Source organism: Podarcis filfolensis, assembly GCF_964270895.1.
Source record: "Podarcis filfolensis genome assembly, chromosome: 5".
NCBI lineage: Eukaryota > Metazoa > Chordata > Lepidosauria > Squamata > Lacertidae > Podarcis > Podarcis filfolensis.
In genome coordinates, this window is record NC_139608.1 from 7,861,960 (window position 1) to 8,006,138 (window position 144,179).

Below are 144,179 nucleotides of genomic sequence, written 5' to 3' on the forward strand. Positions count from 1 at the left end.
ACCTGTGTTGATAGAAGGAGTCCAGGCAGGATGGGAGGGTCTCTTTCCACTGGCTGCTTTCTCTATCATCCCTTGAAAATGGCCAAGGTCTCTATCCAACGCCAAAGGGAAATGGTCTTTCCAAACCATTTGCAAGGAAGGACATCACACAGCCTCCAATTTTGTGCTCCGTCTTGAGGGCAACAAAAGCGGAGCATCGGATCATCTATGGCTCATACCCTCCTAGTGTCCTGATTTCCCATCCTGGAATTAAGGAAGGCACCCTAGCTTCTGATTTGATCCCGGAATGTCCCTGTTTCCCCCACCAGTGCTGCTGCCACCAAGCTCAGGGAGGAGAATGAGCTGACATTTGTCCTGAGTGGCTGTAGTGTTGCAGGAGGATCCCATTGCCACTGCCAACCTTCTCCCTTGGGCAGCTCATAGCAGCTGCTGTAGAGCAGAGGAAGAGGAGGAGGAGGAGGAGGAGGAGGAGGAGGAGGAGAGGCTGCTGCCACAGAGGCCCAGCCCTGTGTGATGTGCCATCTCTGTGATGCACGCAAAGAGCGGGACCACCCTGGGCAAGAAGAAAGGGGGAAGGGAGGGGAACGCAAGGAGTTATTATTATTATTAGTAGTAGTAGTATTTTAAACTGCTTTGTGTGTCTGCATCTAATCTGTCCCTTTTCTAAAATTTATTTATTGGCATATATTTTCATTTCATTCAGCTAATTCTCCCCTGGCCTCCTCGCTGGCCCAAGTAGGACCAATTCAGCCAGCTAGCCCTGGGCATTATCTAATTGATTTTTGACTTTTATTGTTATTCATGTTTTTATACTGTATTTTCTGCTGCTTTTATAATTAAGTGTTTTAAATTTGTTGTTAGCCTCCCTGAGCCCGGTTTTTGAACCGGGAAGGGCCGGGCATAAATAAAAAAATATTATTTATTACTTATTATTATTATTATTATTATTATTATTATTTTAAAAAAAATCTACCAAAGCAGGATTAAGGGTTTTTCTCAGGAGGGTGGAGGCTACATCCCATTGGTGTAGTAGTGGGGCTACTTGCCCTTCTTCTGATAGGTAATAAGAGATAATAGTAGGTAATGCTCTGCGGGGGGGGGGGTGAAACATTAAATGGAGGGTCAAGGAGGGTCAATTGGGGGGGGATGAGAAATGCCCCTATTTTCATCTGAGGAATGTTGGAGGGTATGACAGCAAAGGTGTTCGCTGGGTACAGATCCTTGGGTAGCCCAAATAGCCGCATGTGTACAGAAGAAGGAGGTGTCATCAGGGGTAAAAGAACTCCAAAGTTTGCAGATGTACAAAAATGAAAAGAAACTATGAAAACACACACACCCAGCAGCTGAATGGGAATGGAAAATGAAGCAATGGAATGGAGTATCTGGGAAGAAGACAGGGCTAATAAAGCAGATTGATGTGCGGACATCCCAGTATAAACCCGCAAGACAATGCACTATTATTGCATCAATGACACCTTGCAGAACAGCCCTGTAAACAAGCACCATTCTAGAGGGGCCCAGAGGCATCTGGGTGGCCATTAAAGGGTTTGTCCAAACTGCTTGTTCATCTGTGCTCTGTGGCTTTCGTGCGCGGCACCGACTCATCTCAGCGCGCATGGAATCGGCCCGAGCCGAACTGCCGGCGATGGGACTGTTAACAGCTGCGCTGGTCTTTCTGCTTGCTAATCACTTGGCGCAGCCTTTTTGGGATGCAACGCGCTTGAGAACCTTATCTCTGGCATGGAGCCTGAGCCAGCCAGCCGTGCGAAGGTGGTTTGGGGAGGAAGGACCAGCTGAACCGGTTGCCAGTGACCCAGTTCCAGGCTGTCTGCTCCCACAGCAGCAGAAGTCAGGGCGCAGGAGATCTGGGGCTGAGCCAAATTGCCAGCAGGTGGGTTGGGTGGCTAAAGCTCACTTATTCTGAGCCGTGGCGCAGAAGGTCTCATTATGGATGAAAGCAAGCCAGGTGGAGTGACCCACGAGATGCCTTGGGGGCCAGCGTTGGCCTCAGGCAGTTCCCATGCTCCTCATGGCAGAGGGTGGAAAAGTATGTCAGTGGAGAGCTGCTCTCTGGAAGAAGACAACAACCCGAGCGGCAAAACAAACAAACAACCCCTCGCTGGATTAGAGAAAACAGCACCCAAGTAGCTTAGAGGCCTTGAGGAACATGTTCAAACAGCCCCAGCTGTTGCCGCTGCCCTTGCCAGCTCCTGGAGGCCCATTTAACCATGTGGTGTCCAAATGATGAGAGGCAGAAGTCTGATCTTTGGAGGCACGTTGGATATTGTAGATGTGATTCCCAGCAACTGGGAGCACAGCCGTCATGGCCACTGGCCATTGATGGTCCTCTTTGCCATTCAAGTTGGTGGCCATCACTGCCTCATGTGGGAGTGAGTTCCATAGTCTAACTGTGTGCTTCATGAAGAAGTCCTTCCTTTTGATTATCCTGAATCTTCCAACATTGGGTGTCCCCATGTTCTGGTTTTATGAGAGAGACTTTCTTCAGGACAGATAAAAAGACAGGATGCTAGACTAGATGGGCCACTGGCCAGATCCAGCAGACAATTCTGATTTTCCTATTTTATTGTGCCTGCGGGATAGCACAGTCGGTAGAGCAAGAGGCTCTTAATCTCAAGGTCGTGGGTTTGAGACCCACCTTGGGCAAAAAGCTACAGTGGTACCTCGGGTTAAGAACTTAATTTGTTCTGGAGGCCTGTTCTTAACCTGAAACTGTTCTTAACCCGAGGTACTATTTCTGGGTTAGTGGAGTCTGTAACCTGAAGTGTCTGTAACCTGAAGCATCTGTAACCTGAGGTACCACTGTACCTGGATTGCAGGTAGGGGCTGGACTAGATGACTCTTGTGGTCCCTTCCAACTATGATTCTACTCTCCACACTGTGCCCTCTTTGATAGACTGGTTGACTTATCTGCATTCAATCCCTGGGCTATTTTAAGCGGAACAAGTTCCCAGTCCTCATAGATGGGGGGTAGTCACTGGCAAAGGGGGCAGTTTCTGTGTTTTAAAAGCTGTAAGCTACAGCTGAAACGAATGTGCGGCCAGGTTTTGGACAGGGCAGCGTGAAGCAGAAGAAGAGGGAATCGCTCCATGACAAATCCTCCTACGTCAAACCTACAGGCACAAACGTATACTACAAATCTAGAGGGTTCCAGTTCAAATGTTGAGGTGAGGGAGTAGCATTCACAACGGCAGATGTTTCTTCAATGTGTAAACGAATGACAATAATTCAGGGTGACTGTCAAGCCGCTAATTACTGAATGTCAGCATGTTAAGACATCCTTGCAAGCCTGCCAACTCTGCTGCTGACAGTTGTTCTCCTACTGCGCCACAAGGCAGGGGGAATGGAAAAACGGGAGCCTGCCTGCTCTGCCGCTGAAAGCTGAGGTCTTATGGAAGCCGCAGGGATGAGAAATATGCAGAATTGTAGAGAGGGGGGGACCCCAGGGGTCATCTAGTCCCTCCCCCTGCAGGGCAGGAATCTCAATGTTTACTATCTCAGATTCAATCCCTGGCATCTCCAGGCTAGGGCTGGGAGAAAAAACTTTCTCAAACTCTGGAGAGTCACTGCTAGTAACTGAAGAGAACATGGGGTTAGACAGACCAATGGTCTGACTCAGGAGCAGGCAGATTCCTGTGTTAAGAACATAAGAAGAGCCAGTGCTGGTTTTGACCTATAAAACATTTTTTTAAAAAAAATATTTTTATTGGGCAAATTTAACAAATCAAATTATAAATCAATATAACCAATTACCGTATTTTTTGCACCATAACACTCACTTTTTTCCTCCTAAAAAGTAAGGGGAAATGTCTGTGCGTGTTATGGAGGGAATGCCTACGGGTGGCATGCCTACGGATTTTCCTCCTCTAAAAACTATGTGCGTGTTATGGTCGGGTGCGTGTTATAGAGCGAAAAATACGGTACATCACCCCCCTTCCCTCCCTCTCCCACCCTCCAAAGACTTACCTCAGCTCCCCTCTCTGATTTGTTTATACATATTATTCTCTGCATGTTGTAAAGTTGTACATATCACTGCCTTATCTGTCATATGTTTTACCAATAAATTTGTGGGTGTTTATTCAAAACCTGCTAAGGAGTCCAAATCCTTTTCTTGTCTTTTTAAATAGTTTCTAAATAATTCCTGAAATATACTCAGAGTCGCAGAGTGATTTCATGCTCTTTATTCAGCTCATAGTGGTGAGGAGGAATGAATGAATGTCCCCTCAAAGTATCTGCTTTATATACATTATTTACACAATGGGCTGCACATGATTGGCTAATTCCGGAATTCTACTGTAAGCCAATCAGGTTGTGGATTCACTTTTATCTGGAGCATGATTGGGTGGTTCCTGCCAACCAATCATACTGCTGCATTGTTTTTGGACCAATCAGACTGCTGCATTCTGAATCCTATTGTTCTAGGACCAATCAGACTGCTGCAGTTTGGATCCTATTCAACTGAGTACATAACAATTCCCATTCTTCCTTAAAGTCACGGTTGTCCTTCTCACTCACGCAATTTCTGTGTTAACTTTGCCAACTCCACATAACTCAGGTTTTGACCTATAAAACCTTAAATATTTCAGGACCGCAATACCTTAAGGACCACCTCGGACTTTACCCAGAGAGCCCTTCTTCGTGTGCCTCCTCTGTGAGAGGTCCAGAGTGCAGAAACATGTGGCATGCTCTCCCCAGGGAGGTTTGCTTGGCACCATCATTACATACCTTTAGGCGCCAGGCAAAAACATTTCTCTATAACTAGGCCTTTGGCGTTTAAGTATCTGTGGCCTTTTAGAGGTCCAACTTTCTGTCTCCTGGCCTGCGCATAGTTCCCATAACTGTTTTTGAAAGACTCTGTGCTGCGAGGAGGGACAGGGGCTATCAATGTCTTTGGAGCCCCACCTTTTGAGATTCTCTCTTTCTGTTTCCAGCAGCTCCCGAGAGCTTTGCAGAAACTCAAACAATCCCATCCTTTGTTTTCCCCTCCTTAAGCCCTAAACAGGAGATTAAGGGGGAAACCAGCAGCACTAATAACTCCTTTGCTGGGGGGTGAAGAAAAGGGGAGAGCAAGCAGAGAAAGTGAGTGAACATGGATCCCTTGGAGACGGGGGCCTAGAGGGAAACAAACACATCCCAATCTCTTCTCTCACATCACCTCTCTGTCTCCTCTTCTCCAGGTTAAACGTACCCAACTCCCTTAACCGTTTCTCGGTAGGCTTGCGTTTCCAAACACAGTTCTGTGCTGCACACACACACATAACTTCTGTTGAATCCAGGCTACTGTTGTCAGTTCCGGTGCTTAGCTATGGAGCAAAATAATACAGAAACAAGTGCCTCTGATCACGTGAAAAGGATCTAGGGGTCTTAGTAGACCACAAGCTTAACATGAGTCAACAGTGTGAGGCGCAGCAAAAAAGAGTCAACGCTGTTCTAGGCTGCATCAACAGAAGTCTAGTGTCCAGGTCAAGGGAAGTCATGGTACCACTCTATTCTGCCTTGGTCGGACCACACCTGGAATACTGTGTCCAATTCTGGGCACCAAGATTTAAAGAAGGATATTGACGAGCTCGAAAATGCGCAGAGGAGGGCAACCAAGATGATCAAGGGTCAGGAAACCAAGCCTTATGAGGAATGGTTGAAGGAGCTGGGTATATTTAGCCTGGAAAAGAGGAGGCTGAGAGGAAGTATGATGACCATCTTCAATATCTGACCATCTTCAAATATTTCAAGGGCTGTCATGTGGAAGAGGGAGCAAGATTGTTTTCTCCTGCTCTGGAGGGTAGGACTCAAGAAAGGAGATTCATTGGGAAGAACTTTGTGACAGTCAGAGATGTTTGATAGTAGAAAGGACTGCAGGGGGTTAGACTAGATGACCCTCAGGGTCCCTTCCATCTCTATAATTCTACGATTCTATGTTTCCTTAGCCACCAAGCACCCATGCTCCAATCAGCCAACTGCCAGGACAACTGACATTTTGACACGTCAGAGGCACGAACCTCCAGGATGCAGTTCACCTCACCCCAAGTTTCCCTGGAGAAATCTTTCCCCTGTACATCTATCAGATTCAAGTCCTCTCCCACCCCTCTGTTTCAATAAACACACACTTGCTCCAGAGCTCCGCAAATTTCTTAAATAATTTAATTGAAAAAAGCATTTCTTTAAAAAATATTTCTACAAATGCAACTGCACCTTTTCTTTTGTCCCCCCCCTTCTTCAACATTAAATACATCTCAATATATATACTTAGATATATATATATATGTATATGTACCTATATATAAAAGTTGCAGATACAGTACACGAGAATCAGCAAGGGTGCGACACCTCTGCACAGACAACTTCCAATAGTCACTGAAGCCAAACTCGGTGCAAGCCAAGCTATTGCAGGTGGTGGGGGCAGTGAGGTGGGCAGAACCATCTTGGGAGGGGGAGAGGGGAGGAGGGGAGGGCAGTGAGCAGGTGGCCTGCAAAAAGCGTGTGAGAGCCCTCATAATGCAACAGGAGCAGGGCACGAGTAGACGGCACAGGCCAGCTCACCTGCTGACCTCCATCCCTGTCCACTGCACCTTGGAGGGCTGCAGGTGAGCCTCTGATAGTATCAGTCAGGGATCCACGGGTACTACAAGTATCCTGGTTGGATGCCTATCCTGAGAAGTAACAGGAAGTGGAAATAGGTGCTGGTGAGACAAATGGAAGGATCAGGTGTTCACAAGGCACACCCCTTGCCCGCTGTAATAAAAACCTGATTTTAGCACCAATCTGCAAAATGGATAGCGACCTTGTGCTGCATTGCCTCTATGTTTTTTTTTGCTATTAAGAAATAATGTACACAAGAGCGAAAGGAAAAATTTGGCCTTGGAGAATTACCAAAGATGGAAACGAGGCACGATAAAATGATAGTGGCAAAACGTTGCGGGAGGTGCATGGAGCTGCTGGAAAGTTGTGACTCCCGGCCGCTAAGTATTAAAGTAGCTCCTTTTGCTCCCATCCCTCCCCCCAAGTTTCCGAGACTCTTAGCAAAAAATTAAAAATGAAGCCCTTGCATGTCTCTGCAGTCCAGGAGGGTCTGACACTTGCTTTCCTTTTCTTTTTAAAGCAAAGCAACCAAACCACTTTCCGTGACTCACAGCGTTGTTGCTTGATTGTCACAATGTGGAGTTTCCCCATCTTTTCCTCCTGTGTCTCAGGTTACCAAAAACGAAAGCCAGGCTGCCCCCAGAGAGCCATGCCACATAGATTCCTGCCTTGGATGTTCTCAGAAGCCCTTAGAGAGAGAACTACTTAAGGGAGAACCAGCACAAGAGTAGCTGCCTGGGAAGAGGCGTCTGAAAGACAGACAAGAGGAGATGGAGGAGGGAAAGCCGGCAGGCAACTTGGGATGCCTCAGAGGCAGCGGAAGAAGGGACACCAGAACATATATACTGAGTCACGACTGGTCCATCAAACTCAGTATTGTCAACACTGGCTGGCAGCAGCTTTCTCCAGGGTTTCAGGAAGGGGTTCTCTCCCAGTCCAATCCAGAGGTGTTGCCAGGACTTGAACCCTGGACATTCTGCATGCAAGGCAGCTGCTCTAGCTTTGAGCTGCAGTGGCGTAGCGTGGGGGGTGCAGGGGGGGCCGGCCGCACCGGGCGCAACATCTGGGGTTAGGGCAAATCCACGGGTTAGGGGGCGCAAATCCATGGGTTAGGGGGCGCAAATCCATGGGTTAGGGGGCGCAAATTACTTGCCTTGCCCCGGGTGCTGACAACCCACGCTACGCCACTGTTGAGCTACGGCCCTTTCCCAAGGCCAAAGGGGAAACTCAGTTTACCCTGCCATGTAGCAGTTGCCAGAGACAGGATGAGGCTACTTCCGAGGTTTATTATCACTTTTATATATTATTTATACCCCACCTTTTCCCCAACAGGGACTCAAGGCGGCTTACAGATAAAATAAGAACAGCTAAGCAGATTTGGGACTGAAGATCTGGGATCAGTCAACGTGGAAGGAAACACCAGCAGGCTCACGCAAGCAGCCCTTTGACTCAGGAGCAATTGATGGGCAAGCTTAGACAGCAGTGCTTCCTCAAGGGAGGAAATGAGGTTATTGGCACTCTGTCTCACCCTGACACCAAACCAAGGCTGTGCTCCAGCACTGGAGCGGGAAACCCATTTTTGTCAGGGTGGGGTGGGTGGCCTACAGCAGAATCAGAACAGGCAGGAACTGTCCCCCTTGCTCCTTCATTTTCTGCCAGCTTCTCTCTCTCTGCCACCCGCTTCTCTGCCTTCCTTGCTGCTCGCATGAAATTAGACTGAGGGCTGACCATCCCTGCTCCAGGAGCTGAGGCACACCACAAACTGAGATGCCCAGCGGCTCGGCAAAGCACCAAATAAAGGCACCATGTGGAGGAAAGAGGTGGGGACAGGAAGCCCAGAAGAACCTGCAGAAGTTCAGATGTTTAATATCCATGGGGAAAACTCCCACTTAGCCAGGACCTTTAAAGCCCTATGATTGAAATCAGCTTAGCACATGGATGGAGACCCTGTTGTCCTCCAGACTTAACCAAATGACAACCCCCAGCATCCCTGACCATTGGCTCTTCTGGCTGGCGTGGATGGGAACCAGAGTCCAACAACATCTTAAGGACTACAAGTTCCCCATCCCTGGCCTAGAACTTGCTGAACTCCCACTCTGGGGCCTGCAAGTTATATTTGGTTTATGCAACCAGAATATCCCTGGAGAACTGCCCAAGCGAAGCCCTCCCCTTCCTGCGTTGAGACAAAGCCACGTTCTCAGGGGGCTTCAGTGTTTCCCCATCACACTCTCTTCTTCTCTGCCCTTTCTCAAACTTTCCTTTGCAAGCACAAGGACTAGGGGGTATTATTCCTGAGCTGTGGTTTGTTCAAGGGATACGCGAAGGAATATGATGCATGCAAGCTTCTGTATTAATGGAAGATGCTGTCGATGGGTCTTTGCAAGATGGGCAGGCATGAGGGAGAACGGAAGGGGTAAAATGTGTGTCGCACGCTTGCCTCTTCTATCTCAGGTAGAGCTGAAAGTTGTCTGCTTCCGGTAGTCAAGTTTGCAAATTCCTGACCTCAGAAACGGGGGTGGAGGGCTGGCTCAGGAAGTGTTGATGCCTGAGGTGGAATGGTGGAATTGCTGGTGCACAAAAATCTGTTTGTTGTGACAGAGTTCAAGCCAAAGGTTCAGGTTGCAATCCCCATACATCATCTTAACACACAAGAAACCAGCATTATAACCTAAAATCGGCACACTTTATGGAACAGAGAGTGAAGGCACAGCTACAAGACCATTTCAAGAACTTTGTGCTTCAGTGTTAAGATAGGCTCCCCACCTTTTTCATGCAAGCAGAAGACAGGGTCCCATATTCTGGGAAGAGGAAATCATTAGTTGTTTAAAAAGATCATATTCTACACCCAGGTAACCCACATTCCTACACGGTTCTGTGACCTGATGCACACATTTGCTTTTATTCTATAGCACAGATAATGCTTCTCCTAATCATTCGTAGACAAGGCCTGCCCTAAAAAAATTGAAGAGTAGAAGCCCTTGCCCGACTTCTGAAGTTTTTGAATGGCACAAACCTTCTGCTAGCAAGTCCACCTCCACAGCCTTGAGGATTAGAAACTAAACAACAACAAATGCAAAACAAAACAAACAGAAATCCAGGCTGATGAATTCAACACGATTCCAAATTACAATGTTTGTGCAAAAGCAGAAAATAAGAGTCTGGTCTATAGCTCCCTCTCCTTCTCTCTCCCTGGGAGCAAGAGAAAGAAGGTATCTTTAATAAAGAAAACATGTTCACTAAACCATACAATGAAAAACAGGTATGCAAGTTGTATGCGAGTTTCACTCTTCTTGGTAACTATGTATGCCTGCATGCCAAGAGTGTAGACCTCCAGATGTTGTTGGACTCCAACTCCCATCAGCCCATCCTGCATAGCACATGGTCAGGGATAATGGGAGTTGTAGTCCAACACCAATTGGAGGACCACAGGCTTCTCCATCCCGGTTGTATGTGGAGGTCTTAGTTTCATTTTAAGGTCCCTGCCCTATATAGCAAACTATACTGTTAAGAATAGGGTAGAGAACATCTTTGCGATTCTTGAACCTTTCCTTGAAGGGGGACTCATTGTTGTGGCAGCAGGTCTTTGTCCAGTGGGCCATTTTGCAAGACTGATGGGACTGATGGGGAAACCATGTCACAGACCTAGGCAATGGCAGGACTTGCCGGGCAGTTGCCACTGGCTTCTCCACACCTCTCCTTGTCGTGCTTGCCACCCGTGACCCTTCTGAATATGGCTGCATTTACACACGAAGAATCCTATGTGCGTATGCCAAAAGGGAACAACCGCTTCTCAGATAAGCTCTGAGAACCGATCACACATTTCTGAACTATGTACATAGGACTAACTTCCTGCATGTAAGACATAATGTACAGTAATTTGGACAGGCTGTTCCCACACAGAGGCATGAAGAAGCATGATAGACCAGATTGGCATTGTCTACGCTGACCCTTGAAGGCAGAGGCCGATGTCTTGCGGTTGCCTAGCAACAGCAAAGTGCTTCCTTCTAGGCCTTATGACTCACCAAGCTGAACAGGGCCTACCTACTATATATAGTTGCCAGGAATTTGATAACTCTTGCCTTCCATCTTTTTGCCTTATCGAGGGTCTAGTAGGTTGGTTGCAATATATGGCTGCTCAGCATTTAGTTGGGGGGGGGTGTCTCAAACTAATAGGGGCCTGCTTCCTTTTGTCCCTAGCAAAGTAAGAGGCTGGACCTGAGGTGGAGACAAAGGAGTCCACGTGGCAAGGTGGCAAAGATATTGTAGGAGAAAACCAAGACAAGCTTTTCCCAAACAAACCTCAAGGAAGTTTTGCCTCCATGTTGGATTTAAGGAAATGAGGAACCAGGCCCAAAGTGGAAGAAATTGTGGGCAAGGAAGACCTGTTGTAGCCCTGAGCTCCCCAAGGATGGGCCATGATGTTCCTCAAGCTATCTTCAAGCCACTTAATCCTTCTTCAGGCGAGTTTCTCAAACTTAAGTCTCCAGCTGCTTTTGGACTACACCTCCCATCATCCCTAGCTAGCAGGACCAGTGGCCAGGGATGAGAGTCCAAAAACAGCTGGAGATCCGTTTGGGAAAGCCTGTTCTTCAGGGAGGCCGTACCCAGAAAGGAGGTTGTAAAGGGTGGGGGGAAGATATTGTTTCAAAGCTGGGCTGGGTCCCGGAAAACTGTGTGGTGATGGAAGGAATCCTAGAGACTCCAGCGAGGAGACAAGATTATGAGCAGGCTTAATTGGCTAATTAGTGGAAAATTAAAAACAGGGCTGCATCTGGAAACCACACAAAGCATACTCAAGCTCCACTGAAGCATGTTTAGGTCGGCAAGTATGTGCACTCGTGGTGCCAGAGGCACCTCAACTTTCATTTTTCAAAAGGGCCACTAGTCCTCCTGGCTGCAGAAAAGCGTTTGCAAATGGGCATCGTCTGCTGATGAAGGCTCAGATGGCAGCAAGAAGCCTTTCAGAGACCAGGAGATGGCACTTTGATGATCTTTAGCTGGACCCCATGAATCTTCCTCCTAATCACCTAAGTGCTTCTGCTATCCCTGCAGGACTCTGCATCATTATATCAGAGCACAGCAAAGGGTATTTGCATACGAAGAAGGGCGGGGAGATGCAAACCTGTAACTTCTGCCTTCTGATTTTGGTGGGGACATGGCCAGCTTTAAAGTGGAGGTTGCCTTCCTTCCCCACAGGGGGAAAAAATGGGTGGGGAGGGCTTGAGTGGAAAGTCCAGCAGCCCCTACAGGACCGTCTCTTTCTGCCGAATGGGTAGTCTAAGACAGGTTGAGCAGAATGAACCAAAACACAGCCAAGCAATGTGAACTAAACGCAGATTATTAGGGTAATGTTAGGGTTGCCATACGTCTGGAATTTCCCGGATACAGCCTGAAAACTGCAGTCGGAAGCAGTTTCTGGCTGAAAATCACTAAAATATCCAGGAAAATCTGGATGTATGGCAAGCCGTGTTGGCAGTGCTGTTTTGGGTGGTTTTCCTTAAAAAATAGCTCAATAACTTCTGGGTGGGGTTTTTTTTTTGGCAACCCTAGGTAATGTGTGTGGTAAAAATGCATCTTGGTGGATATAGCAGACAAAAATACATATTAGGGAAAGATGGTTGGCAAAAATGTGCCTGTTAAGGCAACATTGCATGGGGGGGGGGGGAATGTGCTTATTGGGAGAAATTTGCACTGAAATCCTGCTAATGAATTCTCATGAGGATTTTCGTTTTTAAGAGAATGCAAAACCAATGCAAACCAATGAAGAAATGTGGAGATCTGCGAAACTGAAATGACCATCCCTGCTGCAGAGGCTGTGGATTGTTCTGGATGTGCTCTAGCTGTAAACTTCAGCCCTCTCTCACTGACACGCTCAAGTAGCGAGCTCCCTAGTCACACTGGCTGCCTTTTCCAGGAAAGAGAATAGCCACTCAGAGAACAGCTCTGGGCGACTGATGAGCCTGCTCTCTTTCCAGAAGGCCTGACGAAAAGGTTTTATTGTCTGCTCTGAGTTACTTGGGAGACAAACCAAAGGTTCCATCCTTCTTCCGAGTTACTTGTTGCGGGGGGGGGGGGAGGAAGGGGGAGGCAGAGCAAATTTCCTTGCTATAAATTTGCAATTGTGCCTGTTTCCCAAGGAAAAGAGAGCGGGAATTAAGCTGCCTCGTCCAAAGCAAAATGCTGCAGTAATGGCCAAATTTGGCCCTCCAGCAGTTTTGGGACTACAGTTCCCATCATCCTTGATCACTGGTCCTGTTAGCTAGGGATGATGGGAGTTGTAGTCCCAAAACAGTTGGAGGGCCAAGTTTGGCCATCACTGGGTTACAGCTTTGGAGAGAGAGTGGAGTGGGGGGAAAGGAATTAGACTCATCACCTTTGCAAAACAAACAAGCTCTGGAAGCACACTTTGGGTGAGCTCTGGTGAATCTCTGCTTCCTACAGGATTAGCTGGGCAAACCGAAAGGAGTCGCTCTCTTCATAGAATCATGTATTTGGAAGGGATTCTGGAGGACATCTGGTCAGTGACGGAGCTTCACGCTCCAGCACTGGGGGGCGGAGAGCAGGCAGGGGCATGGCGCGCCACCCGCAGGGGCATGGCGCCCAGCGCGGCCAGTGGGGCAGCCATGATGGCACCCTGGGGATTGCGCTGCTGGCGGCGGTGTGCTCCCCCCGCACTCCTCTTCCTTCACCAGTGTATCTAGTCCAATGCCCTGCAATGAAGGTACGGGAGAAGAAGGAAAAGCCATTGGCAAGCCACCTGCCACTGGTCTCCTCTCAAGGCTATGTTTTGGTGGGAGAATGTTCAGAAACTGCAAGAGTGAAGTGTGTGCCTCTGTGTATGGGTGTGAGTGCGCATTTACCTGACAATGCATCTATGGGATGGCCTCCTCCAACTCACAGGGGTATGGGAATTGGGAGCATGGGCTTGTATCTGAAGGGCAGCCTCCCTCGCTCCTCAACTGTCGGGCCCCCTTCTCCACAGAAAGCCATGGGGGGAATTGCAAAGGGACCCCCCCCATCAGTTTTTTTCCCCAAGCCAAGAAGGATGTTGCTGCACTGGAGGCCTCTGATGGAGGCGGGATATTAGATTCTGCTAAGCTGTGCTGTCAACCATCAGGCTCAAGGTCCTTGCTGTATCTTAAGGTTTTCATAGAATCATAGAGTTGGAAGAGACCACAAGGGCCATCGAGTCCAACCCCCTTTGCAGCTAAGAGCCAGGAAATGAAGCAGTGAAGAAGGATTTGGGGCAGGGATTGGGGGGAGGGGGACACACACCCTATGAGAACTCATGAGGATGCTGCACTATGACTCCCATCATCCACTGGTGGGGCCAACTGTGGGATTCCAAAAACACGTGGGGGGCCACTCCAACAAGTTCAGGTCTGTTTTTAGCTTTCAGTTTCTACCCAAGTTTGTCCTTGTACAAGGACTAAAAAAAGGAGAATGGGGCAGTGACAAGAGAGATTTGGGCCTCGCCTTGCAGGCACAACTTTCCCATTCCTACCCAGAGCGCCCTCCTCTGTGTTTGCTCCTTGCAGTCCAGAGCAGATGAGGTTCATCCCTTTCCCCTGCCCACCCTCTGCCCTCGCTTCCTCCAGGTCCAAAACCAGGGACCACTGTGGCTGGGCAAAGCTGCGCAGGAAGAAGAGAGGCATTGTGGGTAAGGGAGACAGTGGTTAGCTGGACACAGACGCACAAAGCAACTCTGTGATACCAGCAGGGCGGGAGGAGGTGGGGCCGCACTCTGCAGTTGCCTCTGCCACCCCACTTGCAAGGTCCTCCCAATGTCTCGTTGCTTGTAGCCTGCGGCTGGAAGGAAAGCGTTGCCTGCTTCCTTCTGGAGGCAAAGGGAGGAAGAAAAACTCTGTAATAGAGGAAGGTAGGAAGGGCATGTGCCTGGCATTTTGTGTGTGTTGCGGGTTCTGTACAGTGGAGAAAGGGAGAGGGGAGACAGGGAGGGATCGATCGAAGGAAACTCAAGTAAAATTGTTATTGCCTTTATTCGGCCCATGCCTTCTTGCACGGTCCAGACGGCCAGTACACGCACTCGTACACATGCAAGCTCGCCACCTCCGCGAGGGAGCCTCCTGCCCCCTCGGCTCAGGGCTGCAGAGGCTTTCGGAAGAAAGCAAAACAAAACGGGGGGCGATGGGTGGGTGGGAAATAGAGGGAAGTGTTCCAGTCTTTTTGGCAGCGATCATAGCGTGTGTCAAGAAAAGGATCCGCAGAGATGGGCGTGCGGCTGACAGGGCCTGCTCCTTCCTGCATAAAACATGAGGTGGGGAGGAAGTCGTGGCGGGGGGTGTGGAGTGGGGGGGGTCTGAGATTGCAAGGCTCCTCTGCTCCGCTTAGCCTCCCCTTTCTCTCGAATCCTGCTGCCTTTCAACGTCCGCCTGTCCGTGTGATCTCTGTGCAAACTCGCGCTGACGGGTCTCTGGAAACACCCAAGGCTGCGATTGCAAGACGCGGAGCCGGGTCGCCCAACTCCTTTGCGTAGAAAACTCGCCGGCGCCGCCACCGGCTTTGTAGTTCCAGCGTTCAGGGTCCCAAATGGACCGGCTGCCATCTCTCCCTGCAGACGCCCCCTGCCGGCCCCGGAGAGCAGAGCTGGCCCTGGCGCAATCGTCTCTGGGCGTGCGGGGAAAACGCCCGGCTGGATGCCCCTTTCCTGGGGAGGAGAGCGGCTCTGGCAGGTGCCTTTTCCATTTGTTTGTTGGCTGGGGATTCCTTTTCCTCTTGGGCAGCGTGGAGTCGGAGGAATCTTCCGCAGCGAGGGCTGAGATGCCCAAAGGACAACGATGGCACCATTGGAGGGCAGTGGGGGAGAGCCTCAGTGAGAGGGGAGAGCTGGCGCCTCCATCCCCGCCCCATCCATAATGCGCCTTCAATATGAAGACTCCGCGTTGCTGGCACGCCATTGCGAGCACGCAACAGCGAAATAAAAAAAGGGGGAAAGGGGGGAAAGAAGAAAAGGCAGGGTTTCCTTCAGGCCTCTCCCCCCGCGTGCCGTTAATCTAGCTAGGACCACCCTAGTCCGTCCCGCCAGAGGTCTGTTGACAAGCCAATAGGCTCCACGCAAAAAGATGGGGGTGGAGGGTTGTGGGGTGGAGAGAGAACGACACCTCTTCCCGCCCCACACTCAGGAAGCTGGGCAGCACCACAAACTAGAATCCCAGGGAGGTTCCCCCGTCGGGTCCATTCCAAGCCAGAGTCCTCAGCCGTCAAACCTGAACTGGCAACGTCTGGTTCATTTGTAACCTCATGTCCTGTATGCTGCTCAGAATCTTCTTCTGGTGTCCTGCCAGCGTCACTCCTATCCTGAGCAAGTCCCTGGAAAGACACAGGGAGCAAAGGAGTTAGCAAGGCACAGAAAGGGGAACTCAGCTTTTGGGGGGGTGTGTCAGTAAGCGCAGGAAAGGGAGTAAGTGCAGCTGACCCATGGAACTCCCTGCCACCAGATGCATCAATGGGAGGGCTGGTGGAGAGCAGTGTGTTTTTGCTCAGAGGCGTGAGTTGCGTTCAGATCTCTCCCTGGCCATGAACTCACTAGGTGCCCTCCAAAATGATGCAACATGGAGGGTAATAATAATGACCTATATTAAAACACTGTGGTCAGAATCACTAACACACAAGGTGATCAGTGTTCTCAAATGCAATACAATTTTTAAGGCAGAAGTTCCACTCTGCAATCGTAAATCTTTGTCCTGATGGATCCACTGCGCTGGATGGAAACGACTCTATTTTTAGTGGTGTGAACTGACTTCCATTTTATGAATTGACTTTTTCAGCAACAGTCCTGCCCATCCCCTTCAGATGACCTTCCTCCTCTCCACTTGACACTTGGGGAGTACTGTGGTTAGTGTCCCTGGACCTTAAGAATACAGAGTCCATGTTTAAGCAGCCAGCTGGGGATTTTTTATTTATTTTTTTGCTGGGTGGGGAGGTTCTGTGAACAGTCCACACACAGAGGACACCTCCCTGCCCCGGACAGGACCATTCTTGAGCAGCGGTGCCATCAAAGAAGGTCTCTGGGGCAGGCGTCCAGAGGCCCCCATCTAGCAGAACAGAAAGGAGAGCCCTCGATGCAGCGGGGCTGGCTTGGCACATTCCGGAGAGAGTGACTCAATGTACATGGCCCTCTGCAGAACCCACCCCCACCCCTGCAATAAGACATTTAAATCCAGAGCACCACTGTTCTCAAGCGAAGGCACGGAGGGATTCTGAGTCCCTGGCCTAACAAAGGGCCAATTCAAAGTCTTTCTTTGCTTTTTTTTGGCAGTGCTGAAGTCAGTACAAGAGGATTGACTTGATGGAATGCATGTCCCATGAAGGTCTCAGCAAATACTCAAGTGCCGGCTCGCCACATTTGGCAGCAGCAAGGATCTTTCGACTAGGGGCTGGCACCAGGAGATGGCGAGTTCTGACCCCGGACGATGAATCGTCTACAAAAGACCGTCAGCTCCCCACCCCCACCCCTGCCCGGTGGGCTGTTGAGAATTTCATTCCACAGTCCAAATGCAAGGAATGAAGAGAAGCTCTCTGGACAAGGAAGACAGCATGATGGAGGTCAGGTGTGGATGATCAAAACCCAAAAATGTTGAAGTGAAATGTAGGGTTAGGCAAAGGCTCCACCTGGGACAACACTCACATTTAAAGGAGTCGTGACTTCCCTGAAAGAATCCTGGGAAGTATAGTTTGTTAAGGTCATTGAGGGTTGCTAGGAGGCTACAATTCCCAGAGTTCCTTGCGCAGAAGGACTGCCTGTTAAACCACTCTGGGAATTGTGGTTCTGGGAAGTGAACGGGGTTTTTCTAACTGTTCTCAGAACCCTTTAAAAACTCCTGGAATTCTTTTAGGGGAAGCCCTGGCTGTTTAAAGGGGTCTTACGGTGCTTTAAATATATGGTGTGAATGTGGCCATAGTCCAGCGTCGGACAGTGGCCAGGCAGTTACTGGTGCTTAAAAGCTGCAAACACAGGGTACAAAATAAATTGGACAATTCCGGGAGTCTAATGTCAAAAGTGGAGCCAGATTTTCAGAGCGCAAGGGAGCCCCACACTGTCTCCGCCCTTCCATAGGACTGGAAGAGCAATGTGTAATAAACAGACATATTAAAATGGGCATGATTTTGAGAGGTCACAGAATCAAGGAGCTGGGAGGGGTCTTAGAGACCACATAGTCCCTGGCAGGAGGCTATCATGCTTCTGCTTCTGCAGGCCCAGCAAAGGAGAGATCACGACCGCTTCCCAAGGTTGTCAGTCCCCTTCTTAAGGTGCCATAACCATTGGGGTGTTTCTCCTAAAGTTTCACCCAAATCCACTTTCTTGCCATTTCCCACCCCTGGAAAGATGTCTGTTTCCCATGATGCAGAGCTTTTAAAGAGGAGAAGAATACTCAACCTACTGCAAGAACTTTAGTCGGGTGCAGTCCGCTTTTGAATTAATTATTATTATTATTATTATATACAGTGCTACCTCTGGATGTGAATGGGATCTGTTCCAGAGCCCTGTACGCATCCTGAAGCGAACGCAACCCGTGTCTGTGTGAGTCGCGATTCACCGCATCTGTGCATGCGCGTGACGTCATTTTGAGCACCTGTGCATGTGCGAGCAGCGAAACCTGGAAGTAACACGTTCCGTTACTTCCGGGTCACCGCAGAGCGCAACCCGAAAATGCTCAACCCAGAGCTACTTTAACCCGAGGTATGACTGTACTTGACTCCTTGCTGTCCACCAATGTGTCTCACACAAACCACGGCTGCATATTCAGGGACGTTTAACAGCTCCGTCCTCTGTGTTCAGGGGCCCTGGGTAGGCACTTTCTTGCTTAACAGCATCAAGAAGTCTCAACTGTATACCGTGTCCAGCACACTCTGAGCACATCCTAGCCAGAAGCAGGCGTTAGGTTGCTACAAGCCCATCCCTGTTCCCCTGTGGCTTGTAGCATCCCTGGTGAGGATGCTCCAGTCATCACCTGGCCCCTGAGATCGTACCCAGGTGACATAATGTGCCAATCTCGGCCTTCCCCTGCTACGTTGTCTGGCTTAACCAGAAACTGCCCCGTCTCCTGGGGCCGCTGCGTGCTTTGCCCCGCCGCCCCGCCCCCTCGTACTTACTCGGCTGTCATTTGGGCGACCAGGTCGAAGGAGGCGAATCCGGCGTTGACGAAGTTCTCTTTGTACCGCCCCATTTTGATGGCATCGAGCCAGTCGCCCACAGTCGTGAAGGTGGTGTAATCCGGAACGGTGCGGTCCAGGAGGGGCTGGGAAACGCTGCGAAGGATGAGAGAGCCCAGAGGTCAGGCAAGGCTCAGGAGGGGGAGAGCGGGCTGCGTGTGGGGCTGAGCCGCAGGGGGGCAATCCTGGCAGTCCTGTGTCGCGCAAGGAGGCTAAAGGCGGCTGTGCGCTTCCCTGTCCACCCTCTTTGCTCGTCGCTCCAGCCCCGGTTGCTGCCCGACTCCAGCCCCCAAGGCTGGAGATCCGAGGTTTGCTTATTTATTTTTCCTCCATGAGAGCTAGAAACTTGGCACAGTTAGTCCAGACACAGCAGGTTGCCTGTGCTTGGAGAGGGTGAGGGGGCGAACGGCACTGACCCAGATTGCACGCTGGCGATGACCTTCAGGCTGGCTGCGTTGCGGATCAGCTTGTCAAGCGTGTTCACGATCTGCGAGAACTTGGGCCGGAGGTTGCGGTCGCGCACCCAGCAGTCCAGCATGAGCTGGTGCAGCGCCGTGGGGCAGTCCATGGGTGGTGGAAGGCGGTAGTCTTGCTCCACAGCGTTGATCACCTAGTGAGAAACAGGCAAGGGGTCACGTAGGGGCGCTTTTGCTCCTGCACCTCTCCTTCTCCTACACGGGAGGAGGCCGTACTTACATCCTGGTTGGACATATCCCAGTAAGGTCTTTCGCCGTAGGACATCACCTCCCACATGACGATCCCGTAGCTCCACACGTCGCTGGCAGACGTGAACTTGCGGTAGGCGATGGCTTCCGGGGCTGTCCACCGGATCGGGATCTTGCCGCCCTGCGGGAAGAGACACTTGACACCGTTAATTAGCGCCAACCCCCCCAGGAGGGAGATGGGGTCAGCCTGATTATGCTGGTTACGCTGGGCTAATGAGAGTTGCATTCCAACTTATTTATTTTTAAACTGTAATGCATCAGGCTCTCCCAAGTTTTCAGACAAAGGGTCTCTACCGGGAGACACTATTGGGGATTGAACCTGGAAGCCAAGCAGCGGCTCTAACCACTGGGCTATGGTCTCTCCCCAAAGCTGTGGACCTCCCACTGGTTCTTCCCTCGGCATATTTTTTCGCGCTCTTCTTAATTCTAGTTCTGGCCTCATCGGGGTAACTCTTCTTTCCCCGCAGGGTTTCCTTGTAGCGTGCATGTGACCCTAGATATCTCTGGGTGGAGAGACCAGTCCTTGGACAGGGCTTCTGCAACCTTCTCTGCCAGGCCTCTGAGAGGGGAGGGACAGGGCATGGCGGCGAGGGTGTCACATACCAGCGAGCTGGTGTAGGTGGGGTCCGCGGGGTCATCCTCCAAGAAGCGCGAGAGCCCAAAGTCGGACACTTTGCACACCAGGTTGCTGTTGACCAAGATGTTGCGGGCCGCCAGGTCCCGGTGCACGTAGTTCATCTCCGACAGGTACTTCATGCCAGCGGCGATGCCGCGAAGCATGCCAACCAGCTGGATCACCGTGAACTGTCCGTCATTCAGCTGTTGGTGGAACAAGCAGAGAGGGGTCAGAAAGAATTGCTCCCTTCGACTCAGGTTTGGAAAGATCAGCTCTCCATGTACTGCTTCCCTGCCTATCCTTGGGAATCTTGCTGTGATGACCTGGGACTTGGGCTCAGACTCGGAACCAGAGGAGACTCAGTCTGCACCGGATCCTTTGCCTCAGGCATCATCTGAACCAAGTCTGGGGCCTGATCCTGAAGAGTCCCAGTCTGCACAGGTTCCCCTGCAACAAACACCAGCTGGGTCGAGTCAGGGGCCTGAGCCTGCCCTGGCTCCAGATGTGGGGATTACCTTGTTGCCTTCAGCTGGGCCATCACTTACAGCTGCTCCACTACTGGTTGGGTCAGGGGAGGCTGAGGCGGCCCCTGGGTCTAGTAACCCACCGACGTCTCCCAAGCTGCAGAAACTGAGGTCTGAGAGACGGAGAGACCCGAGTACTCGCAGGAGGAGTGCTCGCCCTCCGGTGAAACAGGGAGGTGAGTCGCTGGGGGATCTGGACTGGCTGCTACACCGACAAAGATAAAAGGCTGTTGGACCCTGCCCCAGGTTGCGGGAGCAACATTGCTGTGTGCTAGATCCTGCCTGAGATCCTGTACCTGTCCTTGTCTGGTTTCCTGCCTCGGCCCTGTCGGACTGACTCCTAGCGGAACCTTTGGATTCTGGTCCGGTCCTGGACCGCGTTTCACGGGTTACCCCTGGGCCCAGCACACTTGCCATGGTGCGTGCATGTACACACACACAGGCACACACGGCTTGTGCAATATGTAAGATGACAAGCAACCCCTGCCAAACATTGGAGCAACCCATCCACATTTGATGGGTTGAATACGTCTCAAATCATAGAATTGGAAGAGACTACGAGGATGATTATATTTATAAAGCCCAAAGTGTTTGATAGGGGCTGAAATCTCCTCCCCCCCAAAAAATGTTAAAGTTGCTTATGTATGCACCAACAGCAGCTTGGATTCTATATGTGCAGAAATGGAAGGAAGAAGAAGCTCCAGCCAAAGAAGAATGGATAAGAAAGATAATGGAGTCTGCTGCTGGCAGTTCCCACACTGCAAGAAGCCAAGTTACAGGGAACCAGGCAGAGGGCCTTCTGGGTAGTGGCACCCACCTGCCCTGTGCAACGCCTCCCACCAGATGTCAAAGAGAACAACAACTACCAGACTTTAGAAGACATCTGAAGGCAGCCCTATTTAGGGAAGCTTTTAATGTTTGATGCATTACTGTATTTTTGTTGAAAGCCGCCCAGAGTGGCTGGGGAAGCCCAGCCAGATGGGCGGGGTATAAATAATAAATAATAAATTATTATTGTTGTTGTTGTTGTTGTTGTTGTTATTAACGTCTGCTGGAAAAGAGCCCAGGAAGCTCTTGGCTAGACCAGGGAGTCCTGCTCACCCGCAGGAAGGAGTCAAGGGCGCAGTTCTCCATGAACTCCGTGACGATCATGACAGGTCGGCTCTTGGTGACCACCCCCTCCAGGTGAATGATGTTGGGGTGGTCAAACTGCCCCATGATGCTGGCCTCGCTCAGGAAGTCTCTCCTCTGCCGGTCCGTATAGCCCACTTTCAGTGTTTTGATGGCCACAAAGATCTCCCTCCTGCCTGGAAGCTTGAGGCGACCCCGGCAGACTTCTCCGAATTCACCTGCAGGAGGGCAAGATGGTCACATGACGGAAGTGAGTGGCCACACCCACCGAGAGAACAGCCGGACCCCGCCTCCTCCTCTTCCCTTGGTGGAAGGGAGGAGCTGGGCTGCCATCAGGTGACTTGCCTGCTCCAATCACCTCCTCGATTTTCACGCACGAAATGTCGATTTCCTTGGCAAACTCCCGGACGGCTTCATTGGGGTCCTCATAAGTGAAAGGGTCGATATAAACCTTCATCCCTGGAGTGACTGCAAGGACAGAGAAGCGATGGATAAGGACACATGCTTTTATCACAATAGATAGACATATCTGGGGCTCATTTAAGTTTGACTCGCCTAGGTTCTTGATTATCCCTGAGATTAAAGGTAAAGGTAAAGGTACCCCTGCCCGTACGGGCCAGTCTTGCCAGACTCTAGGGTTGTGCGCTCATCTCACTCTATAGGCCGGGAGCCAGCGTTGTCCGCAGACATTTCCGGGTCACGTGGCCAGCGTGACAAGCTGCATCTGGCGAGCCAGCGCAGCACACGGAATGCCGTTTACCTTCCCGCTGATAAGCGGTCCCTATTTATCTACTTGCACCCGGGGGTGCTTTCGAACTGCTAGGTGGGCAGGAGCTGGGACCGAACGACGGGAGCGCACCCCGCCGCGGGGATTCGAACCGCCGACCATGCGATCAGCAAGTCCTAGGCGCTGAGGTTTTACCCACAGCGCCACCTGCGTCCCATCCCTGAGATTAGAATCATATAATTATAGAATTGTGGAGTTGGAAGGGACCACGAGGGTCATCTAGTCCAACCCCCTGCAAGGCGGGATTCTTTTTGCCCAATGTAGGTCTAGTGGCAAATTATGCAATTATTTTTCTTTTTAAACTAAAAAGGCGGTTTTTACATGCCTTCAATTCAGTGACACCCGTAAAGGAAAATCCTGTTCTGAATACTATGGACAGTTTTTCCTTATTACAATGAGGGCTGGAAACTTGTAATCTCTTTTGTCAAAACGGAAAGCAAAGGTCCTTGGGGTTGGAAGAATGCCGCCAGGAATTGCCATAAGGAAGCACAGTTGTGAGGATACATGATCCTCACCGCTATGTACCACCTTTCCATGGGAGAAAGAGGATGAAGAGGTTTACATGCAGCTGCAACAAGGGTGACTGCCTCCTTTGGGGCTGCTGAGCAGACACAGGCATGCAGGCATCTCTGGGAAATAAATGCAAGCTTGAGAAAGCAGAACCCACAAAAACAATGTTCACATGCCTGTGTGACTCAGGTGCTCATGCCACCCCTGGCTTGATACTCACTGTATTGCTGCAGCTTCTCCGTATACTCCGAGTCTGTGTTGTTTTGTTGCTTCCTGCCCAAAGAGAAAAGAAGGCATCAAACAGCCTGCAACATTACCCGCCTCCTGGTCATCTTTCCACCAAAACCTGAGCACTGGAACACTGAACACCATTGCACACAGAGAGCCGAAATCTACTCCACCCATCCTCTTGGTCTGTTATCCATGCACAGGTAATAGCTGGATCCCCAATCAGCCCTGGGGATACCATGAAGGCAGGGTGCTATAAAGGGCTTTTGTGCTTAAGTTGCATTGCACCTCTAACTGAAGGGCCACAGTCTGCACTTTCCGCATTCTGTTTCCCTCTGACCTCGCAACTTATAATTCCCCTTCGCCTCCGTGGATATACAGATATCTATACAGACATGGATAACTGAGAATTGCACACCATGCATCTGATGAAGTGGAATCAAGTCCACGAAAGTTGGTGAGATGGGGGCACCTGCGGTTCTTCTAGAAGCTGTCAAACTGCAACGACTATCGACCCTAACCAGCATGACCCCTGCAGTGTTAGAAACTCATATACAGTGGAACCTCGACTTACATACACCTCGTCTCGCAGACGTTCCAAGTTGCATTCATGGCGAACCCAGAAGTAAACACTGGGTTTGCCACGATTCGCACATGCGGCTTCTGCCACCTGCGCGTGTGCAGAAGCGCACTACCACCGAATGCGCACATGCACAAGATGCCTCTTCTAGCATCCCGTTTTGACCAGCGGATGGACCTCCGGAATGGATGATGTCCGTAAGTAGAGGTTTCACTGTATATATATAAGGTGATCACCAAATAGCACCTTAAGCCATGGTTGAGGTCGCTACAATGGAATGTCTAGGCACCTCCCCCCACCCCTGATGAGATCTTTATTGTTGTTGGTTTCATTTCTATACCACTTTATATTTTAAAGAACAAATCTCAAAGCAGTTTACAATACATCAAAGCATCAAATAAAACAATCCAGAATAAAGCAAATGCAAGCTTCGGGGAAAATACTTCAAATCTTTCCATAAGTGACGTTTTGCTTTGCCCATCTGCCAACCTGGCATTCAGAGATCTCCCTGCAGTCGCAATGGGACTCGCACCAGTCACAAAATGTGCCTTGCAACTGGCTAATTTCCAGCACTGGATCCATGCTCAGGGACAATGCGAAATGGGAGTCCAACAACTTCTAGAAAGGCGAAGTCTCCCTGTCCCCAACTTAAGTCATAATCAATCAGTCTTGGAGGTGCCGCAAGACTTTTGCTTGTTCATGCAAGCCAGGGATAGCCAACGTGGTGCCCTCCGGACCCTGTGGATTACCACCCCTGACCACTGGCCATGCTGGGAGTTGAGTGTCTAGCAACATCTGGAGGAATGGGGGCCATAGTCCAAAACATCTGGACAGCACCACAAATTGGCTACCACCAATATAGGCAGATCCAATCCTTGACAGAATGAATAGTCACGCCCCTCCCTGGAGCTCAGGCTCTCCCTCGTCCCCGCCAGTACCTGAAGCAGACAATGGCTATCACCACGACCGCGATCACGAAGACGAGGCCTGCGGTAGCCGAGCCCACGATAAGAGGCAGTTCCTGGAAGCTCTTGCTACTGGAGCCTGTTAGGAGAGGAAGAAGAGGGAGGAAGAGTGTTGGAAGGTGGGAGTGGAGAAGGAAGGGATGCTTGGATGGCAGAAGCCTGTGGGGAAGGGAGGGGAAGGTGCAGAGCTCATACCATCCTCCACTGGTGTCCGAAACTCCATGGGGAGGCTGTACATCCCATAGCCAGCCACCGTGCGAGCCCGGACCTGCACCATGTAGGCAGAGTTGGACTTCAGCCCTTCCAAGCGCACGTTGTTCTTCTGGCTGGTGACGGTGTTGGCGATGCCGTCGCTCTGCTCCTGCTGCAGGGGAAAAGAAAAGGGGCATCTCAGGGTCACATCCAACCCTTCCTCAACTTGGATGGTTTTAAAAGAGGAGTAGACTAATTCATGGAGGAACGCCAGTCAAAGACTACTAGCCCTGATGGCTGTCTTCTGCTTCCACAGTTGGAGGCAACCATGCTTCTGAAGACCAGTCACTGGAAACAGCAGGAGGGGAGAGTTGCTCTTGCGCTCGAATCCTGCTTGCTGGTTTCCCACAGACATCTGGTTGGCCACTGTGAGAACAGGATGCTGGACTAGATGGGCCATTGGGCTGATCCAACAAGCTCTTCTTATGTTCCTGACGCCTAGAGGGCCAAAGGTTCCCCACACCTGCTTTAGGCATCTCTACAAGAAGGGACAGGGCGTGGGTGGCACTGTGGGTTAAACCACAGAGCCTAGGACTTGCCAATCAGAAGGTTGGCAGTTCGAATCCCCGCGACGGGGTGAGCTCCTGTTGCTCGGTCCCAGCCCCTGCCAACCTAGCAGTTCGAAAGCACGTCAAAGTGCAAGTAGATAAATAGGTACTGCTCGGGCGGGAAGGTAAATGGCGTTTCCGTGCGCTGCTCTGGTTCGCCAGAAGCAGCTTAGTCATGCTGGCCACAAGACCTGGAAGCTGTATGCCGGCTCCCTCGGCCAATAAAGCGAGATGAGCGCCGCAACCCCAGAGCCGGCCACAACTGGACCTAATGGTCAGGGGTCCCTTTACCTTTACAAGAAAGGGACATGCAGAGCGAAGGCATTCAAGGTCCCCCCAGAATTCTCCTTTGCACAACTTTCTAGTGGTTTTCTCTAAAGAAAGGCAGCCTGGGAAGGCTGTGCATTGATAAGATACTTCCCCCCATTAAATAACCTGCATTCTTTCCTCCTTATCACCGCTAACCGTCATTATTTGTTGCTGCTGTTATTAACCGTTGCTCTGTACTGCACCTCTCGTTGCTAAAGTGTTTCGTTAGATATGGAATATAATCTAGCACCCTCCAGATGATGCTGTTCCCCAACTCCCACCGTCCATATTGGCTGGGGCTGGTGAGAGTGGAGAGTCCCACAACGCCTGAAAGATTCCCCCATCTCTGCAGCAATCATCACAACCACCCCTGTAAAGTATGCCAGCATCACCCCAGCCCGCTACCTTGCAGACAGGGCGGCGGCACAAACAGCAAGATTTGAACGGAGGTCTTCCTGTTTGGCTGGCTCACCTGCTTGGCTACCGCAGTAGAATTCAGCACACTAATTCCCCTCTCAGCGGGAAAAGAAGTGCGCCGAGTGTTTGTCAAGCTGAAGTGTGCCCGCCACGTCCCTGCCAGAGGATTAGCTTTACCTTCTCAAAGTACTTTATCTCGTAGTCCAGGATGATCCCATTGGGCTGTTTTGGAGGCTCCCAGGAAAGAGTCATGCTGCTTCCCGTGCTGCCGTGCAGATGCATTGTGGGAACTGCTGAAGGAGCTGTGGGGGGGGGGGGTGAGAAGAAGCGTCAGCCTCCCTCCTTATCAGCAGAAATAACACTGATTTGGTTCCCTTGACAGACAACTCGGGGCATGAACATGTGAGTCACTGAGGTCCTCAATGCAGCACCCGAAGGCACCATGGTGCCTCTGCCCTCCCCCCATATTTCCCTTGGGGTCCATCAGGGCTCCCCATCACTCCTGATTTTCAAAATGCTTTTCACAAAGATTGTTATTCTCTCTCTCTCTCTCTCTCTCTCTCTCTCTCTCTCTCTCTCTAAGAAGCCGGCTTCCAGCTTCCTTTCCTTTCTCTAGGACAGCGGTTCTCAACCTGTGGGTCCCCAGATGTTGTTGGACTACAACTCCCATCATCCCTGAGCTCTGGCCTTGCTAGCTAGGGGTGATGGGAGTTGTAGTCCAACAACATCTGGGGACCCACAGGTTGAGAAAGGCTGCTCTAGCATCTTCTGGGCCTGATTTGGGTGCTCAAAGGAAAGAAAGCAGCCTGGTCTTCCAGCTCCCATCCAAAACATTCAAGTAAGGGGGGGGAAAGGCAAACCTGCAGGTGCTTTGTAAGTTTGAGGAATAGCCATTTCCTTGGATGCATTATTGTTTCTGAAGATGGGGGCCACCCTGGTGCTTTTGGGGTGCTTTCCCTGTATTTTGGGCAGTTGGGTTTTTTTGGAAGCCAGGGGTTCACCTGCAATTTTCTTATTAGGTTGCGTGTGTTTGCGCTGCCTGTTTTGGGGGTGAATTTTGCCTGTCTAGTTCACCTGTGTTTTGCTTGTTTTGTGGGGTTACATGTCGGTGTTTTGCAAGTCTGAGAATCACCAGTATTTCTTATGTGAATTGTTTTCTCCAGCATGAATGTTAGATTTTCCAAATGTGTTCCTTGGCCCCAAAAAGGGTGGGGCTCCTTGGCCAGATTTCTACTGCCATTTTCTAAGATTTCCAGGACTCAAATAAAGCTGGAGGCACAACGAAGCATTCGCAAGGCCACTAAAAATGGCTCAATTCCACTGGAGAGCCAACTGGCGTTCCATTCGCTGTGTCAAACAGGTCACTGTGAAAGGCATGATAGGCGCCAACGTGTCTGCTAAGTCACTGGAATGCAGGACCTGAGCTGGAAGATCCAGTCCATCATCCAGAACGGAAACCCTTTTCGCTTCCTCTATTGCATATCCCAACAGTAGCAGCCTTCTGGAAAGGTCGGTAGCCCTTCATCAAGCTCCACCAGCAATTTCCCACTGGTCACATCGGAACAGCTGTCTTTGGGGCAACATGGAATGATGCCCACTATCAGGGCCAGCTCAAGACATTTTGGCACCTGAGGCAAACCACAAAATGGTGCCGCCTTGCCAGGGAAGAAGAGGGGAGTGAATATCTATGCCATGAGCAAGCGGGGGTGGGATGAAGATCAACATTGGTAACAGAGGGTGGGAGGAGAGCAGCAGTGCCTCCTATTCACCGAGACGCCGCTGTGGAGAGGGTTGCTGAGGAGACAGCAGGTCTAGCAGAAGCAGTGAGCAATGTGTTCTTGGATACCAGATCTGCCATCCCTGGGGATCTTGCTGCCTGTGGCACTTGCTTCACCTTGTCTCATGGGCGAGCTGGCCCTGGCCATCCTGACTCCACAACAGGAGCCCCCAATCTCTGGAGGTCAGTGGACCCACATTTGTATTTCTGAATGAGTGTTGGAGCCACTCATCTGGACACTTCCCTTCTGCATATCACTCTCCCCTTGTCCCAAGAGACAGGAGAGAATGAGTGTGTGCACATACTTTGCTCTCCCATGAGATCTGGGTAAAATCCAGCTCCAGGAGAATCAGTCTGAGCCTGGAAAAGGGCATAGAGATGGAAGAAGTTGGAAAGAACATCTCTCTTCCAAACTTCCTCCTTCAGCTCTAGAAAGGTGTCTGGAAGTCTGGAAGACCATCGCACTGGCTCATTTCATCGGAGGGGAAATGTGTACAAACTCCTTAAAAATAAACAAACCTCGGGCAAGATTTTAGAAATAAAGGACGGAGTTACCATAAGGCTCCCTCCTGATTCTTTAAGCAAGAATCACCAACACCCTTTACGTTCTCTAGAACAGCAACCTTAAATCCTTGGCTAGATGCACAATCAGACACACTTACAGGAATTCATGGCAGCTCCAGGACTCCAAGTTCAAGGCCTGTTTGGCATGAAAGGGCCTCAATCCCAGAGGTTCCTGCTTCACCGCTGGCTCGGCAGAGATTGCCAGGGAGAGCCTAGGCAGCTGCCCTCCCTTTCCCATGAAGCACTCACCTGCCTGGTTGGTGGTGATGTTGACAGAGGCAAACTGGGGGTTCTGGAGGCTCTTGCTGGAGACCCCATTGACGGCCTGGATCTCGAAGGTGTACTGCGTGTGAGCCATGAGGTTGCTGATGTAAATGTGCCTCTCGGTAAGGCCGAGTTGGCGGGGGACAAACTCCACGTTGTCATCGCAGCGCATGCACAGCCGGCGCTCCACGCTGCACTTCTTGCAGATGACGTTGTAGAGCAGGTCGTCCCGGCCCCCAGAGTCGCGGGGCTCACTCCACTCCAGCACCAGGGATGTTTCGTTCACATTGGATATGACGTTGCGCGGGGCCGACGGGACACCTGCCACGGGATCAAAAGAGGCTCAAGTCCCCGAAAGACTTACCCTCAAAGCTGGGCTTTCCCCAGAGCCTTTTGCCACCCCTCTCCAAAAATAAAATAAAACGTTGCTCAGCATTTACACAAAGGCACGTGAGTCTTTGACGAGTTTTGCATACAAGTTTCTCTAGTCATCTTTACAACCACCTTGTATTGGAGGAAGCAGAGGTAACGCTTTTAGGCGTGGCGTTTTGAGTGGGTACAATGCAAATGTACCCTTTTCTCTCCCGAACTAAGCTCTGAAAAAAAGAAGACTGGTTCTGCAAGTCTGCAGCATGGTTTAGTCCGAGCCAGGGTAAAGCTGGCTGCAGAGGGCACCGATTGGCTAGTACCTGTGACATCAGAAACCGCTGGCTGGGTAGAGCGGAGGTTCCTGGCAGGAAGGTTGCCATTGCTCATGAGGAGGGAGATGGGGAAGGAAATTGGTGTGGGGCATAAACATCGGCAGAAGCACAGGATTGGTTCTGCCAGTGCGTTTACACCACGCCAACCTCCCGGCTACCTTTCCTTCCAGTAAGCAACAGCATCCCAAAGCTAGCGTAGAGGCTCCACCCCACCCCAAAAGCCATTTCTGTGTGGCGTTACCAGCATACCTCTTCTCCCATCTTCCCAATTCCCGAAGCAGCTTTGCAAATCTTTTGTAAATTGTTAGTTTCGTCAACAAAGCAATGGGCGGAAGTATAAACGCACTCATGTGCTACCTTAGAGGATCATCTCACTGGCCTTGGTACCCTCAAGCTAGAGTGGAAAAATAAGCCCAAAATAAACACATTTTGAAGTGAAAACGAAACGCCAAGCGGCAGAAGGGCAGACTTACTGGTGCAGGCACTGTCGGGTGGGTCGGTGTCTGACCGGAAATAGTTGTTCTGGCACATGCAGAGAGTAGCTGCCCCAGAGCTTGTCCGACTGTTGGGAGGGCAAGGGGTGCACCGACTTTCCCCCTGCTTTGACTTGAAGGTGCCCGGTCCACAGGCTAGAAAGGGGGTGGGGAGGAGAGAGAGGAGGTCTCAGTTACTGGCACACAACAAGAGATCCAATTTAGCCCCATTACACGCAAACGCAGAGCTGGTACACATATGCAAAAAACCAAAATGCTTCATATTTCAGCCTACTTTTTTGTTGCAACACCTCACCCAAACGAATGCCCTCGCCCGGCCGGGCAATAACAAGCAAATCCTAAAATTAACAATCACTGTGGCATGTTGGCCACAGCATGGAGCGATGGCTTGCATATTATTAATCATTATTATTGTCATCCCAGGACAGGCTGCAACAACATGAAAACACAAGGCTGGGATCAGTTAAAGCAATTTATATGCAGAAGAATATGGTGTTGTGAGACACAGACAAGCACACCCTGATCTTTATCTAGATAAATGAACCATCACAGAGCAAACACTGGTGGCGCAAATTCTGGGTTGCCTGCAGCACCTGAAGTCAGGTTCCTAATGGTGGCTGGAAAAGGGCCTTGGTGGTGATGGTGGCGGCCTGTATCTTCCTCTTACCTTTTTAGCTGCGATCTGAATCACAGTCCTAATGGTGGCAACAATTGAAACTCTACTGCTAAGTACCATCCTCTCCCCCCCCCCCCCCCCGTGAGAACATGAAGACCTTGCCCTCGTTCTGAACTAGCTTTGGCCACAGCCAAATCTAACTGGCTACGTAGCGTCATAATAAAGCCAAATCAGAGCGAGGGCAGTGCTTTCTGTCCACAGCATCACCCCAGCTAGGAGAACCAATGGTGAACGATATTGGGAGTTGCGGTCCAACAACATCTAGAGAGCCACAGGCTCTCCTGCCTGACATTCAAGGCTGCTCCATTCCTCTCACCCACAGTTCTCCCAGAGTCCCCTTCCTTCTTCCTTTTATTTCCAATCACTTCCAATGTCCATGAATGCAGAGAGGATGGCACTGACGTGGATGTGGATGAAGACGCCAGATCCGAGAGAGGTTCAACGAGGGAGGGCTGTGGCCCTGGGCAAAGTTTACCTCTCTCTCTCTCTCTCTCTCTCTCTCTCTCATTCACTCAGATCCAAGTCTCCTGCCCCTTAAATGGGAGTTGGATACAGCCATGTATCACATGTATACATGTACATGTACACATGTACACACACACACGTGTGTGTGTATATGTATACATATACATGTATATATGTATACATATGTATACATGTATGTATACATGTACTATGTATTCACAGGCATGTGTGAACCCAAAACGGGGGAGAAATTGCAAAGAACTTTCCAAATTTAAATTGTCAGCATGTCAACCTAACCAAGCTCTTTCTCTTCCACAATGATTTGAACAGTATTGCATATTTTTTTTATAAACCACCAACTCGGAGGGAGAAATCCATGGCAGTGTACAGTAAAAACATTAAAACGTCACAAAATAATAATTTTAAAGCCCATAAATGTACACCCCACCGTCCAGCCATGGTCAGCTTCAATTTGGTGGGCGGCTTATGGTGGAATCTGCACCCTGAGGGCTTTGGAACTGCCCCCAGGCCGTGTGGGAACATTTCCCCCCAGCTTTTCTTCCCAGAGCCCTAGAGGCAGTGCTGCCAGGAGGCTCCTGCCTGCTGAGTTTTCCCCCACGTCTTCTCAAACTACTGCAGGAATCCCGGGAGAAGAGCGAGAAGCATCTCGCTCTGGGATTCCTGCTGACCTCGGAGCTGCCTCCGTGGACCAGACTGACAGTTGTTGAGCTGTCAGGCTGCGAGAGCCAAGACATTTTTTCCTTTCCACCCTCCAATCCCCGGGGGCCTGGAACAACCGACCACGTCCCAGGCCGTCTTTGCCTGGAGGGCTGACTGAGCCGTTTTCCACACAGCTCCTTTCTTTCCTCTCTCCTGCTCCTGGATTTGGTATTTATTATTGATTATGGTTATTATTACTACTTCAAATAAATATAGGGAAGAAAGAAAAATATGCAAGAGTGGGAGAGAACGGGGAAAAAAGGAGAGGGACAGGCCGAAAACACGAACCTTTTGATCTAATAACTTCATGGCTGCCAGCTTTGATTGATTCCCAACCATACACACCAGCTTCTAGCAACTGAAGCAGTTTCAGGCCCCCCCCCATTTTTTAATATATATACACATATTTTTAGGGAGCCAGGCCCCCTCAATGTTCAGATGGTGTTCAGTTCTGTCCCCTGGCTCCTCACAACGTCACATGTGACATCAGGAAATCACACCGGGGCCCCTCAATCAACTTGATTGGGGAAACCCACCCAGATGGGCGGGGTATGAATTAATAATAATAATAATAATAATAATAATAATAATAATATCATAGAACTGTAGAGTTGGAAGGGACCCTGAGCACTATGTAGTCCTGCAATGAAGGAATACGCAGCTGCCCCGTGCAGGAATCGAACCTGTGACCTTGGCATTATCAGCATTGCGCTCTAACCAACCAAGCTATCCACATGGCTCCTCTGTTCTCAACAAAAAACATTGAATGCAAGTTAAAAAATTGGCCCAACGAATCAATGGGACTGAGACTGGAGAACAAATGGTCATTGCATAAAGAGGATGCCCGTGATATACGCACACACACACACACACAGAGTGACCCAGATTTGAAATGCACAGAGCTGATCAGAAAATGAGATGCCAGAATCCTGGACTGCACATCCAAGGGGAGGGGTCAGGGCTGGAGTCTTTATTTCATGCTTTCCAACCCACCCCACGCCACATCTAAAATAATTCCATTGATGGAGTGAACTAGCACACCCGGCTAGCTCTGAGATAAAAACAGCCGAGTTTGGGATTTTGGAAATGTTCCTGAGTGCATGGGAGTGAATTCACTGCCTTGTTTTACCTTTGGTAGTGAAGGTTGGTGGACACACGATCCTGCCTTGAACTGAACCAGACCACCAGTCCAACACACTCAGAATTGCCTTTTTATTAGTAATAGTAGTATACCGCCCTTTACCCATAGATCTCAGGGCAGCTCGCAACATAACATTTCAATATAAAAAACACAAAATACATAACAAAAAATATGCCTTCCCTAACTGGCACCAGCTCCTAGTTTGGTTCATATCAAAATAGGAAGTACCTGGGTACTTTATTAAATACTGGGGACAGGGAAAGGAAAGTTATTGTTGACGGAAAGAGGTGCAGGGTGGGAAGATAAGAGCTGCAAGGACTAAGCCTTCCCTCTCCCCAAGATGGGCTCATTCTCCCCTTGAGTCTATTTGTAGGCTCTCCCTCTCTGCCGCCCTGAGGACGAGATGCTTTCCCCTTGTTTTCCTAAACGTTTAAGCTTCTGCAAAGATGCAGCAGATCCTGCGCTGCAAGTTCCGATTTCAAAACCTGTCGTGCTTTTAAGTGCAGGCTTCCCAGACTCCCATCCTGTGGCCAGAGCAAAAAATCCAACCCACCCAGGGCAGGACATGAGTACACAGCAGTAAACAGGAGGGGTGGAGGAATTCTCCCCACGCGTGGTCAGGCTCAGGGGCCCAGCCCTAGTGCGCCGACCCCGGCAATGACTGCCGAGGCAAAGCCCTCTTCATCCTGCCTAACCACAGAGAAGTGCCACAGGAATTTGGAGTGTGACAGGAAACTGCCAGGACTGCACCGAAACCGGAGTGGGTGGAATCCAGAGGCAGCAAACGCCGTCCTTGCCCTCTTGCCAAGCGCAAATCAGATGAATAATTTCCATATCCCCCTACCCTGCCAGATTTCTGGCAAATATTTAACAGAGCCTTTTGACTTTTCCATGTTCCCTTTCCAGTTGTTTGGTGAGGAAGGAAGGAAAGTGATTAGACCCGTAATCCATCATCTCTTCCCAGGCTCCCCTAGATCTCAGCCCTGCTCTAGCTTCGAGGTGCATGAATCCTGTTTCATGAATAACATTGTAAGACCTCCGGCTCTATGTGCAACCTCCTCGCTTAGGAAATTTATGCCTGCAGCATCTCACCATCCTGTAGTGGCCTGTTCTGCCTTCATGTATCTTGCATTTTCATGCCTGGATAGCTCAGTTGGTTAGAGCGTGGTGCTGATAATGCCAAGGTTGCAGGTTCAATCCCTGAATGGGACACCTGCATAGTCCTGCATCGCGGGGGGTTGGACTAGATGTTCCTCAGGGTCCCTTCCAACTTTACAATTCTGTCATTTCATGATTCTGTAGATCTGAGATCTACAGATGAAGGGTGATATACAAACAACAACAACAACAACAACCATCTTGGCTAGTCTGTGCTAGAGAGGTATCCCTTTCTAGAGTTGTACCTTATTTACCCTGGGCTGGGCCCGAATCCCGGAAACGTCTTAATGTGTCAACTTGTATTTGTTTATTTCTTCTTGCTTCCTGGGCACATGATGTTTGCTGAATGTGAGGAAAAGCATTCATGGCATTGACTCACCCTGGATGTGCAAATCGTGGCTTTTCGCCGCATGGTTATTACCCCATTGCAGCTACTACATCTCCCAAAGTGGGTTAGCCAATTACGGCGCAGTAAATGTGGGACAACCTTCAATCCGGAGGAAACAGGGAATTCTTTGTCACAGTGGTGTGGCTGTCAAGGTGCCTTCTTTCCAGATCTTAGCTCCACTGCCCCGAGGAGCCATGGACTGAGAGGGTCCCCAGAATAAATGATGGCCTCTGGCATCCGGGGGACTTCAGCACCCAAACACCCCTTTCCGGAAGCCCATTGGTTTCTCTTGACCTTGGAAAGATGCTGGCCCAGACCTTCTGGATCAGGTCTGGGATCTGCTTGGGCAACAACCAACGCTGACCTTGTCTCCTCTGACTGTCTGCCCAACTTCCCTCAGGCTCTGTTCCCAGCCATTCGTGTTTCCTTCTTCCCACCTTGCTGGCATTCCAGACTATTTACAGCCCAGGCTGTCATCAATAATTAACTTCTGGAATCCATTGCCACAAGATGCAGTCAAGGCCCTGGTGGCTCAGCCGGCTTTTTTTTTAATTTAAAGGATTAGGCAAATTGATGGAGGGCCGTTATGAGTCACAACAATGGAAGAGCCAGCTGCGAGCCAATGGCCAACCGGAGTAGCCAACCAGAGGCTTGTGGGAAACCTGTGGGCAGGCTCGGAGCACGAGAGAACTCTCCCACCTGTGGTTTCCACCAACTGGTATTCTGCTTCCAACCGTGGAGGCAGGACATAGTAATCATGGCTTGTAACCATCCATAGCCTTGCCCTTCGTGTTATCTCTGCCTCCCGTAGGATAAGTTTACCAGACATCCCTGTTTCCTGGGGCCATTCCCTGGATTGACAAATCAGTTCCCTGACAAAATCCATCTATTTAGTAGGAAGTTGAAAAGTGCCCCCAGATTCATTGAAAAAAATCTCGTAACTTTACTGTAGGAGCGAGATCCATAGTTTAAACTATGCGCTGAGTGAAGATGGACTTTCTAGCTGGGAATGGAACTTTGATGCTCAAAGGCCTTTTGATCACCACACCAGAAGCCAGAGGGTGGGGAAGGCTCTCTCTCCCCACCAGGTCCCAACTGGCCACTACTGGAGACTGTGTGCACTGGGAGACAATGGGTCTTTGACATAAAACAGGAAGGCAATGCTTATGTTTTTAATGCCAGGGTGATTCAGCATTAAAAGTCTAACTGAATTGGGCTTAAGAGTGCTGCCAATGTGTTCCTGAGGACAGTATATAATAGAATAATAGAAGTTGGGAGGGTCATCTAGCCCAATCCCTTGCAATGCAGGAATATCAACTAAGGCATCTATGACAGATGGCCATCTAACCTCTGCTTAAAAAAACTCCAATGAAGGAGACTCCACAGATCTTATTGTCAGACAGTACTTCCTGATGCTTAGTCAGAATCTCTTTTATTGTAACTTGAAGCAATTGGCTTGGGTCCTACCCTCTGGATCAGGAAAAAAACCCCAAGCTTGTTGCATCTTCCATGTGACAGCTCTTGAGATATCTGAAGATCATACCTCCTCTCAGTCTCCTCTTTTCCAGGCTAAACATACGCAGCCCCTTAAACCATTCATCATAAGGCTTGGTTTCCAGACCCTTGATCATCTTGGCTGCCATCCTCTGCACACCTTCCAGCTTGTCAACACCCTTCTTTAACTCATGCTGCCCAGAACTGGACACAGTATTCCAGGTGTGGTCTGACCAAGGCAGAATAGAGTGCTACTCTTACTTCCCTTGATCTGGACACTAGACTTCTGTTGATGCAGCCTAGAATAGCATTGGCTTTCTTTGCTGCTGCTGCGTCACATTGTGGACTCATGTTTAACTTTTGGTCTACTAGGACTCCTAGATCTTTTTCACATGTGCTACTGGTAAGCCAGGTGTCCCCCATCGTATATCTGTGTAGTTTTTCCCTACTGAAATTCATTTTGTTAATTTGGGCCCAGTTTTCAAGTCTGTTGAAGTCATTCTGAATCCAGATTCCGCCTTCTGAAGCATTAGCCACCTCTCCCAGTTTGGTGTCATCTGCAAGTTGGATGGACACCCCCTCAATTCCTCCGCCCAAGTCATTTATAAAGACGTTGAACAACAATGGGCCCAGGCAGAACCCCACAGCACCCCACTTGTCACTTTTTCCCATAAGACTTGGCGAGCCAAGTAAATCCTTGCCAGAGCCTTAATACCCAACACAATGTTCTCCAGATGCTGTAGGAATCCAACTTCCATTGGCTCCAGCCAGCATAGCCAATGATGAAGGATTATGGGAGTTGTAGTACAACTCCATCTGCAGGGCACCACACTGGCCACCCTGGAGCTAAAGGGCAATGAAAATAACTTGATGACAGCACATAAACTAACAAACCACACCCTTTCCTCATTTTCAGTTCATCTGCTTAATGGCTTTGGCCCGGTTTCAGCTAAACACTTGCCCACGGGTAAAATGGATCCATCCTGGGGACCCAGAAGGTCCACGGATAATTATATTCTGCCCTCTCAGTTCCCAAATCATCACCAAGTACTTAAAATTTTGGTACAGTTTGCACATTTTCTAATGAACCTGCGAGGGGGTGGGTTCTCCGGAATTCAGAATATTTTGATAAGCAGTGCTGGGTTTACTGGGAATTCAAAAGAAGAAGATGTGCCACAGGAGTCATCTGTGAGGAGCTGACGTTGCTCCATGAAACCAATGGCTGTTGTAAACAGAGTGGGGCACAATCAGTCACGGGACAGTGGTGGTAGATGAGACCCTTTTGTTTCCACAATAAAACCAAGAGAAGGAAACGATATTACATTCCTGGGAGCACCAGTGTTTCCACAGATTTTATATGACAGACTCTACACATGAACCTGTGCTTTCCAATTTTTAATGTTAGAAATTTCAATAAATATGTTTTGAAGGGGAACATTGACAGAAACCAGCTTCACTATCACCAGCCAAGGCTACAGGTGTCCTGCCTGATTCGTTTTGCTGAGCTGTTGTTTTTTGCTACAAATCTCTCCCTCTCTTTTTGTGTGTGTGTGTGTGTTCCTCAGTACCTTCTCTAAGCAAAACAATTTGCACATGCATTTTATTAAACTGCTTGCAGTTTTGGCAGAAACTGCCTCTGTGTTCTCTTCATATAAGGAGCTGCCTTAATCTTGAGCCTGACCCACCTAGCGGACCTGCAGCTTCCTCCTCCAAATGGCCACGATTCGCCCCAGCTGGGGTCTTGGCCTCCCCAAATCCTAGCACACTGGAAACACTGAGAAATGAATGTGGAACATCACGCCTGCTCAGTTGGCGGAGAATGAGAACTTTAATCTCAGGGTTGTGGGTTCGCATTTATGCAAGGCAAGAGAGGCATTTCACACACAGGCTCAGTTATCAGTACAACACCCCTGCAAAGTAGGCTAGCATTTCCACTCCCTTACGAGAGACTAATGGCTTACTAGCAGCCCCCTGCCTTCGCCTCCCATTCCCCGAGAGACTAGGCACGCCCCCCCCAGCCATCCCTCCTTGCTCCGCTCACCGGCAGATGACACCAAGTGCCCCTTCTGACTGCAGCCTGTCAGCCCTGTGGGCGACACCCAGCAGAAGCCCCCCCCCCCCGCTGTGCGGGCAGCCCCCTAGCCCCCAACCCCTCAAAGCCGCTGCCTGCTCCGTTGGTTGGAACAAGGCGTCTTGTGTGACCCTCTTTTCTGGGGGGTTGATAAATGCCAGGAGGCCACAGCTGTGAGTAGCTGGATCCAAACCCTCAAACAGACTTCCATTCACATCATAATCAACCCCTTTGTTGCAGGCATGGCTGCAAGGATGGGGAGGGGGGGAAAGGCTCTATATCTCCCCCCCCCCAAAAAAAGAGATTCAAAGTAGATGAATTAATCACAGGCTTCGGGGGCATACGGCTGATTCCATCACTTTTTTTTTGTAAGAAGGATTCACAACAGCCGTTCCAAGCTGAGGTAGAATTGTTTTTCAGGCTCAATCGGTACAGCACGAGACTCTTGATCCCAGGGTTTTGGGTTCAAGCCCCATGTTGGTCAAAAGGTTCCTGTATTGTAGGGGGTTGGACTAAATGACCCTCAGGGTCCCATCCAACTCTACAAGTCTGTGATTCTAGGTGTGATATTATCTTGCAGCCCTGCTCACGGTGAAGAGGTCAGGAGTGCTTTGGCTCCCCAGGTAAGCCTTATAGCAGTGCAGCAGTTCACGACAGCTAATGACAACCAGAGTTGCCTCAGGATCATTTCAAAGCCATGCTTAGAGCAGGAATGGGGGACCTTATACAGCTCGGGGGCCACATGGAAATGGCGGGTGGGGCAAGAGGAAAAAGCAGGCAGAGCAACAAGCCGGTTGGAGGATGGATGGCGGCTAATGGATTGAGGTTGAATCCTGACAAAACAGAAGTACTGTTCTCGGGGGACAGGGGGTGGGTGGGTGTGGGGGACTCCCTGGTCCTGAATGGGGTAACTGTGCCCCCTGAAGGACCAGGTGCGCAGCCTGGGAGTCATTTTGGACTCACAGCTGTCCATGGAGGCACAGGTCAATTCTGTGTCCAGGGCAGCTGTTTACCAGCTCCACCTGGTATGCAGGATGAGACCCTACCTGCCCACAGACTGTCTCGCCAGAGTGGTGCATGCTCTGGTTATCTCCCGCTTGGACTACTGCAATGTGCTCTGTGTGGGGCTACCTTTGAAGGTGACCCAGAAACTACAACTAATCCAGAATGCGGCAGCTAGACTGGTGACTGGGAGTGGCTGCCGAGACCACATAACACTGGTCCTGAAAGACCTACATTGGCTCCCAGTACATTTCCAAGCACAATTCCAAGTGTTGGTGTTGACCTTTAAAGCCCTAAATGGCCTCGGCCCAGTATACCTGAAAGAGCGTCTCCACCCCCATCATTCTGCCAGGACGCTGAGGTCCAGCACCGAGGGCCTTCTGGCGGTTCCTTCACTGCGAGAAGCCAAATTACAGGGAACCAGGCAGAGGGCCTTCTCGGTAGTGGCGCCCGCCCTGTGGAACGCCCTCCCACCAGATGTCAAAGAGATAAATAACTACCTGACATTCAAAAGACATCTGAAGGCAGCCCTGTTCAGGGAAGTTTTTAATGTGTGACATTTTAGTGTATTTTTGGTTTTTGTTGGAAGCTGCCTAGAGTGGCTGGGGAAACCCAGCCAGATGGGCAGGGTACAAATAAATAATAATAATAATAATAATAATAATAATAATAATAATTATTATTATTATTATTATTATTATTATTATTATTAGAGTTTCATCTCTGTGCAGTATGCTAGTTTCTATGCCTCCCTCTCTCCCCCAGGTATTCTTCAGCCAAGCAAGCAAGAGGCATTATCAGAGTTCAAGGAGCCAGACAAAAAACATTCAAGGAGGGTGCAAAGCAGGGCTGGTAGTTTATTATTATTATTAGTAGTAGTTGATTTTATTTATATTTTGATTTTTTCTAAAAAGCTTATTTTAAATTCTACTTTTGTTATCTATCTATCTAATCTATATATCATCTATCTATCTATCAAATTTTAAACCACTTAGAGCTTTTATTTACAATTAAGCAGTATACAACAACTTTTCTTAACAGAAATTAAAATTAACGAGGCAAAAAGGAAGAGTCCCGGGGGGTGGGGGGCAAAAAAGAGAGGTCTGTAGGGGCTGCCTTTGCTCCCTGGATAGAAGGTTCCCCAACCCTCCTGAGGAGGGAAGGCTGGCCAGCCATAATTCAAGCTCGCCACTCAGCCATAAGCTCACCTTGGGCCAGTCACCAACCCTTAGCCTAACCTACCTTGCATGGTTGTTGTGAGGATGAAATGAGGAGGAGGAGAACCATATACACCACCCTGAGCTCCCGGGAAGATAAAGCTGGTGTATAAATGTAATAAATAATAGCAAGAGTCTGTAACCGGCAGGGAGAGTCAGCTGTATTAACAAGCATGGCCAACCTTGCACCTGCACCATCCCTGGAGAGCGCTGTCCAAAGGAAGCCAAACCAAACCAAGCACATTACAGTGCCTTAGACATCCACGTAGTGCACAGACAGGGAACTGGTGGTCCTGCAGATGTTCCTGGGACGCCGTCTCCCAACAGCTCCAGCCAGCACATCTGGGAGGGCCACCATCCCTGATACAGCAGACACAGAGACAATATTCCGCGCATGGAGCGGCAGCGCCAGGAAAGAGGGAGCCAATCCATTAGGATGCTTTGCTAATGCTGCAATTCTCTGGAAAAATCCCACCGGATGACCTAAGCGTTTTATTAGCAAATGTTCCTCGCTGATACGAACCCCTTTCCGCCCATCTCCCAAGTCCCCTGCTGAGTAAGAAATCTGGAACATGAAGCATCCAATGTGCGCTCAGCCGCGAACCGAAGGGACCTGGCCTCTGCAAAGGAAGAGGTCCATCTAAGCAGCGCGTGAGCCAAGCGCTGGGAGATGAAACCCACAGCTCAGGATATTTCACTCATTGCTGCAATCCTCATAGGGCTGTCTCAGCACAGAGGCAGCTCTCTTAAGGCTGCCTTGCCCAACCAGTTACCCTGAGAAAGCCACTCCCTGGATTGCTTCAGCCTTCAGCTCGTTTTGATCAAAGAGCGATGGGATGAGCTGGCCTGATCTCAAGGCAGGGCCCTCGGAGGTTGGCTTCTGAGGCCCAGGCCTGGTTCTCTCTTAGGCGGAAAGTCTCCCTGCAGCTTCAGGCAGCCCATAGATGCTAAAAGGATGGAGAACTCCTCATCCGCATGCAACACACACACAAATCCCAGAACGGAGAAAATGAATGTGCTGGGGACTCCCATTCCTCCTTGCTTCTTAAGGCACTTGGGTAAGAAGCAACGATCAACTTAGAGCTGAGGATGAAGAACCCGAGGACTACAGTTGGCCATGCTGCTAGATGGGAACTGAAGTCCCAACAACACCTGACTAGTAGGGCTGGGCGATAGCAGCTTTTCAACCTCGTGATGTATCACCAGCTGAACATCATGATATAATAAGGTAAAGGTAAAGGCACCCCTGACCCTTAGGTCCAGTCGTGGCCGACTCTGGGGTTGCGGCGCTCATCTCGCTTTATTGGCCGAGGGCGCCGGCGTACAGCTTCCGGGTCATGTGGCCAGCATGACTAAGCCACTTCTGGCAAACCAGAGCAGGGCACGGAAACACCGTTTACCTTCCCGCCAGAGCGGTACCTATTTATCTATTTGTACTTTGACGCGCTTTTGAACTGCTAGGTTGGCAGGAGCAGGGACAGAGCAACGGGAGCTCACCCCGTCGCGGGGATTCGAACCGCCGACTACACTATGATATAGTAGGGTTGCCTTATTTGAACCATTTTTGGGCCAAAGTTGTTGAGCTATTTTAAAGGAAATTTGACATCCAAGGATTTGCCAAAAAACATTTCTGACGTGGGTTGCCATAAACCTGGGAGCAACCAATTGCATCAGCCCTGCCCCCGTGAGACGCCACAGCACTCTAGCCCTCAAACCAGTCCAGGGTGACATATCAGTAAATCAGCCAGGCCTACTGACAAGCTACAGGTTCCCACATCCCTTGTTCACCGCATCAATGTGTATATATTGCCTGAGAAGTGGCACTGCAACCCACAATGGTAGTAACTGCTAATGGAGTGTTCTCAGTTGACTCTTCCCATAGGTCCATGCTGAGCTTTTGTTGATAAATCTGTTTGTTTACCAGAGGCCCAAAGATGGTGTTTGACTTCCTGGGGTTATAAATTAACCCTTGCCCAGCTGTCAAGTACATTCATGGAAGTGCAGGTTCTCGTTGGTCCAGTTTTGACAAAGAGTGGTAAATCTGTGCGTGGGCTCTAGTCAGCAGGTTCAGGGTCACCTGGCAGAATGCTCCACCTCCCCCCCCCCAAAAAAAGAGATGTCAAGGAGATGACTGGCATCTTTGCCTTCTCGCTCTTCTCCCTGACTGATTGGTTTTCTGCATGCAGGGGATTTGTGTGCACAGAGGAGCAGTCAACTGTATGTAATCTCTATCTGCCCTACTGCTGGCTGCTCAGCTGAACAGGGAGAATATTACTATGCATCAAAGGTCCCCCCCACCCCTAAGTAGAGCTGAGCTTGGACATGACTGCTGTTTGGGAAAAGCAAGTTCTGCATGTAACTGTAAGTTCAGGGTTGCAAACACCCACCTAGTCACTTGCGTTAAGTCTTTCTCCAGGCAATGAGAGGTGCTTTGATAAAAGCTGGGTTCCTTCCCTTTATCCCAAAACAGATATATAATTATTATTATTATTATTATTATTATTATTATTATTATTATTATTATTTATTTGTACCCCGCCCATCTGGCTGGGTTTCCCCAGCCACTCTGGGCGGCTTCCAACAAGGCTTAAAAATATATCAAAATGTCACACATTAAAAACTTCCCTGAACAGGCAGATATACAGGCAGGCAGGGAATGTTTGCTGCAGATTTGCTTGCAGGCTCTGGTTCCTATGTGCCTTGCAGCAGACAACCCTACTAGGAGCCATGGAGAGCTGGACACCTTAGGAGGGGTGATGTTGGGTGGAGATAAGGGGCAGCAGAGTTGGAGATAGAGAGGTCCGATCTAAGGCACACACTCCAGCGGGAAGTTCTGGTGCGCAAACTTCATTGAAACGAATGAGAGCTGCACTTTCTCTCTCGCACAGCTTCTGTTATTTCCCCCGTGAGGTAGGAACAGGAGAATTTTACTAGTGGGTTGCGCAGTGTATTTATCCACAGGGAAGTACCATTTGGGTCGAGTGCCAAAGTGTTTGGGACTAGCTCTGCCTTGCAGAGGAGGGGGGGGTGTAGAATCAAAGCCTCAACCCAGAGAGAAAAGATTGCTATCTTCCAGGGAGCTGGAAACTGATGTGAAACAGCCTTATTTTCTTGGGCAGCCTCCCTGCCCCTGAAGCAGAGGCCAGGAAAACAAGATAAGTCTCACGCAGCTGAACGCGGCTTGGGCTTCCCAAACGGCACTAACCAAGGATCTACTGGGGGAAAGGAATGTCTCCAGCTTCAGCACGTATTTTCCCAAACAGTTGTGTCAACGCTTTCCACCCGGAGAGGCGGGCTGGAGAGCATGGCCCGTCCATCTGGTGGCTAGAATGGGCTCCAAAACTTTTTGGCAGTCAAGACTTCCCTGCTGGGGTATGACACCTGCCCTGCATCGCTTTGAACCGAAATAGACTGACCTTTGGGGCCTCCCCTCGAAACCCGCAAAACAGCCTTATACATATTTATGGGCTGAGCCCCGTCCAAGAAGCAGACACCCTTTCGCCACGAATGTTCCAAGTTGCACAGCCTGGTTTGTTTTCAGGCTGCAAAGCACACATGCCAAAGTTTCGCCCATAAACTGAACAGCACAGTGTGACCCACTAGGTTGAAGGTGACTAGATCTCTGCTGTGAGTGATTTTTTAAAATTTACTTATAATCGGTGTTTGAGGCCTTGTACTTGGCTATTCATCTCCTGGGCACTTTCTCAAGTGAACAATGCAGGTGTGATTTTCCTGATTCTGCTAACCACCCATTTGTAGATTTCCATGTTCTGGGATCAATCAACTATTAAGAAAGAGGATCTCAGCTGCAGCAGAGCTAGGGAAGGCCAAGTTACGAACAAGGAGAGCTGTTCTCATCCTGGGGGGAAACTGGGCAATTAGATGGACCAAGGATTGGTGGGTGGGGAACCTGTGCTCCTGCAGATGTTTATATTTATTGCACAATATTTATAGACTGTTCCTCATATGAAATCCCAGAGATAAAATGCCACTAAAAATACTACGGAATGATCATAAGACGAGCCTGTTGGCCAATTGCCCATCTAGTCTAGCATCCTGTTCTCACAGTGGCTAACCATATGCTGGTGGAAAACAGGTCCTTAACATGACTGGCTCATCTTAAAAGCTGAAACCGTGGAAAGGGGCCTGTCGACACAAAGTGGAATTCCCCATCAGCCCCAACCAATATGGCCAGTGGTGAGGGATGATGGGAGATGTAGTCCAGTAACATGTGGAGGGCCACAGGTGCCACCATTCCTGATTTACAGAATCTTTAGCTCAGCTGGTAGATCTCAGGGCCGTGGGTTCAGGCCCCGCGGTGGGCAAAAGATTTTGTCATGGTCCGTTCCAACTCTACAATTATCTATGATTCTATGTTAAGTGCCCGTCGCCAGCTGTTATAACGACGCTGGGCTCTAACAGCAGAGGAAGAGACCTCCTTGCCAACACCAACACAGTGCCAGCCAGCTTGCCTGTGATTCCGCTAACTCGGCTGCGTTTGTTTTATTGTGACAGAATGTGTGGGTGAGCCAGGGCTGTCCCAGTTTGTGCTCAGCAGCGCCCAATTCCATCTGGATGACCTGCCCACGCAGTGATGCAACGTTGCCAGGCAGGCCTATTGGCAAGAGTGGACCTGGGCTGTGCGCAGCTGACGGAGGCCCCGCAACATCTGGCAGCATGGCCTGCCCCGAGGTGCAGGTGTTCAAAAGTAAAAATACAACAACTTAATGTCGTACCTGCAGGCCGACAGCTACCTGTCTGCGTCTGGCTTTTCTCAGGATGTTTCCATGCAGACATGATTGACAATGTACAGCCCTAGAAGGCTGCCTTAGATGTTGCCTAACTTTGACACATAAGAACACAAGAGAATCCTGCTGGATCAGGCCTGTGACCTATCTTGTCCAGCCTCCTGCTCTCGCAGGTGCCAACTCGATGCCCGTGGAAAACCTGCAATCAGGATTTGAGCAGAAAAACACACTCCTCTCCTGTGACTTCCAGAAACGGGTCTTCAGAAGGTCTACTGTCTCCAGCTGTGGAGGCAGACCATAGCCCTGATGGCTAGTACCCATCGACAGTCCTCTCCTAGCTCAGCATTGCCCACACTGAGTGGCCATAGCTCTCCAAGAGTCTCTCTCAGCTCTGCTTGGACTGAAGCTGGGGCATTCTGAATGCAAAGCAGCTGTTCTACCACTGAGCTACTGCCCTTGAGACACCCATCCTCTGCCATCGTTATTGTACTGGGATCCAGTATGCTGAGATTTCAAAGAAAGTGGGAAGAGAAGGGAATACCTTGAGAAAAAAGCACTTCCTCCATCTCTAGTTGTCTGCAAATTGCGGGTCCCTTGATTAAAGGCAAATATTTGTTCTCTGACCTTTTTGCATTGTGCAAGAGTTCTGTAACATACTATGTGCAAGGAGATAAAGAACTACACAACTTTTAAAAGACATCTGAAGGCTGCATCAGGAAGTTTATAATGCTTGATATTTTATTATGTATTTATATTTTGCTGGAAGCTGTCCAGAGTTGTCCTTGTTGTTGTTGCTATTTTTTATTATTAATTATCATCATCATTATTATTAACCAGAAATGAAAAAACAGCTGTGTACAACTGCAAGAACTTCAGGAACAAGGCTCCTATTGAGTCCAGAACACCCACCGGCAGATGCAATTGCCACAGCTCCTCTGTACAACCCACTGCAGAATATATTAGCCTTACTTGCTCTGAACACCATCTCATGCAGAAAGCAGCAATCAGCTCGCACTCTTGCACATGTTCTAGAAGTCAGCTGCAAGAGTGAAGCGGGTCCCTCAACTATCAGAAAGCAACACAGGTTGGGTTTTTTATTTATTGGATTTCTATCTTGCCCTTGCTCCCAAAGGAGCCCCCGAGACCAGATCATTCCAGTCTATTTAACGAGGTTGCAGCAGGCCAAGAGACAGCCGCTTTAACACCTCTGAATCAGAGCACCTACCGCGTGAAAGCCCACGGAAATGGTTATTCTTCGAGTGTCATCTCAGAAAGGGAGCACTGAAAACAAAAGAAATTGCCACATCTTGCGGTGAACTGAGCTCTCCTTGATCCCCACGTTGCATGCCTAGTGTTGACCCAACCCAACTTGCTCAGGCAACCTGACGGGACCCACATCGCACGGTGGTCTGGCTTGGGGAAGAAACCTCTCTTGCAAAATCTAGACCTCGCCCATGTGACTAAGGGCCAACAAGGGTGGGAGCTTGGCTTCTTTAAAAACACACACACACAACCACCCTGAAATCGCACACAAAAGTGACTCACATATGGCTCGTCGTTACCGCACAGAACACTTGGCAGGGAGAGGCAGGAGTTATCCAAAGCCCTGAGCAATCCCTGAAGTGCAAGCTCGGCCAAAATGTCGGGGTCCCCTCCTTCCAGCTGGGAGGAGCATCCCCCAAGAGTTCAGGCTGTTTCATCTGCCACATCATTAGCAAAGCTCTTTGCCCTAGCCAGCTCAAACCTCTCTCCTGCACCCCCATCCAGAAGAAGAAGAAGAAGAAGAAGAAGAAGAAGAAGAAGAAGAAACCCACCCCCGTTTTAATTTTTTTTTGGTTCCAGTTACCAATAAGACAAGAATAATATCTGGGATGCCATCCCGTTTTATGGGCCTGGCCAGCTTTCCAGCCAATGCACCATCGTTTTGTATGCCTCAGCAGTGCCTTTTCCAAATCCTCCAGGACTTCTCTCCCAGCACGGAGGGGAGAGAGAGAGAGAGCGAGTCCTGGAGATAAATTGAAGCCATCACATCCCTTTGTCCAGAAACCATGCAATTTCGTTAAAGGCAGCAATCAGGTTCGACTGGCAAAAAGCTGTGCTTTATGAACCCTCCAATCCTTCTCCCCTTAAGTACTTGCAGATGGTGTGGAGATGTGTGGCTGAGGTGGCACCTCTCCTTCTAAGCTGCTGTTCTGGGTCCCCCCCCCTTCGAAGGTGCTTTTGATTTGTGGAGGCATTATCCCGTAGGTTGAAGAGTCTAATTCAGTTCCATAGTGGATTCCCCCTCCCCCCTTTTTTTCCCTCGAGAGAGCGAGAGAGATAGGAAGGACTTGAGGAGCGGAGCTGAGTGTTTGGAGGAACTGGAGAACTGAATTGAGGTCGAGAAGGCAGTCAATTGACACCGTCGTTTTGCCAGAACCAAATCCAAAGGAACCCCTCTCGAAAAATTCACTTAAAAGACAAGCCAGGCCCAAATTGCCCTCATTTTAAGCCCCACACGGGGTTTTCACTGCTGATGGTTATTTGCCTCTCGCTGCCTCAGAAACCCAAATACATTGCAAAGGGCTTAATTAGAAACGGGCTTTCGGCGGGGCCCAGCCCCAGAGCCTGGGTTCAACGCCAGGAGGCTCAGCCCAGGCTGAGGCAGAACTGACAACAGCACATCTTCTGAGCATGTAATTTCTAAACCTTGTGAAATCCCAGGAGGCCCTTGCTAGTGTTTTGTTTAGGGTAGGGCTGTTCCTACAATATCCACCGATCTCCAAGCGCACAGCCCTGAATGCCAAAGACCCATGGGTGTGTAATAAACACGAGAAAGCCACACATAATAAATAATTATCTGGAGCAAGGATGAGGAGAATAACGTGAAACAGGGGTATATGGGGGTGAGTAGGGAGGGAGCTGAGTCACCGGAGATCAAACCCCTTCATCCAGGCAGAGGTCAGCTTAAAAGGTTTTGCACAGTTTCCGAAAAAGTCAACAAAGCAGGATTCAGATAGATGAGTGTAGATAAGGCAGTCCAAAAGACCATCAATCTTTCTCTCACACATGCATGCAAGGAATACAATTGGTTACGGGGTCTTTGCGCCTTGACCTGCGTCCAGTCAATATGGCCTTTGTTTTCTGAAATAACATTTTTACTCCAACCTTCCTCCAAGGAGCTGGGGGGGGGGCAATTGGCCTATTCCTCCCCCACCTTTTATCCTCCTGAAAAGGCTGTGAGGTAGGTTAGGTGGAGGGAAACAGCAGAGGTTAATGGAGTTAAGGTTGGAACTAAGGAACACAAAATTAAAGCTTTTGCAGATGACATTGTATTAACATTAGAAAATCCAAAGCATAGTGTAAAAGAAGCCCTACAAAAATTTGAAGAGTTTGGTGCTGTGTCAGGCCTTAAGGTTAATAAGAATAAGACTAAAATGCTGACTAAAAACTTAACTAAAGAAGATATCGCAGATCTAGAACAAAAGACAGGAATCATGACAGCAAAGAAGGTGAAGTACCTCGGAGTGTGGATTACGGCTAAAAATATTAAATTATATAAGAATAACTATGAGAACATCAAGAAAGATCTAGAAATTTGGGAGAGAATGAGATTATCTTTCTTGGGGAGGATTGCGGTTATTAAATTGAATGTTCTGCCTAGGATGCTATTTTTATTTCAAACCATCCCGGTACTTAAAGGTCTAAAGCAGTGTAAAGAATGGCAAAGAGCCTTGGCGAGATACATCTGGCAGGGAAAAAGACCACAAATAAAAATGAAAATATTGGTAGATAGAAAAGAAAGAGGGGGCTTCTCCCTACCGGACTTAAGTCTATATTATGAGGCGGCGTGTCTATTGTGGTTGAAAGATTGGATAAGGCTAGAAAATAGAGACATCTTGGATTTGGAAGGCTTCGACAACAGATACGGGTGGCACTCGTACCTGTGGTATGAAAAGGTGAAAGTGCATAGAGGCTTTCTAAATCATATTTTTAGAGGACCATTATTGGCAAAGAAATAAAAATTTACTGGAAAGGAAGACACCCTGGTGGATTTCACCAATAGAGGTGTTAACGGTTAAAAAAATTAATATGGAAGGGAAGAATGCCACTTATGAAGAACTTACAAGAAAAACGGATCAAGGTATAAAACTTAGACCATATGAAGAGATTAAAAGCTTACTTATCGGGTGGTTGCAATACCACCAGGTAAATGATCTGTTGAAAGAAGATAAAAAGAAATCAGGATTTGAAGATAAAAAATCTAAATTCAATGTGGAAGTTGTGGAAGGTAAGAACAAAACACTGTCTAGAATCTATGATATTTTATTGGAGTGGTACACAAAAGATGAGGAGGTGAAGGAGGTCATGACTAAATGGGCAATAGATATTGGTTATAACATCGAATTTGAGAGGTGGCAGGAATTATGGAATATTAATATGAAGTTCACGGCGTGTACGGCATTAAGGGAAAATATCTGGAAGATGATATATAGGTGGTACCACACGCCAGTGAAACTGGCTAAGATCTACAGGTTAAAGAATAAAAGATGTTGGAAATGTGGAGAGGTAGATGGTGATTTCTACCATATGTGGTGGTTATGCAGCAAAGTGAAAGGATTCTGGGAATCGATTTACAACGAACTTAAAAAAAATTTTAAATACACGTTTCCCAAAAAACCTGAAGCTTTTCTGCTAGGAATGATGGGTAAAGAAATTAAAAAAGAAGATAAGGTACTATTCCTATATGCCACAACAGCCGCAAGAATCATGTTAGCACAAAATTGGAAAACGGAGGCTATACCTAATATAAGTGACTGGCAGGTTAAACTGACAAATTATGCCGAGCTCACTAGAATAACGGGAAGAATAAGAGATCAAGATGAACAGAAATTTCACGACAATTGGGTTAAGTATTGGATGTATATTGGAACCAAATTATAAAAGACACTGGCGGGACTGGAATAACTCTAACAGTAACGGGTTATTATCTAGAAGAGATAAAATACGTGCCTACAGAGTTTATCTGATACTTACCAAAGGAGTGGAGGGAAGTCCAAGGCTCGGCAGAGCCTAAAACTGTACTTATGATTTATGGAGTGGATATATTATGTGTAATCTATATATTGGATTTTGTATACATCTATATGTATATATGTATAATATCAATAAAAATTTAACATGCAAAAAAAAAAAGAAAAGGCTGTGAGGTAGGTCAGGTGGAGGGGGAGAGAGAGAGAGAGAGAGAGGGAGAAAGAAAGAAAGAAAGAAAGAAAGAAAGAAAGAAAGAAAGAAGAGAGAGAGACCCCAATTCGAATCCATGGGGCTTTGGCCAAGCCCCATCACTTGTGGGTGTTAAACTGCCTTTAGCAGCTAATTTGATCTGAGTTGCACCGCTCCCCCAGTTTTCACCCGATTTTGATTATTTTGCATTATTTCGGATTTGGGTTGGTCCTCTTGGCTTTCAGTAAATGTTTTGAGGCTTTTTTGGGTGGGTGTGATTAAACCATTTGCGTAGTCTGCCCTACTCACTGCCCCCATCATGCACTCTTGGCTGCCCAATTTCCCCCCCCCCCCTTCCACTTTGTTGGGCCCACCTGCCCCCATTAATAAACTGCCCCACTTTCCCCCACCAGCACTTCCTTCCCAGGCCTAGTAGAGAACACCAAAGTCTGGGCCAGGCACCATTTGTATGTGGAGAGCTCCCCTATGTTGCTCTCACGAGAACTCTCATAGAGGTCAGGTCCAAAATACAGAGACTGGCACACAGTCAGCCACTGAGCTGCCAATAATTACAATTATTAAAAGGCTGCACATGGGAACCTGCGGATTACAGCCAGAGCAAAATCTCACCAAAATTCCTCCTCTCGGTTACAGACAGCTGCAGTGCCAAGTTTTGCTTGCCCCGGGATTTTTTCCCTAGCTGGAAACATTGATACCTGCTGCTCTTTTTCTCCACCCACATCTCATCTCTTTCTCGGAGGGCGGCGGAGGCTGCAACGCAGAACCTTAGCGAATGTCGGGAGTGAGGCTCCACCTGCCTCTGAATCTTCCTCCACCTTGCTCCAGGTGTCCCACATCATTCCTCCCAACCCAGGCCAGCATCCCAGGCTGACAGCTTAAGTCTCAAATGGCTAGTTTTGATTACAGATTCTTTTGCAGCTCTGCCATCTTTGCTTGTACTCCCCCCGGTTTTATTTTTATTTTTAATAGCATCTTAAAATATATGTTCTCGGTCCTGCTCTCACCAGTTAATTTTTGCATGCATCCTTGAACACTGATTAGTATTTTCCTTCTATCCTAATCCCTTCTGGCTCCTTCGTCTCTTCTAGTTCTTAAGGACAAAACAAAAACCATCAAAACTTTTAAATCCTCCACTCTGAGTTCTGTAGTTTTGCATTCATTAAACTTAGGTTTTTAGGTGGCAGGCCAGCAAATCGGGAGCAGCCATTGTCTCCTGCCTATTTTACAACTCCTACACCTTTAAGGGGCGCTGTCGGAGGGCTGCAACCTGCCATTTTTTCTGATCACCTGTGCTGAGCCAGAATTATCTCCCAAGCGAGCAAGTTCTTATAAATTAACCCAATTGTATATAACCAATTTCTGTCTGCTAAGGCAAACAGTAATCTCAGACCCATTTGGAATAAATCACCAACACTGGTGTGTTTGGTAAAGCATGGTAGTAAACCAAAATTTTCAGCGCTAGTGAGTTCTGAATGCTTACTTGCAAGGTTGCATTATTTTAGGCGCTGCTCCCCCACCACACCTAATATCAAGCACATGCCTCATTAGGCGTATTTTACTTTTGCATTCCAAAGTCATATTTGCATGAATTAGTCACGTTTGATACACAGCATGCAATGCGCGTCAACCCGTCAACTAAATAAAACTTGGAGAGCACTTAGCTTAGTAATTTCCAAGCTGTGAGCCAAGCCACACCAACAGGCCACAAGGGAGAACTGCTTGCAGTCGGTGACAATTTTTGTAAAAAAATAAATGCTCCAGTGAGCGCAAGCACGTTCACCCAGCCAGCCACAAAGAAGAAGGAGCCTAATGTGTCTCTGCATGGGTCAATTCTTCAGCTTTAGTTCGTTCTCAATTACCCACCAGGAGGAGGGTAATTCTGGCCCATCTCTGCTCCTGGTGTGTTTGGTGCATCTGATCTATCCAGTAGGTAATTTTGCCCCATTTCTGCACCTGGTGAGTTTGGAGCAAACACAGAATTACCTGCTCAAGGAAGAGGCTACTTGTGGTCTTTCTGCATGCTGCAGGCCTGCTTCTTTTCAACCAGGCAAAAAGACTCATACAGAAACACAGAACGATTAATTCCTCCAAGGAACACATTTCAGTAGACTTTAGAAGCAAATCCTTTCGCTTGTAGGATTAAATGGCAATGCAACGAGCAGACGTTTTGGAATCTGGCTACTGCAGGTACTTGCCTTGCTACCTGACAACCCTGCTTCCCCAATCGTCCCATAGTTGCCCACACCACTAAAAAAAAAGGGGGGGGGAGAATTATACATCTTCAGCCATCATCTGTCATGATACTGTGTTCACCCGGTGATTAAAAAGGTTTGCACAAATGAACTCAGTGGAGAGAGCCTTACGTGGAGGTGAAGGGGAGCCTGGAAAAACCACTTCTGCTTGCTTTCTACCTCGATAAAAGCCCCATTGACGGCCACGGGCAGGAAGCACAAACATAAACCGTCCACATTCGGTGCATTATCTTCCTTGGCACCGGTATGATTTATTTAACATTTATATGGCATCAAGGCATGCACACAACACAGGCCCACACACTATGGAAACATCAACACTGAAGCCTTATCGCGGCGGTAATGAGACGGCAATGATTTCGGAAGGCACAGAGGCCAGGAAAGCTCTCTGGAAGTGCACATCCAGTTTAAAGAGCTCTGTCTTGTACCAAGCTCACGCGGAACAAAGGCAAACGAGGGTTGGGGAAGGGTGGAAAACTTCTGTAAATGCACACACAGGCCACTTAGCAATTAGCTTACATACCTGAGTTCCTAACATGGGCTGGGGGTGAGGGGAATTGTATAATCTAACACATATCCGAGAGGGCGCCAGGTTTTATGGATTGATGGATTCGAGCAAGGCTAGGGAACTTCAGGCTGAGAGACTGAGTGCGGCCCTCCAAGGCTTTAATTGTCCCTTGGGACTCTGCACCCAGGGCAGGAGGGTAGAGAGGACCATGGAAGTGTGCACAGAAGCTAGCCTACGTAAAATTCATGTCACTGCACCCATTTATGCCTCAGATTCCACACATTTCTGGCATGTGGCCCCCTGAAACCTGTCCAGAAAGCAATGTGGCCCCTGGTCTCAAAAGGGGTTCCCCAACCCTGCAGGACACGTCAAACCACAGTTATCTGCAGGCGCTGAGAGCCGCCTCCATCTCCCATCTGAGGGTCTGTCTCTCCGGTTCCCTCACCTGAAGAACCAAGCCGGGTCCCAGAGGGAAAGCTGTGTGCTAATTAAATAAATGCAAACGAGGCTTGAATGGTGCCAGCACCAGCTCTCCATGCCTAGGTGGCTCCATTGGGCACCAGAGAGCAAAATCCTCCGTCCTCTTGGGAGTGGGATTTCCAGTTACATATTCTTAACAGCTCAGAATGCAGGATCAGGGAAGATGAAGAGACGTGGGAGATCTTCAAAAGACCAGGAAGTTTAGAAAGGAGTGGAGAAGACCTTGCTGTAAATCCATCTGAGCTGCAATTCAGTTTTATTGTTGTTTACTGTGAGGCAGGAGCAAGTCCTCTCAGAACTGCCGGCTGAGAGAGAGGAGGGGAGAAGGGAGAATGGCCAAAACCATAAACCTCCCCTCAAGGACTGGGAACAAAGCCTGGGCCAGTCCATAGCCTTCATAATCCCTGCAAATCACAGGGGTCTAGGATGCAAATGCCATCTTCTTCCACAGCACACCTGGCTAGGCCGCAGCCTCAGCCTAAAGTTACTGGTCCAAGCATAAAAGTCTCTGATGCAGCAGATTGGTTGCTGTTCGGTGTGGAGAGTACACTGGGTGGCAAACCTGGGTTTTTGAGTGTCTGTGTAACGTGTAAAATAATAACAGGCAATTCATTTCAACGCAGAAATGGAAGTTTGAAACTAGTATGTGTATGAGGCATGGGGGACCTCAGGCCGTCCAGATTTGCTGAATTGCAACTCCTCTCAGCCCTGGCCACGTTTGCTGGGGATGATGCCAGCTGTGCGTCAGCAACATTTAGGCGGCCATGGATTTCCCAAGTCTCACACTTTGGAAGCTGCAGCAGATCAAACCCTCACAACCAGCTTAACTGCCGCAGATTAACTATAAGTGAAGTAAAAGTCGTCAGAATTCTCTATGGGAAGCAGCCAGGATCATGCCTCTTCCATGCAGAACATTGTGGGGCACAGTACCTTTCTTGCAAAGACACAGCCTTCTGAACAAGGCCAGAGAGGCGTTCCATGGGTGGGGAGGAAAGGGGGTTGGAATAGATGGCGCTCGTGATCCCTTCCAACTCTACAATCTATGATTTTAACTCATAAGAATTCTGCCTCCAACAGTGGTGGCAGAATATAGACACTATGGATTGTAGCCACCGATCGCCTGATCTGTCCCATGAGAATTTGTCTGATCCTCTTTCGAAGCCACCCAAAAGGGTTTGAACCCAGGACTCGACAGTTCCGGGTGCTAAGCACACACATTACTCCCCCAGAGACTCCTCAGCAAGCTCATGGGACTCAGGATCAGCAACTGTCTGAAGAACCGGAAGCAAAGAATGGGAACAAATGCGCAGGACACTCCAACTCCCATTTCACCCACTTTCTGCTTCCCGAGCCTCTCCGTCTCCCGTCCCCCAGGCTCAGCACCCGGTTTTAAAGACAGCCTGCCATTCTCCCTTCAGCCCCTCTGCTTCTGGGTGCCTTGCCCCTCAAGCCCCCTCTCCCTTCCAATGTGCTTCCCTGCCCACCCTGCTTTCTGCTAACAGCGCAACAACCCCTCTTTTCCGAGAACCAGTTGGAAGGCTTTCCAAGCCAAGCTGGCGTTTTAACTTACTTGACAGAAGCTGCGGTGTTTATTAACGTTCTATCGCTGATAGCTTTTCTGTGGGCAGAAAAAACCCAAAGCTGCTGACTCCAGGAAGCATGCTATGCACACACCGTTTGCTCAGATGTGGCAACTGAAACCTGCGACTCCACAGTATCATAGCCTGGGGTATTTCATTCTTAACCGCACAACACTTCTGCATCTTCTCCTGTCCCCTGACTTCAGTGCTATTTAAGAAGAGGCTTGTCAGCGGCCAAGTACCTGGCTGCATCTGGCTAGAGAGAACTGCCTCCCGATTGCCACGCAAGACAGATTTTGCACACAGAAATACCTCGGGTTACAGCTGCTTCAGGTTGCGTTTTTTTTTTGTGTGTTATGGACTGCCGAAACCCGGAAGTACCAGAACGGGTTACTTCCGGGTTTCGGCGGTCACACATGGGCAGAAGCACTAAATCGCACTTTGCACATGCGCAGAAGCGCCGAAGCACAACCCCCGCGTGCGCAATTGCAAACGTGTGAACGCTGCAGGTTGTAAAAGTGCATCCCACACGGATCACGTTCGCAACCCGAGCGTCCACTGTAATTTGCTCTCCCTGCGTACTTGAAGAGGCAAGCGAAGGGGTGGGGTTGGTGGCCCTCCCCATGCTACTGACCTCCAACTCACACCATCCCCAGCCAGACTGCAAGGGTCAGGGCTAATGGAAGTTGCAAGTCCACCACCTGGAGGACCACAAGGGCGGTCTATTTGGAGGTAAGGGTACTACACTGGACAATACTTTCTCTCAGCCTACCTTGCAGGGCTGTTGTAAAGGGGACGGGATTGCAATGTACAGTGAACTGATCCTGTTGGAGGAATCTCTTTTATAATAATGAATTGCAAAGTTAACTATCTGGGGTAGTACTCCTCCCCACCCCCACTCACGGTAGGGCTGTGCGATTTATTCTTCGCAGCGCTGAATTAAAAACCACTGATATTTTACGGTGTGCGGCTAAGAAGACCGCTGGTATCCTCTCCCCCAGGATTGAACGTTAGGCTTGCGAATTATGATTTCACACGCAAGCCTTTTATGGGAGGATTTTTCGGGACTGCATATAAGCAGAAGATTCACGAATCCCTCTCTTAAAAGAGAGTGGGAAGGAGTGGAGAGTCAGGTCTATTTCAGATTTGCCCAAGGAATATGTGAACATTTTCAAAGTCCCATCACAACTTACAGGAAATCTGGCAAACTTCAAGGCGCTGCAAATCCTTAAAATCTGTTTCCATTTACGGACATGAAACCTTCATATGGAAGATCTCCAGCTTTAAAGGCACAAGAAGACACACACATGTACACGCATCTCTTTTTCTTTTCTTTTTCTGTTAAATTACCCAGCGCACAAAGTAGCAAATGAAGATTTGTACTGGATCTGCGCCAAGAACCTGCCTAGATGATGAACTGGATATCGTAGCAAAGTCTACACCTGTCAAAACTTTAGCAGGCGTCCAAAAGGGGCTGAGAGCCTGCTGCGGAATCGTTTCTTGCCTTGTCCGACAAAATGGCTGAACACAGCAAGGCAAGATGGCAGAACGCATGGACCCGAACTTACAAATACTGGTATGGTTGGTAATATCTGCCTGGGGCAGGGCCAGGAGAGCCCTGAGATACAGGGAGGTAGAAAACAGGAGGAAAGGTCAGACAAACCGTAGGGAAGATAGCCTGGCCTATTTTGATCAATGAGACAAAAACGTTAAGACCCAGAGCTGTGGGTGGTGCCACCAAACCAGCCAGATTTTTACTCACCAGTAAAAAATAACATCACAGCAACTAGTATTATGGTGCTTTTACCCATCTCATGACCAGCAACTTGCTTTGTAGTTTCAAATATTCACACATTTTACACCAACGGTGGGTAACCCTTTCCCTGCCAAAGGTCCACGTTGCCTTTGGATTAATAATATATGTTAGGGGTCTCATACCAGCAGCAAGCAGGGATGGAGTCTGAAGTGGGTGAGGCCACCCTCACCCCACCATCTCCTTGCCTCGCACCCCATTTCGCACCTTACTTGCCACCTGCATGACATTATGGCTGTAAGATACATGGGCCACAGATTGCTCATCTGTGTTTTGTACGAACAGCATCAAATCTAACGGGGGGTGGGGGTGGAATCACTTAGGAGGATGAACACATGGTCCGCTTATGGAATTCATTCCCAAAAGTTGGAGAAGAAACAACAACATCTGCATGGGGAATTCGTCTATCGGCCATGACAGCTAAACTGAACCTCCATACACAGATGCAGTAAACCTATGCATACCAGATTCTGGAGGGCAAACAGAAAAGAAAGCCATTACCTTCAAGTGGGCTGGTTTCCACACACACAAATCACACGCCCAACACACCAATCAGGCAAATGAGTCACTATTAGAGTCCAAAGACACATTCCAGCCAGGCAAGAACACTCAAGGAGGTTGTGAATCTTAGAATCAAAGAATTGTAGAGTTGGAAGGGACTGCAAAGATCATCTAGTCCAACCCCCTGAAATGCGGGTCTCTTTCAGCCAACATGGGGCTCAAACCCACAACCCTGAGATTAAGCTACGGAGCAAAGGATGGTAAGGAGAGTGGCCTGGAGAAAGAGGATGTGGCTGGGGCAGGTATGTGGCCTAAGCAGAGTTCCAAGGGCCTAACAGAGAGGACTAGAGGGCCACATCTGGCCCCTGAGCCTGAGGTTCTCCACCTCCCCTACACGTGACATGACACCCCACTAAGCTCAGGTTTTGCAGAAGCTCTCTCCCTGAGAATAACCCTCCAGAGGTAAATCTTGGCAGCCACCAGTGCCAAATATTCAACAGTTCTTGTTGTCACTGCAGTCTCCCCTGCAGGCACCCTGAATCTCCTCCCCTTGCCTACGCAGGTTCTCTTGACTGATTGATTTAGGAGTCCCAGTTTGCTCACTCCTGAAGGCTTGGAGAAGTCAGAGCAAGTTAAGAACAGACATAAAATACCTGGTTGGGTTTTCTTGTTTTGTTTTGTTTTTGCAGGGGGGAAGGAGCACAATGAAGAGCGCAATCTGATGCCTGTCTACTCAGAAGAAAGTCCAATTGACTTGAATGGAGCTTACTCCCTGGCACGTGGGTGTGGGATCGCGGCCTAAACTCTACTGCTCTTTCAGGGGCCTTTCAGGATCAATTTCTTCATTTATTGCATTTTTTATCCCACCTTTTTCTCCGAATAGCTCAAGGCAGCAGACACGGTTCTCCCTGCTCAGCTCCTCATTTGATCTCCAACAACAACCCTCTGAGGTTGTGAGTGGCTTAAGCCTAATTCTCGCGTCAACAACAAGTCCCCTTGGCTGCCTTGGACACTACACATAACCAGCCTCCGTTTCCCATTCGCGGAAGCAAAATAGTAATCATCTACCGTTCCAAAAATTACCCTAAAGGTGATTAAGTGGGAGTGGAGAGTTAATGAACTGAAACAAAACACAGTGCACAGGAGAATTAGTTCTCCTTCCCAACCACCAAAAGAATCAGAAAGAGACTTCCACCTGAGACTGGCTGTGGCTTAAAAGTTTGATACTGCCAAAGGGCAGGATATGCTCTACAAATCCAGGGGCTCCTGGCCCATAGCTGACCTTTCCTGGCCATGGCAGCCCTCTCCCTCCCTTTGAGAAGGGCTGTAGGTCAGGGAGTTCTTGGTCTGTCTGCAGGAGGTCCCAGGATCACTTCCCAGCATCTCTGAGTACCTGCTGGGAAAGTCATACGCCTGAAATCCTGAACAGCTGCTGCCAGTCAGTGTCCGCAATCAGGAGCTAGGCAGTATAAGGCAGATTCCTACCGATCTTCCCTTTTGCGGTGGTCACTTGTACCGCCCTGAGCTCTGGAGCAGGTAGATGCAGCTCAGGTGGCTTCTCCTTGTTCAAAAATTCAGAGCAATGTGATGTAAAAGCTCGGACACACTAAGGGACTTCTCAAAGATAGGTGTCTTGCATTGTTGGCTGGGATCCGGAGCAGGCAGAATTCACACTCTGGCAGCCTGAGCCAAGAAACAGCACAATAGGAGAGACCTCTCTCTCTCTCTCTCTCTCTCTCTCTCTCTCTCTCTCTCTCTCTCTCTTTTCCCCATTTTCCCTGCCCTCCAAGTACCCAGATCTTTTGCAGCTGTGATTAAGTGTTAACGTGATGATATACTTCGCATTCCCTACAAAAGCACTAAAACACACACACACACACACACACACACACACACACACACACCCCAGAGCATGAGTCAATGTCCTAGTGCAGGTGCCATGTTTTACAGACATGTTTTTCAAAAGAACAGGTTTTACAAGAAAGGAGATTCCGACTAAACACAAGGAAGAACTTCCTGAGAGCGAGACAACCTGAGAAACTGGTGGGCTCTCCTTCCTTGGAGGTTTCTAAACAGAGATTGGGTGGCCATCTGTCAGGGATTCTTTAGCTGAGACTCCTTCATTGCAGCGGGCTGGACTAGATGACCCCTGGGGTCCCTTTTCAAACTCTACGGTTCTACGATTCCAGGTTCTCAGCCTCAAAGCTGGCAGCAGGCAGTGCTCACTCTTTTGCTTCTCTGGCTACCCCTCCAAGCCACGGACGGCTGCTCCTCAGTATCCCAGCGCCGCCTTGCCGTGACAATACCACAAGGCTTTGTTTGATTCAGAGTCAATTGGATTTACACTTCGGGAGATAACCTCCAGACACTGAAATAAGCACTCTATGACCAGAGGAATTGGGGGAAAGAGTGCTAAGGAAGAAAGCAGAGATAAGCTGCTTCCTATAGCATCTCTGGCTACCTGCTAGACTTTCAAACGCCCACCAGACATTCGCCATGGCAGAAGGTATTAGCGAGACGAGGCCAGTACAAACCTCAGAGGCTTTAATGTGCCCAGGCTCTGACCCAGAAACAGAGACCTTTTAATTTTAAAGCTAAGATGTCAGGAGGTCAGGCTCAAAGGAGAGTGGTGTGTGTGCACACTTCTGGCATTTGTGAGCTGTCAGTTGCATAAAGAGAGAGCAGGAACCTGGGATGGTGGCATCGTTCCAGAGCGGAGGACAAGGTGCTGCTTTTGATCATATAAAGCCCTGAAAAACAGTGCGGACTCTAGAGACCTTAAAAGGCTCTTGCCTCTCCTGCCTTCCAACCAGTCCATGACATGCTGCCTTTGCCCCACTCTTGACCACTGTTGGCGGCTGCCAGTGCTGCAGCCTCAAGATTCTTGCACAGTTTTGTGTACGAAGACAAAAGCTAAGACTGCCATGATGGTGTACACCATTAACAATGAGCCGGCTCTACTATGAGTCAGGTGAGACATCTGGTTTAGCTGGCGGAAATCGTAATCTAATTAATTTTTTGACCCTTGGGGATGGAGGCGGCGGGAAAGAGAGAGTTAAGATTTTCTCCCCCGAGTATCAAAATGTCTACACCAGCAGCATACATTGGGCAAACCAGCCAGGAACTAAAACAACAGTCTCAACACATGCAACCAAGGAATGCCAGGAGGGAGCCCACCACTTACCTAGGCACTGAGTCTCCTTCATAGCCGGTTCATACCCAGCAGCACAGGTGCAAGCTCCCACGGGTACCATCCACTCCCCGTCGCCATTACAGTAGAGTTTCAAGGGCACGGACACTTCCACCGCATTGGGGATGCAGGTGCCCGGAGCAATGACCAAGGAGGTCGGCTCCGCTCCAGTCAAGGTCTCGGGGAAAACGGCAAAGCCAGCAATGGTACTGGAGCACTTTTTGTAGAAGGCACGGACGGAGATGAGCGACATGCAAGCTCCCAGGTCCTGGAAAGCCAAGTAGAAGCCATTCTTGGAAAGGGGCCCGAAGCTGCGGACTTTGGTGTTCATCCGGCCGGATTCCAGCTTCGAGAAACTCTCGTCGGGGGCAATTGTATCCACTTTGACGTAAGGGTTTTCCATCCAGAAGGGGCTGGAGGCAGAGGCAGAGTCCGTGTCCGACTCGTAGTAGAAAAGGTTGAAGGTCTCTTTGCAAGAGCCGGGGATGTTGGGGATGCTGTTGCAGTCGCGCACTGTGAATTTCAGCTCCACGTAGACGCGCTGGACGTCGTGGCGCTCGATGAACTGGGTGCGCAGCCAGTTGTTCTGGTTCATTTCTTGCACGTTGCACACCTGATACGTCCGGATGGGGTTCATGGCCTCGTCGTAGCCGCTGACTTCTTCCCACTGCACAAAATTAAATGACACCGGTCCATTATTATTTCTTTATTTTTAATGAGAGAAAGGGGAGGCATGGCTAAGTAGGGCGTGTCGTTTTAAGGGTGGGGAGGAGAAACTTACTTTTTTGCAAATTTTTTCTCCTAGAAAAAATGTTTTTGGGTGCAAGGAATTCAAATCTGCTGTTATTTTTGTGACTGGATAACTTTTGGCTTAGCAAGTCTACATCTGATTAAGAAGTTTAACAGCTTTTGGAAAACCAGAGCATTTTAATTCGACCTTATGAAACTGTCAGGTAATGCTGAATAATAGTAATTATAAATACTAATAATAGTAATATGTAATATAACTGCAAGTATTGGCAGTTTTAACGACTTCTGTGCAATTTCACACACATTCCACCTATCAAGCAAAGCAAAATCATAATAATTTAACCAAAAACGCTATTTGATTTCCTGAGTCATGCTTCAACTTTTTAGTACCCCTCATTTTTGAAAATCGAAAAATTCAAGCCACTCTAAGAAGGGCAAAGCAAACCAGGCATATCACTGAGATTCTTCCAAACGTAAGCTATTTGCTACTGAAAAGTTTGGATGCAAGGACATAAAGGTTGCCGCCATAAATCATGGGGAAGGACTGTAGCTCAGTGGTACAGTATTTGCTTTGAATGAGGTCCCATGCTCAGTCCCTGGGATCTCCAGGTATGGCAGGGAAAGACCTCTACCCAAGATCTCTGGAGAGCCACTGCCGATCAGGATCGACTGAGCTAGACCAATGACAGATCAGTGCAAGGCAGCCCCCCTGGGTTCCTAAATCCCACTGTGGCCAACCAGTTGCCTCTGGGAAGCCCACAAGCCCACTTGACATCAGGGCACAGAGCCCTTTGACCCCACTGGCAGCTGGTTTCAGTCCTGGGTTGCCTTCTTTGGCAGAGAAACACCCCAAGGTTTCCCAAGCTTAAGCCTTTTCCCAGCCCGTCAAGTGCAACATCCTCTGAGTGCAGGTGCCAGGACTGAACCTGGGATGTGCTACTTGCAAAATTCTGCTCCCCACTGCAGAGCTAAGGCCCCTCTCTCCTGTTAAATCGGCACTAATACCCGTTGCACGTGGGATTAGCTGCAGAGGCAGGAGCACACAAGCCTTGGGTGAAATTAAAAAACCAAATCTGCATGGGCATCATCCGTTAGCAATCTTGGCTCCATCTCAAAGCCCAAACTGGAAGCTACGTGAAGGCAGGTAACTCTAGGCAGTAGATCTGTGCCGTTTTCATACTAGAATATAAAAATCTGGTTTTGCACGGCTGGAATGTAGCTGACCGTAGAGAGTCCCAATTCACTGATTCACCCAGTTTTGCCTCTGGCCACACCCAACACTGACATGCAGCCCACGGAAAATGTTCCAGGAGGAAATGCAAACCTTGGCCAGGAACAGAGCTCTCATCCCTGGCTCCCAAACCCTGGACCCATAATGCAATTGGCGGGGAAGCTGGAGGGTGAGGAAGATTTGCTGAAAACTTGCCTGGAGAGAAGAACATTCCTCACCCCCTCACCCCCAAATGCACAGCTTTCATTGCTTGGGGGAGATGATATATTGGGGGGAGGGATCAAGTTTCTAGTTCTCATGGGTGGTAGCGAAAACCCCACGAAAGCACAGAAACAAAAGGGAAAGCCGTGGGAAGAGATGAAGTCACGCAGCGTCTGCCTGCAACAACTTGCAACAGGCTTTTGTTGTGGTCATGAAGTCAATGATGCTATTAATGAGCAGCACCATTCAGCAATATTGGTTGGTGAACAAACAGGAGGTCAGCGGCCCCAGGACACGTTTGGATGTTATGAGGAAAGGTGCAAACCAAGATCACCCATTTTTGTTGCCGTTTTATTATTTGCTAGCAAATTTCCGGTTATGGCAAGTGTTCTGTGTGTGCTCGTATCTGCATATACTACAGATGTATATACCCTGATGGTGACGCAGTGCATCTCTGCATATGTTGCATTGCACACAGGCATGCATGTACACTTATGTGCAAATACATGAGAGGGGAATCCCCGGAAGAGCGGACTAGGCCAGCCTGTGCAACGGGGGAGGCTGCAGTTTAATTTGCCCCATAGAACTGAATGGAGAGACCATCCAACTACAGTGATACCTCGGTTTATGAACAGTCCTGTTAATGAACAATTCGGTTTATGAACTCCGCAAAACCAGAAGTAGTGTTCCAGTTTGCGAACTTTACCTCCGTCTACGAATGGAAGCTGAATGGTGGAAAGGCACCGGAGGCGGAAGGCCTCATTAGGGAAAGCGCGCCTCGGTTTAAGAATGGATTTGGTATAAGAACGGACTTCAGGAATGGATTAAGTTCATAAACCAAGGTACCACTGTATATAGGATAAAATAAAAGAGTGTACCGAGGTGGCTAAACTCTCTCTTTGGCCCTGGTGACCCCAGTCATTAAATCTGCTCCTTATGAACATTCCTATTCTGGGTCCTGCTCTTTGGTCATGCTAGAGTTTGACAGAATGATGACAGCTGACATATATCAGTCTCTGAAACTCCCCCAAGGCTTCTTATAATTCTACACACCCAATATTTTCTGCAGAAGCAGGACAAGGCTAATGGCACAAAACCATCTCCCTTTAAAAATCAAATCATTAGAGGGCTTTTTTTTTTTTACTGCTTGCAGAAATATCTGCATGGTTCACACATTAAACTATGGTTTAATGTAACTGTAGTTTAATCTGAACCAACAGCATGCCGGAGAACGCTGTTCACTCTTACCACACTCCTGGCTGCATCAAGAACAACAAACCTCATGAATCGACTTGCTGTGCTAGTTTGAACCTGGGCTAATGGTTTGTTTCTTTCCAAACAAACCACGAGCTGTAGCCAAGGTTTGTTCTTCGGCTTGTTGCTTGTGGGATCTCTGGAGAAAACAAACCATGAGCTCAGGTTCAGACGACACAACGAGTGAAGACCTGTGGTTTGTTGTGATTTGCTGTTCCAGAAATAAGCAGGGGAAGAGCAAAGCAGAGCTTTTTTAAGCAGAATGCACTATGGCGCAGCTCATTTTAATTAGTGTTTAATTAGTGTTTTTATGGAGCAGTCAAGTAATTTCGTTGTCCCTGAGAGGGGGCAATGACAATAAAGATATTATTATTATTATTATTCACGCTACACCATAGTTAAACAATAACTATGGTTTTTAACATGACACGGGAGCACAAACTTTAAGAAATCACCTATGATTATTCTGCACGTGACTACAGTTCCCCAAAGAATCAATCTTTTGGTTCCCTGTTATGGTGACCTCTGTCTTTTCCCTTCACAGGCTCTAGACACAGCTCATCCCTACACACAACCTACTGCCCCTTACTTATCCCACTTCCTCCTTTACCAGCCACTGCTACACAAATCTATGAAATGTTTTTTTAAGAACTCTGCTTTTTAAAAAATCATTTGGGTTACAGTAAGACTGAAGCAGACGTTCTTATAACATTTTATGATATTTTTTTTAAGTCTGCGCTGACATGTCACGTTAAACCATAGTTATTGTTTAACTATGGTTTGATGTGAATAAGCACTGCCCTGGTGCATACTGCTCAAAAGGCAAATTCTGCAAATGATTGATTTCCAGGGTTTTATAGGTCTAAGTGGCCTTTTTGGGCTACCCTCATTGCAATTGCTAGGAATTCACATGGGTGGCTGAAACAATATTTAGGAATAGCAGGTGAATCCACGAACTGCAGAACTATAGGGTAGGAAGGGACTACGAGGGTCATTTAGTCCAATCCCCTGCAATGCTGGGATATTTTGCCCAGTACGGGATTCGAACCCACGACCATGAGATCAAGAGTCTCATGCTCTATTGATTAAGCTAAACCTAAGTTTAGCACAGGAGAGCAAAGGCAGACAAAAGCAGTGTGGCTCATAATTCTGCCCACGTCTGGTTCCAACCTGGGCCCCTTTGGAGAATGGAACATCTTACCCCAGTCTCGGGATGAGCCGTCCACGCCAGCTCAGATGTCACCCACTTCGTATCCATCAGAGTTTCTAGAGGGTGGGAGAGAGAAACACACAACTTGGAAGTCACTGTTGCACAAAGTTCTTTATTTTATTTCTACACTGCTTAATTGTAAAGGTAAAAAATAAAAACCACAAGCAGGTTTTACCCAAGGAGTTACACAATTAAATTATGGGCAAAAAAAAAACAGTTTAAAAGAACCATTTAAAAGATTAAGATCAGCAATAGACTGAAAACTCTCATTAACATCATTGGGTTATTGGTTTGTTTTCGTTCTTGCACTTATTATGTATTTTGTGTTTTTATGCTGTGAACAGCCCCAAGATCTACGGAGGAAGGGCGGTATACAAATTTAATACAAATAAAATAAAACGCGTTACAGCAACACGTGTGTCAAATTACACCAAAAGAGACCATTCCGCTTCTGGAAAACAGCAAAGGGGACCTTCAGCTTGGCACAACCCCTGGCATGGAAAAACGAGGCAGCAGATAGATTACAGCCAACTGGGCATCCCACAGAATGCATTTTCACCTGCAGCCAGTTACGGGGACGCTGCCTGTGTTGGCCCAGCGGATGGCACTTTGTACATGTTCTGTGACATGCCATTGCTGCCTTCGACAGGTTCCAGAGCTAAGCCCTGGCACTTGAAGGAGGAGAGGAAGAAACAAGAGCATCAGAAACCTACACATAACACAAGCCCCTAGAGATCATTTCTTATTTTTTTAAAAATAGAAAACTTAACCCTGGGATGGAATGGGATGTGGGAAGATTGCAGGACAACAAGGGTCCTTGTTACGGCTGAACTTTAGGGCTGTTTTGCCTTCAGGAAGGAGATTTCCCTGGAGTTACACGCTTGGTCTACCCTAATGACTGCCCTCCCTCCACCCTTTTGACCTCTCCCATTCCTCACTTCTGCGCAGACCTGGCAGAAGAGGCAGGGAAAGCTCCCCTCCAACTTCTCCCAGACTTTGGCAGTGCTGGCATGTATTAACCACAGCGCTGGTAGAAGGAGTGCTTTTCCCGTGACTAGGGCGGCGAAGGCTGAAGCAGGTTTATCCAGCAAGAGAAGAGCAGGGAGGCAGCTTCGCATGCGCCGCTCACTCGTGCCGTTTCAAAAAATAGGGGGGGGGGGGAGAGAATTTGACTGTCTGGCCAACATTCCAGCAGCAGATTAACAGCCAAAACCTCCCTGTCAGCATTCCCCAAAGAGCCTCCCAAGTCCCAGCCTCAGCCTTGGGGGTGAACAGAGAGAGAGAGAGAGAGAGAGAGAATGAACAACAGCGCATTTGGGATTTTTGTCGGGGCCGTAACCAAAGACGGTTGACCCCGAGTAGTGCTAGGCCATTCTGCAGCTTGCCAGCATCCGCGACAAGAGAAAGATGGACATTTGACAAGGAGGACCAAACACTAGCAGGTTGATAACATCAGCTGAGAGAGAGGGGGGGAGGGAGGGAAGATCTGGGGCAAAATAAGATGCGTGGCAAAAACAGTTGTGCGGCTGCAAGAGTTTATAACACAGCTGCGTTCCAGCAGCATAGCAAGCACACATCACAAAACTAGACCCCAGTTCATGACTGGTTGTCTTATTAAAAAGGCTTTGAGTACCTGTCCTTGCAAAGAGGTATCATGAGAGACCGGGCAGTATGGGGAAATGACTCGAGGAAGCCAGCCACAAGGGATTACCCTGTAGGGCACAGTTAGTTCGGTTCGGTTCACATTTTGACGCAAATCTCCCTAGTTTGGACTTCCTGAAACAATGTGCAAACTGAGACACAGCTGCCCTTCAAAACCTGCCATTTCTCTTAATTTTGCAAGGCAGTTCTTCAACCCTGAAAATGTATACAAAATGCGTACACGCATTAGGGGAACATGCACGTATAAAAGCACACATGGTAGTGGTTGTTTTTTTGTCAACGTACAGAAAAGTGTTATAGTAGGGGAAATTGCTTGCTAAGAAATGTGTGTACGAGGCAAAACTGCCTTGGAAATGTGTAGATGAGCAGTAAAATGTGCTAAACTGCTGTTGCGTTTTCTCAAGGCCTTTTCCCTTAAAAAATGAAATCACAAACTGATGCAGAAATGTGGCAGACTTGAGGCTGGGAATAATGAGAATTGGATGGGAAGTGGAATGGACAAATTTGTTTGTCGCTGTACCCTTGGCACCCTTCGGTGGAACAAAACTTCTCCATCACAGTCACCCAAAGTGACTGGGACCTTCCTGCTCACAATGCAAGAGTCAAAGCTAGACATTATGACTTTATGCAGCTCCTATCCTAATTACCTTGTCTCCAAGGCCCACAGAGTAGCAGTTAGCATAATTTTATTACTTTTGCACATTTGAGAAAGAGAGAGAGAGAGATACAGCCAGAAAACACCATCTAACTGGTGGCTGTTTTCGGGAATACTCATAGTACTACCAGCCCAGTTTTATTCTGAATCACACCCAAAACACAGAATCACATCTCCCATCATCCCTGACCCCTGTGACTAGCTGCAGATGATGGGAATTGTAGTCCAACAACATCTGGAGAATTGCCGGTTTCCCGCCCTTGCTACAAGCAAAGGCTTGCACAAATTTTTCACTTGTCGAGATTTAAAGTAACTCCTGCTTTACAAAACAAACAAGCCACGATAAACAAAGGAGGACATGGTGGCGGGTGTTTTTCCCCTGGTCCTTACAGAACTGGTTGGACACGTGCAGTCCCAATGAAGAGTGGGCAGGAGCAAACCCCAAAAAGCACCTCGCACATGTGCTCCGCCACTGAGATACCATCTCTGCTTTGTGGAGGGGAGGCCAGATATGCACTGTGCCAGGAAACCGTCATGCCGCTCTCAAAAGTGAGGAATTTATGGCCTGTCAACCGAGTGATCTATCTCCCATCAAAAGGCATGATTGATGGGCTTCCGCGTTTATTGAAAGGAAACTTGCGCGTGCTGGAAGTGGTTTGCATACCACCCATGCTTTGCCCTGAAAACAAGTGCCGCGGAATGCAGCACATGGACGTCCAAAACACTCCCCACAGTGCGCCAGAATGCTGAATCTTGTCTTAAATCTAGAAATGGTTCCTGTCTCTCCCTCCCTCTCTCTTGCCTGGGACTCCCTTCCAGATCACCTAAGCCAGGGGTAGGAAACTAAAAGTTCTTGAACACCCAACAGCACCAGCAAACATGGTCAGGGACAATGGGAGTTGCAGTCTGCAAAGACAGAGGTTCCTCACCACCACCACCACCACCCCACTTAAGGGATGTCAACTTTCTTCAGAGTCCTCCTCAAAGCCCACCTCTTCCACAGTCTTGGTTTTAGCCTCCATCCCAATCCCTCGCCCCAAACTAAGGCACACTTTGGATTACATTCGAGTGTCTTAGCCTACATCTGCCACACGTCACTGTCCGCTGCTGGGCAGCAGTGCGCTTCCGCTAAAGACCCCTTGCTGGAAACGGCAGGAGGGGAGAGGGCTGTTGTGCCTCCAAGGTCCTCCTCGCACGCTCCCCACAAACATCTGGTTGGCCAATGCGAAAACAGGATGCTGGACCAGATAGACCGCTGGCCTGATCCAGCACGGCTCTTTTATGCCATCAGCTGGATAGCTCAGCTGGTTAGAGTATTCTGATTATAACGCCAAAGTTGCAGGTTTGGTCCCCGTAAGAGAATATTTCTGCATCGTAGAGGGTTGGACGAGATGATTATTGGGGTCCCTTCCAAATATGATTCTATGTTGTCCTTCCTTTCCTCCATTGCCTGTTCTCGGGCAAAAGTCTTGTTTGCAGGCTTTTCTTTCTTTGTTTTTAGCTGGTGATTATTGACCATGTTTCCAAGTAAACCATAAACCTCTTCCAGAGGCTCGGATCTGAATCAATGAATTCAAGAAAGGAGATTCTGACTCAACATCAGGAAGAACTTTCTGACAGTAAGAGCTGTTTGACAGTGGGAAAGACTCCCACTGGACTCTCCTTCCTTGGAGGTTTTTAAGCAGAGGTTGTGATGGCCATCTGTCATGGATGCTGTAGCTGACGTTCCTGCATTGCAGGGGGTTGGACTAGATGACCCTTGGGGTCCCATAGAATTGTATTCTATGATTCTATGAAAAACCAAAGGGAAAACATTTTGGGAACCTTAATGAACAAAAAGGAAAGGTGCTGGTTATGTGCAGTTTCACATTTTAAACTCACTTCTCGTAGTTTTTGCTTACTTCTCAGCCTGACCTCCCTCACATTGTGTTGTGAAGATATAGAAGGTGACATAAAACAGATGGAAAGCAGGACTTGTTGACTATATCAGAGGCATCATATCTGGGTTCTGTCAGGGATGCTTTAGCTGAGATTCCTGCATCGCAGGGGGTTGGACTAGATGGCTCTACAATTCTTTAGTTCTATGGGCATTCTCTAGGACGCAGGTGGTGCTGTTGGTTAAACCACAGAGCCTAGGGCTTGCCGATCAGAAGGTCAGCGGTTTGAATCCCCGCGATGGAGTGAGGTCCTGTTGTTCAGTCCCTGCTCCTGCCAACCTAGCAGTTCAAAACCACGTCAAAGTGCAAGTAGATAAATAGGTACCACTCCGGCGGGAAGGTAAACGGTGTTTCCGTGCACTGCTCTGGTTTGCCAGAAGCGGCTTAGTCATGCTGGCCACAGGACCCGGAAGCTGTATGCCGGCTCCCTCGGCCAATAAAGCGAGATGAGTGCCGAAACCCCAGAGTCGGTCATGAATGGACCTTACGGTCAGGGGTCCCTTTACCTTTTATGGGCATTCTCTAAACTAAAAAGTCCTGTGTACACTGATGGTGCTGCGTAAACAAAATGAGAATAATGGATTAGCCGAAACTGTTTTTGTACAGGTCCATGGCAATATGGAACTATCAAATCTAAGTAAGGATACCAAAGTAGAAGTGGAATTTTGGAGCAAAAAAAAAGAAAATTAAAACCATGTGCCGCCATCGTAGGTGGCAAAGCTATATGGGCCGCCTTTTTGCAGTCTCCCACTCCCACCCCATCGCCCTTCAGCACCCTCTTGGTGAGATAGAAATTACCGTAGTTTTCCAGTTTGGTTTTGCAAGGAGTTTACACCGCATCCTGGGATTTTAGGAATCCAAGTGCTACCCCTCCGGAACAGAGATGGGGCTGTGATGGAACAGCTGCTCCAAAAGGGGGGGAAGCAGACTGGAGCCTGATCAAAGCTCAAGGATCGCACTGGAAGATGGATGGTTTCCATCTCATGCCAAGGCACCACTCAGACCTGGTCTGTGCAGAAAGCAGATCTTGCCGTAAAACTGTTCCTGGACTATATCAGTTCAGACTGCAAAGTGGGGGACTGCAAGGCTAAATGTTCCCCCAGATGAGGGGGGAAATCCCCCAAGAAAACCAAATGTAAGGAACAAAGTGTCTCCTAGCTTAGGCTAACTTGTCTTTTGGCGGGTATTATTTTTGCAGGGAAGCATTCGAACACACAATGCTCAGAAACGACACGGTCCCCAAGAACAGTTTTGCAAATCAGCTGTTCGCACAGTCCGCGATTCAGAGCCAATTCAGGCCCTCACAAAGCGCCCGAGCACCAATGACAAACTGCACATGTGACATGGTAAATGGTGGGCTTTTAAAGGACTGGCTTCTCTGTGTTAAAACAAAGAAGGAGTATCACAAAATGACCAGGCTCCCAATTCTGTATTTATGCAAAGAACCCTGGGCACCCAGAAATCCATGTAACACCCTTTGCTATGGAGGAACTTGCACGTGTATTTTAAAAATCAATTTAAACAAGGAAGATTTTACACCTTGGTTCAAACTGTAAGGCCTAAATTACAGGTGTGTTAGAAGCATATCAGTTCCTGGTGTGTTCCTGAAGCCAGCACCCCCAAAAAGGTACTGAGACCGATGCTGGGGACGCACCTTCACCTTTGAAAAAGCTCAGCAGCAGCAACAACCCACGGAGGACAAAAGAATTGGGAGAACTCCTGGGGAACCAATTTAGCCAAGGCAAACAAAAAGCTGGACATTTGTAATGGAGGCTTGTAAATAGCTAATCATCTGGTCTCCTATGGCGAATCAGAACCGTTTCCAGGCAACCACACAGGGTAGCTTCTATTAAGTGGGAAATATCCCCCCCCCTCCTTGCAGTGTCAGAAACCGCTAGCACAGAGGCAGGGAAGGCTAGCGAAAGTTTTCCTGGGCTAATAACGCCGGTGAACTTATTTGCAAAGCTGAAGTAACGCGAGCACCGCCGCAAAACGGTGGTATTTGCAGGCCTGTGCCTGCCCATCTTCATCTTGCTTGAAGTGGAAAGCGACTACGGCTAGATTTGTGGCTGCAGTTTTGGGGGTTATTTGCTTCATCTGCTCTCGGGGGACCGGAGCAAGGAGACCCATGCGCTGGGATAAAGAGCCGGAAGAAAGCAGCGGAAACTTCTAGACCTGCTGTCAACCTTGCCTCCCTGTTCAGCGCATGTCCAAAAGGTAAAGCCAACACACGCACACACACACACGGCCCACACCCCCTCACGAAATGCCCTTCTCGGAGGTATGTTCCGCCAGAGTGTGCTGATCCATGACAGATGCTGCGTTCTGACAGGAGACGTGCCATTTGCATCCTGATTTTGTCAGGATCTACGAGCTCACTTGAAAGACGGGCGCCGAACAAGGAGGCGCAAGAAGAGGCTAAAAATTAAAAAAAGAACTATCACTGCACTAATTAGAAATCTCGGTAAGCCGTCAACCACAAAAAAGCGAAGAAAGGCGGGGAAGAGGCTCGAGAAGACAAAGAAGGAAAAGCCAGAAAGCATCTTTTCAGCAGCTGAAAGAAAAGGGAAGGGGCTGTGAGAGACATCAAGGCAAATGGACATAAGGCTGCCCCTTTGCCCCTTCCCAGAATTCCTCTGTTTATAACACTGCAGGCTAAAATTCAACAGATGCAGACTTTTTCTAACGCAGAGATACCTGAGCGAAACAAGGTGCTACTTACAGTTTTAATGAATCTTGCTTAAAGGTGCCTACTTTTACTTTGAAGGAGGTGCAGTCACATGGAGCGCCCGCCCCCCCCCAATTCAGTACATTTGGTTTCCTGCCCCAAATTGTACAAAGGTGCCACCAGTAAACAGCACTCCATTCAAAGCAGCAACAATATTCCCCCCCCCCGTTACACCTTGCAGAGGCAAACACTTTTGACCCTGTTCTCAGCGCCCACCCCAAAACAGTGCGGAAAGGAGGGGTGCTTTTTTTCGGAGGGCAACTTCATTTCCCAAATTCTCCTCTGATTCACTGTCAGCTTAGGCCTACTGAAACTAATATACTGTCGAGCCCCGAGGGCAGAGTACAACTTGCTTCTCCCAACAGTGATTTAACTGCTTTGCAGAGCAGTATATGCTTGTTATATGTGAACGATGGCACAAGTGTCTGTTTTGCTGTGACTAATTATTACATTAGACAGTTTACTTTGTATACACACACACCTCAGCCAGGAAGCCTACGTAATTTGCACCCCCTAGCAGACTCCGGCTAAGTTTTAGGCAGACACTGATGAATTTTTCGAGTTTCACGTTCCCGTTGCATCTTTTGTGCGCCACGTGAAGCATTTTTTAATTGGGAGGCAGTTGCATTTTACAAAGCAATTAGCAAAACGCATCCTCCGCAATGGTCTCAAAAAACAGTGGAGAAAACACACATGCACAAAGGAAGCAGACGTCGGTGTGTGTGTGTGTGTGTGTGTACACATATGCATTTGGACCAATATATTGGGGGGGAAACGGATGCAGGAATTCCTAGACCTTTTGAGCCTGTGGGCACATTTCAGAATTTGAGAAACTGCCATGGCTATACCACAAAATGTCTGCCGTGGCAAGAGGTGGCAAGTCATAAAACGGCTGCCGCAAGACGCCTAGCTTCCCAAAGAAAATGAGTGCAAGGGAAAGGTTGCGTCTGAGATCCAAACGTCAAATGACGTTATCTGATCCCTCCCCAGAACAAAATACCTGTTTCACAGGAGGAAAACGGGTGGTGCTTAAAGACACCCCCTCCCTCGACACCAAGGAAAAGCAACACCACACAGACAAAACAGACTGTACCCTCAACATTAAGAGGGTTTTTTGGCCTTCCAGTCAGAACAATATTATAGAAACGATACAACTTTATCTGTATCATAAACTCTGCCATCTCTAGCCTGTCTAATAACACAATACGAGGACATGAGGCCACCATCTTGCTGCAACTAAGCAGGTCTGGGTCTGGTCAATCAATGCCTGGGTGGAACCACGTTGGCTGGAAGGAAGGCAGGATATAAATGAAAGATTTTGATATAGCACAATGTCTGAAACAAGGACGGAGCTATTTGGGGCATTGGCTGGCTTCATGGTTTTTCCTGCCTTGTGATTTTTGCATAGCACATCATTATCATTTGCTATATATTGCCAGGTCAACGATTACGGTGTCAAAACGGTTTTGGGCGATATATCGCTATATCACCCAGCTCTACTGAAGACACCATTGGGAAGGGTCATAGGTCAATGGTAGAGGATTTGCTTTCCATGCAGAAGGTCCAGGCTCAATCCTGAACATCTCAAGGTGGGGCTGGAAGAAGAACCTGCCTGAAATCCTGGAGATTCACAATAGTGAGTTGGATGGGCCAGTGGAGCTTCCAAGGTTCCTATCATCTCCATCTGAACCACAAAGCTTGGAAGCTCTGAAACGGCATGCCCAAAGCTCCAGGTCAGGGATGTCTGGAAGCATCCTTTGCCAGCTGCGGAATATCCTTAAGACAGGCAGAAAAGGAGTAGCGAGGAATGAAAGATTAACCACAGCAAAGGGAGAAAGTAGAAAGCGGGGGGGGGGGAGGCAGATGATATCGTAGAACAAAGGGTGCGGCTGAGCCAACCGATTCTCCCGGGATACGTGCCGAGTCATAAGGGGCAAAATGCAACCTGTAGCTTGTTTCAGGTGCTCTGCTCCTCACTGAGACTCCTGGTTCCAAGTTTTACTGCGGGCAAGTCAGAACCTCATTAAGAGATACTAACTGTTTGGACCGACATCACAGGCCATTGCAACGTTCTTGGCTGCTGAAAGAGCAGGCTGGGGCCTGGCACTGCAGGGTAATGCCTTTTATGAGGGGCGGGGGGGCGGGGGGAGAAGCTCCAGCCTGCCACCTCCGCCAGCAGGTCGGCACTCCTCCTTCCAAGAAACTATCCGATTGCGAGGATAGATTTCAGCCAGAGACTAGGTCCAAAGTAGACTGGCAAGCATATTCAAGAGCAATGGCGAAGAGGCTACAGGAACTCAATGGCAGAAGCAAGTACCAGGACAGGGAAGGAACCATTTGCTTGTTCTCTCACAGAGACGTTTTCCTCACATCTCTTTCCTATGGGGGGCTTCCCGGGACAAGCAGCAGTGTACTAAGTTGTCGCATAAAACGACTCAACGGTGGCACAATGGGTTAATGCGCCTGGCTGTTAACCAGAAGGTTGGTGGTTCGAGCCCAGCCAGGGATAGATGTGGGCAGGACCATTATTAGAAACTCATAGATATATAAACTATTGGCCAAATGGCACCTTCTCCCCCAATGTGGTTTATTATTAAAATTAAAATTATTATTACTATTATTATTTTCATTTCTATACCGCTTTATATTTTAAAGGGAAAAAATCTCAAAGCAGCTTGCAAGACATTAAAACATCAAATAAAACAATCCAGAATAAAACAAATTCAGGCTTCAAGGAATTTTTTTCAGATCCTTCTCCCAGTGATAGTTTGCTCTCTCCAATACAATGGTACCTTGGGATGCGAATGGGATCCATTCCAGAGCACCGTTCGCATTCTGAACAGAACGTAAGGCGTGACAGCGCATCTGCATGTGTGCGGGTCGCATTTCGCCACTTCTGCGCATGCGCGTGACGTCATTTTGATCGTCTGCGCATGCGCAAGCGGTGAAACCCGGAAGTAATGTGCTCCGTTACTTCCGGGTCGCCATGGAGCGCAACCTGAAAATACTTATCGTGAAGCGTATTTATCCTGAGGTATGACTGTATTTACCTAGTCAATTTATATAGCTGCCCTATAGAGAAGTACTGTAGGAAGTACTGTGGGGTAGTGCTTAAGAGTGTCGGACTAGGACCTGGGAGATCGGGGTTCAAATCCCCACTCAGTCCTGAAGCTGACTGGGTGACCTTGGAGTCAGTCACAGCCCCCTAACCTACCTCACAGGGTCATCGTAGAGATTAACTGAGGAAGTGGGTGACCAATGGACTCCGTGGAGAAAATGGTGGTATATAAATTGCAATAAATAAGCTATTCTGCTTAGCTGCTGGAGAAAGCTGGAGGGGCCAGCCAGATGGAGATCTCCATTTGGCCACAATCGGTCTTGCTCCAGTTGCAAAACACATCTGGCTAATTTTGACCACTGTTCCTGCATTGCCGGGGGTTGGAGTAGATGGCCCTTGGGATTCCTTCCCACTCTATAATGCTAGCATTGTAGCATCATTTCACAAGGTATGGTTGTGAATTTCTGTACCCATGCCTCCTGCTATAAAGGTAACCCAAACAGCAGTTATGACCCCTGAAACTGTGTCGCGCTTCTACCCACATACAAGGAAGTAAGCCTAAGAGTCATTTCATCACCCCTGCAGCGGGAGCCCCAAGGCCGGCAATCCAACTGGTAGTGCTGACCCCAAAGAGGGGGAACCTCCCCTGCCCAAGCTTTGACTCCCTGCCCAGCTCAGGAGGTAATTGTGGCCGCAGCAAGCAACCTTGTGCTCCCTGCATTCAGGCACCTATTGGCACAATTAATCCCAGTGACATTCTGAACAGCATCACAAAGGCCTCTGGAGAGAGTGCCTTTGTCCAGGACAAAAAACCGCCTGTGGCAGAGAACATGAGGTTGCACTTTTCCCGCTGACATGCGGGTTTTTTTGCAAATGCAAAAGCGTCAGCCACACAGAGCGACAGCATAGTTGGGGGGTCAGCCCCTGTGTGCTTCCCTGCCCTGCAAAGCTTTCAAATTCTCGCCAATCTTCTTGCCTTTTGGAAAGAACCTTCATCGTCCCCAATCTCCAAAAAAGTTGCACACTCTGGGGCAGGGAAGGCAGCTCTCCTGGTAAGAAGTTATCGCTGTTTGTTGACGAAGGGCCCATCTCCAATCCATACACTGCCAGGGTGTTTCATGCACAAAACTGCAAGCTGTTGCGCTTTTTTGCGGGGGATCTAGACGATTTATCCTGAGATAACTCTCCTGTTGCAGAGCAGGGGCCGGGAGTGTCATTTGTCTCTGCAGTCGGAACCACAAAAATGTCGTCGTGAAAATGAGATTCCTCACTCACTGCTACTTACTGACAGCACTATGCAGAAAAGCTTGTTGTGTAAGCGTCGCAGGAACCAATTGGACAGTGCCCATGACAGCACCAGTTTTAAGTCTCCTCCAACCAGCCTTCACCAATGGAGCCTTCACCAGTTATGTTCTAATAGCTCTTTTAAGAAGGTTTTGAAAAGAGTAAGAGAGAGAAAAGATCATTTTCCAGAGGTGGAGTGCTCATCTAGCTCCACTTTATTTTTGAGAAAAGGGAAGGCGCATTTGCCCTCTCACGAAGTTACACAGAGACTGGCACCGCCTCTGCCAACCTGGTGCATTACAGCCGATTCGGATTACAATTTTCACATCCTCCACTGATGGGAGATACAATCCAGAAGAGCAAAATTTTGGCCAAGACTGGCTGGACACGGCCCCCGCTGCCTTTGAAACCATCCGTTCTCCCTCCGTTTTCCTACTTTTGTTAAAAAAAAACAAACAAAAAAAGCTGAACAAAGATGGTGTTTGCACAGATGGGTGCAACCATCTTTTGGCTACAAACACAACTCAGGTGTGTGTCTCCCCCTCACCTGGCTGAGGCGAGTTTGTGCCTTCAATCTACAAGGCGGCCAAAGAAACATCACAGAGCCTCCCTAATTAAAAAGAGAGAGACAGAGACCAAAGTTTGGGAGTGTATACTTCATTATCACCATTCCAGTTCTGCCAAGAGGAAAACTCACGGCCAGGTCAACCCCACCTTTGTGCACTTCAAAGCCCAAACACGCTTGCTTGATAATGGCCTCAAAAAACAGCTTTGAAACGAAGCAGCAGAGAAAATGGGACTTTTTATCTCTCCCGCCCCCTCACCTCCAGCTGGCCACCTGCCCCACCTCAACCGCTGGCAGGAGGAATGAGTCCCTGTGCCTCTCAGCTTAATAGGAGAACCCCTCGGCTCTGACAAAGCACATCTCATGAAAGATTCAGAAGGGCTGCGCGCTGCGGAAGCGGCCATGACAGGTTTGGGGGCGGGGGGAGAAAGGCAGCGAAAGAGAAGGTCTGAGCACCAAGCCATAGGACCCGTTGCAAGATGCAAGCAAAGCCCTTCATGTCGGGGTGGAGAAGGAAGGGGACAAGAGAAAGCGCTGAGAGCTCAGGATGTGCACACTTCATGCGCTCCCGCCTGGCACTCCCCAGAGGACCGGAGCTGTCAGGGCAAAGCTATTCCAGGCCCACGAAAGGCCGTGACCCATGAACGCCTTCTCTCTGCAACGTTTCGGAAAAGAGGGGTCCTGGGAAACCCATCCGCTTGCCACTTTTAATGCGTCGGCAGAAGCTATGTGCCAGCTCCCCCTGCAGGAGATCAGAGGCTGCTGCAAGTCAGGCTGCAAAGTGGGCAGTTTCGTTCCATGCGTCTTCTTTTTGGCTTCCTCCCTTCGCTCACCGCTCCCCCCCCCAAAAAAAAGGAATTGGCCTACAATTTCATAACTCACTCAGGATAATTTTCTTTTTTAAAAAAAACAGCAGCAGCAGCTAGCATTTCATGCCCTCACGTTACACACCTTAAAAAAGAAAAGAAATAAGATTATTGGTTTCTTCGCCGTATAAAATATACTTCTGCAGAAAGAAGCAGCGCTGAAGGTCGTAAGTGAGCTGTCGGAGGGAGACAGGTAGCTTGTCAAAACAATGCGTTTGTCAATACAGAAAACCTGTCTGCTAATACGCCTCACTTAATATTGTGGTGTGGAGCTAACACACACCCTTCTCCTAAGCCAGACTTTAAAAAGAGGGCTTGGCTATTCCTAACTAAAGCAGCTGATAAAATTTTGATTCCCCCCCCCATTTGTAATTGTCATTTCTCTCTTTTTTAAAACAACAACAACAACAACAGTTTGGTTAACATTAAATCTGAATGCCCTGTGAACGCTACACAATCTCTTAACACTGGACTAAGTACTTTCTATCAAAAACATTGCAACGGAACTCTTTTAATGTAAACAAGAAACCAGGGGTTTTGGGGGGGGGAGGGAGGATCGGGAAAATCATCTTTTTTGAGACCAGCCACTTAGATTTGTACAGCGCTAAATGAGCATCGCCGCCGTGAACGAAAAGAAAAAACAGAAACACAACAACTCTTGCTTATGTGCTATGACACATAAGCCTCTGTGACACAATAAGCAGGCGGCTGTATTATTATGATGGGCTGGAGATTTTGGGCTAAGGACAGACAAGTCATCACAGGCACTGGAAGCCAGGGAGTAGGAGCCAGCTGCTGCCTTCAGGAGATGAGGAGGAAAAGGATGTCCACTAGGCCACACCTGGGTGGTCCTGTATATTCAGGTTTGCATCCTCTCTGCTTGAGCTCTGCAATTATCTCCTCCTTAATTTGTATGCGCTCAGCTGGGACCGAGTCAATGGGACTTAGAATCATAGAAATCTCAACCAATGTCCTGCAATGCTGGAATCTTTTTTTGCCCTATGGGGGGCTCAAACCCACAGCCCTGGAACTGAAAGCTTCATGCTCTACCAAGCGAATTTTCGTTCTTTCTTTTCCTTTAAAAAGAATAATAATTACTGAAATCTTTCAACATAAAATACAATCAGGATCAAAGTAGTCTACAATACAGGAATATTTAAAAGAACCAAAATATATAAGAGAGAAAAAAGCAAAAAATGGGAAAATGTACCCATAAGGCCCTTCACCATATTTATATTGTATGCATCCTGTCATCTATCCACGTACATTTTTGCCAAAAATGGGTCTCGAACCCATAACCCCAAAACCGAGAGTCTCATGCTGTACCAACTGAGCTATGTATCTTTCTTTCTTCTGCAAGCAGACATGCATGGTATTGCACTCCTACAGAGTTCAGAAGTCTTTCCCAACCTGGTGCCCTCCAGACATTTTGGACTACAATTCCCAACCTCCCTAAGAACTGCAGATGAAGGATGGTATACAAATTTAATTAGCTAATAATAATAATAATAATAATAATAATAATAATCTTGTTATATAAACACAAGATCATTTCTTTTTCTTTTTTTCACCTGTCGTGGCGCCCTGCATCCCTAGTACCATCCCTTCTGGAAGGCAGGCCTTCTGAGTTGCCTCTAAAAGCACAGAGACTAGAATAGTAATCTTCAACCTTTTTAGACCCAGGAACCCAGTTTTTCTGCATTGGGGGGACCCACTGCATAATCTCAGAGCCTGCATTTGCTCCTGTGTTGCAACCCACCTTTGGGGCAGCCCCAGCCCACCAGCTGAAGACCAGTGGACGAGAATAAGGAAAATCTTTGGACTATTAGCCGATTTGTGTGGCTGGGGTGGAGAGAGCCACAGAGAGTTATGTAATACGAGAGAAACAACACGGCACACAGCCACCCAGAAGTAACACTGTGAAAGGTTTGGGTTGATCAATAAAGGGTGATGTGCTGCGTTGTGTGTGTGGATTCACTTCCAGTTAGCATCGTTATAAGGCTCAGCAGCTTAAAAGGGTGAGCAGTTATCCAATAAATAAGTACTGTGTTTTTGGATGCATCCTAAAAGTTGGTAAAAAAACAACAACTTCCAGATTCTATATGCAAAATTATACAAAGCAATACTCTCCTACATGGAACAAAATGCTCTATTAAGTTTTGACATAACATGCTCTCTTCTGATCAGATTAACCAATTACTCTGCCCCACTGTGTAGGAAACACAAGTGGGAAAAGGAACAAGCATTTAAAACAGGCTTTTTTTCTCTTGAGAATTAAACCCATCCACACCAAGTCTGAGCTAGTCTCCTGTCTGCTTATCCCTAACATAGAATGCTAGAGGATGCACAGAGCCCAGGTAGGGCACAGATCTGACCCATAAGGAAGACTCTGGGGTAAAAATTGCAGACAGGAGACAAGGGACCTTTTATATGCAGAACACAAGCTCTGCCGCTGAGTTATGGCCCCAAACGTTCTTGATAGCTGGCCTCCCCTAAGTTATTTTTTATTCTTTTATTCTTTATTAAATTTGTATACCACCCTATATGTAGATGTCAGGGCGGTTCACAACATAAAATTGCAATCCCAAAAACACAAAATGCATGATAAAATTAAGAACAGAAACAAACCAATAATCCACAACACATTTCAAAAGGGCATTGGATGTCAATCACATACCCTCCAACATTTATCCGATGAAAATAGCCCATTCCATAATGATAATTTTACTATTTATACCCCACACATCTTACTGGGTTGCCCAGCCACTCTGGGCAGCTTCCAACATATATAAAAACATTTTTAAAAATATTCCCTATACAAGATTGCCTTCAGGCAGCTTGGGGGTCGGATAACTCCATACCCTCCAACATTTCTCCAATGAACATAGGGACAACCTAAGGAAAAGTGGAACATTCTGGGATCAAATCAGAAACCGGGATGGCTTCTCTAAATCAGGGATGTCCCTGGAAAATAGGGACACTTGGAGGGTCTGCAATCAGCCAACGGCCTGGTGGAAGAAGAACGTTTTTGCCTGGCGCCTAAAGGTATGTAATGAAACCACCAGTTGAACGTTCCATAAAGGAGGAGCCACTGCAGAAAAGGCCCGTTCCTCTTGTGGAGGAGGCACACAAAGAAGGACCTCAGAGGATGACCCCTGGGTCCAGGTTGGTTCAAATGGAGAGAGGTGGTCCTTGAGGTATTGTCCACTCTCTCCATATTCTCCTCTTCTGGTAATATAAAGCCCAGTTTCCAAAATACAACTCTGAGCGATCCCTATCACAGCTTCATTGCTGAGTGAGTTCCTTCCTCCCTCCGCATTTCGGGTATCCCTCCGTGCAGGACCGCCAGGGAAAAGTCGCAGAGTCCCAGGCTGCATCCTCACCACCGCCTTGGCTCACGTCCCGAGCCAAGCACATGCAAAATAGGCCCCAACTTGCACTCACAGCCTCAGCGCATGGGTAGGTGGTGTTTATCCAGACTGCAGAGCAGCATCACTCAGCAAGGAAGGCGTGAGGCCTCCCTCCCTTCTCGACAACACATACCATCAGACAGGTACTTGTTATACGGCAGAGCAACTTTTGCAAAAACAACCGGAGTGGGGGGAAGCTTGGGAGTCCTGAGCCACTCCTTGGAGAGGGAGGAGCAGGAAGGACACCTCTCTCAGAGCATTCGCTTGCAAACGTTGTTAACTGTGGCAGACAAGCTGAGCCAGGGCTGGTTGGGAGAGCCAAGAGAAAATACCGCCTCCTGCATTTCTTAGAGTGGCAGAGATTCATAAGCATGGCTCCTTCAACAGGACTAGGGAAGACCCCTCTCTGAAACCCTGGGGCCTGAAGTGATACTGCCAATCAGAGCTGGCAGACTAACCTATTGCCAACCCCAGAATGTGACCAGCTAGCCCGAGCGATGACTGCAGGAAACAAAAAAGACGTAGAAAGCTCCAGAATAGGGGTTTCACAATGGATTTTGTTATGTACCGAAGTTCTCACCCTGGGCCAGCAGGGGGGATACTGTAGATAGTTATGCAAATGAAGGGTCGAAAGTGACGTTCAGTGATTGGATAGTTTTAGAAAATGGCAACAGTTACATTGTTCTGGAGCTCTATATAAGCAGGCTGACTGAGCTCCTCAGCCAGTTCTGTTCCAGCTTGCAAATAAAGAGCTGCTTTGGAAGAATTGCTGTGTCGTCTGATATGTTCGCCCACAACTTAACAGATTTTCTCCCCACCCGCCCAATCTTCTTAAAAAGGACAAGCTGCTAGTCCTCAGTAGTAAGGCAGGTAAAGCAAGAGGCCTCCATGTAAGCCTGCACTGATTTGTAGGGAAGCAGCTGTACCTTCTCCTACCCTTGTGTCTTTAAGGGCCCCACATTGGTAAACACTTATCCTTTAGTCTCCTCCCTGTCCTTTGTTCCTGTCTGCATTTTTTTCTCAAAATCAGGATTCTGCAGAAACCCAAGCTTTGCAGAGTGTGTGCATGCAGAAAACAAGCCGAGCCTGCACAACATTCCTCATTTATTTGCACCATCTCGTTTTCAAACCAGAACACACACACACGCCCTGTTCGTCGCATTCCCATCCTGCTCTTCCACCAGAGAGCTCGGGGCAGTTTATGTGGGGTTGTCCCTGTTCTATCCATGCAGCTGCTCTGTGGGGCAGGTTGGGTTGAGTGTGAGCAACTGTCCCAAGGCCACCCAGTATGCAACACATCTGAATGCAGATCAGAACCCAAGTTTCTCTGGTTGGTGGTTCCAACGCTCTAGGACAAGGATGGGGAATCTGGAAAGGCCACAACTCTCTTCCACCACAGCTAGCTCTGGGATGATGGGTGCCACAGATTAGATGAGATCCTTAAAATTAAGCCCTTGCTAGCTCCCAGCAGCATTGCTGCCCAAAGGTTTATGTTCAGTTACACACACTGTGCTATTTGTCTGAACGCAACTGGTGAATGCAGTTGCGCAGACCATCGTTTCACTTGCATGTCCCACCTGGCTGGAGACATGTGCATGTTTAAGCATGTTCCTCCTAATCATGTACCACAGTGGAGATGAGGCAGGCAGAAGGCATTCAGTCAGCGCACACTGCAAAATGCAAATGGATCAACATTTGCTGAGTAAGCAAATGGCACAACTCTGTGTTGCTTCAATACCTCTGACCCGGATCATTTCGCACACGGGTAAGCAAGTCTCAACTGTTCGCACAACCCTACGCATACAAAGAATCCTAGAATTTTAGAGTTGGAAGTGTAATCTAGTCCAACTCCTTGCAATGCAGGAATCTCAGCTAAAGCATCCATTAACAGATGACCATCCAACCTCTGCTTAAAAACCTCCAAGGAAGGAGAGTCCACAACCTCCTGAGGGGGTTTGTTCCACTTTCTAACAACTCTTACTGTCAGAAAGTTCTTCCTGATGTTGAGCCGGAATCTCCTTTCCTGTAACCTGAAGCCATTGGTTCGAGTCCTGCCCTCCAGAGCAGGAGAAAGCAGGCTTGTTCCATCTTCCATGTGGCAGCCCTCAAGATATTTGAAGAGAGATGGCTGTCAGATCTCCTCTCAGTCTCAAACAGATGTGCCTTCTCAACCCCAGATTTACCCAGGTTCTCTCATATGTGCATACTTTAGACACAAATGCATGTGCCTTCATTCTCAAAGCAACATGTGTGCCCAGATGGCATGGATGGCATGAAGACTCCAACATCTGTGCAGGGCTGGTGCCACACCTGCAAGCAAGCCAGGGGTGAGGAACCTGCAGCTCTTCAAGTGTTGCTGAATTAGACGTTTCCATAGCATCTTCAAGTAAAATAGGGAATGTCCCTTGTCTGAAATCCTGAATAGCCACTGCAGTCAGCTAGCTGTGCCAATGGGCTGATTCAGCTCAAGGCAGCTTCCTACAGTGACGAGGCAACTCAGTCGGTAGAGTGTGAGACTCTTAATCTCAGGGTTGTGGGTTCAAGAGCCACGTTGGGCAAAAGATTCCTGCATTGCAGGGGGTTGGACTAGATGACCCTTGGGGTCCCTTCCAACTCTACCATCTAGGATACTATGTAGAGTCGTGCCTTGGAGGTTGAACGCCTTGACTCCCAAACAAATTGGCTCCCGGATGATCGAAACCTGATTTTCCAGTGTTCCAGTTTTCGAACGTTCATTTGGAAGCCGAACGTCCAACGGGGCTTCCGCAGCTTCTGATTGGCTGCAGGAGCTTCCTGCAGCCAATGAGAAGCCACACTTTGGTTTCCAAACGTTTGGGGAGTCGAACCAACTTCCAGAACAGATTCAATTCGACTTCCAAGGTACGACTGTATGTCCCAACAGCCCCAGCCAGCTGGGCCATTACTCAAGCAAGGATGATGGGACTTGAGAATCCGGCAACACCTGGAGCACCACAGATCAGCTGACCCCTGACCTAAGCAGAGCAGGCACGTGTCCCTGACGCAAGTTGCATCCTTGTCCCATTTTCAGATTTTTGCTGACCCGCATCCGACTCAAATGCTCCACCTGCAGCATGGGAAGATTGCGGCTTCATTTAGAGTCCCAAACAAAGCCAGCGTTTCAAAGCAGCCTCTCTCTCTCTCTCTCTCTCTCTCTCTCATCATTGCTTCTCATATTACAGCAGCGCCTAAAGGCCCCAGCTCAGGCAGAGCCCCATTATAGGCAGACAATGAGCGCTGGTCCTTGCATCCAACTCTTTTAATTACAGGACAATAGGCAGAGGGAAGAAAGGGAAGGTGGATTAGTAGCTGCTTTGTGAGAGGGACCAAAAAAAAAAAAAAAGGAACTATGTTACTTGTCCCAGGCCATGCTAGGAGCAAAATGGGAAGAGCTGGCTGCTAGAGCAAGCATAATAAAAAGATGAACAGGTGAACCACCTCTTCGCTTGGATCCTCAGCATCAGGACCAGAGGCTTTTTCAGCCAGAGACACTCACACTTCCCCAGGCATTTTCCAGATGTTTTAGGCTACAACTACCATCAGCCCCCAGCCAACATTTGGTGGGAACTGTGGTCCAATATCTGGAAGGCAACAGGTTGGAGAAGGTTGATCTGATTTTGGTCAGTTCTTAACTTATGCTGAAGTTCGACCAACCAACCAACCATTACACCTTTTGTTTAGACAGGCTTACACAGTCAAGTAAAGTCTACCTGCTGCTCAATATCTCATGCACATATATTTGCACTAACTTGTATTTCGACTCTTTTACCGAGAATTCTAATGCATATTTTCATTTCACGTAAACTGCTTTTATGATCTGACAAATTCCATCACATAAATAAATAAAACAGAGGGCAAAATGATACGTTACGCCTGGGATCATGTGACTGGCACCCACAATATAACACCTTTTTCTCCAAAAAGCAGCCAGTAGAACAACTCAATTTGGATGCAGGCTACAGCACCAGTCTGGAGTTTAACACTTTACCAACATCAGGTATGGGGCAACCTTTGGCTCCCAGCTGTTGCTGAACTAAAACTCAGATCAGTCATAGAATTGTAGAGTTGGAAGGCACCCCATGCAGGAATCTCAACAAGCGGTCCCCCGTCCAAACTGAAACCATACTGGACACTGCTTTGCTTTGCAAATGTGCCGGCAGATTTATTGCTGCACCACTTGTTCCTCCAAGGCCAATAATGATTGGAGCTGTAGTTCCAACAATGCCTGGAGGTCCACAGGTTCCCCAAAGCTGGCCTTACCTGCTGACTTCCCCAAACTGACCACCCAAATATATGGGCAGAAATATATAATGGCATCAGGACGGGAAAGGTACATTTGCTTGAGGAAGCAATGGTTGCCTCCCTCTCCTTTGCAAGGAAGCCTTGCTCCAGTACACCCACACTCATGATTGCAGCTGCTTTAGGGAGAAGAAAATTACATCAGAAGTTCCTATCGCAAAATTCCAGCATAACATGTAACTTCGCCCTTTACTCTGGTTGTAGGTGCAGCACGGCTGTTAGGTAGAATGAATGAGCCATGAGCCAGGACACATCCTGATCCAAATTCATGGTAGACACAAACTCACTCGCTCATGGGGAGGGAGGGAGGAGGGAGAGAGAAAGAGAGAAAGAGCTGCTTGCCTGTCAGTAACACAGGGATAATTGTGGGTTGCCTTTCAGGGTTGCTGTATTGATTTCTGAGATAAAACCAAGCACACATACATAAGAGCCTTGCTATATCATACCGAAGGCCCGAACGGTCCAGCATCTGCTTTCTACAAGGGCTGGCCTGATGGTGCCCAGCAGAAGCTTGAAAGCAGGACCTGACCACAACAGCAGTCTCCCTCATTTGCTCCCCAGCAGCTGGTTTCCAGAGGCATGCAGCCTTTGGATCCTGGAGGTAAGAGTGCAGCCATCATGGGACTAGTAGCCGCTGCCTGTCGGAAGCGAGCCAGCAATAAATCACACAAAGTACATGAAGTTAACTCTGTATTGGAAGAAACAAGGTCTGCTTGGGAGGGCCAGGCCTAACGAAACCAGCAACTCTTCTTCGGTGGGTCTTGCCCACAGCTGCCAAAGTCTCCTCCTCTCCTGGGTCTTTCCCAAGCAATCTGAGACTGCGTTGGTGTGCCTGCCTTTGCTCCTCCCACTTCATGCCTCTCCTGGTCCTGGGAGACCAGGGGGAAGGGGAGCTGGTTGCAGGAGATGAGGAGACACCCTGGGTTCTTCACCAGCCTGACTCATCTCGGTCTCTTGACCTCCCTCCCCTTCTACTTCTGGACTGCTGTCTGCCACAGTGTCCCCCTGCTCACTAAACCCTGTTACCTCTTCAGCTTCCAACACCTCCTCCTCCCAGGCTTCTCCCTCTGACCACTCATCATCATCCCACCACCACTTCCTGGGCTCTGAGCCTTCTTCCCTTGGGGATTCCCCAGCTGGTTCCTCCGACCATTCCTCTGTGTCCAGCCAACGCGTGACATCATTGATATCTTTAGCCTCCATAAATTTGCCTAACTCTCTTTTAAAGTCACCTACATTGGTGGCCTTCTTCACGTCTTGTGACAGGGAATTCCAGGATCTAACAGTGCCCTATGCAAAGCAGTATTTCCTTGTTCATCAGTACCCCTTACCCGCTTGCAACCCACTACACCCTCTGAAAGCCATTTTTAATGAAATGGGATGCTTTCTGCAGGAAAATGCAGGTACAAGAGAGGTGCAAGGGAAAGGGCTATGGGAGAAAATTGTGGTATCATAGGAAGTATTATTGTTGCTGTCAATGTCAAGGCAAAAACAATTGCTGCTGTAAAGAAGCAATTTCTGCCACATAAGCACAGGGTCTCTAGTGTGCATCACCTTGAAAGTTTGAGAGGGGCACGGTTCATATATTTTGTATCAGCTAAAAGCTGGCCCCAACACAGCTCCCATCAGCTCCAGCTGTCGTGTCATGGAACATCCACAAACAGTCTAACTTCGGAGTGGGAAGGGCTGTTCAAAAATGCTGCAAAAATAGTGGACGGATGTGGGGAGACTCATACATAGGGAATGGCAACAGAGTGTGCACACACTGCTGGTAGCCAGAAGGTGGGAAAAGCAGAGCGCAACCCAAGCGACAAGGGGTCTAGGGCAATGAAATGTGAGGGGCATCACAGCTCAGAGATGGGGGATATAAAGTAGGCAAAGTGATAATAGCAGGGATTTGAGGGAAGAGTAGATGGCTGCAGATGTCAGAGGGGTATGGGTACTTGAAAGAAATACCAATGAAGAAAGTTCCACATAGGTCTTATCTTAGGACAGAGGAGGGAAAGGAACATTTATTTGAGTTAGCCAACCTGCTCCCTGGGAACAGGCATGTCATGCTGTGACTTTTAGGGTAGTTTTCCATTAAAAACGACCCTGAGAAGAAATCCAACATGGGAACACTACCAGCTCCAGAAAGCCAGCGTGAAACCAGAAGGTCTCGCAGGGCTTTGAAGCCCAAAATATTGTGCCGCCCTCCTGGGAAGTGACCCAGATTGGATGCTGTGCCAATGGCAGAACCAGTAAAGAGAAAGGGAGCCCAACTCACTTTCTCATGTCAGGATTTTCTTGGGGTTGGGGTGAAAAATAACTTCTAGCAGAAAACTGTGCGTTAATAATGCCAGAAAGCTTCAAGCACAGCAGGCTCCTGGAAAATCAACGTCTGTTTGGAGGGCCCCAATTGGTACCTTGGAAACCACAAATTAGCAGGATGCCGGGTACAGTATTTGGTTCTCGGCACATCCAAGACCCCAGCATGCGTCAACTCGAAGCCGTCCAACTCCTCTCCCCACAGCAGAGAGCCACGCCTGCGCAGACACGGTGCGGCACTCTCTCGCTGCCATTATCCATTTTGCTCAAGGAGCGCCGCGGCCGCCATTTTGGGCTCCTTCGACAGCTCCGGCTAGAATTCGAGAGGACCCAAAACTCACGGCTCTGTGGCGGCTTCCTTAAGGCAAATAACTTTCAGGTGGCTTAGCCGTGCGTGGACCCCAGAATCTGCACCGAGAAAGTCTTATGAAGAATGTTTTCTGTGCGCACAAAATGTCCAGGAGCAGGCACACCTGCCTCGTGGCCACTCGCTTCCCCACAAGCTCCTCCTCAGTGCTGAGGGAAACATGAAGCCCGGTTCTCGCTCACCTGCCAGGGCCTGCACACTTTGAGAGAGAGTCGGGTTCCAGGGGATGCTGTCTCCCCTGCCATTCCCTTCTTACTGACCCGTGGCTCTCCCTGCTTGACCTCCCCACCACCTCCGGCTCATCAATCACAGACTTCCCTCCGCTTGGCGGGGAAGGAGGGAGGGGAGATGTACATTCGCCTTGGTTCCCGGTTCCCCCTCCTCGCCAAGCAGCAGAGGGCCTCCCGGGCTCCAGCAGGCAAGCCGAGGGAACAGAGCGGCTTGCAGTTCTCCTCATATCAGGAATATCCGTCCAGCCCTGCCGCCTCCTCTCCTGCCCCATCTGCTGAAACCGTGCAGCAAAATGTCTGCATCGAGGGACAAAAAGCCGCCGTTTGGATTCTACTTTGTCACAAAGCGGACAAAAACACAGCGCTCGGCAGCTCTAAGCCACGGGTCTTCCTCGCCAATTTAAATCGGCACAGGGTTTTTTGCGGCCCACCCTCAGTTTCTTGGCCTCCCCGCCTGCCGCGTGGAACCCGGACACGCCGTACCCAAACTCCCACACTTCTTGCCAACAACACTCAGCTCTCTGCTGCCTTTGGGCTGGCGCATGGATTTTGTCCCAGCCAAACCAAACTTTCAGTTTCAATCACAGCAACGGCACCAGCAGCCTGCATTCCGCCACTCTCTGAATGGCAAGGGCAGCAAACATGCTGTGACACCACAGCAGTTCAGCCAATGGCTTTGGAGAGGGGGGTCGTGAGACTGTGTCTGTTTCTCGAGAGAAGGGGGTAGCTGATGTCTACCAGACAACTCCCGTCATCTTCAACCATCGCCCAGGAGGGCTGAACCTGTTGGGAACTGTAGTCCCAAACCCCTGAAAGGCACCCACCCAGTTGGGGAAGGCTGCTCCAGAGGCAGTGAGAAACCACCCCTGTTCCTCACATACAACAAGCACATTTTCCTTCCCTCTGCAAAACAGTGACAAGAGCTCAGCAAGGAATGGGGAGAAGGGCCTCATTCTGATCTGGTGGCAACACACAGGTCATTGGACTGGGATTTCTTGCTCTTTCTCTCATTTTAGAAGAAATGTGTGGCCTCCTCTTTTCAAAGCTTCGAAAAAGAATATCGGAAGGTATTTAAGTGAGCTGCTTGCAGTATTTATAGCTATTTTTAGCTTTTTATAATCTTTGCCGGCAGTCGTGTCTTTGTACGGAGTAGTTATCCTCATTAATGGTTTCCATTGTTAAATCTAGATTTGTTTCTGTTACCTTTGTTCCCAATTCTTGTAAAATATTTATTTCTTTTGCTTTCTTTTGAGTTACCTTGAGAACCCAATTTGGCGGGGGTGGAAGGATATGCAAAAAAAAAAAAAAATCCTATAGGAGGGTTTGTGTTTTAGGAGGGAGGGAGCCCAGGCCGAAGATTCGTCACCACTGATCTATGAGCATTACCCAAGAAGGAGCTAGATAACGGCAACCAAGTGACCTAAAGACGGAGGATTTGTGGGGATTTTCCTCTCCTAAGCTAAGGAGGGTGGGAGGAAGTCATGGCAGAGGGTCATAAAAAGTTATTGATAGATTGATTGATTGATTGATTGATTAAATTTGTATGCCGCCCTATATCCGTAAATCTCAGGGCGGCTCACAACATTTAAATAACAATATAAAAAGCCCACAAAACACATTGCCATAATAAAAACAGAAACAAACCAATAACTCCCGCCTCCATTTAAAAGGGTGATGCAGAGAATACGAGAAAAAAGAAATGCCTCTCATATCACCCTTGACCTCAAGGAAGCTTTGTCCAAAGATAACATCTGGCAGTGCAACCAGGACGGGCGAAAGGAAACTCTGCAAAATAACCGAGAGCTGGCACAGTCCGTAAGCCTCACCAGTCTTCCTCAACCTGGTATCTTCCAGATGTTTTGGGCTACAATTCCCATCAGCCCCAGCCTAAAACATCTGGAGAACACCAGGTTTAAGAAGGCCGAGCTATGTTAAGAGTGAGGTGCACAGATTTTTAATGCATAGGCAAGTCCTGCAAAGTGCTGCCCCACATTCACAAATATGTCTATCGGAGGTTTATTTGGCCATGGTAGCTAACATGGAACCTTCAGATACAATGTGAGAATATTTCTAAATGCAAGCATGTGCAGAGAATGCATTGTCTTTGTGCCCTGTTTGTGGCATTCCCAGCGATATCTGGTCAGTCAGTGTTGGAATCAGGATCCCAGACTAAGTGGACCTTTGGCTTGACTCAGCGGAGCTCTTTGCAAGTGGCATCGCTCAAATCATTCGCACATAGTCCTCATTCACATCAAAACATTTAAAGCACTTTTATGCCACTTTAAACCATCATGGCCGCCCCCTCCCCCCAAAGAATTCTGGGAGCTGTAGTTTGCTACGGGTGCTGAGAGTTGCTAGACCATCCCTATTCCCTCACTGAGCTACAGGTTGCACAGTTCCCTGTGAAGAGGAATTGACTGTGAAACCACTCCGGGAATCGCAGTCCTATGAGGGGATTAGGGGCCTAATAGCAGTAGGAGTCTCAAAAAGAGATGGAAAAATTCTGGAAATTTTGAAGCACTACCCCCTAGCCATTCCAAGGAGGAAAACCAGAAAATTTGATGTAAAGTTGAAACATGCAATACTTTCCTTCTTCACCAAACCTGAATTTATAATGCATAAAGATCTTCATAGGATGAATTTTGAGCATGTAGAACGACATTTTTAAAAGACACGTCACTCCTTACAAAGCCCCATTCAAAACTCCTGGCTTTCCCCAAAGAAGCCCAGGAACTGTAATTTTCCAGGAGTTCTGGGAGCTGTAGCTCTATGATGGGAAACTACAGTTCCCACAGTTATTTTTGTGGGGCGGGGGGCAGCGAGGATGTGCTTCAAATGTACACGCACCCAGGGTCCTGATGAACACCGAAATTGCCAGCAGCTTCACAAACTAATTTAGGCTGTGTTCACACACAAAACAGCCAGGCAAAATGAAGTTCTCTCCCGCCCTGCCAACCTCGCAGCAGCGCCCGAAGTTGCGGGTGGGAAAACCACCTTTTCCAGTTCCTTTTGCAGGTTCTTCTCCTGGGAGGGGAGGAAGAAAACAAGCGGGGGCTGGGAAAGTAAGCGAGAGAGATGTGCCGGGAGAAGACGACGACTTTTATCGCAAAGACTTAGCCCCACAGACGGAGCGGCTCTGAAAGTCAACAAATTTAGCTGGCAAGCACATGGCCCCCCAAAACGGCCCTTTGCCAAAATTTTCCTCCCCGTCCTGCGCCTGGGGCAGTTACCCGAATCTCTGAACGGCCCTCCACTCACTTCCTCCCGACGTGCGAACGCTAAACCCATCTGGAACTGTTTAAACCTAAATATCCTTCCCCCCCCCAATAAACTCTCCAGTCCAAACTCTAGATTCCTCCGAAGTTAAAACAAGCAGAGAGAGAGAGGCAGAGGGAGAAGGGGCAACGAGAGAAAAGTGCCAGGCCTGGCTCGATGGCGCTTTCTCTCTCCCTCTCTCCCCCACTTTTCATTTTCAGTTTAATTTCTGTGGGACTAGGATAAATCTGTCCCTGGCAATTGGTCAAACCCAACACGTTTTTCTCGTTAATAAGTAAAGAGGGGGCCTCGGGTTCCTCGCCGTCGGTGCGTGCGGAAGACGCACGGCGCTGCCACCCCTTCGACACCTCCTCTGCCTAGCAACTCCAGAACCAGAGTCCCTTCCTTTCTCTGGTTCTCCAGGGGTCCGAGAGGCAACGAAGCCCCTTCCCCTCTTGCCGGTGGAGGCAAGAGCTTCCCCCAGAAGTCTCAGCCAGAGCAAATGCTGTAGAAAGAGGCGGCTTTGGGACGGGACTTCTGCAGCGACCGGGGCCCTCTGTCCAGCCCTTTTTGAAGTGGCGAAGGAGAGAAAAAGCTACTCGGGATCATAAAGATAACCCTCTTAGTCCTCAGGCGAATACATGCAACTTCAGTGTCAAATGCAGCCTTCCCACACACAAACACATGCAAAAAAACCACCCAAACCCCAGGGCTGGCATGCATGCTGTCGATTATAAACCCGGCCGAAGTTCCTACATCTTTCTGACATTTCACATTCCAAGGTGGGGGCTTGGGGGGGGGGAACAGGTGCAGGGGAAAGCTGCAGGCTCCTAGAGACACAAGAGGAGGAAAAACACACACAAACAAAAACAAAAAGCCCATCACACACACCAGAGCAACAAGAGAGTTTCTATGTGCTGGGCAAACAGGTGACACGGTGGCCTTAAGGAAGCCATGGGGCCTGGGCTGACTTTCACAGCAACGGGGAAAGGGTCTGAATACAGTGGTGCCTCGCAAGACAAAATTAATTCGTTCCGCGAGTCTTTTCGTCTTGCGCGGTTTTTCGTCTTGCGAAGCACGGTCAGTCGCAACTGCACCTCTTCAAGCGGTTTTAAGAAAAAAGGAAACAAACTCGCAAGACGTTTTCGTCTTGCGAAGCAAGCCCATAGGGAAAATCGTCTTGCGAAGCAACTCAAAAAACGAAAAACTCTTTCGTCTTGCGAGTTTTTCATCTTCCGAGGCATTCGTTTTGCGAGGTACCACTGTATTGCGCTGTTGCTGCTATTTCCCTTGCACGGAATCACACTTCCTTGCAAACCTTTCCATCTTTTCTTTCCCCTGCAAAAGTGAGCATTTGAAATGTCCTATGCGTCTCCAATAGCCATTTACATTTTTCTGTTGTGAACCGCTCTGGGATCTTTGAATGAAGGGTAGTATACATGTTTAAATTAATAATAATAATAATAATAATAATAATAATAATAATAAATGCTCATTCTTTCTTGTATCTCCACTGCATGTCTGAAATGCAGCTTTTTTAACAAAGGAGAAGATAAACCCTACTAGACGGCAGCGCTCGCTGCTAAGAGGTATCCAACACAATCCCTCGAGTTACAAAATTTCAGCGGCATGTCTGTGCAGGGAGCTCATATCACTCCAAAAACATTGCTCAAAGGGGCCTTGCTCAGCCAGGCCCAGATTTAAGACCCATTTTCATCTTACGCACCACCCAAACAAAGCCATGGCATCAAATACGCACACACAAATTCCAGCTGAATTTAGCAGAGGGGTTTGAGAAGGATCTACATAGGCCAAGCTCCATGGCTGGCAGATCTCACATGCTGAAATGGAAGATAGTTCACAGAAGCTGTGGAGTTATGGCACTAGCTCCACCTTCTCCAACCTGGTGCCCCCTCCAGATGTTCTGGACTACAATTCCCATCATCCCCTGCCATCATGGCACAGGTGATGGGAGGGTGGCAGGCTGAGGAAGGAAGCTCTAGCGTTCTTCCATGGTGCCAATGTGCTGCCCACAAAAGAACAGACCCAGATTCCATCTGAAATGTGCACATGCAGCTGCCATGGCCAACACTTCTTCTCAAACCCGCCAGAGACATGCAACTTCTCTCAGACGGCAGCCAGGCACAAGGCTACAAGAAACTACTCCTTTCACCCAAAGTTGCTGTCTGTCTCTATTCCACAACTGTGCAGCAGGCCCCCTTCTGCTGCAAGACATGCCCCACCCCAAAGGATGCAGGAGAGCAGGACCTTGAGGACGGCGAACAGATTCTGCTTTCCAGCCACACGCTGTGCAGTATTAATTATGGCAGTCAATCTAGCCGCCATTTTGACTCCTCCACCTGCCAATAGCCTCTAATGAGAGGCCCAATCGTTTCACTATCTTTTGTTCCCCGGATGCAATCTTTGTGGAGTCACAACAACCTGCACCCTCATTAAGGCTGCATCTGCACATAGTGGCTTTGTGGAAACAAGAAAGCTTAAGCGAGGGAGGGCCGCCATATTTGCAAGAGGAAACGCATGTAAACACACAAACAAAAATGCCCACACGAGATGATGCCCTGTAACACGGGGCAATATGGTTTGGGGATTCCGGTTTTACGGATGGGTATCCCTCAAGTTCTGGAAACCCTGTCCGATGGGACAGCCTGGCCGTAAGTGGAAAAAACTGGACATCTGACCAGCCAGTCTATTTGGCAAAGAGGGAAGAATCCCAAAATGGGGGTCCGGGGGTGGGCAAAGCAACACAAGCGCCTATGTGACGTGGCTCCAGAACCCTCTACTCCATGCTCCCAGCTGGAGAGAACATGGTTCCCCACACATGCGCGCTGATGCCTGCCTGCCCCCTTCCCTCATGCTTGGCACCACAAGGAGAAGCTGAACCTGGAAAAACCAGTTTGCGTCGGCACCGCAGGTAAGTAAAAGCGGGCCTGGAAGAAAAACACAACACAGAAAACAACACGTGAGCCCGTGATTCAGGTTCCTTGGGATGTTTAATTAAAACCTGCCGAGTACCCAGTCGCCAGCAACCGCCAAAACCAGCCTGCGGGAAGAAAGGGGGAAACGCAACCGAATATTTCATGCACGATGCCAGCCTTGACAAGAACTTTAAAAAGGAGGAGGAGGAGGGAAAAGCCCCAAATGCCACCGCAAAGGGTGCTTGGGCGCGAACCGTCCGGCACCAGGGATTCCCCACCATTAAGGGAAATGGAGGGAACATAGATCATTTTAGCCCAAGAGAGTCAGCATCATGATCAGCCTAGCGCTTGCCTGTGTAGCTCGAGGTGAAGCTCAGTTAGGCGCCGAGAAAATAAGATGAGAGCAAGGAAAGTATAGAAAGTACAGAGAACACCGTCCCGGGAGGGGGGACCCTCAGAAGTCCACGCAGCTCGTCTTGTAAGCTTGCCCTCGTCGCCAATTAGCCGGCTGCTCTTCTGGGCACAAAGGAACAGCCTCTCTCTCCCCCCAGACGGATGAGCCAGCTTGCAAGGAATGGGAGATTTAATGAGCTCGGCCAGAGCTTCCCGAGTTCTGTGACCAGATTCCCCTCAGCCTTATCCTAAAGCATCAACAAAACAGCAGGCCGAGCGTCCCCGCCGAGAGAGGAGGCAGTTCAGTGAACTGTAATTAAAAGAAAGCAAATCTCGCTCCGTCAGGGAAATACCTGGCAGGGCATCTATAGAATCGGGAGGGGAGAAAACGCGACGTTGCACGCGGACGCAGCACGCACATCGCGCTACGTCAAAACATGTGCCTAAATACGTGCATTGTGCTACACTAGACTGGGAGCCCACTGCCACAGAAACAAATGCACTATAGAATTCAGCCAGGCTTTATAGAGCTAAAATACGCCTCCCAAACCAGCCTCCATCTTCGCTCAACTCAAGCAAAACTTGGGAGAGGATGAGCAAGCTTCCCTCCTGACCCACTTAATGCCACAAGCACCCCCGCGCTCCACATTAAACTAACCTGAAACAATCTCTCCCACCACCCAGTTCTGTATTTACATTCACCTGCATGGGCTTCACCCACAAAGAGATGGTGATGGTGGGAAAATCCACTTTTTAAACCGCACCTTTAATCGCTAGCGTAGTGGTTAAAGGGTCTTATGGGATAACTTCTGGGCATTTAGTGATCTTATGTAGCTGCTCTGCAGAATAGGGAGTTGAGTGTAAACCGAAATGTGGCCCCCTCGCTTTCCATTTGTCCCCAATATCCTCCTCCTCCCAAAGTCTCAGCAAAGAGTTATTCATTTACCCAGTCATGGGAATACAGGGGGCGAAGGAGCCCTTTGCAAAAGTGGAGAGGTTAATTGTGCCCCGAATCCCTCGGTGCAGTGTCCGGGTGCAAGCTAGCCAGGACAAAGGAAAAGGAAACCCTCGAGGTTTTGCAGGGACAGGAGCTGCTCTTGTCCCTCTTGCCCCTACAGAGCTTGTGCCTCTTTGTGCGCAGGTGAGCAGGCAGGAAGAAGAAAAAGAACCTGTCCTTTGCCATTGTTCCCAAACCAGTATTATTAATTCCTTCCCTTGCGCTCAGCCCTGGGGGGGGGGGGGGAGAGAAGCACAGGGCATCAGAAGTACTAAGAGGTATAGAAAATGGGATTTAATGCAGTTTAAATTAACGGCGTATCGTTTTTCTCTCTCTTTCCAGCAGAACAGGGGTGGGATGGTCCCAAGCAAGGGAAGCAGCAAAAACTGAGCAAAAGGGAAAGAAGAGGAAGCTTGCATTTTCCAAAAGCGCTCCTCCTTCCCCTCCTGCGCTCTTCGGCCGAGCAAGGGAAACCTATTCCCGTGGGGCCTCGGCTCCCCAGCCCAGCTCGCCTCTCTTCGCGTTCAAGTGCCTTTGCCAGAGAAAGCCGCCGCCGTTGCTTCTGGGCCAGAGCATTCCTGCTCCGGCAGGCTGAGGCGCTGCTGAACTAGAGAAGAAAAACACACTGTAACTTCAAACAGACCCAGCACGCTTGCACAGAAATCTGGGGGAAGGAACCATTTTCTTCCCAGCCCTTACAAAGCCCTCTGTGACTCGCGGCTGAAAAGCAGGCTTCTCCACACACACACACACCGCTCTACTCCTCGGCCCCTCGACGTCTCCCCTTCTGCGCTCCCTTGCAAAGAAACTGGACTCTCCACCAGGCTCCCGATAGGTCAAGCCAAGTGGAGCAGCGGGGAGGAGAGGGGAGAAGGAGCACAATTGAACAGAGTCGTGTTGCATTTTTTTTTAAAAAAGCCCAGACACAAGTCTGAAAATGTGCACGCTCACACCCCAGCCGACCGCAAAATCCCAACTCTCACGGGTCAGGACGCAGAGGTAACAAAACTAGCTGGGAGTTACACATTTCTGGCACCGAAACCTGACAGGGCAGCGCGAGGTGGCAGAATCCCCGGTTACTAGCAGCTGCGGTTTATATAGAGTGTGCGCATATGGATTTATTGCTGCTATGGATTTATTATTAGCACTAAAGTAATGCATACACTAGATTTACAGTAACTGCTCAAAAACGGCACAGTCTGGATCAGGAAGCAGCTTTTTTAAACAGCATGGGGGGGGGGGGGACCCACAACACAATGTACGCATTATTTTTATTTTTAAGTGCGAGCCCCCGCCCCACAAAAAGGGAATGTAAGAGCGCATTCCTGGTGATCTTAAGGGTCAAGCGACCCTGATTCGCAGAGTTAAGTCACAACATATGCCGCACACGCCACTGCTCGGTTTACACGCAGCCCAGCTGGAACAAAAGGCAGAGCAGGAAAAGTGCAGGTTGAGAAGCCAACTCTCGAACCCACCCAAGAACACGCCCCGGAGACCCCAAGCGAGCGCCTCGCGGAGAGAGCCTGGCACGAAGCTGAGACGCAAACTCCTCCGTCTGCAAGGTGGTGCTCTTTTTAAATACACACACATAAGGGAAACAGTTAAAAAAGGAAAAGGGAAAAAGTGTTGCTATTCCTGAGCAAGCCTTTCTATAGCCCCCGATTTGCTCTTCGTTTAGGAGGTTAACGGGGACCTGATCTCGATGACAAGCTGGCACCCCATTTTCTCAAAGCAGGACAGGACAAAGAAGCATTGATCTACACAGGCCTGACAATCTCAACGGGAGAGAACGGAAGAAACTTAAGGGAAACACCTGAAGTGTGGAGCGTGGCAGACACTGTACCCATGAAGCATACCAGGTCAGGGAAATCAGAACACCAAGACGACAAAGAGAAGGTAGGCAGACTTGCAGAACGCACAACACTGGTTTTAAGTCTTGTGATGTGTCCCCTTCACAAAGCCAAGAGATCTTTGTGGGTTTGGCGTGGTTTCTGATACAATTTGGTGACATGCCTGGGCTGTCCCCATCTGGACAAATGGAGCTGCATATATGGAACAGGGGAAAAAAATCTACCCCTCTGCAGGAATTTCCAATTCAGTGTAAAAGGCCCTTGTTCTCCAGGAGTTAAATTATCTTGGAGAAAGGGAGATATTCCACGAAGTGGCTGCCTGCCTGTGTTGATGCCTCGCCTTCCAGCTGAGGCAGTTCCCAAAAAGGCGGAAAAGCTCCAACCTTGTTCTGCACAAAAGGAGCCAAGGTAATTTGGAAGGAGGCATGTTTCTTGAAAATCTCAGAAGGAGCCAAAAAGGGTTCCTTACACACACACACACACACACACACACACACACCCTCCCACCCCTTCTCTTTCTCTCTCTCATTTCACCACAAACCCAGCGCCTTTGCCATCCCAGCGAAAGAATGTGCCTGTGAAGGAAAACTTGAAGCCAGTGTCAAACAGGGGAGAAGAAGAAAGGAAGTCAAAAGCATGTTTTGTATCCTAGAGAAGCGATGCTGAAGCTGGCAGGTTTTAAGATCTGATGTATTTGGGGAAATTCACAGGAGCTACTTTTAAAGACACAACTTCCATATTTGTGTGAAGGGGAGGCTGGGAGGTAGCTGAAGAAATGAGGCTGCCTATTAAGAAAATTCCCCAGCACTGATTTTTGAGAATGTGTCACATATGTCTGCATTCCAGCTTCTGTGCTGTTCTTCTTGTGCATGCTGAAAACATGTCCCCCTCCTCCTCATTTTGACAAGATTCTTAACACAAAGGGCAAGATGAACCAAAAATTTTCCCAAGCTTGCTCAAAGGCCCAGCACCTTTTCTCTGGTGGGACAAAAGCTCGTGATTCCCACTCATTTGGCAAAATGACTAAAGTTAAAACTTCTACCAGAACTGGAAAACAACCAGTTTTCTCTCCTCTAGTCTTGCAATTCAACTGAGTTGCAAGCCTTTCGTCCTGGTTCTTGAATGCTCAACCTTTCGGCGAGGCTAAAGAGCACCATTTCTGGCCTTCAGGACTGAGGGGTTGTGGAAAAGCAAACTTGAAATCTGCCTACACCCAAAAGGAACATTAATGTCTACTGTTCTTTTGCTGAAGATAGGAAGTATATGGGGGGAGATTCCACTAGAATACAAACCTCTCCATTTCTGCTAAAATTGTGCTTTATACTAAACAGAAGTATCATTTGGGCTTAGGGCAGGAATAGGATACTCAGGCTATCTTCAGGTGGCTCCAACAATTTCTGCAGACTCGGAACTTTTCAGTGAGACATCTATGCTGTGGAATGCAACAATTAAGTAAGCCACTACTCTTACGTGTGAGGCTCTCTTACAGAAGGAACTAATTTTAAAACAAACTCTGAACTTGGCTTTTTTATTTTTAAAGTCTACCATAAACTGCTTCATTTCACAGCTTTGCTTTTCTGTTTAATGCAGGCCAAGTGACAGAAGTGCCTTCTCTGCCTCCCCGGTTCCCAATCTGAAGAAAACAACGTCCTGCTCCCACAGCCAGAAGAAAGCAGTCCAAAGAGCTGAGAAAAGAATGCAAACCCACATTCTGAGCTGCAAAGGTCTAAAACTCACCCGCAGTCAAAAAGCATGGCGAACTTAGCAACTTTATGGATAGCACTTGACAGCTCTGAGGATCTCTTCTCTCTCATCTGCCACTTACAACACAACCGCCCTCCAAAATTTAGCTTAGCCAACTCTCAGTAACCCACACAACGGGGAGCAAGGCCAAGGCAGGCCAGTTGGCCACCAGCTTCCTTCGCTTGCCCCCCAATTTCGAAGCTGCTGGTGTCATAACACAGGACCTCGACGTTAAGCAAGGGTGGTGGCCCTATCTAACACCACGGTTCAGAAAGTGGGGGGCGGAGGATCTAAGCTAGAAGACCCTGGAAAGACCAGATGATAATAATAATAATAATAATAATAATAATAATAATAATAATAATTAGTAATAATAAATTTTATTTATATCCCACCCTCCCCAGCCGAAGCCGGGCTCAGGGCGGCTAACAACACTAAATAGTGAGACTGGATCTCAGGCCAAGAGGGCATGCTTCAGACTTGATTATTTTCATCGAGGCTGCCACAGATTTGTGAAACAGAGGCTGGAGAGCAGAAGAAGTGTTTGAATGGAGGGGGGGTAGGGCGGAGGTGGAACAATTGCCCATCCCAAACAGACAGGGACAATGGCTTCTCTCCAGGCACCCATCCAAGGCAATGGAAGCACGTTCTTGGGCGTGTATGTGGACTCAGGACAGCAGACACCTCTGGAGGCTGCCTCTCCATCTGATGTCCGATATATTGATAAAGGTTGAAAGGGTTCATGACTCTGGAAAAGGGTGGGGTTCGTAAGGACCCCCCAGTACCCCCAAAACGCAAATATTATTTAGTGTGTGTGCATCCGCAGAATTCAATGTGCACATGCAAAGGTGAGTGCCAAGCTGAGGTTTTCACCATTTCGCTCCCTCGGAATGGGGATCCCCCGACGGAGAGGCCGATCCCCGCGGGAAATCCCCCCCCACTGCCCCCCAAGGGATCCGCGGGGCCTCACCTTCCAATGCGCGGCAGCCGCCCGGCAGCAGAAGCAGCAGCACCACCGGGAGCAGCGGCTGGGGCGCCCCCGGGCGGGCCGCGGCCATCGCGGGGCCGGAGCCCGGCGGGGCGGCTACACAATCCCGAACCCCCGGGGCGGGCGCAGACCTCCGGCGCGTCGCTGCCGCTGCTCCTTGGCGGGGAGGCACGGTCCGCCCCCGGCGTCGGTTCGGCGTCCGGCGGGCTGATCTTTGCACCCAAAAAACCTCCCGAAATTAAACTCCTCCAGGCTCCAGAGGGTCGATCCGGTAGTCCCGGGCGGTCCCGAAAGGCGCTGTCCGCCCAAGGCGCCTCGTACTCCGCCAAAGAGAGACAACAGTCCTGCCCTCCCTTCCGACCCCGCAGCCCGGGCGGAGGTGGCTTTGGACGGGCGCCCCCGGGAACCTCTCGCCGGAGCGGGTCTTCCGACGGCACCAGAGTTCCGCGCGCCTCTCCAAGGACGCCGCTCTCCGCAGCAGCTCCGGGGCGCTTCCTTGCTCGGGTCCGGGGGACTTGGAGCGGGTCAGAAGCGGCCGGGGCTTCTCCAGGCGACCGCTCCGGTCCGCGGATCCCCGCTCGGCTTGCTAAGCTCCGCTTTCTCTTGCGCTGCTGCTGGGTCGGAACCGAAGCGGGCTCGTCCAGGCCCTTGCGGACGGTCCGGTGCTGAAGCGCGGCAGGGCTGGAGTGCCAGGATCTCTCCCGCCCCACACTCGGTTTTCTCTTGGGTCCGCGCCGGGCTGGGGATTCCCCGGCGTCGGGGATCCGCAGAGGGTCCTCCTCCCCGGCTGGAGAGACCCGGGAGGCTCGGTGCGCGGCAGGCTGCAAGCGACTCGCGGGCTCCGCACGCAGCCAGCGCCGCCCCTCGCTCGGGGATCCTCTCTCGGCCGCTCACGCTCTCGCTCTGGGCGCTCCTGCAAAGCCGCCGCGGCTCAGACCCAGGGGGAGGAGCCCGGCTGCCAATCGCGCCCAGGGCCGCGCCCCCGGCAACCAGGCGCCCGCTCAGCGCGGGCCAGGCGCGGCGGGAACGCCCCTAGCAACGCCAAGCCTCGCGCTGATTGGGCGGCCGGCGTCCTCTGGGTTGCCGCCTCCCGAAGCGGGGAGGCGGGGCTCCGAGGGAAAGATGAATTGGAAAGGGCGGGCGCTCCGAGACCACCTCTCAAGGCTCGCTGGCCGGGCGGGAGGCACGCGAGGAGGGTGCTCCACCTAGTGGCCGAGTGGGGGATTGCCAGCTATTAAAGTGCTGCGGTGGGAGGTGGGGGGCTCCCATTCATGAATGGGCAGGATGACATGGGAGGCGGGGGGAGGGGAAGCCTGAGAGTTAACAAAAGATAGGAATAAAGAACTCCGCGGCCGCAGCAGCATGGAGATAGCGGCAGATTTCGCAGATATGGCATGGTCAGGATTTCCCCAGATACTCATGCAAGCAGGTAAAGGAGCCATGTGCTGACATAAAGCCTTCTGCTAAGTATAGACCCTATACTTTTGATGTTGCAAAATGTGTCCTGCAACAAGCCAGTGAGATACTAGAACTGCCTTAGTGGGGGAAGCACACTGCCTTGCCCACACGTCATTTCACTTCATTAGTTGTTCTGTGACACTTCTCCCAATGTCACCACAATATTGCCATCTGGAGAGGCACTCTTGAGCTACAGCTCTTAACATGCGACAACAGCAACAATGTCCATTTGTGGTATAAAAAGTTATGGGTTTTCAGCAGGAAGTTATGGAGCCTGCACCAATTGGAAAGGAGGCAGTGTGCTTGGCACGTATAACCAACTCATGTGCACATGGCATCTCGAGAGACAATGGAGTGCGCCTCCGGGGGTGAAGTCAAACTGCTGCACTAGCAGCACTGAAGTGACCTCCCCCGGGTTGCAAGCCTGGGCAGTGTGTATGGAGCTCCTAGGCTGCCCAGACGACAAGACCCTCCTCTCGGCCTCACTGATGGGGTCCACAGGAGCCAGCTGGGTTGGAGGAGTTGCCAGAAGGAGGTGCACAAGGTGCCACTGAACCATCTTAGGAACTCCTCTCCAGATTTGTGTAAGGTTTACTCCATTGTCATTTCTTCTCCTGAAGACATCCCACAAGGCAGTGGAAGTTTAGGACCAGCGTTTTCCTTCCCCTAGGTGGGCTCCCTTCCCATGTGGACGCAGAGGTGGAGCAACCTGTTCCGGTACCTGGAGCGTTGTTCGTCCCAGGGGGTGTGATGCACTCCTGAGGGGGGGTGACACACCGCTCATGGGGGCATGGCATGCGTCCCGAGGGCGTGGTGTGCACCCCAGGGGCGTGGCACGCATACCGGGGGTGCACGACGAGCAGCGCATGCCCCGGGAGGTGCCACAGATAGGGAGTCGGCATTTTGTCTCACCCCCTTTGGAATGGCACCCAGGGTGGCCCACCCCCTGCCCCCACCTCAGAACGCCCCTGTGTGGATGAGCCCTATCTACCCCTCACTTCCCTCTACAGTGGTACCTCTGGTTGCGAACGGGATCCATTCCGGAGGCCCATTCGCAACATGAAAAGAGCGCAGCCCGCAGAGGCGTGTCTGCACACGTGTGGGTTGCAATTCGGTACTTCTCCGCATGATGTCATTTTGCGCTTCTGCGCATGCTCGAGTGGTGAAACCCAGAAGTAAACCTTTCCAGTACTTCCGGGTCGCCGCGGGACGTAACATGAAGTGAACGTAACATGAGGTATGACTGTACAGTGCAGAAACTGCCTTCTTCACCATTGGACCCCCTATTGGTCTGGTCTGCTCAATCCACCTAAGGATTTCTTCACATGCAGGGGAACTCTCTGACTCCCCGAGGGTTTGAAACCCATTGGCTACTGTCATGTGGTTTAGCTGGCCAGTCGAAGTCGTTTCCTAGGGTGTGGCCAATGCCTCATTCTGGCAGCTTATAGGAGCCCCAGGTGAGAGCTGAGTGCAGGGTGGGGTCCAAAGGTCCAGAAGGAGCGTGACATGTCCCCACCAGAGGTATTTCCCCTCCCCTAACACCCCACACCCCCCGAAATGCAAGTGCTCTAACAATAGCTGGATGGAGAATTTGAGATCCAGGGCTCCATAATAATAATAATAATAATAACAACAATAATAATAATAATAACATATTTAAACCCCGCCCATCTGGCTGGGCTTCCCCAGCCACTCTGGGCGGCTTCCAACAGAATATTAAAATACAATAGTCTATTAAACATTAAAAGCTTCCCTAAACAGGGCTGCCTTCAGATGTCTTCTAAAAGTCTGGTAGTTGTTTTTCTCTTTGACATCTGGTGTGAGGGCGTTCCACAGGGCAGGTGCCACTACCGAGAAGACTCTCTGGCTGGTTCCCTGTAACTTGGCTTCTCGCAATGAGGGAACCGCCAGAAGGCCCTCGGCACTGGACCTCAGTGTCTGGGCAGAACGATGGGAGTGGAGACACTCCTTCAGGTATACTGGACCGAGGCCGTTTAGGGCTTTAAAGGTCAGCACCAACACTTTGAATTGTGCTCAGAAACATACTTATTAGTCAAGAATTTGCCGAGGTGAAGGGAAGAAGGTGACAAAACACCCCCATTTTCACACAGGGTGTGGGGAGACTCACAATTCCACACGAAACTGGGCTGCTGAGCCTGTGCTTTCCCCCTGACCTCACTAAATCAGAATGCACAGGTTTCTAAAGGTGAGCCTCTTCAAGCACACCCGAGCCTACCCAGATTCCAAGCTAGTGACCACAAAGCAATGCTCTGGATTTGTATACATCTCAGAGGAGTCGTTGAGCAATCACCATGACAAATAAGATACTGAAACAGCTGAGAAAGTCACCAGCAGTGTGGTACGGAGAGGCATCATGCATCAGTGTTCGAAATATGAGGAAGTACATGGGAACTGCTTCCTCAAGACCTCAGCCTGCGCTTGCGGTGGAAGGAGTCACCAATGGTGAAAGCTACAGCTGCTTAATTTGGCCTTCTCCCTATGCCACCATGAATGGGACTTCTCTGTGGTTACTCTGTGCGGAACTACTCACCATCCAAATCTCTTTCCAGAATGCCTAACCCAGTGGTGGGGAAAGCCAGAGCAGGAGCGACCCTCAAATCCTTTCCATCTGGCCTCTCATGAGACGACACTCAGCCCCAGGACATTCTCCCTCTCTGATCCTGCTCCTCAAGGGCTTTCCCCTAGCTAGAAAGGATTCCCCTTGAGCCATAAAGATGCCTCTCACTTGCCTGAACAAAGGGTGTGTACAAACCCTGACTTGTGTGTGCCTGAAATATACACAGATACGGGTAACGTCTGGAAACCCAGCCAGATGGGTGGGGTATAAAATCATCATCATCATCATCATCATCTGCCGCACATCCAACTTTCACCCAGCTACTTCTTGCCCCTGGCCCTGCCCACTGCAGGCTTGCGGCCCCCCGAATGTTGCCTGTGAGGGAACGTGGCCCTGAAAAGGTTTCCCCACCCCTGGCCTAACAGAAGCTGGTACATGATGTGGCATCATCTCAATTGATGTCCCTCCACCACCTGAATTCAGCAGCCACCAGAGAGTTCCATGAGAGGGAAATGTTAGGCTGATGTAAGGTTACCAAGCGTTTTCAGGTGGATGCCACCAGGTAATGCGGAGAAGGGATGCAGTAACCACAGCGATGTTGCCTTTAAGACAGGCCTTCCTCTACCTGGTGCCCTTCCAATGATCTGGCCTCCAGCTCCAATCAGCCCCTGCTGATGGAGGGTGGGGTTGTAATCCAGCAAGACACCAGGGTGGGAAAGGCTGGCTCAAGGTAACCTCTAACCTGGCCCTTATTTGCGAGTGAAATATACTCTGTGCCTGCTCAGAGGCACTGTTGCTTACTTTCATAGGTCCCAAGGACCAAAGGCATTAAAAACCTTGCTGGGAAGGCAGGCATTCTGCCACTACATCCTCGCCCCTTATAACGTATAGTTGCTTATTATTATTTACACAGATCCACAATTGTGCACGGTGCTTCGCAGGGTGACATAAGCAAAAGATAGATCTCTGCCCTGAGCAGCATACAGTATAAATGCGCAGACAGTGGAAGGGTAGAGAGGAATATAACAGAAGGGATGTCAGGAGGCCCCTCCAGACCGATACGCTTTGTGGGTGTATTTTGCAAGATGTCACAGATGTAACAATACTGCATAGGAGATAAAGAACTACACAACTTTGGGCAGCCTTGTATCGGGAAGTTTGTAATGTTTGATGTTTTATTAAATTTTTATATGTACTAGAAGCCACTGGGGAGAAACCCAGCCAGATAGGCCAAGTATAAATAAAAAAGAAGTTGTTGTTGTTGTTTCTGCTCCCAAACTTTTGCAGGTTCAAATAGCTTCGGAAGTGGGATCACATATAACTTCCCCAATACCACCATGAGCACAAATAGTCATGAATGCACAATAAACAGGACGTTGGGTGGGAGGCTTTAGGAGGGCTCATTTTAGTCCTCAACTAGGAACAGAGAGGCCCACTGGCTTAATTCTGAGTTCAGGTGGGCTGCAGTTCTGCAATAGTGGGGGCAAAGCAGCCTGGGTATGCTCAGAGGCACTGGTCGTTTCTTCACCCGCAGCTGACGATGCTCTTTCAGCGCAACCAAGCGGAGGTGCAGGTTTCAAAGCAAGCCCAGGAAACACCCGGGTTGCAAGTTGCTGCTCAGCCAGGGTGATAAGGAGGCTGCGGGTGGAGGAAACGAAACTCCATCCGAAGATGTGATCTGCTTCTCTTCTGGCCCAGCTCCACCTGCCAGCTCGGCAGATACTGGCAGGGTCCGCTCCTCTCTTCCTTCTTTGGCAACACCTGTCGGACTCGCCCTGCCGGTGTGAGCTGGCATGATCTGAGTGCTGGATTTTGCCATGTGCATCAGCAAGATAAACAGGGCTGTCGCTCTGATTCAGCCAGGGCAGCCTGGCAGCTGATGATCAGGTGGATAAGATCTCCCTCTCTTCTGATCTCAGACACCAAAGGTGTCTGTAGGTCCTGAGCGAATCACTGCTGATGACTCTAACTCCAGAAACTCCTTAATAATAACAACAATAACATTGCAAGGAACCTGCCCTCGTCTATTGCTTCACTGGCCAGGTTGGGGTAGCAGCAGTGGATCTTTTGCAACATAGAACTGTAGCATTGGAAGGGACCTAGAGAATCATTTGGTCTACTCACCATCCCTGATGCAGCCTATTGCCGACAGTCAGAGGAAATGGTCTGCCATCGCTCTAAACTAAATGAGCCAACTTCCAGTCACACCCAGGATGGTGGGGAGCCCAGACACCGAGTCCTATGAAAGCTCTGTGGGGTGTTGTAGCCCAAAGAAGATGTGGTCAGGGCAAAATGGATAGTGGCCTTCTTCTTTTCTTTTCTTTAATATTTTTATTAACAATTTCAACATACATTCATACCTCGAGTTGAATGTGCTTCGGGTTGAGAGTGTTTGAGTTGCGCTCCGCGGCAACCCGGAAGTAACAGAGTGCATTATTTCTGGGTTTCGCCACTCGCGCATGTGCAGACGATCAAAATGACATCACGCGCATGTGCAGAAGCAGCGAAACGCGACCCCCGCACGCATAGATGCGCCGTTGCGTCTTGCGTTCCGTTCGGGATGCGGACGGGGCTCTGGAACGGATCCCGTTCGCATCCCGAGGTACCACTGTACAAACTATCAAAACATATCATATTCATTATTATTTTTCCCCTTTCCCCCCACCCACTTCAAACCCTCCCTCCCCCCCCCCCCACTGAGACTTCCCTCAGCTCCTCTCTCTGATTTCTCAGCACATATTGTTCTCTGGATGTTATAAAATTATACATATCCTTACATTATCTATCTATCATGTTGTCAACCAATAAATTTGTCTATGTTTATTCAAAACCTGCCAAGGAGTCCAGTTCATTTTGTTGTCTTTTTAGATAATTTGTAAAAAGCTCCCATTCTTCCTTAGTCACAGTTGTCCTTGTCTCACAGTTTGTATGTCAATTTAGCCAGTTCTGCCTAGCTCATCAATTTTTCTTGCCACTGTTCTTTTGTTGGGATTTCCTCATTCTTCCATCCTTGTGCTATCAAGACTCTTGCTGCTGTTGTAGCATACATAAATAAGTTCTTTGTTTTTCTTGGCAGGTCTTGTCCTACAATCCCTAACAAAAATGCTTCTGGGTTTTTTTACAAATGTCATTTTAAACATTTTTTTCCAATTCATTATATATCATTTCCCAATTTTTTAAAAACTTCTATACATTCCCACCACATATGATAAAAAGTTCCTTCTTTTTCTTTACATTTCCAACATGTGTTTGACCCGGTTTTGTACATTTTTGCTATCTGTACTGGTGTAATATACCATCTATACATCATTTTCATGTAATTTTCTTTCAAAAGAGAACAATCTGTACATTTCAAATTTACTTTCCACAATTCTTCCCAATCCTCAAATTGTATATTATGTCCTATATCTTGTGCCCATTTAATCATAACCGATTTGACCTCCTCATCTTTTGTATCCCATTCTAGCAAAATACTATATGCTTTCTTCAACAGCTTTACTTCTTCTTCTATAACTTCCTTTTGAAATCTAGAAGTTGTATAACTAAACCCTTTCTTGTTGTCTTCCTTGTACATCTCATGTAGTTGTCTGTAATGTAACCAAGATAGCGGCCTTCAAAATATCTGAAGAGCTGTTGTGCAGAAGACAGAGGAGACTTGCTCTCTGTTGCCTCAGAGGGCAGGACTTGGAATCAAAGGGGTGGAAATTGCAGGGAAGCGGATTTTGGCCAAACGTTAGGAGACGCTTCCTAGTGGCAAGAGTTGTTTGACTGTGGAACTCTCTGCCTCAGGAGGCGGCGGTCTCTCCTTCGCTGGAGGTATTTCAACAGAATGGTCACACTGTCAGGGATGCTGCAGTAGTTGAATTGTCCATTGCAGATGCCACCTTAAGCACACGACGGGTTGAGCTAGATGCCTTTCAAGGTCCCGTCCGATGTCCTCCAAGCTCAGTGATTCTACGATCCTTCTGAGGCTTTGATGAGGCCGATGAAGTTTGTGCTATTTGCGCTGTGTTCCATTTACAGGGTTTTGCCTTTGTGACAGTCCTTCTCCCCTTGTTCTGCACGGGTGAAATCAGCCGAAAGTCCCTCCTGAAGGTACGATGGACCACAAGTCTGGCTGCTTTTCCCCGGCAAAGGTCAAATGGTGGTGCATTTCTTTGGGGAATTGTGCACGGATCCCACGCAGCAATCTGCTTCGCTGCTTACTCGTGGTGAAGAGGCCCCTCTGGCTTCTCCCAGACTGACGGAAGAGAAGGAGAGTGGTCTGGCCGTGACCTCGGGCCGAAGAGAAATGACCCCCAGGCCGCTGATGTTCCTGGAAAGCTCGCCCTTTGCAGGCTCCAGCCGGTGAATCTGGAGAGAGAGAGGCCGGAAGGCTTTCTGTATTTGAGGACAGAATGAAACCTGACCTGCTGCCGTTCCCTCATCATCCATCTGCCAAGTGCCCAAGACGAGGCTTGCCGCTGTCGGAGCCCAGGGAGAAGGAAGTTATTGACACTTCCTTCCCCTCCAGCCCACAGGTGTCAAGCACGTTCCAAAGGGGAGAGGCCCGGCTGAAGGTTTTGTGTTCCTGAGCAGGCAGGAGGGAGAGAGAGAGAGAGGCTTGCAGGCTCCTTAGATGGCAGCTTTTCTCTACAGGCAGCACTTGGACTGTTTAGGGAAGCTTTTAATGTTTGATGCATTCCTGTATTTTAATGTTTTGTTTGTCGAAAGCCACCCAGAGTGGCTGGGGAAGCCAAGCCGGATGGGCAAAGTATAAATAATAAATTATTATTATTATTGGACTGGCCTCATATGCATAGCCAAACACTGGTATTTTGAAAGCCAGGGTGGTGTGGTTGTAAGGATAGCTTCCTGGGATTGGAAAAACCCCAGGTGGTTACGAGTGGAATATAGGAAACTGTCGTGTACTGAGTCAGACCACTGGCACACCTACCTGGCTTAAAAGAAATATTGCTTAACAGAAAGTGGAAAAGATATATGTTATCGTGGACTGAATGTCTTGATTTCTTTCTCTTTTTTTATGTAACCAGCAGGTGAAAAATTGGATGTCCTTCCTTCCTTCCTTCCTTCCTTCCTTCCTTCCTTCCTTCCTTCCTTCCTTCCTTTCTTTCTTTCTTTCTTTCTTTCTTTCTTTCTTTCTGGTCTCCTTCATTTTCTCCTATTATTTCTTCGGCTTCCTCTGCTCTGGGCCTTTAGTAAGGTCCAGGGATTATATGCCCATGGCGGTGGTAGATGGTTGATGGAGGATCCTGGGTGAGAGACAGGGAAATGGTGGTCTCCCAGGGTGAAAGGGTGGGAGGAAAGTTTTTAATACAGTGGTACCTCGGGTTACATACGCTTCATGTTACAGATGCTTCAGGTTACAGACTCCGCTAACCCAGAAATTGTAGCTCGGGTTAAGAACTTTGCTTCAGGATGAGAACAGAAATCGTGTTCCAGCGGCACGGCGGGAGCAGGAGGCCCCATTAGCTAAAGTGGTGCTTCAGGTTAAGAACAGTTTCAGGTTAAGAACAGACCTCCGGAACGAATTAAGTTCTTAACCTGAGGTACCATTGTATTCTGTTGGGAGCCACTCAGAGTGGCTGCAGAAACCCAGATGGGCGAGGTATAATTAAGTTGTTGTTGTTGTTGTTAAAGTTCCCAGGTGAGAGCTGGGAGGGGCTACTGCTTTCTGTGGGCAGTAAGAGTTAAAACCTACCTTTAAGAGAGGACTCTGTATTCTACTTATTCTATTTGTATTTCTTGCAGCTCCTTTTAAATTTAGATTAGTTCTCTATATCTCATTCTTTTAATAAAAATCTTACACTCCTGAGATCACTGATACACTTAGCCCAATCTGCTTTCTAGGGCAGGGGTCAGCAAACTTTTTCAGCAGGGGGCCGGTCAGCTGTCCCTCAGACCTTGTGGGGGGCCGGTCTATATTTTGAAGGGGGAAAATGAACGAATTCCTATGCCCCACAAATAACCCAGAGATGGATGCATTTTAAATAAAAACACACATTCTACTCATGTAAAAACACGCTGATTCCCGGATCGTCCGCGGGCCGGATTTAGAAGGCGATTGGGCTGGATCTGGCCCCCCGGCCTTAGTTTGCCTACCCATGCTCTAGGGTTTCAGACTGGACATTCCTAATCCTGCCTGTAGATGCCCAGGATTTGAACCTGGTACTTTCTGTATAAATAGCAGATGCATTGGAAACATAGGGAACTGCTTTAAATGGAGGGGTAGAATGCCTTCTCCAAAGATGCTGGCCTGGTGCCTTTTTACAGCTCTGCCACAGACCTACGGTCCTTTCCCCAGGGCTCCTGCAAGGATCTTGAACAGCCTCCACCCCCCAGCCTTGAGGCCCCAAATGTTGTTGGACTACAATTCCCATCATCCGCCACCAAGAGTTATGGATGATGGGAGTTGTAGTCCAGCAAGATCCAGGGACCCAAAGTTGGGGAAGGCTGGATTGCAGTATCCTCGTGAACTTGTGAATGCTGCAAAGTGCCATAAATATGCCAGGTATAGATGTCCTCATTTGCAGCCGTTTCCCGTATTCTGATGTAAATACAATAAGCAGAAAACAGAAAAAAAGAGTTTGGGGGGGAGGGAGGGAAACCGCAGAGAAATGAAGGCAATTTTCGGTGAGACGCAAACCCATCTCACGGCAGCAAGAATGTAAAACTGACAAAACCGGGTATCATTAGGAAGAGGAGGATGCTGCACAGGCACAGCTTTGCTTGCAATCTGCAATTAGCCAGAGATAAAAGAGCCCCTCCCAGGCTATTCAGATGCAAAAATCTCTTGACTGCAGGAGAAATCCAATACAATTTGAGAAGTGGCAAAATAATCAAGGAAGCCTTATAGCAAAAATAAATTCCTGTGGTTCATACAATTCTCCCTTTAATTAATTAAAAAAAAAAAGAATGGGAAAGAAAGAGAAAAGCATTTGGCTGTGCTGCCAGGAAAAAAAAAGTTATTGAAGTCTTCCAGGATGTGGCCCTCGAAGGTTTTGCAACTGGGCTGCTTGGTGATGCTCCTTTCTGCATAAATGCCTTCCTGGAAGTGACCTTTAATGTATCGTAAAGAATAATTGCTGCTGGAGAAGGATTTTTTTCCTTCTGTTGGGGGGGGGGGACACACCACATATGTCTCCATGTGCAAGAGACTCTTTGGGAAAGGGGGCTCTTGGATCAGAGAATCTCTTGGTGTCTCGGCCCGTTGTCAGGATCCAACCAAGTGCCTACATTAAGCTTCCACTGCAGCAACTAACAGCCACTAATGACACTTACTTCCAGTTGTTGTTGGCATCCATCTGTCTGGGGAGACAATGGAAGAGTGCACCTTTGGGAGTAAAGTGAAACCGTCGCAGAGTTACAGTGCCTGCTGTGGCTGTAGAGACCGCTACAGGAGAGACATGTTTTGTTGCAGCCGGGGCAGATGGAGGCATCCACCTGTGCTGCTGCAGATGCACCAGGGCGTTTCTTCTGTCTGCACTCCTCCCAGCGGTTATTTCTCCTCTGATCACTGTTGTGGATACACAACTTGACTGCCTGTCTCCAGGCACTGCAGTCCTCTGCAAGGGTTTCCCACACAACGGGGTTGATGTTGCTGTTGCTGTTGAGATTTCTGTTCCACCTTAAGGAGCAGACGTATGGAACTGTTGCATGTCACATGTCTGTTTACATTCCAGCACAGTTTGCTGGGAACTTCTGTTATGTATAGCTTTTGCTTTTCCCTGTTTTCTCTCTGAGATGACATGAAAGAGAGACAACATGTTTCTTTGTCCTGATTTATGATTAATAAATCCATAGTTGTAGTATGCTTCCACAAGCCTCACGCCTATTCTGTGTGTGCAGTTCTCTCTGCTGGTAGCGTGCCCTGGCTTTGAAGCCCGGGATGCTGATTTACGTCGGAGCAGAGGCCAATGGAAGGAGACATCCAAGCTGGGGCTTGCTAGCTCGAACTCGCATTCCGAGAGGTTATAGCAAGGGTCAGCAAATTTTTTCAGCCGGAAGCCGGTCCACTGTCCCTCAGACCTTGTGGGGGCCAGACTATATTTTTTTTGGGGGGGGGGAGATGAACAAATTCCTATGCCCCACAAATAACCCAGAGATGCACTTTAAAGAAAAGGACACATTCTACTCATGTAAAAACACGCTGATTCCCGGACCATCCACAGGCCGGATTTAGAAGGTGATTGGGCTGAATCCGGCCCCCGGGCCTTAGGTTGCCCACCCATGGGCTATAGTGTCTGAAAAGAACTGCTATTGGCAACCTGCCCCGAACAACAGAACAGACCTAAGCAGAGGTTGTTTTTTCTCCCCAGTGATTTGTTACATTTAATTTGAAGAGCTTTTAAAATGTACGGTCTTCTTATTTATGCTGTCTCAATTCTTTTTAATGGGTTGCTTCAATTAAATTGGCGCATGAATCTAATTTCATAAACAAAGAAAGAAATGTGAAGTTTGACGACAATATTGCGTCTTTGTGTGTGGCTGATGGTGCGTGTGTGCTCACATACTTGTGTGCACCAGACAATTTGCCTCCAGGAGGAGAAGGAGCAGCACCAAGTGGCCTCCTTTGCTTCTTTCTCATGAGTAGATCCTTTGGCAGATAAGACTCTGTAACTTCCCACTTGAAATTGAGTCCAAAGATGCAATTGCCTGCAAGAGATCTGTCAGCTGGAAAGGGCCTTCCCTAAACAAGGAGATCTGATCTGGTGTCTGTTCAAAATGACATTAGTGGGAACATTGCAAGAAAGTGATGATATTTCCCTCTTGGAAGAACAGCTCACTTCCTCTCCAACAAATCTGCAAGAGAAGCGCTAACTCCACCAGGGCTGGACCAGCTTTTCCTGGGACATAGCCCAGCGGGAAAAGTTGGTGCAAAATGAATTCTAGGCTGAGTACAAACGAAACATGATATAAGCAGCAGAGCAACTCGGGAAGCACGCTCTGTTCAAACAAGCCCTTTCCCCTCCGGGCGCAACTTGTTCTGCAGAGCTTCCATGCACAGCTCTGATTGGCTGGTGCCTGTGAAATTACCAACCCGCTTTCCCCCTTCTCTTCCAGAGCAAGTTGTGCGAGGAAATTTTAACCATTAGGGCTTTTTAAATCAAATAAACAGCAAGGTGGCAAATGAACAGTTCAATAGCTAAACATCCATGAGTGCATTAAACGGTTAAGGAGCAGGCACTGTGGGTTAAACCACAGAGCCTAGGGCTTGCCGATCAGAAGGTCAGCGGTTCGAATCCCCACAACGGGGTGAGTTCCTGTTGTTCAGTCCCAGCTCCTGCCAACCTAGCAGTTTGAAAGCACACCAGAAAGCATTGTTTAATGTCTGGATAAGATATAAAGACTTACTTGAAAATAAAACCCCAAGGTGGTTGTCACCGATGGAAGCAAAGGCTCAGAAAAAGCTCAATATGGAGGCCAAATGGCCGAAATATTGGGAAATTTTGGAGCAAGAAGGAGACAAATTGAAATTGCAGAGTTTTGAGAAATTAAAAGATAAAGTGCGAGACTGGCTTCATTATTATCAAATAAGAGAGGCTTATAATTTGGACAAAAAAATTGGCTTCCAGGTGGAAAAATCAAAATTGGAAACAGAACTGCTAGATCCCAAAACTAAGATACTTTCAAGAATGTATAACTTGCTGTTGAAATGGAATACACAGGATGAAACGGTTAAATCTGCTATGATTAAATGGGCACAAGACGTTGGACATAACATTATGTTTGCTGACTGGGAACAGTTGTGGACCACAGGTATGAAATTTACGGCATGTAATGCCCTAAGAGAGAATATTATGAAAATGATGTACAGGTGGTACATGACACCAGTCAAGCTTGCAAAAATATATCATCTGCCCGATAATAAATGTTGGAAATGTAAAGAAAATGAAGGTACATTCTTTCACCTTTGGTGGACGTTCCCAAAGATTAAGGCTTTCTGGGAGATGACCTATAATGAAATGAAAAAGGTATTTAAATATACCTTCCTGAAGAAACCAGAGGCCTTTCTCCTGGGCATAGTCAGCCAATTGGTGCCAAAGAAGGATAGAACTTTCTTTATGTATGCAACAACAGCAGCAAGAATACTTATTGCAAAGTATTGGAAGACACAAGATTTACCCACCCTGGAAGAGTGGCAGATGAAGGTGATGGACTATATGGAACTGGCGGAAATGACTCGCAGAATCCGAGACCAGGGAGAAGAGTCGGTGGAAGAAGATTGGAAGAAATTTAAAGACTATTTGCAGAAATATTGTAAAATTAATGAATGTTAAAATGATGCTGGATTGAAATTAAGTGGCATTAGCAACAAGGTTAATAAGAATATGCAAAAATGGATTGATAATGGATGAAAATATATAGCTATAATATGTCAAGATATAGAGTTAAGATAAATGAAAGAGGGTAAGGATTTGCTGAATTGATTATGTAAATGGGAATACAAAAAGGGGAGGTGTGGGGAGGTCAAGGAAACAAGCAAATGAGCTTAAAGATATCAAAAAATGGATTTGTTTTTAATTTTTTTCTATCTATTTGGTTTTTGTATTTTGTATTTTCTTTTTTTTCCTATGTATTTTTTGTATTTTTTCTTATTTCTTCTTTCCTTTTTTTGCTTTCTTTTTATTCTGTAAATCTCTGTTTTTTTTTGTAAAACCCTAATAAATATTTTATATATATAAAAAGAAAGCACATCAAAGTGCAAGTAGATAAATAGGTACCACTCTGGTGGGAAGGTAAACACTGGACCTAATGGTCAGGGGTCCCTTTACCTTCTAGCTCACTCGATGCACAAACACAGAGGGAAGCCTGGTGATCAGCATTTGAAACCACTGCAATTCACAACAGCAGGAGGGAACCAGACTCCAGTCCAAATGTTGGGTTACTTCTCGGCCCTGATCTGCAAAGAACTTTCCTGCCTGCATGACTCAACTCCAGTCTTATTCCGTGTCAGTTTGCTCTGCACAGTGCCTTGCGTATGATGTGCATTTATAAAGCTAACAAGCCCCCCTCCCCCTCCCTCTATTTCTTAAGGGTTTGTTTGCCCTTTGATTGAGCTGCCTCTATTGAATTTTGCCTGCTTATTACAATCACGCCAGCAGCGGAGCTACAGAGGTTAAATTGACTTGGCCAAGTCATGGGAAAGGACAGGTAGGTTTGAGAAGAGCAGGGAGCCATCCTGGGATTTGGGCGTCTGGCTGCTTTGCTTTGCGTTCTCTGGGAAACGGTGCCCCTACCATCCACAGGAATCCGTGTGTGCACCCTGCATTGGGATGTTTGGACCTGGCCCAGAGCTGTTTGCGTGCCTGATAGATTGGATATATGAATCTGCCTTCTTGCAACTGTTTGTCCACTGGGTCTAGAGGTGGGGAAGCTCAGGCCTCTCAATCTGGCCTGTGGGACTCTCCCCAGGCCACACCCCTCCCAGGCCACACCCTCTTTCCCCAAGCCACGCCTCCTCACACCTTCAGGTGCTTTTGCCTGGCTGGCATGTGTCCTCAAACTCGGATAACACTTCATTTCCATGTGGCCCTTGGGAGGTTGGTTGGAAGGGGATGCGGCCCTTTTTGAACGGAGAAAGCTTCCCCATCCCCAATTTTGGGATTTAAAGGTCAAAGCTGGCACTTCTATTCACAGGAGCCAATTCCTAGGGAATGAAGTCCCTTCGCCTCCCCCCATAAAATATTGGCAGGGGCATCACTACCTCCACCCAAGTTGATGGGCATTGCCATTCAAATGGTGTGCATGCACCACATCGTGTGATCGATTACAGTTGCAATCGAAATTATTCAACCCCTCCATTGAAAATCAGGTTTATTATCAACATTTTCAGTGAGCAAATCAAACAAAAGCAATCAAAATAGCTCAACACAACAGAGCTATTTCCCTGTATGCAGCTGAAAATTGTTTGATTTGCTTGCTGCAAGCAGCTGAAAATCTGTAAATTTTGATAATGAACCTGATTTGCAATGGGGGTTGAATAATTTTGATTGCAACTGTAGGTGGCACAGGGCTTACCTGCCCCCTCCGTATTTTATTCAAGTTGGGCCTCCTGCTTCAATTTGTGCCCCAAAATGCACCAGTAACCAATGCAACTGGTGTCAATGTGTTCTCAGCATCCTGACGCCCTGAGAACACAAGCAGCTTTACACCATCCCACCTGAGGCTTCCAGGTTATCATCAAAGGCAGCTCCATGCAGTGCTCATTTCAGTAGTCTAGTCCTGGTGCAAGGGAGAGCCAGTGACACAGGCGGTGGACCTGGAGGCTAATCCTGGGCCCAATCCCAGCCACCAGAAGCCCACTGTGACAGAGAACCCTACACTCCAGGGTGAGATCCCCAAAGGCTGCAACCCTCCCAGACTCCACCAAGGGGGCAGCATCCTCACACATGGCCTCAGGCTCCACTTGCCAAGGCAGGACACATCCTGAAATATACTCAGAGTCGCAAAGTGATTCCATGCTCTTTATTCAGCTCATAGTGGTGAGGAGGAATGAATGAAAGTCCCCTCAAAGCATCTGCTTTATATACATTATTTACACAATGGGCTGCACATGATTGGCTAATTCCGGAATTCTACTGTAAGCCAATCAGGTTGTGGATTCACTTCTATCTGGAGCATGATCGGGTGGTTCCTGCCAACCAATCATACTGCTGCATTGTTCTAGGACCAATCAGACTGCTGCATTCTGAATCCTATTGTTCTAGGACCAATCAGACTGCTGCCTTTTGGATCCTATTGTTCTAGGACCAATCAAACTGCTGAAGTTTGGATCCTATTCAACTCAGTACATAACACATCCCTAGAGAGAAACAGGGGACTGATGAATGGGTAGTTCTCAGACCCGAAGCCTGGGGTTCTCCACCCCTCAGCAAGCAGGTGGAGCCTGGCAAAGGCAGCCGAGGTCTAGGGAGTACATAAGGACTCAGCGGAAAGTGCTTTCGAAAATGTTTTCAGCAGCCCTGAAAAGCACCTCTGTTTTCAGCAATTGTTAGGGGACTACGAATGTCTGTCTGTTCACTCAAGAGTAAGGGTGATTGGTGAACCCATGCGTGCGGGTGCTTCCAACCATCCGTTTGCAGAGCACTGTCAGCTCTCTCCATCGTCTTTGTTTGCCTTCAGTGATTGGATACTCAGAGCTGTGACAGCGCCACTGATTATTTGGGATTGTGGCGGGATGAGGCGGTACTGGCATCATTGCTGCCATCTCCCTCACCACACATTTAAAGCGCATGGCATCCCACAAAGAACCCTGGCAACTGTTGTTTGTTCAGGGTGCTGGGAACTGTAGCTCAGCGTGTGGGCAAACTACACTTCTCAGTGGTCTTTGGAACGAGGAGTGTGCTTTGAATGCTCAGTGGGCACGTAGGCTTGGTCACCTTTCTTGGCTATCGCTGATTGTCTATCCAGCCCTGTGACGGCATTATTCTGGGATCCCTGATTAGTTGGGACTATTCATGTTGTGAAGGGGACAGAATTCCTTATTATAGGTGGTGGGCACTGAATCAGCAGCCAATGAGCAAAACAGTGGTGTATCCCTCATTCTCACTGATTTCAGGGCGCCCTGAAATGGGCAAACATTTGGCAAAGATATAACAACATTTCACATGTATATGATACTTCAGAGCAGGCACAGTTGCTGCATATTGTTGCATGCTACCCCAATCTATGAGCAGTGAGAGATTCCAGGCTTTTCAGGGTTCATGTTTCCTTTTGGGCATGAGACACAGCGGAGACTGTGGTGTCTTTATGGTATATGGCTTATTGTCACCTGTATACAGCCTGAGCCTACGATTGAGGGGCTCCTCCCATTGCTGCAGCCTTGGATTCAAACAGATCCTAGCCATGGCTCTGACTCTCTGCTGACTTTTACAGACTGCAACCTTTCTCCCCCAGGTCACCCCACAGCCAACTCTGAAACTCTACTTTTAAACTCTGCTTTGTCTTCCAAACTAAACTCTGAGTTGAGGGAGCGGCCTTCCCTCCCATTTGCTCTCTTTGGCTTTCCCAATGGCTCATTACCCTCCCGTTGTCTTTTTTAATGGCTCATCTCCAAGATGATTTCCTGTCATGGAAAGCTGGACTGGCTTATATTTTAATTTGTGCTAAATCCAGTGTCTGACATCCAGTTTCAGCATTCTAAGCAACAACTGAATTCTAACACTTACGGAATCAAGAAATCTAGGGTGCCCAGCACCCACAAACTCATAGCACTGTATTAAAGAAGGCAGAATGGGGTAGATAACCAGGCTGCACTTTTCAGGCAGGGAGACATAGTGAGAACAATTACTTCATATGTTGAATTTCTACCTAGCAAAGGCACAGTCCTGCCACAACAAAGTACAGTCTGTGTCGGATCATGCAGTTCCAGCCCACTCCCCAGCCTGCCATGATTTCATATTCCTTTTCCCTTTTCCGAAAGGGCCATGGTCCTAGAGAAAAGGTGATAAATAACACTGCATTTACAGTCGAAGTGGGAGCCTAGTGTGAAGCACTGCTTCTTTCCTTTAGAGCTGGGTTGTTCTTTGCACATCCAGAACTGCTGGAATAGCTTGACTCCTACTTTTCCATCTGTGAAATTGGTCCAACAGCAGCACCCTGTTTTATCTAACATACTGTGATTTTGTGAAGCTGAATGATGCCAGGATTAGAGAGTGCTGGGGGGTGGGGAATGGCAAGCATCCTTATTCTTAAGCTATCATCATCATCATCATCATCATCTAAATAATAATAATAATAGCAATCCGAGTTTCATACCTGTAGTCCATATGATTTTTTTATGTCCGACAAAATATTCAAAATTAAAGGGAGAAAACCAATTCCTTAGTGCTACTTTCTCCTTGATTTTTTAAAATAAAAAAGGTACTTTTCCAAAGCCATTCCTTTGACCTCCCCCTCCCAAGGCGCAGTGTGCTTTCCAAAGGTTTCAGAATGCCCTGCCAGTGAGGGTGTACTTGCGATCTGAGGCGATGCTGTTTGATTTCGAGGGATGTCAATACACGCGGATCAAATGCCAGCCAATTTTCTTTGTGTGCATTTCTCTCTTGTCACAACCTCCCCAACCTTCTCTCTGGCCCCGTTGTTGTGACATATTTTTTCCTTTTGCCGTGTCGATTTCCAAAGAGGGGAATCAAAAGCCCGAAGGGAGTGCGGGGGGGGGAGGGGGGGGGAGAACACACTTGGGAGCTGTCAGGCCAGCAAATTCAGCTCAGTTCAGCGATACTTTGTTGTCCTGACAAGCCGCACAGGTTTTTAATCCATGCATTGGGGGGATAAATGGAGAATTTTACAGGGCTTGCCAATCTTTTAGGCCTACGGGCACATCTGGATTTATCCCTGCATTCTGTGGGTACCACCCCCTTCCATCGTTTCCCTCCTCCGTCCTCCTGCACAGAGATGCAAGATCACGTTATGTTCCTGGGAATCGGGTACGTTCGCCTTTAAATGCGAATCAAATCAAATCTCCCCACCGTCCTTACTTACATCACATTCAGTTTGACCCCAAGACCCTATTAGCAGGAGATGCCAGGATTGAACCTGGAACCTTGTGGAGATGCAAAGCACCACTGTACTGCTGAGTTGTAATAAGGCCTCTCGGGCATCTCTTTCATGCTGTTTAGAGGCAACTTGGATATCTGGGAGAAAAAGCTCCAGACACATTTCAGAGCCAAGATGTCAAGCTTCCGTCTGTCAGATGCGATTGTCCCATTTCCAGCCTGTCTCTGTTAGCACCTGCCATTTCCTATATTCTGTGCCGGCCTGAAGAGATAGCTGTGGCATCTTGGCTCGGTTGCATTCGCAGAGGGGACGATGCCACAGAGAGCGCAAGAACCAGAAAGCCGTGAGTGGAAGGAGAGAGAGAGATGGCTCCCCATGCCATAAAGCAGCTGTAGCCAATGGGGCTCCCTCCTGGTGTTGTGAACTACAACTCCCATCAGCCTCAGCCAGCATGGCCAAGGTGAGAGATTATGTCTACAGCATCTGGAGGTCACCACATCGCCTATCCCTGCCGTAAAGCAAGAGGGAAACCCAAGAGGGAAACCCACAGAAGTTTGGGATGTATCATCCCTGAAACAGTCAAACACAACATTTCCTGTTGCCTAGAGTGGACACACAGGGGACTGTTGCTCTAGGCAAGGAGGACTTCCTGTCATACCTGCTCTGGAGGCTCCTTCCCCTGTGTGTGACCAGGTAGATGGGCGTGACCCTAGCAGACCCTACCAAAGGGCTAGCCAAGCAGCCATCTGGACTCTTTTGCTCTCTCTCTCTTTTTGCGTTTTAATCTTGATTGGTTTTTGGAATACATCACAGTTAACCTTCTCCATCAAAAACAAAAGAATATACCGAAATGTTGGAACTAAATATATATCATGAAGTGCTGAGACTTGCCTCAACCCCAACACGGGCCCTCTACTTTTCTAAGTTAACTGCATATTAATTAGTATCTAGTTGATATTTATCCATTATTTCCTTTTTTAAAATACATTTTCTAAATTTTTTTAACATCTCACTTCCAACAATCATTTAACATAAATTCTTATCTTATACAATATTTTAGACTTCCATCAACAACCTCTGAAGATTTTCCGTTCTTTATCACTTATTCTGCATTTCTTAATTTCTCTGTTACTTTTAATTATCATTAACTAATAGTTCTTTTCATAGTCTTCCTTGCACATAATCCTTCTTACAGAACTTCTTGCAGTCCTACTAGCGTAATCTGTTTATTACAGTTGCTTTTTAAATAATTCAAATATTTACTCCAGTCCTCTAAGACTCTCTGGTCCCACAGGTTTCGAATCCTTCCTGCTAATTTGTCTAATTCTGCATAGTCCATTAATTTCATTTGCCACTCTTCTTTCGTCGGTAATTCTTCTTGCTTCCATTTTTGTGCCAGTAGTATTCTCGCTGCCGTTATTGCATATAAAACCAATTTACAATCCTGTCTATTAATGTCCTCCCCTACAATGCCCAGTAAAAATGTTTCTGCTCATTCTTTCCATAAGTTATGTCACATCACAGGTGTCATTCAAGGCCTGCCAAAGATTCCAGGTGTTTACAGTGATCTTTTAGGTATTGTCTATATTTGTCCCACTCTCTGTTAAGTTTTTGGTCGTCATGATCCTTTTGCTCTTTTACCTAGAAAGCAAGGGACAAGCAGAAAACCCTGCTAAAACCCTGCTGGACAACCCACCTGCTGAAACTCAGCAACCTTTTACACCACAGATGTTTGGTTTATTTTGCAGTCCTGCTTTTATTGCTCTATAGCGTGAGGGAGCCCCTCAAGACAGCAATAATGTCACAAGGTTGGGGGAAGCATCAGAGAACAACCCATAAAGAGGAACGATGTGTGGACGGCACAAAATAAATCCACCACTGATGTGCTATTACTGTATCAACAACGTGTCGCAAAACACACCTGCAAAACAAGCACACACACACACATCGGTCTGGAGGGACCAAATTGCTCTTGTAGCACAGGGTTTAGGAATGGCTGAAATAACTCCACAAACCAGACGACGTTCCTGCAAGGAAGGCCTGGGGCAGAGGCTGGAAGAAAGGAGGTTGTAGTACCACTGCTTAGAGGCATTCGTAATTTTTATGGATTGCTCGTATTTCAAGAGCTCTCGCCATAATACGAATGCTCTTCCCATCATTACTCTAATAGCGCAGCACACATTGTCTTGTCTGCTCAAATAAACATGACTCACGGCCTCCCCTTGGAAAAATGCAGGGTTGTGCAGGATAATAAGGGGTTTGCATTTAGGAGTTAGTGATCTATTCTCCAGCTTCTTATTTAATAATTCAAATAAAATGATGCCAGTGGATACTCTTGATTTTTTTATTTTTTATTAGAAAGGATATCGACGAATGAATTTGAGGTTGGTTTCTGTTAGTCGGTGGAGTCTGTCAAATCAAGGTAATGAGGCAATGGTGTTGGGGGGAAGGTTATCCACAACACCCAGCTCAAAATACTTGGCTTACAATGCCATCCTATAACAAATCCTCTGGATACTTCACATTCACAGTACAATCCTCACCATATTTATTCAGAAGCAGTTCTGGACTACAGCTCCAGCTCTGGTCATTAGTCATGCTGGCTTGGGGCTGATGAAAATCATCAATTTACCATATTTTTCGCTCTATAAGACGCACCAGACCATAAGACGCATCTAGTTTTTGGAGGAGGAAAACAAGGAAAAAAATATTCTGAATCCCAGAAGCCAGAACAGCAAGAGGGATCTGGCTTCTGGGATAGCCTCTTGCTGTTCTGGCTTCTGGGATAGCAGCACGAAGCCTCTTCAAGGCAGGGAGAGCGTTCTTCCTGCTGCCCTAAAGAGGCTTTGCGTTGCTATCCCAGAAGCCAGAACAGCAAGGGGGATCGCTGCTTTTACTGCACAGCGATCCCTCTTGCTGTTCTGGCTTCTGGGATAGCTGCGCAGCCTGCATTCGCTTTATAAGACGCAAACACATTTCCCCATACTTTTTAGGAGGGGAAAAAGTGCATCTTATAGAGCAAAAAATATGGTACTTTTTAAATCTGTTAGTCACTTTATCTTGCCCAAGGCAGCCCAAAGGGACTTGGAACCAACCAGCCAAATAAACAAACTTCATCTGGAAGGCCAAGGATGTCCCTCAGCCCTGCCTCAGTGCCATCTTAGATGTCTTCTTGTTGCCAGTTGGCATATCTAGATATTTATTTGCTGCATTTCATAGAATTGTAGAGTTGGAAGTGACCCCAAGGGTCATCTAGTCCAACCCAACATTTTTATCCCACCCTTTTCTCCAAGGAACGCAAGGCGGCGTACATGGTTCTCCTCCCTCCCTATTTTATCCTCACAACAGCCCTGTGAGGTAGGTTAGGCTGAGAGGCAGGAACTGGCCCGGGGTCACCCAGTGAGTTTCATGGCCACGTGGAGGATTTGAACCCTAGTCTCCCATCTCTTAGTCTGATGCTCTAAGCACTACACTACACTGTCTCCTCTCCCTGACTCAGAGGAAGCCCTCAACACTGAACCCCAGGGGGGTTAGGGTTGCCATATTTTGAAGAGCAAAAAAGAGGAGGCTATGACGATTCTCGTTTTAAATACCCCTACTATATGCAGGCTACAGAAGCTGTGATATAATTCTATGGGGGCAGCAGAAGAGAAGAGGAAAGCAAATCTCCAACCACCAGTTATATCTATGTCTCATCCAGAAAGTATAGTGTTATGTACTGAGTTGAATAGGATCCAAAATGCAGCAGTCTGATTGGTCCTAGAACAATGCAGCAGCATGATTGGTCTGCAGGAGCCACCCAATCTAGCTGCAGATGGAAGTGAATCCACAACCTGATTGGCCTACAGGAGAATTCCGTAATTAGCCAATCACGTGCAGCCCATGGTGTAAATAATGTATATAAAGCAGATACTTTGGGGGAACTTTCATTCCTCCTCCCACTATGAGCTGAATAAAGAGCATGCAATCCACTTTCGACTCCAAATATATTTCATATAGCCAGAGGCATTTTGGCAAATTAAAAAAATCCACCCGGACAGAAATATTACCTCTAGAAAAGAGGACGTGTCCTGGAAAAAGAGGACACATGGCAACCCTGCTTTAGAACATCTTCCAGCCTTTCCAAGTGAAACACTGGCATTTCTTAACAATATCCAGCTTCAGTGCTGCAGTTGTTTGGCTGACATCATTTCCCACCCGCACCATCTTGCTTCTTCTAGAATAACCATTGGCAACATGTACACAGGCACAGAGAAATAAAATCAATAAGAGAACTGAGAGATGAATCAGCCGGGATAAAACAGAACCCCGATGAATTAGATGCTGGGAAGAGAAACAAAGCCAGGAAGTGTCAGGGAAAGGGTTAATTCCCAGACTAGCCCCGGCCAAACCGGGTCACGACCTTGCTCTGCAGGAAGGGCTCGCCATAAACACATCCCATCCACACCATTCGGAAGGCGAAGATGCCAAAGGCTAATTTATTCCCGTCCTGCTTGGTGAAATACAAGCTCAAATCCATTAGCGGCTGAGGATCATGACCGGGGGGGGGGGGCAGGGAGGCCTTTAATGCTTAGCATTGGCACAGGTCAGTTGAAACTCATGGACAAAGCACTATTCTTGCAGCCGGTGCTTTGGAGAAGTATCATAAGCAAAAGGGGCAGGTCTCTGCCCCAAGGAGCTTCCAATCTAAATTTCAGAAGAGGGAGGAACGGAGGAAAAAGGGAGGAGTCAGGGGGTGGATATATGCAAATGCTGTTCCGGGAGAGGCACATCATTCACGACTAGTGGTTATTAAAAGGCAAGGGATGGTATGCCCCTGGTAAGCCCCACGGAGGACCTTAAGGTCCACAAATGACAACACTTTGGAGGTCCCAAGTTGCAAGGTGGTCAGATTGGTCTCAACTAGGGCCAGGGCCTTTTCAGTACTGGCCCCGATTTGGTGGAACGCTCTGTCACAAGAGACTAGGGCCCTGCGGGACTTGACATCTTTCTGCAGGGCCTGCAAGACAGAGCTGTTCTGCCTGGCCTTTGGTTTGGACTCAGTCTGACCCTGATGTTTCCCTCTCCTTATGGTTTTGATCCATGGGCTACTTTTAAAATGAGGCTGCATTTTAAATTGTATTTTAACCTGTATTTTAAATTGTGCCCCCCCCATGTTTTTACTGTAATTTTACTGGTTTTAGCTGCCATGACCCCGGCTCTGGCCGGGGAGGGCAGGGTATAAATAAAATTTATTATTATTATAGCTCCACTGAAGACAAATCTGCATAACATTTGCATATGCTGACTTTTAGGTAGCACTTGGCTCCCACCCCTTTCACAGCCTTCACCCTGCAGCAGGGCCACCCGCAAAACCAAGGCATGGAGTAAACGACCCAGCACAGACATGCGACAATCTATTGCCCTCAACTTCTTATTTCGTCCCCTTTGGCAATCACTCATAGCTGAGTAAGATTGTCTTCCATGAATATGTGTGTCCATAGGTGATTGTGGAGGCCAGTTCTGGATCCACACATCCTTCCACAATGGGGACATAGGTTTCCGAACGGGAGTTGATCATGGTGAGGGTTTGCCAAGTGTGCCTTCCTCTTAGCACCTTTCTCCCTTTCGTCCTGAGTTTGAGCATCTTCAAAACCCATGACACCTTTGCTAAAGGCTGTTTTCCAACTGGAGCACGCAGGCCAGTGATTCCTAGCTGGCGGTGTCTATGCTATATTTCTTAAAGATTTGCCTTGAGAGCATCTTTAAACCTCCAGGCTACATGATCAGGGTGGCATGGAAGAGACATGCTGGGTACCAGGGCATTGGGGCCCTGGCAGTTGCCCAGGGATGCCACAGGCTGCTGCCAGGTTTGAACCAAGCAGGGCTGAAACAAGGCGCTCTGGATCTGCTTGACTTATTGCATACCCTCCAACATTTCTCCGATGAAAATTGTTGTTGTTTAGTCGTTTAGTCGTGTCCGACTCTTCGTGACCCATGGACCAGAGCACGCCAGGCCCTCCTGTCTTCCGCTGCCTCCTGCAGTTTGGTCAAACTCATGCTGGTAGCTTCGAGAACACTATCTAACCATCTCGTCCTCCGTCATCCCCTTCTCCTTGTGCCCTCCATCTTTCCCAACATCAGGGTCTTTTCCAGGGAGCCTTCTCTTCTCATGAGGTGGCCAAAGTATTGGAGGCTCAGCTTCAGGATCTGTCCTCCCAGTGAGCACTCAGGGCTGATTTCCTTAAGTATGGATAGGTTTGATCTTCTTGCAGTCTATGAGACTCTCAAGAGTCTCCTCCAGCACCATAATTCAAAAGCATCAATTCTTCGGCAATCAGCCTTCTTTATGGTCCAGCTCTCACTTCCATACATCACTACTAGGAAAACCATGGCTTTAACTATACGGACCTTTGTTGGCAAGGTGATGTCTCTGCTTTTTAAGATGCTGTCTAGGTTTGCCATCGCCTTTCTCCCAAGGAGCAGGCGTCTTTTAATTTCGTGACTGCTGTCACCATCTGCAGTGATCACGGAGCCCAAGAAAGTAAAATCTCTCACTGCCTCCATTTCTTCCCCTTCTCTTTGCCAGGAGGTGATGGGACCAGTGGCCATGATCACGATGAAAATAGGAATGACCTATTCCATTATTATCTGACGTTTGTATAGTTACTTATCTACCTGGCTGAGCGGTCACGAAACTCCATACCCTCCAACATTTCTCTGATGAAACTAGGGACATCCCAAGGGAAATTCTGGGATCAAATCAGAAACCAGGGCTTTCCCTGAAAAATAAGGACACTTGGAGGGTCTGGTATTTCAAAGAAGGAGTAGAAGAGCCTTAAGGAAGTCCAGTTAAGTAAATCAGCTTGATTGGTCTGAAAAAAACGGACAGCTGCTGCCAGCCAGTGTAGGCAGTAGTGAGCTAAATGGACCAATGACCTGCCTTCATATAGGATAGAGCAACCAAGAGCAGCTTTGACCATCAAACTGATGCCTGAGCAGGTGCATTTATATCGGGTCTCTCCCAAAGTGCCCTGGGACCTGGCTCGGTGCAGACAGGTTTATTTTTTTTTTAAAAAAGGAAATATTATAATTATTATTCCGAGATGAAGAATTTAATTTTAGTTTTTACAGCTCCTCCTAGATGGATAAATCCCTCCTTGGTGAGCCCCAACCCTGGAAAAATCTTGCGAGCTGAGCCTTGGCCCCACTCTGGCATCTGCGCCAGCGATGGCTGTTTCTCTCCAGCCGCACTCTGTAAAGTTTTATAGTTTCCTGGTTCGAGCTGGAAAGGCCCGGCAGAGCTGGAGTTGAGGTGGGGAGGGTGGTGGTGGGGCGGGGAGAGCAGCGTGAGCAAGCAGGAAACCTGAGACGAGCAGAGGCAAAGCACAGTAAGGGAGCCAGGTGGGTAGAACCGCTGGTTCAGCATCAGCCACCGCCCCTCTTCCTAGAACAACTGGGAGAGAGGGCAATTTTTGCAGCCCAAACAGGAACCCCCTGGGCATTCCCTGGATGCAAATAAATTTCCTAGGCTCAAGCCCAACCTAAATTAAAAGGCATTCCCCTTGGTCAGTTGTTCTCTTGCAGGTCTGAGAAGGAGGAAGGTTGTGCCAGAAAATACGTTGCATTCCCATTCTTGGCTCATTTTCAGAGGAAGGCTTTAAGATGAACCCTCTACCCAATCTGGTGAAATGCACAAGCGCACAAAACACCACACATACCTCATTGAGGTTTCTCCAGGCCCTTGGCTGAGATGCTGAAGTGGCCTGGAATGTTCACAAACAGTGCAACTTCTCAGGACTCGTGCGGCAAACAGTGCAGGTCCCGAATGCGAGAAACAAATGCAGACTTGAATTCCAAATGTGGCATTTCCCCCTTAAATGTGAAGGATATGTGAGCACACAAGAAAGGAACGCGTGCATGATTTCGTTCTCAAAGCTGTAAACACACCATCGACGCAAAGGCAGACTCACAAATATCATCTCCATTCCGCCAGCGAACACATCTCGCTTTATTGGCCGAGGGAGCCGGCGTACAGCTTCCAGGTCATGTGGCCAGCATGACTAAGCCGCTGCTGGCGAACCAGAGCAGTGCACGGGAACACCGTTTACCTTCCCACCGGAGCGGTACCTATTTATCTACTTGCACTTTGACGTGCTTTCGAACTGCTAGGTTGGCAGGAGCAGAGACCGAGCAACCGGAGCTCACCCCATCGTGGGGATTTGAACCGCCAACCTTCTGATCAGCAAGTCCTAGGCTCTGTGGTTTAACCCACAGCGCCACCCTCGTCCCTGTGGCTGCAGATAGAGGGAGCAATTTAGTGTAGACATGGTGCAGCCATGGGATCTTGTCCTCTGCCAAATGCCATCCCCTTTTGCCCCCACCCCATTTAACACAGACTTACTCTTCCCATGCCTTTTTCTTCTTCTCAGGTTTTCCACCTAAAGTCCAGATTAAATGGGGGAGGGGGATATGGGACGGCATTTTGATGCGGGTGGCATTATTCTGTGCAAAACCTGGGCTGTGTACACACCATACATTTAAAGGACCTAATGCCATGAGCCCTACAGTGCTTGGGTTGGCAGGATTGGGTTGGCAGGGTCTGATGCAGGAGAAGGAAGAAATTGCTGGGAAGGGGGGAATCGGGGGCAGTACAGTCATGCTTCATGTTACGTTTTTTCAGGTTGTGTCCCACAGCGACCCGGAAGTACCGGAAAGGGTTACTTCCGGGTTTCGTCGCTTGCACATGTGCAGAAGCGCTAAATTGCGCTTAGTGCTAGCGCACAAGCGCCAAATCACACCTGCGCAGATACGCCGCTTCAGGTTGCGGGCTTTTCATGTTGTGAACGGGCCTCCGGAATGGATCCTGTTTGCAACCAGAGGTACCACTGTATATAAATTCAATAAATAATAATAATAATAATTCAGTTTTCAAAAGTTTACATACTTTACAATTAACAATACTTTTAATTTATCCATTGATTCCCCACCCCCATGGTGTTCTACGTTTATCCTTTAATGCTGCATTTTGTAACTTATAATACTCTATATGCACATCCTACATGATAAGCCTTATAGTTATTCGTCTGTCTTTCTACTGGTTGCTCATATTTCCAATCCCGCTTGTGTTTTCATGCAATTATAATAGTTCTTTAGCTATTCTACAAAAGGTTGTTTTAATCATCATCATCATCACGAGCATCATCATCACAGGAACAGTAATTTGTTAAGACTGCTAGGAATTGTAACTCTGTGAACGGCAAACTGCCATTTCCATGATTCTTTGGTGGGAGCTATGCATTTGCAGGCTTGCATGCCACAAGAAACTGCCCCGGGGGAACTGCTCACAGACCATCGTGTGTGTGTTCCTTGCCCACCCCCCAAGCGTTGGGAGCACTGCATGAAAGAGGGTCCCCTGCACCCCATCTCACTCCCTCCTCTGACAAACAGGTTCATTGGCAGCCCTTTGCATTGTTTCCAGAACCTCCCAAACCTGTCTGACAGCAAGACCACAAAGAGAGGTGTGCGCACACACACACAATGGAGAGGGGGGGCAGGCGGTGGTGGAATGACACTTTTGCACAACTTTCGGTGCTCTTCAACCATTGTCTCCAGCCCCACATGACGTCAACCCCCCGGGAGTGCTTCTGCCCCAACTGCAGCTCCACCCCAAAGCTAAGCCATAGCCAGAGGGTGTCAGGGGTCATGATGCAGAAGAGCCAGCCTCTCTGTGTGCTTTGCACTATTCCCAGAAAGCGGGTTTGGGGAGGGGAAGGAAGGCACTGGCTCCTAAACTCTGCATTAGCGCTAATTAAGGGCTTTGCTGTCACTGGGGCTTCCTCACACGCCTGTCTCCCTGACACTTTTACTGCTTGTGGAAGCGGAGTCTCGGGGCCTTTCATGAACTCTGCTGCAAAGCTGAAAGGCATCTGCGTCTCTCCACGCTAGAGGCCTCGGCGATGCTCTGCTGGCAATGGAAAGCAAAACGGCCCATTTGCAAGGGGTGGGGGAGGCAAGCAAAGCAATAAATCAGACTTAGGAAGTGCCAGTTGCTTGTGGGGCAGACGAAAGACAGGACGGGCACTTCCTCCCGATAGGAAACATAGCTCAGAGCTTTCCTGACCTACAGCTTCCCATGCAGAGGGGCCATTCATAAGAAGAGAAGATAGGTCTGGCTGCTGAAACAGGCTAGAGGGCCCGTCTGGTCGAGCATCCTGCTCTCACTGTAGCCAGGCAGATGGGAAGCTTGCAAGCAGGATCTGAGCATGACAACACTCCCCACACCTGTGATTCCCAGGAAATAGTATATAGAGGCATGTTGCCTCTTGACAGTGGAGGTAGCAGCTAGCCACTGTGGGTCGTAGCCAAGCCAGAGATAGCCTTGTGCTCCACAAACATGTCCGCTCCCCCTTTAGAGCCATCCAGTTTGATGACTGTCTCAGTAGCTTGTGGCAGCAGAATTGCATAAGAATGTAAGGAGAGCCAAAGCCCCATCTCTCACCCAGCATCCTGTTCCCACAGTGGATGCCCCTGGAAAGTCCACAAGCAGGACTTGATGTCGGGAGCCGGAGTCGGCAGTAAAACAACAGAGCACTTGATGTCAGTGAAGTTAACGCAGAGCCAGTGTGGTATAGTGGTTAACAGCGGTGGACTCGTAATCTGGTGAACCAGGTTCGCCTCTCCGCTTCTCCACATGCAGCTGCTGGGTGACCTTGGGCTAGTCACACTTCTCTGCAGTCTCTCAGCCTCACTTACCTCACAGAGTGTTTGTTGTGGGGGAGGAAGGGAAAGGAGATTGTAAGCTGCTTTGAGACTCCTTAAAGGTAAAGATAAAGGTAAAGGTAAAGGGACCCCTGACCATTAGGTCCAGTTGTGACTGACTCTTGGGTTGCGGCTCTCATCTCGCTTTATTGGCCAAGGGAGCTGGTGTACAGCTTCTGGGTCATGTGGCCAGCATGACTAAGCTGCTTCTGGTGAACCAGAGCAGCGCACGAAAACGTCGTTTCCTTCCCTACTTGCACTTTGACGTGCTTTCGAACCGCTAGGTTGGCAGGAGCAGGGACCAAGCAACGGGAACTCATCCTGTCGCCGGGATTTGAACCGCTGACCTTCTGATTGGCAAGTTGTAGGCTCTGTGGTTTAACCCACAGCGCCACCCACGTCCCTCTTGAGACTCCTTAGGGTAGTGATAAAGCGGGATATAAAATCCAAACTCCTCCTCCTCCTCCTCTTCCTCTTCTTCTTCTTCTTCTTCTTCTTCTTCAACTCGGTTCTAGTGGTCAAAGCAACCCTTCCCAGCAGGTCTGGTCCCAATGAAGCAGTTGCGAGGACTGAAGCTCCCTGCCTTCCCACCACTCTCCAAGGCTCCTCCCTGATTTCCTTCCCCTGCCCTCTTCATTTCTCTGCGTGTTCTGGGAGACCAGGGGAGAGGGGAGCCGGTGGCAGCAGGAGAGGGAGACTCCCTGGATTCTTCTCTCTCCTCCTCTCCTGCCACTGAGTCTCAACTGCCCTCTGCCACAGCCTCCTCTTGCTCACTAAACCCTGTCACCTCTTCAGCTTCCGACACCTCCAGCAACCAGTCTGCTCCCTCCCTTGCCTCCCTCTGACCGTGCACCATCATCCCACCACCAACCCCCTGGCTCTGAGTCTTCTTCCTCTGGGGTTTTCCTGTGGGGATTCCCCACCACTCCTTTGCACCCAGCCAGTCCATGACACTTGAGGGCAACAGCTTTCTCTTGCTGTTGTTCCCCTGTGGCTGGTGGTCAGAGACTTGCTGCGTCCGTTCCTGGAGGTTGTGATGGCCTGGGATTTAGACTCGGATGCTGAACCTGAGGGATCCCAGCCTGCACGGGATTCCCCACCTCCAGAACCAGCTGAGCCGGGGCTGGGGCATGAGCCTGAAGGGTCCTCACCTGTGCTGGATCCTCAGGTGCAGGCATCAGCTGAGCCTGCTCTGGCTCCTGAGGTGATGGAGGACCCATTGTCTGCAGGCACTCCACTCTCAGCCCCGTCAGAGGAAGCTGAGGTTGCCTCTGGGTCCGATAACCCTCCAGCACTCCTGAGCTGCAGAGGCTCAGGGCAGAGAGGCGGAGGGAACTAAGTTCCCGCAGGAGGAGTGCTCGCTTCCAGGCCAGGAGAGGTGAGTCACTAGAGGATCGGGGCTGCCCTTTGCCTCGGGGCAGATAAAAGCCGGCCAGCCCCAGTCCCAAGTTGCGGGAGCAACATTGTTGGTTGCTAGTTCCTGACCTGCCCTGGCTCCCTGCTTGCATGCCTGTTCCTGACTTCACCCGACTCCCTGCCCTGCACCCAGCTCCAGCTACTACGGACTGCCTCCATGTTGCACCTTTGACCATGGACCGGACTTGGACCTCGCCTCTCGGGTAACCCACGGGACCAGCACAGAGGTAATCCATCTCACTATCCTGAGATAGAAGGGGTCTCTTTCCAGGGAAAGGGTCCATGCATGTTCGTTCAGTGTCCTCTGGGTGCATGTGGGAGTCCAGAGATGACCAAAGAAATCCCAGAGAACAGGACTGGACAGTAATCTTGTTTCCTGCAGGTTCAACAGAAACAGCCAGCCCTGACACCTTCTCTCCATCCTCAACCTGCCTATCCCACATCTAGTGTCGCTTATGGTCCTCACTTTGAGCCCCGGTGGAAAAATATCACTTGAAGGAAAAGAGAATTTCATTATCGCTCAGCAAGGGAACACAAGACCCTCCCGTCCCGGCCTCGGAGTCCATTCCAGTCAACACTTTGCGCAAACGCTGCGTGTGCCACCCTCCCCCTCCTTCCCGGTTCTCCTTTCCTCCGAGGTGGTTTAACATCTTCATGACATTTTCCCATCCAGCTAATCTGAAGGGATCTGGTTACCGGCCTTGTGTGTATAGCGAAATATATCACCGGCCTTGTTGTGGTGCGGCCTGGCGTGTTGCGTTTTGTGGTGCACGAGAGGATTAGAGGAGGCACTTCGCTGACTGCCCAAGCTTGAAATCTGTTACTTTCAGGAATTATGAGCAGTGATTTTATCGCTGCTGCTGCTGCTGCTGCAGGCGGGTCGCTCGCTACACGTTCTGACAATTGGAGAAGGAGCCATTCTGTTTGCAGGCGAATTCCCGCCCCAGCCCTGCCGACTTCTGATGTTTCACCAAACATGCCTGGCCAGAAAATTTCCTTTCAGAATTATCCCCAGTTGTGTCTTTTTTCCCCTTGTGCAAATGTATCTCTCTCTCCCCCCCCCCCCCGAACAAAGCTACCTGCTACTCTTTCAGAAGCTGAGTCCAGCTGACCCTTATCGACCCCTCCCCATTTTTTTCTCCCTCCCCCCGCAGAGCATTTCCTACTAGAAGACCTCCACTAGTATACCAACCGGACACAACACACACGTCCTCCACCGTCCTGAAAAAACCCACTTAATCCCGATCTTGTTTTATTTTATGCTTTGGTAGATTTGGTAGAAAAACACAGAGAGAGAGACACCATGCAAAGGGACATGGGTAGCTGCCTTACACCAGACTGTTGACCCATCTTGTTAAGTAGTGGGTGAACTTATCAGACGACACAGCGATTCTTCAAACAGCTCTTGTTTATTCACAGGCCAGAACAGAACTGAACTGAAGGGTTCAGCCAGCCTGCTTATATAGAGCTCCACTAGAACGCAACAGTAACCATTTTCTGTAACTATCCAATCACTGAACATCACTTTCGATCCCTTATTTGCATATGTGGACCTGAACTATCTACAGTATCCCCCTGCTTGCCCAGGGTAAGAACTTCAGTACATAACACATCTCTCTGTGTTGTCTGCACTGACTGGCAGAATCTCTCCAGGTTTGGACCAGGTTTGGACACTTGCCTGGAGATGCTGGGGATTGATCCTGCCACCTTCTGCATGCCAAGCAGTTGGTCTGCCACTGAGTAACTGCCCTTCCCTTAGGATTGCGGTGTTGCCCGTTTACATTTTTTTTAACCGAAGAAAATCTACCCCGCCCTTCTGCTCCCAGAATGGAAGCCAAGAACAATAACGAAACAATAAAGGCAATTAAACTAACAATTCTGAAGTATCAATGGAAGACCAATAACTCAGCTGACACAAGTTTGTTTGTTTTTTCAGTTGGAGGGAGGTTCTTGCTCCACCCTTTAGGATCAAGGCAAGGTGGGGTTGGGTTTGTTCTGAGATTCTTTTTCCCCCAAAGAAGTTATAAAACATTTCTGTGCCACAAAGAGTCCCGAAAGGCAGTTGACAACAATAAAGCATCCATACTTTATTGCTGTCCAGAGTGGCTGGGGAAACGCAGTCAGATGGGCGGGGTGCAAATAATAAAATTAGCATTATTATTAATATGCTGTTGGAAAGAACTCAAGCCGCAATAACACAGATGCACGCAATTCAGTCAGCAGAACTGGCACTTTTACAGGGGCCACATAATAACCTGTTCTTCATCTGTGAGAGCTTGATGGCTTAATGTGGCAGCCAGGACTCTTAGGAACTCCCTGCCTATTGATATTAGCCAAGTGCCTTCGCTGTATTCGTTTTGGTGCCTGCTAAAGTTGTTCTTATTTAGAGAAGCCTAGGTTGAGAAAGTTTATGGCTTCTATTTTGGTCCATTCTATTATGCTTTTAACTTTCTGTGCGTTTAAAATTAAGGCTGTAATTTATTTATTTTTACTGATAATTTTATCGGTTTGTTTTCTTTTATCAGCTGGTTTGGAAAGGTTACATATAGGGTTTTCTTACATCCAGAATTTCCGGGACATATCCAAAATACTGCATTTGGGTGGAAATCACACAAAAAAAGTCTGGAAAAAAACAGGCAACTCATGTTGGCAGTATTGTTTTTCTTTTAAAAAATAGCTCAAAAACAGCTTTTTGGGTAAACAAACAAACAAACACCTCAACAACTTTTTCTGCCTGGATTTTCACTGTTGGAAACATGGCAACTTTAGTGACATAGATCGAGTGTGTGATGTGAGCCAGGGACACTGATTCAGCTAATATGGAACTAGAGCAATACTGAGTATCGACAGTTAGTAAAAGAAGTAGTTTCATATTATGCATCCAGCAGCTGTGCTCAATGAAAACAGGGGATGAGCACTTTCACCAACTTGTCCCAGGATCTGAAAGCACGTGGGGCTGAATGTTGGAAGATTCAGGGCACATAAAAGAAAGGATTTCATGCACTTTTTATCATATGTGGTGGGAATGTAAGAAAGTGAAAAACTTCTGGGAAATGATATATAATGAGATGAAAAATGTTGAAATATACATTTTTTAAAAAACCCAGAAGCATTTTTACTTGGTATTGTAAGAGAGGATATTAATAGGATAACAAACTGTTCTTATATGCAATAACAGCAGCAAGAGTATTATTGGCACAGAAATGGAAACAAGAAGAATTACCAGCAAAAGAAGAATGGCAGATGAAATTAATGGACTATGCAGAATTAGATAAGATGACAGGAAGGATTCGAAACCTGCGGGAGCAGTTATTCTCAGAGGACTGGAATAAATATGTGAACTATTTGAAAAGCAGTTGTAATCAACAGATTACGCTAGTAGGATTACAAGAAGTTTTTAAGGAGGAATATATGAAATATTGCAAGGAAGATTATGAAGAGAGTTCTTAGTTAAGATAATTAAAAGTAATAGTGAAATTAAGAAATGTAAATTAAGTGAAAAAGATTGGAAAATTTTCAGATGTGATTGATGGAAGTCAAAAAATTGTATAAGATATGAAATTGTGTTAAATGACTGCTAAAAATGATACGTTAAAAAATTATATATATATATAAATCACGAAAGTCACAAAATTAAAAGACGCCTGCTTCTTGGGAGAAAAGCAATGACAAACCTAGACAGCATCTTAAAAAGCAGAAACATCACTTTGCCAACAAAGGCCTGTATAGTTAAAGCTATGGTTTTCCCAGTAGTGATGTATGGAAGTGAGAGCTGGACTGTAAGGAAGGCTGATCGCCGAAGAATTGATGCTTTTGAATTATGGTGCTGGAGGAGACTCTTGAGAGTCCCATGGACTGCAAGAAGATCAAACCTCTCCATTTTTAAGGAAATCAGCCCTGAGTGCTCACTGGAAGGACAGATCCTGAAGCTGAGACTCCAGTACTTTGGCCACCTCATGAGAAGAGAAGACTCCCTGGAAAAGACCCTGATGTTGGGAAAGATTGAGGGCAGAAGGAGAAGGGGATGACAGAGGACGAGATGGTTGGATGGTGTTCTCGAAGCTACCAGCATGGATTTGACCAGACTGCGGGAGGCGGTGGAGGACAGGAGTGCTCTGGTCCATGGGGTCACGAAGAGTCGGACACGACTGAACGACTAAACAACATATATATATATATATATATATCCTTCATGCAGCGCATAGTTGAACTACGGAACTCGCTGCCACAGGAGGCAACCAAGGCCACCAACCTAGATGGCTTTACAAGAGGATTAAACAAATTCATGGTGGAGATGGCTAACAATGGCTACTAGCATGAAGGCTATGCTATGCTATGGAGGCAGTAATACTTCGGAATACCAGTTGTTGGAAACCGCAGGAGGGGAGAGCCTCTGTTCAGCCACTGCGAGAACAGGATGCTAGACTAGATAGTAATAATAATAATGATTTTTTACTTGTACCCCACCCATCTGATTATGTTGTCCAAGCCACTCTGGGCAGCTTCCAACAGAATGTAAAAAACAAACAAACCACGATGCATCAGACATTAAAAAAAACCCCTACGCAGGACTGCCTTCAGATGTCTTCTGAAAGTCAAATACAGGCAGCCCTCCATTTATGCAGGGGTGACGCTTCAAGGCACAGTGCGTGTCAGTGAAATTGCAGGTGACTGAAACCCATTGAAAAAGCCTGCAAACACTCTGTTCCACCCCTGCTCTGCCCTTTTAGTGACATTTCAGTGACGTCTTTATGACGTTTTTGGGTCACTTCTGGGTTTGGTGCAATGCAAACACACACACACACACACACACACACACATATTGAAGGTGTGTAAACAGAAGGCTGCCTGTAATTGTTTATTTCCTTGATGGAAGGGTGTTCCACAGGGCAGGCACCACTACTGAGAAGGCCCTGCTTCTGGGTTCCCTGTAACTACTTCTCACAATGAGGGAAGTGCCAGAAGGTCCTCGGAGCTGGACCTCAGTGTCTGGGCTGAACAATGGAGGTGGAGAGGCCATTCGCCTGATTCAGCAGCGTCTTCTTATGTTCTTGCCACCTTGCTGAAGCTAAGCAGGTCTGGACCCAGTCAGTGCCTGGAAGGGAGACTGTCTGGAAACCACAGGTACATACTGTTGAGATTTCTATTCCACCTTAAGGAGCAGACGTATGGAACTGTTGCATGTCACATGTCTGTTTACATTCCAGCACAGTATGCTGGGAACTTCTGCTGTGTATAGCTTTTGCTTTTTCCCGTTCTCTCTGAGAAGACGAAGAGAGAGAGAGAGACATGTTTCTTTGTCCTGATTTATGATTAATAAATCTGTAGTTATAGTATCCTTCCACAAGCCTCACCCCTATTCTGTGTGCGCAGTTCAATCTGCTGATAGTGTGGCCTGGCTTTGAGGCCCGGGTCGCTGATTTACGTCAGAGCAGAGGCAATGGGTCTTTGCAGCAGGATAGCTGGAAGGAGACGGCCCAGCCGGGGCTAGCCAGCTGGACCTGCGGCCCTTCATGTCGACACATACCTTCCGACACGCCCCAAATCTAGGATGCCATCATCTGGTTCCGCATTCCTGTGCAAGTCATGTGACCCACAGGAGATCCTACCCCCCAAAAAAACATGCTTTTTCATGCACAGTGCCCATAACTGCATGTTTTGAGGTGCCATGCCCCCCAAAAGTACAGCCCAAAATTGTGCAAGATTGTGGCAGCCATTTTGGCTGCTCAGGAGAAAAAAATGGGATGGCCCATTTTTCTCCAGGGCAGTTGACAGGTATGCATGTATTCCACCGTGGGTTCCAGGGTGGAAGAAAGGTGTATGGATATAAATGTAAGAAAATGAATATAAATAAATTAACTGGAGCAATGAAGTATGTTCTAAAGAAGACGGGGGGGGGGGGGAGGCAGTTTGATTGGAGGCTTGGTGAGGTCAGAAGGCTTGGCAGGACAGCAAGGGCACCAACTCTTACTGGCTCTGCGCTTGCAGCTTAAACCAGCAGAGCGCATTGAGCCACTGAGTTTAGCTGTTGTGGAAGAGGAAAGGCAGAGAGTTGTCCTGCATTAAACACCAGCAGCCAGCGGAGCCTTTATGTCTTTGAAGCCATTTTTATGCTGCCCTTCACTCCAAGAGAATTCCCAGGGCTGCTCATAAGAGCCATAAAAACCAATATCAAGAAAAAACAACACAACAGAAAATGAAGCCCGATATATATATAACGCAGTTTGCAAGCGCAGCCTAAATCAGGACAATTGGAAATGTCAACCAGCTGTACCCTGGAAAAGGCACAGAGACAACACAGCTCACTCCCACAGGAGGCATGAATGGCTAGTCACTTGGATGGATGCTATTATTATTATTATTATTATTATTATTAAAATTTCTATACCATCCTTCATCCGAGGATTAGAGGGGTCTGAGGATTCTTTTGCAATATAAAAACACAATAATAATAATAATAATAATAATAATAATAATAATAATAATAATTTCTTTATACCATGCCCTTCCCAGCCAAGACCGAGGCTCAGGGCAGCTAACACCAGGTATAAAAATAATTAATTAAAATACAACTTAAAAACAAGATTAAAGTACAACATTAAAATGCAGCCTCATTTCAGTAGAAACTCAAATCAAAAACTTTTTGGGAATGAAAACGTTAAATCTTCACCAAGGCCAACTATCCAGACTGGTCCTACGTGGGCCAGAAAAAAGCCAGGGAAGTCCCCAAATAGGAGTTCCATCACAGAAGGAGAAAGGAAAAAGGAAAGAGGAAAGAGGGGGAGGAGATCAAGTTGAACAACTCTGTCTTACAGGCCCTGCGGAAAGAAATCAGATCCCGCAGGGCCCTGGTCTTGGGAGAGAAAGCGTTCCACCAGGCTGGAGCCATCACTGAAAAGGCCCTGGCTCTGGTTGAGGCTAATCTGACTTCCTTAGGGCCCAGGACCTCTAGGGTATTGCTATTTATGGACCTTGAGGCTCTCTGTGGGGCATACCGGGAGAGGCGGTCCCGTAGGTATGAGGGTCCTAGGCCATGAAGGGCTTTAAAGGTCAAAACCATCACCTTAAATCTGACCCTGTACTCCACCGGGAGCCAGTGCAGCTGGAAAAGCACTGGGTGAATATGCTCCCATGGCAGAGACCCTGTGAGGAGCCTCGCTGCAGCATTCTGCACCCGCTGGAGTTTCTGGGACAGCTTCATAGTAACAAACAGAAACAATAGCCCACCACTAAAGAGGATTGGACAAATTCATGAAGGATAATGCTCTCAGTGGCTTCTAGCCATGATACATATGCTATGCTACAGATGCAGCCATGCTTCTGAATACCAGCTGCTGGAAACCACAGGAGGGGAGAGTTGCTCTTGTGCTCGGATCCTGCTTGCGGGTTCCCCACAGGCATCTGGTTGGCCACTGTGAGAACAGGATGCTGGATGCTAGCCTGATCCTGCAAGCTCTTCTTACGTTCTGACCTGACAGCAGTAGCTTGACTCCACATTGTATAACCTCCCCGAAAACAAATCGTAAAAGACATCCCATAAATGTTCCTCTTGAAGCATCCCTAATGAGGTAGCAGCTTGGTGATTTTGTCCAGTCACTGTTGGCAGGCATAAGGGAATCAAATCATGTCGTCTTCTGTCATGGGTGGGTGGGTGTGAATCATGGCAGGACTCAAATCATCAGGGGTTTCAGGCAGGAGTCTTTCTGCAGCCCTGTCCAGAATCATAGAATCACAGAATTGTAGGGCTGGAAGGGACACCGAGGGTTATCTAGTCCAACCCCCTGAAATGCAGGAATCTCAGCTAAAGCATCCATGATAGATGGCCATCCAACCTCTGCTTCAAAACCTCCAAAGTAGGAGAGTCCACCACCTCCTGAGGGAGACTGTTCCACTGTCAAACAGCTCTTACTGTCAGAAAGGTCTTCCTGATGTTTTGTTGGAATCTCCTTTCTTGTAACTTGAAGCCATTGGTCCAAGTCCTGCCCTCCAGAGCAGGAGAAAACAAGCTTGCTCCATCCTCCATGCGACAGCCCTTGAGATATTTGAAGATGGCTATCATGTCTCCTCTCAGTCTCCTCTTTTCCAGGATAAACATACCCAGCTCCTTCAACTGTACCTCATATGGCTTGGTTTTCAGACATACCCAGCTCCTTCAGCCATTCCTCATAAGGCTTGGTTTCCAGACCCTTGATATCTTGGTTGCCCTCCTCTGCTCACATTCCAGCTTGTCAACATCCTTTTAAAATTGTGGCCCCCAGAACTGGACACAGTATTCCAGGAGTGGTATTCCTGGAGCTGTTCTGGCTGGGGGCTGATGGGAGCTGTAGTCCAAAATCCCCGGAAGGCACCAGCTTGGGAATGCTTGCTTCAGTGTGCCATTCTATGCACATCCCCTCTACCCAGGGACAGTCAGAAGGGACCATGTGGAGGCCATTTGCCTGTGCAAGCCTGCCTTAATCCACCAGGATTTGCCTCGATTCTTTTAAGTTTTCTAACACCTTGCTATCTCCAAAGCCTCGGCGCAGATAACAACATGAAGAACAATACATTTGTAGTGCAGGCAGAGGGGGACTCCGATGTGGTTAAGTCGGCCTTTTGTTTGTGGAGTCCTCCTCCTTTTCTCCTGCCTCCCCCACCTCCGTCTTCTATCGGTATTGAGATATGAAGAAGGCAGCGAACAGAAATGCAAATTGAATTACTGCCAAATCTGAAAGTGCAGGAGAGATGCTTATGCTTCTATTTAAGATGCAAGCCCAGGATAACACTCTTCAGGCTCAGGAATGCTCCAGAAGGCAAGAGCATTATTTGTGCCACGAAACTTCACAGAAGCAGGAGACCAAAGAAGGCCCTTGAGAGACCGCCTAATTCCTTGCGTAACTGGTAGGTTACTGGGGTCTGTGAGGAGCCAAACCTGCAGGAACTCAGAAAAGGGCTCCCAGTGGGATTGGTCCTTTTCTTGGAATAGCATTCAGGTGCCCACTGTCTGCACTTTCCAACAATGACTGAAGCCATCTTTGTACCAATGGCCTTTCACAGCTGGATAAACAGGTTCCCAAACTTCTAACCGCTCTGCCACCCTGGCTCTGATGTCTGCAAAAGTACGCTGAACCTTCCAGTTATCTTATTCAAACTGTAAAGGTAAAGGTAAAGGGACCCCTTACTATTAGGTCCAGTCATGACTGACTCTGGGGTTGCGGCGCTCCTCTCGCTTTATTGGCCGAGGGAGCCGGCGTACAGCTTCAGGGTCTTCTGGCCAGCATGACTAAGCTGCTTCTGGCGAACCAGAGCAGCGCACGGAAACGCCATTTACCTTCCCGCTGGAGCGGTACCTATTTATCTACTTGCACTTTGACGTGCTTTCGAACTGCTGGGTTGGCAGGAGCAGGGAACGAGCAACGGGAGCTCACCCGTCGCAGGGATTCGAACCGCCAACCTTCTGATCGGCAAGTCTTAGGCTCTGTGGTTTAACCCTCAGCACCACCCACGTTCCTTATTCAAACTGTAATAATGTTTAAAAAATTGTCCAGTAGCACCTTAGAGACCAACTAAGTTTGTTTTGGGTATAAGCTTTTGTGTGCATAAGCTGATACCCAGAACAAACTTAGTTTTTCTCTAAGGTGCTACTGGACAATTTTTTAAATTTTATTTATTTAATTTGACTGCATCAGACCAACACGGCTACCTACCTGAATCTCTAATAATGTTTGCATAAGGTGTATGCATCTTAATAAGGTGTATGGAGTGTTAGGGGAGGGGCAATCCCATCTGGTGGGGGACTCATTGTGCACCTTCTGCAGTAGTTTGTCCACCTTTGGTCCCCACCCTGCACTCAGCTCTCACCTGTGGCTCCTGGATGCTGCCAGCAATGGCTTTGACTGGCTGGCTAAACCAGGTGAGGGTAGCCAATGAGTCTCGAATGCTCAGTGAATCAAGGACTTCTGCTGCACGTGAAGACAGGCTCTGGTGGACTGAATGGACAAGACCAATATGGGGCCAACAGTCAAGAAGGCGGTTTCTGCACACGCTGTAGAAGGAAGCGAGGGGTGGATGAGGTTTGCCCACCTGGGAAGGTGGCCCATCTAGGAAAAGGAATAATCTGATCCTAAACCTCCACTGCCTTGTGGGATATTTTCAAGAGAAGAAAAGGCTAAGACACAAACGCTACACAAATCTGGAGTGAAGTCCCTAAGTTGGTTGGATGGCGTCTTGTACACCTCCTACTGGCAACTCCTGCAGCCAAGCTGGTGCCAAACGCATTTCTTCACGTTCCTTTGGACCACAGCAGTGAAGCAAAGGGAAGCGTTTTGTCACCTGGGCAGCCCAGGACTCCAAAATACACTGCCCAGTCTTGCGCCCCAGGGATGTCACTTCGGTACTGCTGATGAAGCAGTTTGACTTGGCCCCGGAGGCACACACTCCATTGTCTCTCAAGACAGAAGGAAGCCAACCACAACAATGACATGCCCCACACAGCCATTGCTCTTTGCTGTTTGTATGTTGCTGTTTTTGAAAACTCAATAAACTCATCTTTAAAAGGGGGAAACAACAGTCGGCGTGGCTGTTCTGAGAGCTTGATACTTATATAAAAGTGTTATGTACTGAGTTGATTGGTCCTAGAACAATAGGATCCAGAATGCAGCAGTCTGATTGGTCCTAGAACAATGCAGCAGTATGATTGGTTGGCAGGAACCACCCAATCATGCTCCAGATAGAAGTGAATCCACAACTTGATTGGCTTACAGTAGAAACACTTATTATTTGACTGGCCAAACGCTAAGCCTCTTTTCTCGCCCTCCCCAACGCCTCAAGGGCATCATCTTCACCACAACTATGCAGGAATAAGCCCTGTTCCAGATGGCATCAGGAGAAGGGCATGCAGACATGGCACCCCCCCATTCTGAATCTCAATGGGAAGGATTGTGCTGGAAATGGCTGCACGTGAGTCCCATTCAGTTCTTTGGGGTTCACAGCTCAGTCCTAAGCAGGCCTCCCAGCAGGTTCTTCAAAACTTAATTGAGGTGGGGGAGAGAGAGCGATTCTGCTTTGCCTGTTCTCCGCAGACTGTCACGGGTTCTTCCAATATGACCTCAACATGGGAGGCAGCTTGAAAGGTTTCCGAATTAAAACTCAGCAGCTGTCTCTGCGTTTCCTGCTGCTACGCTGAAGACCATGTGGTGGGCGACAGCTCAGATGGAAATTGTATTTAAAATCCGCACGTGACTGTGATTCATGAATCTATCGGTGAATCCAAATGACCCCTCCTCACTGTTTTTAAATTAAATGCAAATGCTTTGAAATGTACTAAAGCACAGCTCACAGCTCTCGCTGCAGCCCAGAACGTCTTGCACCCTGTAGTTTTGTGGGATTGCTGTGGAAACATAGAAATTGGGGACTGAGGGAGGGGGGGAGGGTTGGCTCATAGGCCAGCATCTCTTCTTTCAGGGATTTGTTTTGTTTTTAAAAGCAAGTTTCTAGTCCTTATGTCAGGGGAGAAAAGCAGAGGTA

At 48.4% G+C, this 144,179-nt stretch overlaps 1 protein-coding gene and 1 long non-coding RNA gene across 3 annotated transcripts; both read right to left on the bottom strand.

Annotated features, from left to right (window-relative positions):
• Positions 1–6,134: 6,134 nt before the first annotated feature.
• On the bottom strand, positions 6,135–13,151 carry LOC310762280. The gene is made up of 2 exons (XR_014547918.1): positions 7,783–13,151; positions 6,135–7,594 (listed from the first exon to the last, which is right to left on the bottom strand). It is a non-coding gene; the product is annotated as an uncharacterized lncRNA (long non-coding RNA).
• A 1,424-nt stretch (positions 13,152–14,575) lies between these two features.
• On the bottom strand, positions 14,576–101,886 carry EPHB3 (EPH receptor B3). 2 transcript variants are annotated; one of them, XM_083612765.1, is made up of 16 exons: positions 100,964–101,886; positions 65,425–65,489; positions 60,782–61,454; positions 30,140–30,295; positions 28,951–29,286; positions 26,538–26,662; positions 25,030–25,198; positions 24,808–24,913; positions 23,282–23,334; positions 22,110–22,232; positions 21,735–21,982; positions 20,097–20,312; positions 19,465–19,614; positions 19,185–19,378; positions 18,709–18,864; positions 14,576–15,924 (listed from the first exon to the last, which is right to left on the bottom strand). In XM_083612765.1, exons 1-16 carry the CDS (start codon positions 101,049–101,051, stop codon positions 15,816–15,818), a joined length of 2,967 nt encoding a protein of 988 aa, XP_083468891.1. In that variant the 5' UTR covers positions 101,052–101,886; the 3' UTR covers positions 14,576–15,815. The 2 variants fall into 2 exon arrangements, with proteins under 2 accessions (XP_083468891.1, XP_083468890.1); XM_083612764.1 differs by having other exon boundaries at positions 19,465–19,629; positions 100,964–101,089.
• Positions 101,887–144,179: the final 42,293 nt, after the last annotated feature.

Coding starts and splice junctions, on each gene's coding strand:
- EPHB3 (XM_083612764.1), bottom strand. CDS start 101,051: ATGGCCGCGGCCCGCCCGGGGGCGCCCCAGCCGCTGCTCCCGGTGGTG. Junction 65,490..100,963: donor CGGCTGCCGCGCATTGGAAG/GTGAGGCCCCGC, acceptor CCCACCCTCTAG/AAACTCTGATGGATACGAAG. Junction 19,379..19,464: donor GGGATATGTCCAACCAGGAT/GTAAGTACGGCC, acceptor GTTTCTCACTAG/GTGATCAACGCTGTGGAGCA.